The sequence below is a fragment of the Mesoplodon densirostris genome, chromosome 11 (genome assembly GCF_025265405.1).
Source record: "Mesoplodon densirostris isolate mMesDen1 chromosome 11, mMesDen1 primary haplotype, whole genome shotgun sequence".
NCBI classification, from domain to species: domain Eukaryota; kingdom Metazoa; phylum Chordata; class Mammalia; order Artiodactyla; family Ziphiidae; genus Mesoplodon; species Mesoplodon densirostris.
In genome coordinates this window covers 21832814-21963225 of record NC_082671.1, presented here as the reverse complement: position 1 = coordinate 21963225, position 130412 = coordinate 21832814, and the positions used below count along the sequence as shown (strand labels likewise).

The 130412-nt window shown below is 41.2% G+C and overlaps 2 protein-coding genes, 1 non-coding gene and 1 pseudogene across 4 annotated transcripts; 1 reads left to right on the top strand and 3 right to left on the bottom strand.

Moving 5' to 3' along the window:
• The first annotated feature begins 8726 nt into the window (after window positions 1-8726).
• BCAT1 (branched chain amino acid transaminase 1) lies at window positions 8727-113106 on the top strand. 2 transcript variants are annotated; one of them, XM_060114101.1, is made up of 11 exons: window positions 8727-8813; window positions 8940-9107; window positions 48614-48685; window positions 68771-68881; window positions 72064-72183; window positions 78911-79074; window positions 85246-85388; window positions 91313-91398; window positions 94278-94418; window positions 99005-99079; window positions 106958-113106. In XM_060114101.1, the coding sequence occupies exons 1-11, from the start codon at window positions 8742-8744 to the stop codon at window positions 106997-106999; spliced, it is 1194 nt and encodes a 397-aa protein (XP_059970084.1). In that variant the 5' UTR covers window positions 8727-8741; the 3' UTR covers window positions 107000-113106. The 2 variants fall into 2 exon arrangements, with proteins under 2 accessions (XP_059970084.1, XP_059970085.1); XM_060114102.1 differs by lacking the exon at window positions 8727-8813 and adding an exon at window positions 59693-59893 and having other exon boundaries at window positions 8934-9107.
• On the bottom strand, window positions 95811-96480 carry LOC132498705 (large ribosomal subunit protein uL6-like). Its single transcript, XM_060112704.1, has one exon. The coding sequence runs from the start codon at window positions 96478-96480 to the stop codon at window positions 95902-95904; it is 579 nt and encodes a 192-aa protein (XP_059968687.1). The 3' UTR covers window positions 95811-95901.
• Window positions 102692-103261, bottom strand: LOC132498987 (MARCKS-related protein-like; annotated as a pseudogene).
• A 15153-nt stretch (window positions 113107-128259) lies between the features above and the next one.
• On the bottom strand, window positions 128260-128367 carry LOC132499687 (U6 spliceosomal RNA). The gene has a single exon (XR_009533916.1). It is a non-coding gene; the product is annotated as a U6 spliceosomal RNA (small nuclear RNA).
• Window positions 128368-130412: the final 2045 nt, after the last annotated feature.

Below are 130412 nucleotides of genomic sequence, written 5' to 3'. Positions count from 1 at the left end.
CCGCGCACCACAACGAAGACTAGCCCCCGCTCGATGCAACTAGAGAAAGCCCGCATGCAGCAATGAAGACCCAACACAACCAAAATAAATAAATAAATTTAATGAAAAAATAATAATAAAACAAATAAATGGGGAGATATTCTATGTTCGTGAATCAAAAGATCCAACACTGTCAAGATATCAGTACTTCCCAACCTGATCTATAGATTCAATGCAATCCTAATCAAAATTGCAACAAGTTATTTTATGGGTATTGAGAATCTGATTATAAAGATTATATGGAGAGGCAAAAGACCCAGAAGAGCCAACTCAATATTGAAGAAGAATAAAGTTGGAGGACTAACACTACCAGGCTTGAAGATGTAGTGTAAAGCTACAAGAGTCTAGAGAGTATGATATTGGTAAAAGAATAGACCAGTGGAGCCGAATAGAGAACCCAGAAATAGAGCCCCATAAATATAGTCAGCTGATCTTTGATAAAGGAGCAAAGGCAATACAATGGAGCATAGATAGTCTCTTCAACAAATGATGCTGGAACAACTGGACATACACATGCAAAAAAAAAAAATGAATCTAAACACAGATCTTATGCCTTTCACAAACATTAACTCAAAATGGATCATAGACTTGAATGTAAAACACAAAACTACAAAAGCTCCTAGAAGATAATGTAGGAGAAAACTTGGACGATCGTTTTTTTTTTGTTTTGTTTTGTTTTTTCGGTACGCGGGCCTCTCACTGTTGTGGCCTCTCCCGTTGCGGAGCACAGGCTCTGGACGCACAGGCTCAGCAGCCATGGCTCACGGGCCCAGCCGCTCCATGGCATGTGGGATCTTCCCAGACCGGGGCACGAACCCATGTCCCCTGAATCGGCAGGCGGACTCTCAACCACTGCGCCACCAGGGAAGCCCTTAGACAATCATTTTTATTTGGGAATGGGGATGACTTTTTCAACACAATACCAAAGGCACAATCCATGAGAGAAATAATTGATAAGCTGGACTTCATTAAAATTAGAAACTTGTGCTCTGTGAAAGACACTGTCAAGAAAATGAGAAGACAAATGACAGACGGGGAGAAAATACTTGCAAAAGACATAATTTGATAAAGGACTTATCCAAAATATACAAAGAATCCTTGAAATTCAACAATAAGAAAATCAACAACCTAATTAAAAAGTGGTCAAAGACCTTAACAGACACTTCATCTAAAAAGATGCTCCACATTATATGCCATCAGGGAAATGTGAATTAAAATAACAATGAGATATAACTACACACCTATTAGGATGGCCAAAACCCAGAACACTGACAACACCAAACGCTGGTGAGAATGTGGAGGAAGAGGAACTTTCATTCATTGCTGATGGGAAAGCAAAATGGTACATCCACTTTGGAAGACAGTTTGGGGGTTTCTTAGAAAAGGAAATATAACTCTAACCACGCAATCCAGCAATTGCTCTCCTTGGTATTTATCCAAAGGAGTTGAAAACTTATGTCTACACAGAAACGTGCACATGGATATTTATTAGCCTCTTTATTCATAATTGCCAAAACTTGGAAGAAACCAAGATGTCCTTCAGTAGGTGAATGGATAAATAAACCGTGGTACATCCAGAAGATGGAATATTATTCAGTGCAAAAACAAATGAGCTATCAAATCATGAAAAGAGATCCTAATTCTAAACACGTATTACTAAGTGAAAGAAGTCAACCTGAAAAGGCTACACATCTATGACATTTGGGAAAAGGCAAGATGATGGAGACAATAAGAAGATCAGAGGTTTGGTGAGGGGAATGGGGAAGGAGGGTGGAGGTGTCAGGGAGAGATGAATAAGCAGAGCACAGATGATTTCTAGGGCAGTGAAAATATTCTCTATGATATGATAATGATGGATATATGTCATTACTCACTCGTCCAAACCAATAGAATGAACAACACCAAGAGTGAACCCTTAGTAAACTATAGACTTATGGACGTTGGGTGATCATTACATGTCAATGTAGGCTTATCATTTGTTAAAAAAAAAAAAAAAGCACCATTCCAATGAGTGATGTCCATAACGGTGGGGGGTAAGTATATGTACGGGAAGAGGATATATAGGAAAACTCTGTACTTTCTCAGTTTTATTGTAAACCAAAAACTTCTCTGAAGAAGTAAAGTCTTTCAAAAATCTGAGACCTGTTTTTGTTAGTTTATGGAGAATAGCAAGTGTTTGTATATATTTAATATACCCAAACTTCCTTGAAATTAAAGAAAGGGAACTTTTAATGCAGTGCTCTGTGAGTGCCAATGTTTTAGGAAAACAAAAAAAAAAACCCTCACAAAAATTCTGCTCAGAAGCATTTTGATATAAGAAGCCAAATTCAAAACATCATCATGTGTATCCTTGGACAAACATAGTTTTATAATTTTGGTTTAAAAATTATAGAGATTGTGACCAAAATAGCAGAATAGGAAGACCCTAAGCTCACCTCCTCCCACAGGTAAACCAGAATTACAATTATTTACAGAGCAACTATTAACGAGAAAGACAGGAAGTCTAGCAGAAAAGACCTACAACTAAAGATATAAAGAAGGAGGGACTTCCCTGGTGGTCCAATGGTTAATCCTCTGCCTTCCAATGCAGGAGGCACAGGTTTGATCTCTGGTTGGGGAACTAAGATCCCACATGCCAGGAGGCAACTAAGTCCGTGCACTGCAACTACTGAGCATGTGCACCTCAACTAGACAGCCCGCATGCCACAACTACAGAACCCATGTACCACAATGAAGGGCCCATGTGCTGCAACTAAAATCCCTCATGCCACAACGAAGATCCCGCATGCAACAACAAAGACCCAACACAGCCAAAAATAAAAATAAATAAGTAAATAAAATAAATAAATATAAAATAAAATAAAATACTTATTTATGACAAGCAATTCTAAATTACTTACCTTTTCCCCTCTACCAGTTCTTTCTGTAAAGGAATAAGATGGAGAAGTAAGACCAGATTAACTCTCCTGTCTTCTTGATTTTTTTTTTTTTTTTTTGCGGTACGCGGGCCTCTCACCATTGTGGCCTCTCCCGTTGCGGAGCACAGGCTCCGGACGCGCAGGCTCAGTGGCCATGGCTCACGGGCCTAGTCGCTCCGCGGTATGTGGGATCTTCCCGGACCGGGGCACGAACCCGTGTCCCCTGCATCGGCAGGCAGACTCTCAACCACTGCGCCACCAGGGAAGCCCTCTCCTGTCTTAAATAACTAAAACACTGGGAAAATATGTATGGAATCATGGTTTTCAGAGGTTTAATGGTAGAGGGTGTTCTGTGGATCTGCAGTGGGTCCCTCCCCTCTTCGAGTTCTGCTCAGCAGAACTCAAGTGTGTAATGAGACTACCCAAGGCTGGGGAAGAATCATCTGAAAGAGAAGGCAGGACAAACAGGGAACCTCACACAGAGCCTAGAATTGTCATTCCCACCAGCCAGAGTGGAAAACCTTGTAATACATGGGACATTGGTTATAGTACTCTGAAGAGTATTGCCTCAGTAGTGGGACAAAATCACCCTTCACTAAAGACTTCTCGGGTCCCATCTAACAAAATTTAAAAGCAAGATCTAGAAATATAAAACTGGTTCCAATGGACTTAACTGTGTCCCAGAACAAAGCATAAGAATATTGAAAAATAAAAATGAAAGACTATTTGTCATTCAACAAGATAAAACTCACAATGTCTGGCATCCAAAAAATAGCATGCAAATAAGCAAGAAAAGATAACCCATAATGAGGAGAATATCAATTAACTGAAATGCACTCAGAAATGACACAGTGGGAATTGCCTGGCAGTCCAGTGGTTAGGATTCCACGCTTTCACTCATGGAGCCCCGGGTTAGATCCCTGCTCAGGGAACTAAGGTCTTGCAAGCCACATGGCATGGCCAAAAAAACAAAAAAAGACAGAAATGACACAGAGGATAGAATTCATAAGTAAGTATATTTTAAAAGTTATTATAAAATACAGTTATATTATATTTTATTATTATTTTGGGGGGGGGGTACGCAGGCCTCTCACTGCTGTGGCCTCTCCCACTGTGGCACAGGCTCCGGATGCGCAGGCTCAGCGGCCATAGCTCATGGGCTCAGCAGCTCCGTGGCATGCCCGAACTGGGGCACAAACCTGTGTCCCCTGCATCAGCAGATGGACTCTCAACAACTGCACCACCAGGGAAGCCCTATATTATATTTTAAATTGTATTTCATATGTTCATAAAGGTAGGGGAAAACATAACCATGTTAAAATATGGAAGATGTAAAAAAGACCCAAATGAAACCATAAGAAATACAAAATATAATATCTGGGAAGAAATATAGACTAGATTAACAGCAGAGAGACACTACAAAAAAATAAAGATTAGTAAACTTAAAATATAGAGGTTATTGAAAATAAGACAGAGAGGAAAAGATTAGAAAACAAATGAACTATCAATCAGCTGATCAGTGGGACACTTGATCTAATAGAGACCTAATATATAAAAAATTAGAGTCTCTGAAGGATTCAAGAGAGAAGGATCAGGGGAAAAAATGAAGAAAAAATTGCTGAAAATGTTCCAAATTTGATGAAAACTACAAACCAATAGATCCAAGCTCAACAAATCCAAGCAAAAGAAACAAGAAGAAAACTACACCAAGGCACATCATAATCAAATCGCTTAAAATTAGTGATAAAGAGAAAAATGTTAAAGGCAGCAAGAGAAAAAAATACACCACAAACAGAGGGCCCAAAATAAGAATGACAGCAGATTCTCAACGGAAGTAATGCAAGCCAGAAAACAGTAGGGTAATGTTTGTAAAGTACTAAAACAAAAAACCCAAAAACCTGTCAACCAGAATTCTATACCCAGTGACAATATCTTTCAAAAACAAAGACAAAATGAAGACTTTTTCAAACGTGCAGAACCTAAAATAATTCATCATCAGCAGACCTACCTTATAAGAAATGTTAAAAGAAATTCTTCAGGCAGAAAGAAGGGGATACTTGATGGAAAGTTGGATTTATACAGGCATGAATGCCACCAGAAATAGATTAGTAAATAAATTTTTTCTTACTTTTGAAATTACATTAAAAGCTAATGGCAGGGGTCTTCCCTGGTGGCGCGGTGGTTGAGAGTCCGTCTGCCGATGCAGGGTACACGGGTTCGTGCCCTGGTCCAGGAAGATCCCACATGCTGCGGAGCAGCTGGGCCTGTGAGCCATGGCCGCTGAGCCTGCGCAACCAGAGCCTGTGCTCCGCAATGGGAGAGGCCACAACAGTGAGAGGCCCACGTACCCCACCCCCCAAAAAAAAGTACGAAGGAATTGTAAAACTCTTATCTTTTTTTTTTTCCTCGTCCTGGGATAGATGACCCAAAGATTACTGATTTATTTAGGAACAGTTGAATGTGGGAGTTACAACATCCTCCATGTTTAATAAGAAATCCATGTTGAGCCCTTTCTGTCTTTGGATATCAATACCCCTGGGCACACAAGCTCATCCAACTTGGTACGCACCCTCACTTTTGATGGGGGTGGCCAACCCTCTCTGATACAGTGAGTCTAATTTTGCATGGGAATTAGATTCTACTATGTATAGAATCTAATTGTTATTCTATACTTGTTATTCTTCTAGTATAACAAGGCTAAAAGTAAATCTATTGAGTTCAATTTTTCCTGGAAAATTTCTTAAACTTCCCATAAAGTATAGTATAAATGAATTTTGAGTATTGAACTTGGTGTGTGTGTGTGTGTGTATACATATATAATGGCTGCAAGTATTACAGGAAATATAAAAAAGATAAAACCTTGCAGTAACTTTCATTCTGGGAAATAGAGAAAGAGAAGAATGTAATTTTTTTCTGAGTCTGTAGAGTAGAATTTTAGAGTAGATGTCCCTCTACTCTTTATGACAGAAAGGATCATTGCCTTCTGCTAATTCTCTTAAACCACATCCCAGGAATTGAGAAAATGTGACTTTCCCTTCCTCTAGAGAAGAATTAGTAAGATACAGGAGAGAAATTCTGCAGGTACATAGTTGGCATATAATTTTCATAATGAATAAAATAACAGATAACAGACTTTGTTTGTTTGGCCACGAGGCACGTGGGGTCTTAGTTCCCTGACCAGGAATTGAAGCTGCGCCCCCTGCAGTGGAAGCATGAAGCCTTAACCACTGGACCTCCAGGGAAGTCCCAATAAGAGACTTTAAAAAAAATTTAATTTATTAATTTATTTATCCCTTTGGGCTGCGTTGGGTCTTCGTTGCTGCACGCGGGCTTTCTCTAGTTGCGGCGAGTGGGCTTCTCACTGTGGTGGCTTCTCTTGTTTCAGAGCACGGGCTCTAGGCGCACGGGCTTCAGTAGTTGTGACCCACGAGCTCAGTAGTTGTGGCGTGCGGGCTCTAGAGTGCAGGCTCAGTAGTTGTGGTGCACGGGCTTAATTGCTCTGAGGCATGTGGGATCTTCCGGACCAGGGATCGAACCCGTGTCCCCTGCATTGACAGGCGGGTTCTTGATCACTGCGCCACCAGGGAAGTCCCCCAGTAACAGACTTTTTATGACAGTGATGACAAAATGGAGCTGGGCTGTCTGGGGCTTTGAAATCAATCTCAAAGTTAGTGTCTCTGGGAACTGTTAGAAATTCTGTCTCTTCTTCGAGTTCAGAAAAACACACACACACATACACACACAAAAACAAAACAAACAAAAAGCCCACTGCCCATGGATAAAGATATGGAATACATCAAGTCTGAAGAATGCAACTTCCTTTAATATCTTTTAACTGTGACTTTCTTGAAGTGTAGCGCCACTGACAGCATAACAATCTTGGCTAATGATGACCCTTTTCATTTGGGAAACAGCATTTTTGGTGTCCAGGAGGGAAGTTTGGGGAATGTTTGCATGTTGCAATGAGGGACCTCTGTGGGACACTCCTCTCAACAGACAGAGCCGTAGAGAGATTGTTCTCATATTCTTCTGTAGATGTTAATTCCCACAATTCCTCTTTCACTTTACTTCTGGCTTCCCTTCAAGCTCTATGCCTTTATACCACCTTCTCTCTTCCTTTGTTGCTTACATAGGAAAGTCATTGGATCTAGAAGTCATTGCCAGTCATGGTTCAGAATTTACTCATTAATTCATTCAGGTCTATCACCCCATCAGTCTCTATCCCTTTACCATGGTTTATTTATCCCCATAAAATTTTCTACTTGCCACCTGATTTTTAAGTAATAACACCTTTATTGAGATGTAATTCACTTCATACAACTGACCTATTTAAAGAGTATAATTCTATTTTATTGTATTCACAGAGTTGTGCAACCATCACCACAGTTGAATTTTAGAACATTTTAATCATCCCCCAAAAAAACCCTGTACACATTAGCAGCGACTCTCTACTCCCCCCTCTCCCTAGATTGGCAACCACCATCTATTTTCTGTCCCTATGGATCTTCCTATTCTCGGTATTTCAGATAAATGGAATTATGATTTGTGATCATTTGTGACTGGCTTTGTTCACTTTGTGTAATGTTTGCAAGGTTAATTCATTTTATAGCATGTATCAGTAGTTCATTTCTTTTTATTACCAAATAATATTCTTGTGTGTGAATATACCACATTTTATTTATCCATTCATCAGTTGATGGACATTTTGCTACCTGATTCATGTTCATTTTCTGTTTCCCACTCTAAAATATAAGCTCCATGTGTGTCACTTTTTTTTTTTTTTTTTTAACCACTCTACCCTTAAAATCTTGCCCAGTGCCTGGCACTTTATAAGAGTTCAGGGAATTCTTTGGTGTCCAGTGGTTAAGGCTCTGCCCTTTCATCACCCAGGGTTCGGGTTCAATCCCTGGTCCGGGAATTAAGATCCCACAAACCCCACAGAGCCACCAAAAAAAAAAAAAAAAAAAAGAAAAGCTCAATAAATTTATCAAATGAAAGACTCTATCATTCATTCACCTAACCAAACTTAGTTAAGTATCCACACACACATTTGTGTTGAACACTCCCTCTCCAAGTCAGTCCACCGGCTGTAGGAGATGAATACCACAAAGGATCTACCCTCAAGAATCTCGTAATCTAATGATGTGACGTCCGTGCAGATAATTAAAATAAAGGATACGGACAAAGCGCAGTGCATAGACAAGAGCTCAGTTCTGCTTGAGGGACTCAGCTATGACTTCATAGCAAAGACTCTAGTTGAGGTTTACAAAAACCGGAAGTTGCCAGATTGACAGAGAGTGAGTCAGAGAGTGGTCAATCAGAAGGGCATTTAAGCAAACTCGTGGAGCCTGACCAGACAGCTGGAGTAGAAATGCTGGAGCTTTTGTGTAGAAGTGGGGAGAGGAACTGGCCTAGCAGGAAATATTCAAATGAGAAAAAATTGTACATGCTCAGTCAAAGGATTAGAATAATTCCCCCAAGTGTATGAGAAATTGACAAAAAATGTTGACTGAGCAGGGGATTGAGGAACTAGAGGAAGGGGTGTGAGAAACAGAGATTGGCAAACTCTTTAAAAACAGGCACGTGTTCTTTACTATTCAAAATATACATTTAAAATTTTTCTGTTTTAAATGACCGGGATCCACTGTATAATCTTGAGCAGGGGCATGCAGGAAGTTACTTTGGGGAGTGTGGAAAGTGAGGTGGGCAGGCAGCCAGCTAAGGAGGGAATGGCGATCATGATCTGTGATTTGCTTTTCTTCTTTTTCTTTGATCCCCACATCAATGATATACGCACACCCAGGCACTAACTCAGGGGTTAAGCGTTTGAAAAGCTGGCATCCTCCACCCCCAGGAGTGAGCGGTGGGTAAGGGTCTGGACTGGGCGCCGGGTCGGAATATTCGTGCGGAAGAGGCTCTACCGTCTGGGGCCCGTCTGGGGAAACACATCCTCAAGACTCTTCCTGCTGATGCAATCTGCAGGAGAGCCAGCGATCGCCGCTGCCCGGGCCAGTCTGCGAGGCGCCCGCCACGTGTGCCCGCCGCCACTCCAGCCACTTCCCCAGACTCGCGCCGCCCGGAACGCCTGGGACGCAGCGCCTTTGCCTCCGCTCACCTCGAGCTGCTCTCACGGCCGAGCGAACAATGAAGGTAACTACTTATGATTCTGACTGTATTTTTACAAAAATGTGTGTATGGATTGAGCCTGCGATTCCTCCAACGCACAGTTGGCAGAAGGGGGACGGAGGAAGGACTACACGGTTTCTTGCCACGCAAACGTTTGCAATTTTTCCCTTATCAGTCATCGTCGGACAGAACCTTACATTCTTCTTCTCTTCAGACTTCTGCTTAAGCCCCGCTCACAGGATGTACCGCCCGCCTCACGCTCTTTCACAACTGCATTCGTGAACCGAGATAAAAGGCTGCTCGCAGCTCCTTCCCCTGCCTGTTTTGAAGCGCGGAAAGGAAGAGGAAGCTCTTCTCAGTTTTCTAAGATGCACAGGAGGTGGGGAATTTCGGAGGAGAGGTCTGGGGGATGTCACTGGCTGTAAACGGGTTTTCTGCTCGGCGTTAAGTTATAAAGGAGGGAGGTGCAGAACTAGGTAAGGGGCGCTGTCTCACCCCTATTAAAACAGAAGGCTTGGGCTTCCCTGGTGGCGCAGTGGTTGAGAGTCCGCCTGCCGATGCAGGGGACACGGGTTCGTGCCCCAGTCCGGGAAGATCCCACATGCCGCGGAGCGGCTGGGCCCGTGAGCCATGGCCGCTGAGCCTGCACGTCCGGAGCCTGTGCTCCGCAACGGGAGAGGCCACAGCAGTGAGAGTCCCGCGTACCGCAGAAAAACAAAAACCGAAGACTTGTCTTACTTTGTTTCTTGTGAATAGTCAAGCTTCTAAGAGTTACAAATCAAAGAAGCCTAAGGGCCTTCTTTTATTCAAGAACACCCTAGGGTCTTTTAGTCTTATGCTAATCAAGGATAATTAGCCCAGCTGCCTATTCCTTGGGAAGGTTTAGGTGTAGAAATGAACAGATTTAAGGGTTCTGTTTTCCTGGTCCTACACGCTGGAAAACTGCAATGATATGAAAAACTGAAGTGCAGCTTTTTTAAAGGAAAGTGAAGGATGGGCAAGTGGTCCTGCCTTCTAACATCTTGGAAGTAGGAGATTCCTCTATGCAGTCTGAACTTTGAGGAGAAAAAAAAAGCTGAGTTTCAGAGTTTCCAAGGAGGGAGATAAGTACGGTTTTCAACTGGGCTTATCCACAACCCATTCCAGCCTACAATTTCACTTACGAGAAATAATATGTCAATGGTGCCTTGTCACCAAACAAAAATTTCCACTATGATTAAGCAGGAAATGAGTGGAAATGTAGTTCTGTATTAAGAAGAGATATGCAAATGCGCCGCGGTGAAAAAGTCAGCAGCCTTCCTCTTCTAGAGTTAAGAGATTCAATTTCTGGCTTGCTCATGCCTGTCTACTTTCAGCTGAAAAATACACTTTGATTGAGTATTGAATTAGTGAGTAAAAGGAGAAAATTATGAGAATAAACGGTCTTGCTTTTCCAACTTTCCCCTGTACCATGTGGAACTGTGGTTGATTATCTGTATGTAGTTGATTATCTGTAAGTTCATGGGTGCTTTAACATGAGTCCAAAACCCCCTTCCCTTTTACGAGGTACTTTTTATAACACAGGAACTGAAGGTATCTTCAAGTAGTCTCATTTCTGTTTTCTGATATTTTACTAAGATTAAGAAAGAAATGCTTATGTATTTTAGGCGTGATCTAAGGAGTATTTAAGGTTCCTTTAAGTGTGTTTTTATTATTTCAAAAAACCTTTCTACTAATCTTTTACCTAAGTATTGCTCATACTTAGGTCATCCTTTAAAAAAAAAAATGTTATTTGCACAAGACACCATAATAGGCTCTGTCCTCAGCAAATTTTCCAGACATGGTCTTGCCTGGGAGCTATTATGTTAAGATGGACACATACAGAGTGGGCAACCGAGTGAGAAAAATAGCATATACATTGAATAGGATGTGTATAAAAATGGTAATTACATACTATAACTTACTGAATTAAGGTGGAGATTTACAAGAGACACATATCTGAAAGGACAGAGATAAGAAGTCATTGGCAGGGATGCATGGTTAAATGAAGGGAGAGGGCTGTTTGTGTGTGCGCGCAGGGGGCCCAACAGGACGCCTGGCAGGGAGAGGGGATTCACATTCCAGACACAGGATGTGGCCCCTCAGGCCAGGCTCAGAGATGCATAGCTAGTTAAGCAGGCCTAACAAAAGGGCAGTGGTAGAACCTGCAATGGTGAGAAAGAAAAAAAAGAAAAAGGGAGAACAAAAAATGAGAGTTTAATTTTGGCCAATATTTAATTTAGTGAGTTTCCATAATAAACAACTTCATTTGATTTTAGAACTACAGAGAGAAAGGAAGATGAGTTAAGAAAATTTTCCATTTGTATGCAAGAATTTCTCTTGCCTGTCAGATCATTGAACCTGAGAAGGTCTAATCATTTGAAATGGGCTTAAAACCTTGTGAAAGACAGTCGAGAACAGTCCTCTGATTATTACAGAGGTTTATGCTAAGAATTAAAATCAAGTTATGGTTTCCTTCAGTAGTTGTGTATCTCCCAATTATTTTCATAATTTTAGATGTTATCCCTTACATCAGGTCAGGACTTTTAGTTCTGTAGGGGAGGAAAAATAATTTTCCCTCTACCCTTCTAGATTCTTGGCTAAGATATCCCTGTAATAAAACACAGATTAACAGGAAAAAAAACCCAGAAGTTTAATAACATGTATACCTCCTGTGTACATGGAAGATACCCAGGAAAACTGAGTCACTCCCTGCAATGGCCCAAGCTATCGCCTTAAATATCATCTTCAGCTAAAGACAAAAGAAAGATGCTGGAGCAGCAGTGGAGCAAACCAGTTATGGGAGGTTATCAGACAATGCACAGAAAATTGCAGATTTAAGTCGGTACCTTCTCCGTACAGAGAGGGAGACACCCTTACAAATGGGGATTTCCATTGTAAATGCAACTTCTACTCTGTTTTCAAATATTCTTTTGTGTCTGCAGCCTTTCAGAGATAATCAGTTCAAAATAATCCTTCTGCCAAAGAGGCATATTTTAGGGGTGATCTATTCTGCTCCCCTTCAGTTCATTATTTCTAATATTAGGAGATAGACCAAGGGGCTTCCCTGGTGGCACAGTGGTTGAGAGTCCGCCTGCCGATGCAGGGGACACGGGTTCGTGCCCCGGTCCGGGAAGATCCCACATGCCGTGGAGCGGCTAGGCCCCGTGAGCCATGGCCGCTGAGCCCGCGCGTCCGGAGCCTGTGCTCCGCAACGGGAGAGGCCACAACAGTGAGAGGCCCGCGTACTGCAAAAAAAAAAAAAAAAAAGAGAGAGAGAGAGCTAGACCAGGGAAGGGTTGGCCCAAAACAAATAGACTGCGGCAAATATTTCTCCAGCAAAGATGGTTTTGTTTGGGATCAGCAGAGAATTGCAATCCGGGGTCCGCGACCAAGGCCAGCCACAAGGAAGTCTCTGCGCAGCAAGGAAAGAAGTCTTTATAGAGGGGAGAAGGACATTGGAACGGCTCTAGTAAACAGAGTCCATAGCTTTTCACTGACCGAGTTGCTGCTGGAGTCTTTCTTCTTCTTGTTGGGCTCTGCTATCATTGCAGGCCCGGAGAATTCCCTCTTCTGGGCTCCTGACTCTATTAAATTGAAGTTTCTGTAATTTTTTTAAAGAAGTGCACAGCTGGATAGTATAACCTGAGAGGTCTAGGCTTATGAGTAAACTTTTTCTGTGCATAAATGAAGAGTTGTTTCTAAACTGTGGGCACTGTGAGTGTTTGGGTTAGTTATATCTTTGGGGGTTTCAGGTTGTTTGGTTCTCTGAATGGCCTCTCCTCAATGGGTGTAGAAAGATGAAAGTGAAGAGTTTTCTCTGTCTTATTTTAGGCTTGGCAACTGTAATTCCTCTAACTAACAGATGCCACTCTACGGAAACCCAGTGGAATGTTCAGCCTTATTATGCCCGAGGGGATTTAGTTACCATATTAGAGTGAGAATCTGGTACCTCCCATGATAGACATCATTATCCCAGGCATCCTCCACTTCCTATATGGTACATCATTCTTTCTGAGCACAGGAGGAGACCGTGGCTGGTCTGCTCACTTTACAGTTGTAAATGTGGGCAGCCTTTGTGTTGTAACTTTAGCCCCTTAACAGCTGTCCAAATGCTCTAAACATTTAAAGTGACATATGGTAACATTCCTACTGATGGGCTTTACTGAGTCTCTGTAGCCCATTTGGTAATACATGTCAGTGGCCATTCAACTAAGGCTACTGAAATTGGAATCCATGTACATCAAACTTGGGTGCAACTCAAATGTTTAAAATGTTTCAAAATGAAGCATTTGGGATGCTCTGATTCCTAAACATAACTTTGTAAATATTTGCATACATTTTTATCATAAGATCTAGTCTATGATTCACAATGTCAGTTGTAAATATGAAGCCACAGCAGAATCAGTCTTTTCTATCACACAAGGGTTCATGATGTGCCAGTTGCACCTGTGCTTCTAATTAGTCTTCTCAAATCTATAAGATGAATAATATCACCCTAGAAATTGAGTCTTACATGCTTAAAATAACTTAGAAATTAGATCACCTTATTAATACAGTATAGCATATAAATATTTTCCTATTGTCATATAGGCCATGCCCCTTTTGTGGGAAAAGCCATTTTGCAAAATATTTCTCTCATGTTCAGTGATTAATGGGAGAAAGAAAATCTTAAAAAAAGAGATAATCATGCTCCAGAAATTTAGGGAAAGAGTCAAGAAGAGAAGAAAAAGGAAGACACGTGAAAAAAAAAAAAAGAGGAAATTACATTACAACAAGCAATAATCAGGAAAAGTCATACTGAAAAACGTGATTCTTTGTGATTGAAAAATTTGTAAAATTCAGCTAGTTCCATTAATAGTCTTATATTTCATCTAAAAAGAACCAATTCACTAGTTTTTTAAAATTTTGTTATGTAGATCTGAATATTTCATCAATTGCATGTACAGTCTATCCCCTAGTCTGAGAAATGTTTTTGCTATTTTGACTGGAGATGGTTAAGAATCCTAGGACATAATTAGAGTTCAAATTCTACCTGACTCCTTATACATCTAGACAGAAGGGGCACCTGTTGGGATGTTCTAAGCCAAACAAGCTACAAATGTCTCTTACGTGACCAGCAAAGACCTCAATGGATTTCCGGCATAAGGCCAAGGGTGGATGTGCACACGATGATCACTCAGCAGTTGTTAACATTCCATCACTATGAAAGGGCAATTTTGCCTAGTACATTTCATTTCATTTTAGCTGATTCAGATTCAAAGTTATATTGTTTTGATTTTAGTACTAGATATTAGGGCAGGAATCTGAAATCACAGTAAATGTTTCTTTGAACTTTGACGATAAGAGGTAGAGTTAAAATGGAGCTGTAAGGTCACTTGGGGAAGCATAATAACGCATTGCTCAGGGATTCCATGTTTTTCAAGGTTAGTGAATGGTTTGTACTTGCAAGGTTAATGTTGGTGTTCATAGTAGAAACACATCCAGGTTTTGGGAAGGACTTCTTTGCTTAACAAAAGTGAGATGCTTTATATTTTTAAATGCTATATAAGTTACGTAACATTGAATTGTAACCTCAAAACAGTCATATGAGGAAAGCATGGCGACTATTATGAACTCCCATTTTACAGACAAGGAAAATGAAGATCAGAAAACTCACTTAAATTGTTTAAGATCACAAACTGCCCAACATTATGAGAAACTGGATATATTTGATTCCTAGTCCAGTGTGATGTCTCCCTCACCAGTGCTTCTAGCTCTTTTTTGATGTCACTTTGCAACTCTTAGAAGAATGGATAATCACCTCAGCAAAATGCACAAATACACATAGGCACAAAAATTTATATCTAAATTATTTATTGTTAAAACCAAGGCAATGCAGTCCATACAGCGTGAAAGCCTGGTGGAAAATACTGAAATGATCTAGTTATTTAGAACAGTGGAGTGCTATCGGTTCTTGCACCTGAAATCAGCTGCGATATGTAAATGTATAAGCAAGAGAGCCACACTGCCCTTTGAATATTGAAAATACCTGCCTTTAGTCCAAAAGGCAAGCAATTATTTTCTTTGCCTTTTAGCAACACATGAGTTATCAGTTTCTTCTTTTTATCTCATCAAGTACATAGTGTAGAGGAGGGAGGAAAAAGTTTCCGCTTTCCTTTTAGGTTCATTTCCTGGCATCATGCAAATTAGGCTGACAAAAGACAGATTAACAAGAGAAAACCAGAGTTTATTAGCTCTTGCAGCTTGCATACATACAGGAGAAACTCAGTGATGAGTAACTCAAGGGGTGGTTAGAACTTGGGTTTATATGACATCTTAACAAAGAGAAACAAATTTGTAAAGGCAAACGTGTTAAGTTTCCAAGGGCAGCAAACTGTGGGAAGGTAAATATATGGAGGATACTAGAGGGGGAATATTTGTGCGGGTCCATCTCAGTACTGACTTCCTGTCTTCTTCATGGCTGTAAAACTTCTTCAGGAGAGGAGATTTTTGGCAGTCCTCTTTCCTCAGAAGTTTCTGCTTTTAGTCAGAGAAGGGAGGTTCCAGGAAGCCTTCCTGTTGCATCTGTTGGGTCTCTCGTGCTTTCAGTTTAAAATAATCCTTATCCCAAAGTGGCATATTTTAGGATGTCATATTCTGATCCTCTACAATATAGTCACAGAATAGAACTTGATGCCACAGAAGCTGCACCCTAATTTCTTTTATCTTCATCTCATTTTGAAGTGTATGCATGGCTGTTTTTATTAAACAGGGTTAGTACACAATTTCTTAGCAGAGGTTAGTAGTTTGGGGTACCTACCCTTCCCATTTCATTGGTAACTTCCCTACCCAAATAGGTCTACATGGTTATGTTGCTACCAGATGACCACTGCCTCAGCCACAGCTAATTAGAGTAAGGGTGGATATTTGGCCCAAGTCCAACCATCTTTCACTTCTTTCTTACTTACTCTCTTATCCCCTACATTCAATCAGATACCATATGCTGCGGATTCTGTTTTATCTGTTTCTATATGTTCTCTCTTTCCCATTGCTGGTGTACTTGCATTATTTCAAAAGTCTCTCAACTGGTCTCAAGATTATTTTTTCTTAATTTTCCTAAAGCATTATTTTGATTACATCATTCACCCACCCAAAATACCTCTATGACTTCACCATTGTCTACTGAACTGAACTTAGTGCATGAGGTCTTTTCCTAATCTATCCTCTCTTCTATGTGGATGTGCTCCTCCAATCATTATGGAGGATTTGCTATTCCTCAACATGAGCTTTTGCATTTCCATATATTCATTTCTAACTCCTTCTTCCTCATACGTCCTCCCCATTTTTTTTTATAGATACAGTAATGTGCACAAATTTTTTAAAATTTTTTATTTATTTATCTATTTATTATTTATGGCTATGTTGACTCTCCGTTTCTGTGCGAGGGCTTTCTCCAGTTGCAGCAAGCAGGGGGCCACTCCTCATCGCGGTGCGCAGGCCTCTGACTATTGCGGCCTTTCTTGTTGCGGAGCACAGGCTCCAGACGCGCAGGCTCAGCAATTGCGGCTCACGGGGCCAGCTGCTCTGCGGCATGTGGGATCCTCCCAGACCAGGGCTCGAACCCGTCTCCCCTGCACCGGCAGGCAGACTCTCAACCACCGCGCCACCAGGGAAGCCCCGTCCTCCCCATTTTTGCCCTCCATCATGCCACTCACCATGTGGCTCAGCCCCCAGGCACTTCTTGAGAAAGTGACTTGTTTTATAGTAGAATGAATATGGGTGAAAGATGGTAAGGTAAGAGTAGGGTTACCTTTTGAAGTCAGGAAATAAGATATTGGTCATATCCTGCAATTTCTGCACTCACATTTCCTCTCTTCCGTGAACCTTGTACCATCATTGGGGCTCTTACAGGTATTGGTTGAGGCAAATCAATGACCCCTTTCTAGACTTCCTAGATCCAGATTAATTGATTCTGTTTTATACTTCTTTGTTTTCAAACAGCAGATACATTTTTTTCCACATCTGGATTTATTTGGAGTCAAAGTTTTAATTGACTTCCAAAAGACAGAGGGTTATAAAACCAGGCAACAGTTAGTACTTACATGTTTTAATGCTTATTGCCAAATTCATTTTATGCAGCTAGTTTTTCCTGATTGATTTTTTAGTGGTGAAACTGTACATAGATTGTAAGCATTCATTGCACACATTTCTGGGAAAGTTCATTCAAAAAGATGCTACATAACAAAATGAACTGGACCCATGAAAATCATAAGGATCAAACTCAACAATGCCAGTCCACTAAATCGCTACCGTCTTCAGATTTAGGCAGTATGTAAAGAGAAAGCATCCCTGCCACATCCCAAGGAACTGACTTAGAATATAGAACAAAGTCACGTGTCTAGGAATGTTAACAAATTCCAATACTGTTTAACATGGGGATTTTGTTGTTGCTGTTTGCAAACAAAGCAGTTCTTAAGCAAAATAATTAATGCATATACAGACAAACAAATCCAACAAAAGAGGCACTGAGAAGCAGTGTTCATTGAATATTGGAATTTTGAAAGAAAAAATCTATTAGGTCATTTTAGGCGTTTACTTCTGCTAAAGAAGGATTGTTCTTTTGAGTTTATTTTTCTAGCTTTCAATTCTATTCCACTTAAAAACCTAAAGAACCAAGACTTCTCAAATCTTCTGTGGACAATTTTGCCACTTACTATATTCACTATTTAAAAGTTTCCTGATAATTATTTTCCTTTCCTTTTAGTTCTGTATTCTATTTGCTCTAATTAGTAATGTCAGTAATTCAATGAATATGTAGATAGAGAATGTCAATAAGTTTTGTGCTCCTTTAATTATTTCATGCATGCCTCTTACATTAACATTGTGTCTGCTGGTCTACTGGCACCTTTCCTCCTCTTGACCAATGTTCTTAGAACATTTATTCACAGTAGTCCATCAGTCTACCATTTGATGTTAAAAGACAACTTTTTTTTTTTTTTTTTTTTTTGGCTGCGTTGGGTCTTTGTTGCTGTACGCAGGCTTTCTCTAGCTGTGGTGAGCAGGGGCTACTCTTTGTTGCGGTGCGCGGGCTTCTTATTGTGGTGGCTTGTCTTGTTGCGGAGCATGGGCTCCAGGCATGTGGGCTTCAGTAGTTGCAGTGCGTGGGCTCAGTAGTTGTGGCTCGAGGGCTCTAGCGCGCAGGCTCAGTAGTTGTGGCCACAGGGTTAGTTGCTCTGTGGAATGTGGCATCTTCCCAAACCAAGGCTTGAACCCGTGTCCCCTGTATCGGCAGGCGGATTCTTAATCACTGTGCCAGGGAAGCCCGGACCTCATTCTTTTTTACACCTGATGAATATGTGGGTGACTTCCAATCTTTTGTTATTACAAACAATGCTGCAGTCAATACTCTCATTCGTATGTCATTTCACACATGTACACGTAAATACAAGACACTTTTAATTAAACTAAGTATTAACAATGATGTTGAACTATTAAATCTATCTCAGACTATGTAGTTAAGATAATGTGGTTGCAAATGACCCCTCATTCCCAGCATCATAATGTTGTCTTTTGGGGCTTCCCTGGTGGCGTAGTGGTTAAGAATCTGCCTGCCAATGTAGGGGACACAGGTTCAAGCCCTGGTCTGGGAAGATCCCACATGTCGCAGAGCAACTAAGCCCATGAGCCACAACTACTGAGCCCGTGCTCTAGAGCCCGTGAGCCATAACTGCTGAGCCCACGTGCCACAACGACTGAAGCCCACGCACCTGGAACCCATGCTCGGCAACAAGAGAAGCCACCGCAATGAGAAGCCCATGCACTGCAATGAAGACCCAATGCAGCCAAAAAAAAAGAATGAGGTTAAAAAAAAAAAACAGCTAGTCGAGGAAAGAATGAGTAAGCTCTCTAGACACAGATTAAAGGAAAATCTCCACGAGCCTCTTCACTGTATACGTTTGTGCATTTGCTTTTTGACCATGTGAGTTTATTACATTCAAAATTGAAATTAAAACAAAAAAATGGAAATCCCTTGTAGTGGAATTAATTTGACTCTAGAGCCATTATCAAGGAAATCTGAAATTCTGGGTAATTCAGCACAATCAGTTAAGACCAAGGATATATTTCTTGACAAAATCTCCAAACTATTATATTTAATGATAACTAACTAAAAATTATCCTTTGCTGTACACCTGAAACTAACAACATTGTAAATCAACTATATTCCAATGTAAAATTAAACATTTTTTAAATTATCTATTGAGAAAGCAGTTAAACATAATATGTACAACAAACTTTACAGTAACTATTATATTAAGAATATACAGAAGAGAAGATGGCCTTCTATGAGCCATGAAGTGGGCCCTCACCATACACCAAATCTGCCTTGGTCTTGAACTTCCCAGCCTCCAGGTCGATAAGAAATAAATTTCTGTTGTTTACAAGCCAAAAAAAAAACGTATACAAACTCTTCTTGAAACCTAACATTTATAATAATGACTAGCAAACAATGATTGACTTGAGTTTCATTTAATTAAACACGTAGCTCTTACTAAGACTACCAGTCTTTATACCAGGTAATAGGTGAATGGAAATAATTCAAGCATTATTCATACTCTTGAGAAATTGCTCTATTCAGAAAGAGATATATAAAAAGTAACGCAATAAAGTATAATGCGGGTTACAGTAGAAGTCTGCACAAAGTACAGTGGTACATGAAAAAGATTAGTCAGAGAAATCAGTGGAGGTGATGTTTGAGCAGAAGCATGAGAGAAGGTCAGGTGAACAAGGAAGTAAGAGTGTTTTAGGCACATACGTGGTCCACTTTCACCCAACCCCAGACTTCTGGACCTAGATTCAATCACTCATTCCTTTACCGTAAAAGACCATGAGGAAAAGCGTGCCTGGCTCCCTTCCAGACCACTGGTAAATACAGAGGCCTGAGTACCCAACATCCTTGAGGAATGAACTATTAGAACTCACACCACTGACAAGCTTACAATCAGTTAAATTCAGAAAATCACATTTTGCTCACAATGTCTCCATCCTTCACTCTCTCTTGATGCTCTGGGTTTTCTCTCTTGACTCAACCCTCACTAGAACCTCCCACCCAAATTCGTCCACAGTATCCTTTGCAACTCAGTATTATCACACCCCCCTCTCCTCTCCTAAATGTTTCCCCCTCCTCCTGCCCTCAGGTGAGGTCACTTCCCTCTACAGGGGAGGTGACTCACTTTCTCTACTCTCTCCCCTCTCCGAATTAGAGGGGGCTGGTCTCCTTCACCCTGCCCATGCTGTCTCCACATCAGACAGCCCCTATAGAACCCCTTGCCACTGCTCATACTAGTAGTCTGTGCCCACTCTCTGCCTCATAGCTGTCATGGAGAGACACGCTGTCACTCTGCCTCATTCACCACTGAAGAGTTTTAGCACTTGTCTCCTGATTCTCTCTTCCATCTCAAGTCCTCTCTTCTCGTATTATCACAAGGTGCATGGCTGGCCCATTCCCCTTTCTTGCATCTCAGTCATTTTAATTTCTCATCTCCATTGTTGCACTACATTCCTCATAACCCACCCACACCTATGGTCATACCCAGACTTTTTTTTTTTTTTTTTTTTTTTGTGGTACGCAGACCTCTCACTGTTGTGGCCTCTCCTGTTGCGGAGCACAGGCTCCGGACGTGCAGGCTCAGCGGCCATGGCTCACTGGCCCAGCCGCTCCATGGCATGTGGGATCTTCCCAGACAGGGGCACGAACCCGTGTCCCCTGCATTGGCAGGTGGACTCTCAACCACTGTGCCACCAGGGAAGCCCATACCCAGACTTTTGAATGACACTAAATTATACCAAGTCCCATCAGTTATTTTTGGTCCAAGATATAACTTACATGAGTTTGGTTCTCTCCACTTTATCTACCGTGTGCCTAGTTCAAGCTACTGTCTTCTTTTCAGGTGGTATATATGTTTCTATTTTTGCTCACCTCTTGGTTATCCCCACCTCCCACCCCTAATCTATTCTTCACAAAGCAGAGTGATCACATCTGTCATCTGCTTCAAAAATTCCTCCAGGGCTTCCCTGGTGGCGCAGTGGTTGAGAGTCCGCCTGCCGATGCAGGGGACACGGGTTCGTGCCCCGGTCCGGGAAGATCCCACATGCCGTGGAGCGGCTGGGCCCGTGAGCCATGGCCGCTGAGCCTGCGCATCTGGAGCCTGTGCTCCACAACGGGAGAGGCCACAACAGTGAGAGGCCCGTGTACCAAAAAAAAAAAAAAAAAAAAAATTCCTCCACCCCTTCCTCTGATGCTTTGAATAAAGCCCAAAGTCCCTCCCATGCTCTAGAAGCCCCCAAAATCTGGTCCTTCTTACCTTTGCAGCCTCACCTTGTTACCACTGTTTCCATCTCCCTTCATCCCCCAAACTTTTCCTTCCGGGCCTTTGCACTTGCTGATCCCTCTGCTTTAAAGGTCTTCTTCCTACTCCCCATCAAGTTGGCTCCTTTTTTTTTTTTTAATATTTATTTATTTACTTAGGCTGTGCCAGGTCTTAGTTGCGGCACGTGGGATCTTCATTGTGGCATGAGAACTCTTAGTTGCGGCATGCATGCACAATGTAATTCCCTGACCAGGGATCAAACCCGGTCACCCTGCACTGGGAGTACGGAGTCTCACCCACTGGGCCACCAGGGAAGTCTCCAGCTGGCTCCTTATCACCCTGCCAGCCTCAGACTTAATGTCGCTACCTCAGAGATAACATCACAACCCCCCAGTGATTCCCAGTCCTTTAGAACACTAATTGCAATTTACAGTTATTTACTGGTGTGATTATCTGTACGGTTTTGGGATTGCTATCTGACTCTCCCACTGGATCATACATTTCTTCTTTTTTTCTTTTTTTAGATGTTGGGGGTAGGAGTTTTTAATAATTAATTAATTTATTTTTGCTGTGTTGGGTCTTCGTCTCTGTGCGAGGGCTCCCTCCAGTTGTGGCAAGCAGGGGCCACTCTTCATCGCAGTGCGCACGGGCTCCAGACCAGCAGGCTCAGCAGTTGTGGCCCACGGGCCCAGCCGCTCCGCGGCATGTGGGATCCTCCCAGCCCAGGGCTCGAACCCGTGTCCCCTGCACCAGCAGGCAGACTCTCAACCACTGCGCCACCAGGGAAGCCCGGTCATACATTTCTTGAGGGCAAGGAGCACATCCAGTTTTTTGCCACTGTGCAAACGCATGTAATCCAATACCTGGCCTAGCATAAGTGGTTGGTGAGTGTGGTAAGCTGAGTAATGAACCCCCAGTTATGTCTATGGCTCAATCCTCTGAAGTTTTTATGGTAAAGGAGATTTTGCAGGTATGACTAAGTTATAGCTCTTGAGATGGGGAGACTATCCTTGGTATTCTGATTGGGGCCAGTGTAATCACAGGGGTCTACAAGAGGAAGGCAGGAGGGTCACAGGAAGAGAAGGAGATGTGACAATGGAAGCAGAGGTTGGGGGGAAAGAGAGAGGGAGTAAGATTTGAAGATGCTACGCTGCTTGCTTTGAAGATGGAGAAGGAACCATGAGTCAAGGAATGCAGGTGGCTTCTACAAGCTGGAAAAGGCAAGGAAACAGATTCTCACCCTACAGCCTCCAGAAGGAATGTAGCTCTGCTGATACCTTGACTTGGGACTTCTGACCTCCAAAACTGTAAGATAATGCCACAAAATGTATGGTAATTGGTTACAGCAGCAATAGAAAATGAATATAGATTTTGGCACCTAGAAATGGGGTGCTACTGTAACAAATACTTGAAAATGTGGAAGTGGCTTTAAATAGGGCATTGGGCAGAGGATGGAAGAAATTTGAGGAGTGCAAAAGGAAAAGCCTACATTGTCTTGAACCGATTGTTAGAAATATGGATGTTAAAAGCACCACTGATGAGGGCTCTGAAAGCACTGGAGAATATACTTATGGAAACCAGAGGAAAGGGGATCCTTATTATATAGTAGAAGAAAGCTTAGTGGGTTTGTGTATTACAGTTATGTGAAAAGCAGAATTTGTAAGTGATGAACTGAGATATTTAGCTGAGATTTCCAAGCAAAGAACTGAAGTTGCAGCCTGGTTTCTTCTTTCTGATTATAGTAAAATGCAAAAGGAAAGAGATAAGTTGAGGGGAGAACGGTTAAGCCCGAAGGAACCAGGTCTTGAAGGGCTGGGAAATTCTCAGATTCTTCAGATTATGAAAGACCCTCACATGAGGAGATTCACCATCAGGAAAGCATGCTCTGGCTGAGGCTGAGTTAGGAGACTGTGGTGACATGCAAGGAAGAGGTGATGGTGCTTGGACTAGTGGGGTGGTGGTGGTGTGGAAAAGATAGAGGAATGAGTTGGTTTTATTGGGACTTTGTTTAGGGTCTTTTGGGCCTATAAATGGAAACACATGTTACACTCTTATAGAGCTCCCTTTCCTGGCCACCTGAGCTCTCTGGCTGTCTAAACCCTCACTGGAATGTTTTGTCTTAGTGTCCCTTGGGACCAGATCATCTTTTTCTGCTTGTATGCACTCTGGATTTCTCCCTGGACTAAAGGTCCAGTGAGGAGTGGTCTCTAGCTTCCTGCTCTTCCTCCATCACTCCATCAAGGAGTCTCCCAGATGCCCTTTAGGCAACTCACTGGATCCCCTTGGTGCAAGAAACAATCACCATCACATCCATTTCACCCTGGGCACAGACCAGAGGGTGGGGCCATCTTGTCCTTCAGTCCTTGGGTAGCAGACAAGTTAATACAGTGTTAACAGGATTAGAGAGAAAAGGAGAGATAATAGTAATGTGAGGGCTTCCCTGGTGGCGCAGTGGGTGAGAGTCCACCTGCCGATGCAGGGGACGCGGGTTCGTGCCCCTGTCCGGGAGGATCCCACATGCCGCAGAGCGGCTGGGCCCGTGAGCCATGGCTGCTGAGCCTGCGCGTCCAGAGCCTGTGCTCCACAACGGGAGAGGCCACAACAGTGAGAGGCCCGCGTACCACAAAAAAAAAAAAAAGAAAAAGAAAAAATAGTAATGTGATGGAGCCACCAAAGGACCCAAAGCCTGTAAGGAAGATAGAAATCTCTTGATTAAGAGATCCAAAAACTAGAAGAACCAGAGCAAGTGGTGCCAAAAGGTAAACAAAACTGAGATGTGGTGATATAACTAATAGCGAAGAAGGAAGAATATCCACCCTCTTCTTATCATTTCCCTCAGGATGATGACTTCAGATTACTATAGTGCACTTACTGAACAAACATTTGAAGAGTACTTACTGTGTAAGCAGCCGGCACTGCTCAAGGTCTTGAGGCTATGAGAATGAAGACTCGGCAGAGTCAACACTCTCATGGCACTCATAGGGAAAGGCCACGTAACATGATGGTTATGGGCAAGATCTGGGGCCAGACTGCTGGTGTGTTTTCTTATCTATAAAATGGTGGTAATAATAGTACCTACCCCACAGGATGCTGTGAGGATTGAATAAAAAAACAAATGTAGAGCCCTTCTATCAGTGGTTTGAAATAAGTACTACATAAATATTAACCAAAGTTATTCTAATTTACTCTCTTGTGCTAACAAATAAAATATTCCAATTAGTGATGCAGTAGAAAGAAAATAAAATGAAGTGATGTTATAGTGATAGAGCTGAGGGGAAGCCAATACTAATTTACACTGGCTGGTCAGGGAAAGCCTCACAGAGAAGGTGAATTTTGTGCTAAGACCTGAGTACCATGAAAAACCATGGGGTGATCTGGAGGTAGCGTCGCATGCATAGTGAGCAGCAGAGTTAGCTTACTAAACTTCCTGGAGTTTAGTTAGAGAGGAGAAAAGTTTCATGATAGGGCCACATCATGAATACTCCTTTAAGCCATGGTAAGGAGTGTGGATTTCATTCAAAGTGCAGTGGATTATTTGAGCAACAGATGGAATTACATTTTAAAAAGTCACTGGTGAGTCAAATAGTATATTATGGTTACATTTTTTTCTTACACAACCTTTTGTTTTTCCTGTAGTTAATTATTGCATTCTTTTCTTCCATTTGCTCACTTTACGATGTATTTATTATGAATTATTCCCAACTCTCAAATAGCCTCTATAATTTTGCATAGATCAAGTGTATCCATTTATCTGTGAGTCCTTTTTTATTTTTCCTGGACTATTTTTTTTCTGCCACCCTTCTTGTTCTTGTTCCAATCTGTCCTGGTTTCTCTCCAGGACAGCTGCACAGCTGTCTTTCTAAGACTTCTCCTTGGCATCCTGTATCCTCTGTGTTAGGCCCCCAGATTTCTGAATCATGGCTTCCTCTTTCTTAGTTTACTTCCTCATTTGTGTGGAGCATATCCTTCAGTAGTTTCCAATTAAAGGGTATATAAGAGGTAAATGTTTTGATTCCTTTCATGCCTGAAAATGCTTTTGTTTTATCACACTAGGTTGATATTTGATTATGAACAGCTTTCTGAGTTAGAAATGATTTTGCATCCAAGTTTTAAAGGAATTACTATATTATTTTCTAGTTTCCTGTGTCATTAATGAGAAGTCAAAGGACACTTTTATTTCAGATCCTTTTTACATGCAACCTATTTTTGTTCTTTCCAGAAACATTCAGGATCTCTTTTTATTGCTTGTGTTTGGAAACTTTACCATGACATGAGTCCTTTCATCCTAGGAAATTTTCTGGTCATATATCTTTTGATAATTTCTTCCTCTCCTCTTTCTTCTTTTCTTTTTCTTAATCTCCTATTTGTTTATTGTTAGACTGCCTTGACTGATCCTCTAATTAAAAAAATTTCTCCCCAAATGTCCAATTTGGGAAGGGGGGAGATCTCATCAATGTTATCTTCCAACCTTTTCCTTGAATTTAAAAATTTTAGTCTTCGTATTTCTAAGGCCATTAAAAATTCTCTAGGGCTTCCCTGGTGGCGCAGTGGTTGGGAGTCTGCCTGCTGATGCAGTGGACACGGGTTCATGCCCCGGTCCGGGAGGATCCTACGTAGCTGCCGAGCGGCTGGGCCTGTGAGCCAAGGCTGCTGGGCCTGCGCGTCCGGAGCCTGTGTTCCGTGACGGGAGAGGTCACAACGGTGAGAGGTCCACGTACTGCAAAAAGAAAAAAAAAATTCTCTAATTATTTAAATAATAACATCATGTTCTTGTTTCATGGATGAAATATCTTTTCTATATTTCTGAGGAAATTAATTATAATTAAAATATTTTCTTCCTACTCTCTGTATTGCTCCTCCCCTATACCTCTTATTTGTTTCTGTTTTTTTGGGAGGAGGGGATTACCTTTCACGTAGGAGGCTTCAAATATCTGGTGACCTGTGGCAACCCGTTTATATTTAAGAATGAGGCAGCAAGAAGCCTCTGGGAAGCTCTGTACACATGCTTGGTGCCTTCTCTGGTCCATTTCATAGTTTTATGACCACAGGGAAGTGACTAGGCCATTTCATTGGAGGATTCCCAACTATTCTTAATTCTAGGTCTTTTCTCAGGGCATTATATAGTTCTTTCAGGAAGAATCATCCAATCTGCATAGGACTTTCTGCCTCTGTTTTGTGGACCACTGTAGGGAACTAGTGGTTTCATCATTTAGTGTGTGGATTTTCATTATTTTCCCTGGAAAGTGTTTAGATTCCCTTAAGCCTGGATCTCTTGTGGCTCATTTCTCCAGTGAATAAATCTCTCATTTCCTGCTGGAATTAGGATGAAGTAGTTACCTGGCTGGGCTAGGTGGGTGTGGAGCCCCAGAGGTAGGTGTATATGAACCTTATATGGGTAAGACAGGATGTTAAATGGGGCCATCGTCTCCACTGAGGCTCTAGTAGAGTCGACCCTCCATATCCACGACTGTACTACGTGGTTTTATATAAGGGACTTGGGCATCCTCAGATTTTGGTATCTGAGGGGGCATCCTGGAACCAATCCCCAGCAGATACTGTAGGGAACACAGAGAGACAAGTACCTATACATTCCAAGCAGATACATTTTGATGTATCCAAAGAACTTCCTAAAGGACAGCAAAATTAGTTCTATAAACTTTTAACTCATTACTTATCTCCAATTTATATTTAACAGAAGGCTGGAGATTGAGCAGGCAGGGAAGAAAAGCATTATTTGGAAAAAAATTGTTGGCCAAGCAAGGTGTGCTTGGCATTTCCCCTCCTTTACCCTGGAGGAGGGAAGGAGGGATACTCCCATCTCTCCTACAGGATCCTCACCCAAAACTATGTGAGGAGATCAGTGGGTCCCTTTGCTGAAAGGGTCTGGAGTGGAGCCTGGAGATTTCTTGAGCGCACTTTATTTGTGTTCCCTGGCATTTGGGGGACGGGGTATATACCAGTGTCTGACTCTCCCCTGGGTCAGTCAAGGCTGGCTGGCGCTGCCTGTGATGGAAGAGTCAAGAGAGAGGTCTTCAGAGGATGCAGTTTACAATTCCAGAGTTTTGTGGGGCAAAGATGCCATGAGCTATGAGGACTCTTAGGAAAGGAGCCATATCAGAATCAGCCAGAAAGGATCCTGTCCAAGAAGGCTGCTTTCTGGGGCAAGGAGAGGCCAGCTGTCAGAGGCTGTTTAGAGGGTGTAATGCCAGCGCCAGAGCTGAAGGGGCCCAATCGGAGGTGAGGCAGGGTGTGCACTGCTGCAGTGGGCAACGGCAGGGCCGAGGTCTCCTTTGGTGGGGCGGTAAGAGAAGACTGGTGTGTGAAGCATCCATAGATGCCCTATGATGCTATAAAAAGCCAGCATTTGACCATTTGCCATGGGACGGGGTGGGAGGGCAATGCCAGAATATAATGGTCCTAGACAAGTCTGTTCCCGTTTCCTCTTGTTGCTGGTGCACATGACTCTGGGGAACCCAAAAATTGCAGCTGGGGAGTGGAGAGAAGATGGAACAAGGAGAGTGGTGAAAAAATAGGAGGGCACATTCCAGCTGCTGGGTTTGGGGTGAGGGTTGATCAGGGAGAAACAGCCGTCAATGTGACGTGAAAATCTCATTTCAGTTCATACTGGGTCTTTTAAATACTTGAAAACGAGATTGGACTCATACTTAAAAGTGACTGGGAACACAACAGGATCAGCCTGGTCATCTCCACATGGGGAGCTAGGTTTTAAAAAGTGGGGTTGAGGGGGCCTCCCTGGTGGCGCAAGTGGTTGAGAGTCCGCCTGCCGATGCAGGGGATACGGGTTCGTGCCCCGGTCTGGGAGGATCCCATATGCCGCGGAGCGGCTGGGCCCGTGAGCCATGGCCGCTGAGCCTGCGCGTCCGGAGCCTGCGCGTCCGGAGCCTGTGCTCCGCAACGGGGGAGGGCCACAACAGTGAGAGGCCCGCATACCGAAAAAAAAAAAAAAAAAAAAAGTGGGGTTGAGGGTGGTGGTGAGAGAAAAATAAAACTCTTACTGATAGTACTCATCCCAAGTTAATGCCGTTCAGTAATGGTTATGCAGATTTTTATCAAAACTCCCTACTTCAGCTTTACCTTTTAAAATCCCTGGTGCCTCTCTTCTGAGTCTTTGTGAGCTTCTGTGAAGGAAATCAGATTTTCTTCAGTGTCTCCTTTGCAATGTGGTTTCAGTTCCTTCTAGGCTACAGAGTTGGTGATTTCTCACTTTCCGCTTTCTGCCTTCCAGAATGGTTGACGTCACTCAGTACTATTGTCTCCTATGCTCTTTCTCCTACGGATTACACTTTAAAAAATACTTGTTTCAGTGAGTTTCTGGAAGGATTGTGGAGAAATGGTCTTATATTACACCACGTTTAACTGGAATCTCAGACAAATATTTTAAGGATAAATAATAATATTCTCAGTTTTCCCAGTACTGTTACGTAGAGCTTGTCTATATAAATCACCTTGAGTTCTTTTTTTCCCCCATAATTGGATTTTTGGTCACTTCATCATCACCAAAGAGCTGAAATTTTTTCTTTTCTTTCTCTCTCTTTTTTTTTTTTTTTGGCCACACCACGCAACTTGTAGGATCTCAGTTCCCCGACCAGGGATTGAACCCAGGCCCTTGTAAGTGAGAGCACAGATTCCTAAACACTGGACAACCAGGGAATTCGTGAAATTTTTTTCAATTTAATTTTTTATTTTTACACAATCTTTAAAGGTACTTTCCATTTACAGTTATTGCAAAATACTGGTTCTATTCCCTGTGTTGCACAACACATCCTTGAGCCTATCTTACACCTAATAGTTTGTACCTCCCCCTCTCCACCCCTGTATTGCCCGCCCACCCACTGGTAACCATTAGTTTGTTCTCTTATCTGTGAGTCTGCTCTTTAAATTTTATATTCACTAGTTTGTTATATTTTTTAGATTCCACATATAAGCGATATCATATAGTATTTATCTTTCTTGAAGAGAGGAAATTTAACTCAAAACAAATAACTATTGTTTTATGCAAAATTTTTAATAAGGGGATGAAGATTGTAACTCAAGAGTTGAAATGGGGTTTAAAGGTTGTATGCATTTTGTTTTTGTTTTTGTTTTTGTTTTTTTGCGGTACGCGGGCCTCTCACTGTTGCTGCCTCTCCCGTTGCGGAGCACAGGCTCCGGACGTGCAGGCTCAGCGGCCATGGCTCACGGGCCCAGCCACTCCGCGGCATGTGGGATCTTCCCGGACTGGGGCACGAACCCGTGTCCCCTGCATCGGCAGGCGGACTCTCAACCACTGCACCACCAGGGAAGCCCTGTATGCATTTTTAAATTATTCTGTCCCACATTTTACAGACAAGTGAAACATTTATATATATGTATGAATTTTTCTAATTTCTCCACAATTTTTTTAGTGGACTTCCAAACCTACTGTATTAGGCAGGACTCTCCAGAGAAATAGAACCAATAGGACATATATGGAGAGAGAGATTTAGGCTAAGGAATTGGCTCATGTGATTGTGCGAGCTTGCAAGTTCAAAATCTATAGGGCAAGTTGACAGGTTGGAAATTCTGGTAAGACCTGATGCTGTAGTCCCAAGTCAGAAATTTGCCGGACAGACCAGGTAGGCTACAAACTCAAGGAGGGTTTCTGTGTTGCGGTCTTGAGGCCAAATTCCTTCTTCTGGAAAACATAGTCTTTTTTTTTTTTTTTTTTTTTTTCCTCTTAAGTCCTTCAACTGATTTGTTGTGGCTCACCCACACTACAGAGGGCGATCTGCTTTACTCAAAGTCTGCTGATTTAAATGTTAATCACATCTAAAAACTCCCTCCACAGTAACATCTAGACTTATATTGGACCAAACAAATGGACACATAAAATTAGCCAACATCACACTTAACATAGAGATGAAAGAATATGCAAAAAACAACCTGTATGTCCTTTATCTAGATTCATCAGTGGTTAAGCTTTTCATGTGCTTTATCTTTCTCTCAAGTGATGAATCATATGAAAATAAATTCCAGCTGTGATGATACTTCTCACCCAAAATACTTCATGTCCCAGGAATAGGGACATTCTCCAAATAGCACACTTAAGAAAATTAAAATTACTGCAGTGAGATCATTTCCAGTCCATATGCTGTTTGTTCCAGTTGGCCTCAGAATATTTTTCATAGCTTTGTGCTTATTGGTTTTGTTGTTTACACATTGCATTTGTCTCTTTCCAGCCTAGAACTATCCCTTTTTTGCTGCCGTTCTTTTTCATGACACTGTCTGTTTTGAAGATTTCAGCCAGTTGTCTTGTAGGATGTCCCCACATTCTGGATTGGTCTAGTTTTTTCTTTTGGGTCCAGGTTAAACCTCTTGGTAAGAATACCACTGAGGTGAGATTGTGTCTTCATTGCCTCCCATCAGGAGACACATAATGTTTCCTGGTACCTCTATGAACATGTTAAGTTTGATCACTTGGTGAAGGTGATGGCCAGGACTTCTCTCCTTGTAAAGGGATATTTCCCCCTTTTTATTTTTTAAAACTTTTTAATTTTTAAAACTATTATTATTTTTGGCTGCATCACGTGGCTTGCAGGATCTTAGTTCCCCAAGCAGGGACTGAACTGAGGCCATGGCAGTGAAAGCACCAAGTCCTAACCACTGGACCACCAGGGAATTCCCTCCCCCTTTTTAATTAGTATGTAATCTGTGGCATGATACTTTGAGTCTGTGACTATCTCATTCTCCAACCACCTTTCATCTGATGATTTTAGCATCCCTTGACTGATCTAATTATATTATTCTCAGCATTGGTCCATTGGCATTCTCATGTAAAGAAGAGGTTTCCCTTTCTCTCTCTCCTCTCTTGTAATTTGTTATTTTATTATGTTATTAAAAATTATAATATTTTTCAATAAATTCTCAGTCTAGAAAAGGGAGGAAATGAGAGAGTAAGTTACAAACATACCTGACTGAAAATACCTAGTGCTCTAATCATGCCATCATTTAGACCAAAAAGCTACCTGTGCAAAATCAACTTGTATTTTTTTGTTCATTTTGTAATAAAATCTAACAGCGAATTAGTAAAAATTAAACAAATTGATCAAGATCCCCAGTAATTGCAGAGATGGACATAGACTACACAGACTGCTTTCTACTTTCTCATCTGTTAAGAGCTCTGTGTGGTCTGAAGACTTGGCTTCTAGTACCAGCACTGCTTCATTTTATTTTATTATTTATTTATTTTTTTCTTTTGGCCGTGCCATGCACCATGTGGGATCTTAGTTCCAACCCGTGTCCCCTGCATTGGAAGCGCAGAGTCTTAACCATGGACGGCCAGCCAAAAAGCTGCCTCTTTTTATTTTTTTAATTAATTAATTTTTTTTTTTTTTTTGTGGTATGTGGACCTCTCACTGTTGTGGCCTCTCCCGTTGCGGAGCACAGGCTCCGGACGCGCAGGCTCAGCGGCCATGGCTCACGGGCCCAGCCGCTCCACAGCATGTGGGATCTTCCCGGACCGGGGCACGAACCCGTGTCCCCTGCATCGGCAGGCGGACTCTCAACCACCGCGCCACCAGGGAAGCCCAAAGCTGCCTCTTTTTAGATGCGACTTTGGTCAAGGCAATCTACCTTTCTGATATGCAGTTTGGTTATCTCCAAAGTGAACATGAGAACTTCACCTGGATACTTCATGGCCTTTGCCCTCAATGACAACCTCTCCACAGTTGATCAGGTCTACTCCTGTGCATAAAAGCATTAATGAAATAGATCTGAGATTGCTAGCCTTGGAAACGTCTACTGGCAAGGCTGGTCCTTGGTGTCTGGGAACTTGAATTTCCAGAGGGTTCCCACAGTTCCCTGATAAGAGTGGCTTACTGTACCTAAACTATTTGTACAATGTGCATTCTGCCATACATCTATTTCCTTCTGGGAGTCTGAAATTTGTTATGTGCTGGTAGAGGGTACCTACATGGCCAGCCCCTGATAAAAGCCTCGGGCACTGAGTCTCTACTGCGCTTCCCTGGTAGATGACATTTCACATGTGTTGTTGCAACATGTTGCTGAAGGAACGAAGCGCATCCTGTGTGACTCTGCTGGGAGAGGACCCTTGGAAGCTTGCACCTGGTTTCCTCTGGGCTTTGTCCCATGTGCCTTTTCCCTTTGCTCATCTGCCTTTGGTCCTTTTTCATCCTTTAATAAATCACAGCTGTGAGCACCGAGTCCTGCACATCATCCTAGCAAATCATCACACTTTTTCCAATTTTCTCATCTGCAAAAGGGAATTTATAATGATAATAATACCTACCTTATAGTGTTGTTGTAATGTGTGTGGGATTAAGGGCCTGATAGAAATGTGTCTGATGGAGGGTGGTTATGATAATGCAGTATGTTCATTGTTTATATGAGGAACGCCTTGTGTTTTGTGTGCATGCTCATGTCTTTTTGTCAAAGTAACACTGACACATCCGTTCACGTAAATTAACTCTCAAATCTTTGATGACTCATTTGGTGAGAACAGCACGTTCACACACCAGCTTATAAGGACACCTGCATCTTTCACTAAAATGTGTGTGGGGGTGTGTGTATGGGTGTGTGTTTCATCACTTCACAATTATGAAATAACTTGGGAGTTTTTTTATGGTCTGAATGTGTCCCCCCAGCATTCACATGTTGAATCCTAACCCCCAAAGGTGATAATAGTAGTAGATGGGTCCTTTGGAAGGGGACTAAGCTCTCACGACTGGGATTAGTACTTTATAAAAGAAGCTCAAGAGAGATCCCTTGCCCCTCTACCACCCGGGACACAACAAAAAGTCTGCACCCCCAAAGAAGGCCCTCACTGGTCACGTTGGTACCATGATCCTGGGCTTCCTGCCTCAAGAACTATGAGAAATAAATGTTTTTTGTTTATTAGCTGCCCACTATTTATGCACCCCTATGTTCACTGCAGCACTATTTATAATACCAAGAAATGGAAGCAACCCAAGTGTCCATCAACAGATGAATGGATAAAGAAATTGTAATATACACACACAGGAATATTATTCAGCCACAAGAAAGAAAGAAATCTTTCCATTTGCAACAACATGGATGGAACTTGAGGGCATTACTCTATCTGAAAGTAAATCAGACAGAGAAAGAAAAATACTGTATAATCTCACTCATATGTGGAATCTAAAAACAAACAAATAAACAAACAAGCAAAACCAAGCTCATAGATACAGAAACAGATTGGTGGTTGCCAGAGGTGGGGTTGGGGGCTGGGCAAAATGGGTGAAGGGGGTCAAAAGGTACAAAGTTCCAGTTATAAAATAAATAAGTCCTGAGGATGTAATGTGCAGCATGATAACTATAGTTTACAATGCTGTATTGCCTATTTGCAAGTTGCTAAGAGAGCAGACCTTAAAAATTCTCATCACAAGAAAAAACTTTCTGTTAACTATGTATGGTGACAGATGTTAACTAGACTTATTGTGGTGACCATTTCACAATACACACAAATATAGAATTATGTTGTACACTTGAAACTAATATAATGTTATATGTCAACTATACCTCAATATTAAAAAACATGTAAGTTTTTTTACATGCTCACACTTTTAAAAACATCTTTTTCTATGGCAGAAGGTAGAGTGTATGAGAAATGCAATTCTTTACTGCTGAGCCTGTTTTTACACAGTAGATGGCTGCATTATTGTAAAGTCATAATATCTACTTATATTTTGTAAACTAGTCATACTCAAACGCACAGAGTAAATTGCTTTTTAAAATCTGTACTCAGCCATAAAAAAGAATGAAACAATGCCATTTGCAGCAACATGGATGCAACTACAGTTTATCATACTAAGTGAAGTAAGTCAGAAAGAGAAAGACAAATATCATATATTATAACTTATATGTGGAATCTAAAATATGGCACAAAGGAACCTATCTACAGAAACAGACTCACAGACCTAGAGAATAGACTTGTGGTTGCCAAGGGAGAGGAAGGAGGGAGAGGGATGGACTGGGAGTCTGGGGTTGGTAGATGCAAACTACTACATTTAGAATGGATAAACAATAAGGTCCTACTGTATAGCACAGGAAACTATATTCAATATCCTGTGATAAACCATAAAGATATAAAAAAGAATGTCTATATGTGTATAACTGAGTCACTTTGCTGTACAGCAGTAATTAACACAGCATTGTAAATCAACTCTACTTCAATAAAAAATTTTTTTTAATAAATAAAAGCCATCTGTGGCAAAACTTTTGCATTGTAGAAATCCTATGACAGCAGTCCCCAACCTTTTTGGCACCAGGGACCAGTTTCATGGAAGACAATTTTTCCACAGACTCTGGGGTGGGGGGAGGCGGATGGTTTTGGGATGATTCAAGTGCATTACATTTATTGTGCACTTTATTTCTACTATTATTACACTGTAATATATAATGAATAATTATGCAACTCACCATAATGCAGAATCAGTGGGAGCCCTGAGCTTGCTTTCGCTTGCCACTCACTGATAGGGTTTTGATACGAGTCTGCAAGCAGTTGATTTATTGTGGTCTCTGTGCAGGCAAACCTCTCTGCTAATGATAATCTGTATTTGCAGCCGCTCCCCAGCGCTAGCATCACCACCTCAGCTCCCCCTCAGATCATCAGGCTTTAGATTCTCATAAGGAGCGCGCAACCTAGATCCCTCGCATGCGCAGTTCACAGTAGGGTTCGTGCTCCTATGAGAATCTAATGCCGCAGCTGATCTGACAGGAGGCGGAGCTCAGGCGGTAATGCGAGCCGTGGGGAGCGGCTGTGAATACAGATGAAGCTTCGCTCGCTCACCCACCGCTCACCTCCTGCTGGGCAGCCCGGTTTCTAACAGGCCATGGACTGGTACCGGTCCTATGATATATCTGTCCTATGATATATCTGTTTGGTAAATTGAGACTGCCATATATTGGGCTTACTTTAGTGGGGAAAATGTATGCTGTCATCATTAGTGAGAAAAAGCTTCCATACCAATTTTTAAAAGCAGAAATAAATTAAACATGCTTTTTGAGGAAGTGAGTTTTAATTCACTTGAGGACTGCACCATATCCAAACATTGAAGGAACCCTAATGGAAAACTGGTTTTTCTGTATGTTGCTCCAGTAATCTGAGGAAAGGCTAAGAAGCCAGTGGACCTCTTAGTACAACAGTAGAAGTGCTAGCCACATGGGAGTGGTCTATTTGCCAGGAGGATTTATGGGCATCTAAGGTCAAACCACCCCTTCTCAGCCGGGCGGCAGGGTTGCAAGGAAGCCATGCCACAAAGTCTGTGTGTAGCGAGGTGAAAGTCCTGTGGATCCTTTCATCTCTATAAAATTAGAAATAATTCCAGTTTCACAGATGCCAAATTTTCTCAAATATTTCTCAGATATGAAGATTCAATATGAATCTTCACTGCAATCATTATAACTAAGGGAGTGAGAGCTTACTACGTGCCAGGACAGGCTTTATGTGAATTACCTCACTTAGTCCTCATGAATACTCTATTATTAGCATTTCACAAGTGGAAAAATTGAGACACAGAAAGGTTAAGTAACTAGACCAAGCTTGCGGAGCCACTGAATCCAGTAACGTCACTCCAGAGTCTGTGTGCTTTACCACTGTGTTATAGGGTCTCCCTACAAACTTGATTAACCTGATATTGGAAAAAAGAAACAACTATAACATATTCTGTTCATGTTTGCAAAATGTTCTAACTTACATATTTCCTTTTTACCTCTGTAGGGAGGGTAGCTGAGGTTCAGAGACACAAGGCGATTTGCCCAAGGTTATAGATCTCCTAGATAACAGAGCTAGAGCTTGAAACAAAATCTTGCAATGAACTCGGAACGCATGACTTAGTGAGATTCAGAAAAAGTTCTGAGGGGCATTTCTATTCAGAAATGTGTGGAAGTTAGGGGAGGTAGGCAAAATATCTTGTAAATAGGTAAAGGCAGTTTTAGTAAGTCAGGTTCAATAGATCTATGACACGGGGCCTGAACTAATGGCCACTTTAAAATCTATCTTTGATTCTTTTATGCCCAACACAATTGAGTTTACTTAGGTATCTGTTTTCTACTCTTTCTCCTTCTCTCCCTATATGTATGTGTGTGTAAAACAAATCAGCTTATCTGTCCATTTTTTTTATTGTCAAAATAAGTTTAGTTAACATCCATTATATCTTTTTTTTTTTTTTTTTTTGCGGTACGCGGGCCTCTCACTGTTGTGGCCTCTCCCGTTGCGGAGCACAGGCTCCGGACGCGCAGGCTCAGCGGCCACGGCTCACAGGCCCAGCCGCTCCGCGGCATGTGGGATCTTCCCGGACCGGGGCGTGAACCCACACAGGCGGACTCTCAACCACTGTGCCACCAGGGAAGCCCTCTTTTTTTAAAATTTAAACAAAAACATGGTGGATTTATACATTCAATCAATTTATTCAGAAAATATTTTTTGAGGTTCACACAGTTGCCTGGCTGTGTACTAAGCCCTGGAAATCCCAAAGAGGATGAAGTCACTGCCCGGACAGTTAAAGACCGTAAAGAAGTGTCATAACTGCTCTAGTAAATGTAAGGTTAAACTAGCATCTCCAACCTGCAGAATTCACACCCCTGGGGATACAGGAAGACTTTCCAAAACAGTACACAGGACAGACAAGTGTTAGAGGCCCATCATCTCCCAGGTTCTTAACCTTTATTTAACTCTTTCCCGAGCTCTGCCCGCAGGAAAACATCCGTGAAGCAAGCATCTTGCCAGTTCTCTTTTCCCATCTCCCTTTTCTCAACAGCCTTCTCCCACGCTACAGGAGAAAAGCTTTTCTTTCATTCCCTCCAAATTGCCCAGCAAACCACCAGAGCACAAAGAAATGGACAGTTCAGATGATGTGTCAATAAAACCTTTTAAAATTAAGTCCTCATAAACCCATGGTTGGGCTTCACTTCTTGGTCTTATTGCTGTTTCTCATCTGGGGTGGAGAATGGCATTAGAAACAGGAAGTTTTGCCGTGAGCTGTGATCGTCTGAATTTGGACTATGTTTAAGATCGAGGCAGCAGGAGCAACGACAACTTTTGTTGAAAAGCCTCGCCTCTTCCATCCCCTGACTCTGATTGATGAATCGTCCCGCCTGGCGAGGAACATTGAAGAAGGCAGCGGTTATTCATCCAGGTGGCAGACACACGGCACTGTTCCTTCTGTGCCTTATCTTTCCACATTAAAGTGAGAGTATTTGAGGACTTCCCTGGTGGCGCAGTGGTTGAGAGTCCGCCTGCCGATGCGGGGGACGCGGGTTCGTGCCCCGGTCCGGGAGGATCCCACATGCCGCCGGCTAGGCCCGTGAGCCATGGCCGCTGAGCCTGCGCGTCCGGAGCCTGAGCTCCGCAATGGGAGAGGCCACAACAGTGAGAGGCCCGCGAACCACAAAGAAAAACAAAACAAAACAAAAAAAAAACGAGAGTATTTGAAGTTTATAGAAAGCATGCTGGAAATGACAGATATACAAGGCGTGCCCTTGGCCTTTTCACCTCGAGAAAGCTTGATAGTCTTTCATCCCATTTGTTTGCATTTCTCTTGCATACTTGGAATGATCTCAAAGAACAGGTGGTGATAAGTGCCCTGTTTACAGTTCTGATATAGGGAATGGCACATCTTACAGCCAGAGGGACATATCTGAGAGAAGTTAGTTAGTATTTTATATTTTCTTGAACATATATTACACTCACAGGAAAGGCATTTTCATTAACTTTTTCCAGAAGTTCACTGTATTCCAAAATACCTGACTTTCCTTTGCTGTGTATCTTTTGCCCATGTCAATCATCAATCACTTCTCATTCTTCCTACTTATCATGTACTTATTAAAATTAGTTTACCTTAATGCGAGTATGTTGTGGATTCTACTATAAATAGTATACTTAACAAACATGAATAAAACTTAATACATCTACCTTGGTCATGGCCCAAGGCCTTTTCTTTCTGCTGTTAATTTCCTCAAAGTAGATTAACTTGTACTCTTAAAAGCAGAGCAGCTGCTTTCAGTGGAAAACAAAATGTTCTCTAAAGCAATCCAGGATCTAATACTCTGGATTTTAAAAAACAAGCCTCATTTAGTTAGGATTAATTTCTCCCTCTCAGAAGTTGATATGTGGTTCTATTTCTATAAAAATGCACTATTATAAGCATAACTGTTTCCAAACATGAAATGAAATTTCTTATCTTTCTACCTAGAATCTTCACGTGTCTGTTTCTCTGTCCTCTGTCACTCCTTTTTAGGGTACGTCAAGATGACCCTAGTATAGACACTTGCCATGCTAAGGATTTCCTCTGTGTATGAAGGAAAATGAGAAGTGCCAATGAGGGCGAGAGGAAGGACAGGAAGGGAGAGAAAGCAAGAGCTTCAGAATTTGCAGAATCCACCGAGCTCAGGAGTCTGCACTTTGTCTGCGAGCCTGGTGGTTTCAAGGTGGTTGTGTACCCCTAGGATGTGCAACAGAGACCACTGGGGTGTCAGAAGTATTGATTATATTCATGTTTTTTCTAACATACAGGAAAAAATGAAATTGTACGTATATTTAACTCACATGGGTTTACATGGGCACCGTCTACTCAGTCCATCAGAGGGTCACACTGTCACTGACTTTGAGCACTGAGTGTCCCAAGGCAGTGCAGGGGAAGGGTCTCCTGTGCAGCCTTGAGCATTCGTCCTCTTTCAGCAGAGGGGGTTGTGACTGTGACAATTTATATGAGCCTGGTTAAGGGGCTTTGTAGATTACGTCAGCCAGTGTTAATTGATAATCCTTGAAAAAGGGACAACTAGCTTTAACAGATTTCTGCAAACAGAATAAAACAAACACAAACAAAATTCAAAGCATATATCATCAAAGAGTCTACAAATAGGGGCTTCCCTGGTGGCGCAGTGGTTGAGAATCTGCCTGCCAATGCAGGGGACACGGGTTCGAGCTCTGGTCTGGGAGGATCCCACATGGCGCGGAGCGGCTAGGCCCATGAGCCACAACTACTGAGCCTGCGCATCTGGAGCCTGTGCTCCGCAATGAGAGGCCGCGATAGTGAGAGGCCCGCGCACTGTGATGAAGAGTGGCCCCCACTTGCCACAACTAGAGAAAGCCCTTGCACAGAAACAAAGACCCAACACAGCCAAAATAAATGAATTAATTAATAAACTCCTACCCCCAACACCTTCTTTAAAAAAAAACAGTCACAGGGCCCACCCAGATTCAAAAGGGTAGGGGAAAACTCCACCTCATGATGGAGTTGCACAGAAGAGCAGATGCAATGGGAGAAAACGTTGTGGCCGATCTTTCGAAAATACAATCTGCCACGCATGCTATAATTTTTAGTGATGGGTTTACAGTTGTAAAATTTGGAGCCACTGAAACAAGTCAGAATTGTAGGTAAGATCACAATCTTGAGGGCACACTGTTAACGAACAGCTGTTTGATCTCGGGGAAATGTAAGTAATGTCTCTGAGTCTCTGAAAATCAAGAAAGTAGAAGTTATGGTGTGTGTGTCGGGGAGGGGTTCTTTTGAGTATTAGGTGAGAAAATGTGTACCCAAAGTGTTACGGAACCAAACCTGGGTCCACTGGCCCGTGCGTTGTTAAGCCAATCTACTGACACCAGGTTGTGGTGAGGGAAAGTGCAGCGCTTATGATAGAGCGCCAAGCAAGGAGTCCAGGGCAGCTAGTGCTCAAAACCCCTGAACTCCCCGATGGGTATTTCAGCAAAGCATTTTTAAAGGCCACGTGAGGGAGGGGCGTCGTAGGGTGCACAATTCTCTAACTGGTTGATGGTGAGCTAACAGGGCAGTGTCACAGGGGTTCACATTATCAACCCTTAGGCACCAATAGGTCTGGGGGCTACAGACTCATGATCTTCAAGTAGTTTTCTTCCACGTGGTCGTGGTTTTTAGCATCTGTAAAACAACTCAGGAAAGGTGCATCAGATACTGTTATCTATGTGCTTCGGATAGGAGCTAAAGCAGAAGATATGGGGGAGGGGTCTGTCCTGGGAAGGCCCCATAGGGTCCTGCTTGGTTACAAAAGTGCCCAGGACATCATAACTGGCTGGACCAGTAGCAGATATCATTATGGTTTTGAACTGGGGAGTGACTAGTTTAGAAAAAGCTTTTCAGAGCAAGCACTCTGGGGACAGCATGGAGGATGTAGGAGGGAGGGGAGGAGATGGGAGATCAAGAATGGAGTGGGTGGGCTTCCCTGGTGGCGCAGTGGTTGAGAGTCCGCCTGCCGATGCAGGGGACACGGGTTCGTGCCCCGGTCTGGGAAGATCCCACATGCCGCGGAGCGGCTGGGCCCGTGAGCCATGGCCGCTGAGCCTGCGCGTCTGGAGCCTGTGCTCCGCAACGGGAGAGGCCACAACAGTGAGAGGCCCTCGTACCGCAATAAAAAAAAAGAATGGAGTGGGTGGAGGGACCACCTGGGAGACTGTGGCCAAAAGAGGAGCAGCGATGAAGGAGAGAAGCAGGTGGAGAAGAGAAATGTGCAGGCAGAGTCTCAGTGTGACTTGGGGACTTACTGAACGGGCTAAGAGAGGGAAGGGAAAAACCTAGAGCCACACTTTTGTGATTGATCTTTTGTAGACTATAAGTAACTTTTTTTTTTTTTGCCCACCCCCTGCCCCCGCCCTATAAGTAAATTTTATTAAAGATCTGTTCCCATGAACAAATGTGCCATTTGCTTTATGAGCCAAACTGAGCCTCTCTTTTTTTTTTTTTTAACAAACTTTACATTAAAAACAAGAAACACTTGAAGTGCTAGATGTAGATTTTTAAGATTTCTCCTCATATGATATAGTTCCGATTATTAATATACCTAATCTAAGGGCTACACATAAGTGAAAGGCAATCATGATTTTTAATTTAAAAAAAACAAAAACAGAAAAATAATAACAGCTGACATTTATTGAGCAATTATGAGATGCTAACTAAGACCGCTGAGTCCCTTATACAATATCTTCATGTTGAATCTCATCATTGCCTTGTCACTTACTCTAATTTAAAATGTGAGACTTAAAAGAGGTTAGTCATTTGCCAAAGATCATAGAGCTGATAAGTGACAGAGCCAGGACACCAGCCCTCAGCTATGGCCAAACTTATAACAATGCCCCCAAACTGCACTAAGACCAGAGCCACATATGGCTATTTAAATGTAAATGCAAATGAATGAAAATTAAGCAAAATTAAAAATTTAGTTCCTTAAGCACACTAACCACATTTCAACCGCTCAATAGCCACTTGGCTTGGTGCAGAGACAGAACATTCTCATCATTGCAGGAAGTTCTGCTGGAAAGCATTGATCGAATCCCTTAACAGTCATAATACGCTGAAAGCCCATATGATGGGTGGTTAAGGGAAGAGATGGAATAGTGGAAGGATGAGAACAGAGGAAAAGGAAGGAGAAAGATTTAGAGAGAAGAGTTCATGGAGAAAGGAGCCTAGATCTACCGGTAGAGTGGCCCCTGAGGACATTTTTAGTCTGTTATATTTGTAAACTTTGGCAGTTAAAATTCCAAAATATGTTAAATACATACTTTAAAAAAATCGGAGATGCAATTCAACAGATAGTTAAGTCTCAGTTGTGTGCCTGGCATTGGGTGAGGGGGGATTCCTAGGTGAACAAAGTGGACACAATTTCCCATCATAAAAATTAGAGTGGGCTTCCCTGGTGGCCCAGTGGTTGAGAGTCCACCTGCCGATGCAGGGGACACGGGTTCGTGCCCCGGTCCGGGAGGATCCCACATGTTGTGGAGCGGCTAGGCCCGTGAGCCATGGCCGCTGGGCCTGCGCGTCCGGAGCCTGTGCTCCGTAACGGGAGAGGCCACAACAGTGAGAGCCCCACGTACCGGAAAAAAAAAAATGAGAGCAATATTAATCCAATAATTAGAATAAAGTATGACAGTTATTTTGTAGTGGAAAGAATTCTATAGAAATAAATAGCAGAGGGACCCATGTAGCCTAGACAGGGCTTAGAAATGTCTCCCCGAGGAAGTGCTGTTAAATAATCTGAGAGAGGAAGGATGAGAGAGGCAGTGGGCAGTAGCAGGGTGGTGTTGCAGGCAGACGGCCAGCTGTGAAAAGGCCTGATGTCAAAAAGACGGACTGAACTAAGTTACACGGGTGGCTGGAGAGAGGAAGAATAGCAAAAGGTGAGCCAGAGAGCCAGGGACAGGATGGGGAGCTTGCTAAAATATTCTGTCATAAGGATGATGTAAAGCCTGAAGATTTTTCAGCCAACAAGAGATATGTTCAGATTTGCATTTTGAGACAATTTCTCTGGTTGACAGTCTAAGAATGGCTTAATGGGAAGCAAGCCTGTAGGCAGAGGTTACTTGGAAGCTATTTTGTACTAGGATGGCGGTAATATGGCTGGAGAAATGGTGATTGTCATGATATTTGTAGCTAGAATGTAGACGGTGGTGATCACTTGGCTGTGTCTGAAGGATGACACTTATATTTCTAGCTGGGGAAACTTCATAGAGTAGGGGTCAGTAACCTACAAGCCAAATCCACTCTGTACTATTTTTGTAAATACAATTTTATGCAAACACAGACATGCCTGCTCTTTTATGTATTGTCTATGGCTGCTTTTGTGATACAGTGACAGATTTGAGTAGTTGCAGCAGAGACCACATGACCCTTGAAGCCTGGAATATTTACTATCTGGCCCTTTAAGAAAATGTTTGCCAACTGGGATAAATGATCATTATCTATAAGGGATTAAGATTTACCAGGGAAGGCTTTAAGTAATTTACATCTGTTACATGTTATGATAATCTATCTCAATCGGCAAACATGACGTGTTTGCTATTGTCCCATTTTACAGATGAGAAAACCAAGGCAGAGATATGACATTCTCATTCACACCCATAGCTTCAGTGATCACCGCCAGTGACTTATCAAATGTTTACTTCTAATCCAGACTTCTCATTTGAGCTTCAGACAGGCTCAATATCTCTAGCAGGCTTGTATCTCTAACAGCCAGTCTCAGAGGCACCTCAAAACTCAATAGGCCCCAAACCAGACTCCTGCTCACCCCCTCAAACCACATCATCTGGGCTTCCCTGGTGGCGCAGTGGTTAAGAATCAGCCTGCCAATGTAGGAGACATGAGTTCGAGCCCTGGTCCAGGAAGATCCCACATGCCGCGGAGCAACTAAGCCCGTGCACCACAACTACTGAGTCTGCTCTCTAGAGCCCACGAGCCACAACTACTGAAGCCCACGCTCTAGACCCCACGAGCCACAACTACTGAAGCCCATGTGCCTAGAGCCCATCCTCTGCAACAAAGAGAAGCCACCACAATGAGAAGCCTACGCACCACAACGAAGAGTAACCCCCGCTCACCACAACCAGAGAAAAGCCCACATGCAGCAACAAAGACTCAACGCAGCCAGAAAAAAAACCAAAACAAAACCACCTCATCTTTCAGTATTCCATTTTTCTTGGTGAATATCGCAACCAGAGAAGCAAGCCAGAATCCAGGGAGCCCTCCTAGGCCCCTCGCCCTCCCTTGTTTCTTCTCATATCCAATCTGTCTAAAGATTGCTGAAATCTGACTGCTTCTCTCCATCTGCATCACCTACCACCTGCCAAGTCCAGCTGTTTAATAGGATCATCTCACATGTGGGTTCTGTTAATAGCTTCCTTATAACCCACTCCACCCAGGCCCTCTTCTAATCTCCAAACTGCAGTCAGAGGGCACTTCAAGCCTGTCAACTCCCACCCCCATTCCCTACCAGATCCTAATCTTTTGAACATTTTTTCTCCTTCCGAGGAGTCCTTGGGCCCTTTCATTGTGGTTTTACATTGTTTTATTGTTTTTTGAGTTATTGTTCCACTAACTGATAGAAATGCAAAATAATTCTTGTCAGTAGACATGCAAATCAATTCTGAAGGTCAGGGTTCAACTAACATCTCTCCTCCACTTGGAAGAAGCCAGTTTCATGTCCATTAGCAACTTCCTTTAACAATTCACTAACCCAGTAATGTGTCTGTTCTTTGAACCAGTTTTAACCTGTGCCTGTTGACTTCATTAAATGAGTTAGATAAACTCTACAAGTTCATTTTATATCTATATGACAGTCATACTTTTACCTTTTGGGGAAACTTAACCTTTGACTCTCTCTCTAAGGCACTAGCTGGTTGGCTCTTTGCCTCCCCTCCCAGGCTCACCTTTGATGGAACACCTTCCACACGTCTCTCCTCCAGCCTTGGCTCTCTCTCTTTTTTTAAATTAATTAATTAATTAATTTATTTTGGGCTGTGTTGGGTCTCTGTTTCTGTGCGAGGGCTTTCTCTAGTTGTGGCAAGCGGGGGCCACTCTTCATCGCGGTGTGCGGGCCTCTCACTATCGCGGCCTCTCTTGTTGTGGAGCACAGGCTCCAGATGCGCAGGCTCAGTAGTTGTGGCTCACGGGCCTAGTTGCTCCGCGGCATGTGGGATCTTCCCAGACCAGGGCTTGAACCCGTGTCCCCTGCATTAGCAGGCAGATTCTCAACCACTGCGCCACCAGGGAAGCCCTCTCTCTCTTTTACAAGTACCACGTTCCTTCCCTTCTCAAAGATGTCCTTTCTACCCGGAACTCACTTTCATCCCGGACATTCTTCATCCTTTCTTCCTATAGTAAATTTGTTTATCCTCCAGATCTTTGCTCAAGGATTTCTTGCTGGAAAGCCTTTCCAGACCTTTCTGAGGCAGTTACATTCCATCATTCCATTGTTAGAGGCTCTTAAAGCACAGGTAGCACTGGCTACATTTGCAATTTCACATTTGTGGGATTAGTTAACACTTTTTTAACACGAGTAACATTTTTCTATTTGGCTGGAGGCAATGCATGCTAATAGGATGGAGGTGTGCTCACATTGCATCTCCAGCACTTATTAGCCCACTGCCTGCACAAATGTTACATACTTAATGAATATTTTAGACAGATTTTTGACTGTAAGCACATTACTGCTCAGGAGAGAGGTGGGCTGAAAAAATATGTATTAAGAAGTCATCAGCATCTAGATGCAGCCATGAAAATGCACATGAAGGAAATCCATTGGGTTGAGCAAAATGAAGGCTACTAGGAACCTTGTGTAGGTGGAATAATTGGACAAAGTCAAATTACAGTCACTTGAAAGAGAAGGAAATAGAAGCAGTTAATACAGACGGCACTTTCTCAGAGTTTGGCTCTGGAGGGGAGGAAAGGTCAGGGTGGCCCTGTAGTAAATCTTTAATAACACCATTCTTGTATTACACATGCTTTCTTGGCTGAAAAGGGAGGATTTACAGGTCACATTTAAAATGGAAAGAAAATTAGAGCTGTATAGGATCTACCTTTAAAACAATAATAGGCCTTGAATGAATAGTACAGTGTAGACATTTATTTTTTTAATTTTTATTTATTTATTCATTTATTATTATTTATTTATTTTTGGCTGCATTGGGTCTTCGTTGCTGCGTGCGGGCTTTCTCTAGTTGCGGCGAACAGGGGCTACTCTTCCTTGCGTTGCACGGGCTTCTCACTGCGGTGGCTTCTCTTGTTGCGAAGCACGGGCTCTAGGCGCTCGGGCTTCAGTAGTTGCGGCTCGCGGGCTCTAGAGCGCAGGCTCAGTAGTTGTGGTGCACGGGCTTAGTTGCTCTGTGGCATGTGGGATCTTCCCGGACTAGGGATGAAAGCCATGTTCCATTCTTAACTACTGCACCACCAGGGATGTCCCAGTGTAGACATTTAAACCAACATTTTGAATGCAAATAAGTTGTCTGTAGCTCTTCAACTAAGGGTTTCTTATTTTTAGGCTTGGGGCAGGAGTCAAAAACTGGCAGCCCTAGAGTATACTTAAACTGTATATCTTCTTTACTTGTTCAATTCAATTTTACATTTCTTTAAAAAGGACTCTGGTTTTCAGTGACATGTGACCTGTCAGGGCTCCACCCCAGCATAAGAGGCTTTTCTATGCCTAGTATGAAGGAGAGAGAGGAAGGGAGAAGTGAATGCAGTTTTCTGAGCAATAAGATTAGAGCTGTATTGTCTTTAGGGCTGTATGAAATCAATTCTAAAAGCAGACTGGATTTAACCGCTTTTACCCAAAATAAACTGCTTTCTCCCCTACCTAAGATCAAATCAGCACAAGTCACCGCTTCCTATTAATTTAAAAGCCCAGAAAGGCTCATAATTTCCGTTGACCTGGCTTCAGGAGCACACAGCAGACAACATCCATTACAGTCTTCCTTTTCCCTCTTTCTAAATGTTGCCATCACAGGCCTACCTCAAAAAATTGTCAAAGCTGCTTGGTTGGGAACTCATGGTCTACTTTGCCTGAAAGCGATGAATGGGTTGGGTGGGTAGGGGGTCTAAGTGGCATCAAGGTCTTTGGGCAGAAACATCCCTTAGGGGATGTGAACCTAGTAGCCCCGTAACACCCCAAGTTACAAATCCGACTTGGGTAGGTGGCGGAAAGAAGTCTAAAACGCGGGTTCACGTTCTTCTCCTTCAGTTTGCGCGTGGAGGTTGGTGGCAGACAAGAAGCCAGGCACCACTGCCAGTCCCGGCTGCAAACTCTCGGGGCAGGAAGCGGGAGGGAAGCAGAAACTGCCTCTTGTGGGCTGGTCGAAGGAAAATCTGCCCTAATGTAAATTGATTTCCCCGAGGTCGCCTTCCCTTGGGCGGAGAGGCGTTTCCAGGCCCACCCAGGCGTTGTTTGGTAAATAGGGATGCTTGCTGAGTGCCCGCAGCCAGAAAGGCGCTCCTGCACTCTCGTGCCCTGGGGGCTGGGACTACGACTTGGGGTTTCCCGACCGAAGGACCACAGTGACCACACAGTTGAAGGTTTCTCCCCCAGGGATGCTGGAGGCGCTGCGCTGTTCCCTGCGCCTGGCCCTGGCCTGGGGCTCCGGGTGTTGGCGGCCGGCTCCGCGCGGTCCTTGCGCTGGAGCTTGGCCGCGCCGCCCGCTTTCGCGTCCAGCCGGGCGCTGCGTGCCGCCGCAGTTCTCCGCAGCCGCGCGCTCCCGGAGCCGCCCCATGGCCAGCCCGCCCCCCGCCGCCGCCGCCCTCGCCCGCCAGGTACCCCGACCCCGGGCGTTCGCGGGCGTAGGGGTGGGGCGGATTGGACCCCGGGTCCCGGAAGCCCACGGGCCCGGCTGGGCGCGCTGCTGCTGTTTCCCGCACCGTCCTGCTTCGCCTTGCACCACCATGCTGTCTCCATCCGGGCGTCTCCTCTTTCCCCAGCCCTGCCCGAAATCTCGAGTCCCAGCCTGCGAATTCCTCGGAGAAGCCCCCGCCAGACAGGTCTAAAGTCCCGCCGCGGACCCGCTCCGGAGCGCGGCGCGGACAAGCCACGGGGAGCGTGAGGGTCGCCATGGAAGCCGCTTTGGTGGAGGAGGGGTTGGTGGGGGGAAGCGGAATTTCTGGGCTGCCAGAACTGACAGCCACATCCTGCGTGCCTTCGCCACCCCAAAATATTTTGACCGCAGCCTTCTGCCTCTTTGGATTCCCTTTCTTCCTCTTTCCCCTAGTGATGTACCAGATTAGGCTTTTTTTTTTTTTTTTTTTTTTTTAAGGTCTTCACCGTTTCCAGTTCGACCTGTTTCCATTGTGTCCTTAAGTATGTTTAAAATGTACCCCCTAATTCCATGCGGTTTTGTCTTTCACGTGTGGGGTTTAGTGTCCTTGAGCCTGCATCGGAGGACCCTGCCCGTAGAGAAAATGGTTCATTCTGGTCCCCATCCTTTTCTAGGCTTGCTATTGTGCGCCCGTGATCGACAAGACCACGAGGCTGAGCGCGCCCAGGAGGTTTTTTCTATAAATGGCTTAAAGCCCTAGTCTAGACTATTTTCTCGGATAAAAGGGGGAGACAATTACCTTCTTGTTCTTTGCTGGTGAACCCTGGCTCTGTAGGGCGAACCTGGAATTTAACCAGTCTGCCCAAAGCCGGCGGTGGAGGACAAAAACAGCCGCGACCTCCGGCAGGGCAGAAAGAGAAGGGCACCCCCGCAGGACGCTCTCCTTTGGGGCTCGTGCCTGGGTGTTTGATCCTCCTTTTCCTGTTTGCTTGGGGACCGGACCGGAGCGGAGCAAAGGGTGTGATGGTGAGTGATATTGATTACCCCAGACCCCAGGTACCCACCTAGTTTTACTTAATGGATTTAATTCTTCTTTTAAGGACTGCAATAATGGATGCTCCGCGGAATGTACCGGAGAAGGAGGATCAAAAGAGGTGGTGGAGACTTTTAAGGTAAGTTATTTGCCAGAGGCTAAGAGAAACAGCAGTTCAATTGAATACAGCCATTTCTTGTTGAGATTGGGGCAGTTTTCACTGTACGGGTTTATACAGTAATTTAGATAAGCTGCCATGCATTTTAAATTCCACTCTTCCGGGGAAAAAGTGGAGAGCAGTGCAGTACAGATGTGTCTAAAATTACCTGGCAGTTAATTGCTTATTTGATTTCATGAATCATAAAAGGTTTCTTGGAAAGTAACCAGTTCATGAATTTCACCTAGAGGTTTATATGATTATATAATACTTTTAACCCTTCACCCTTTTTGTGGGAAAAGTTAAACTCATGTATTTTGTGTTTAAGCAGCAGCTAACATTTTACACTAAAAGGGGAAAAATGGCTGTATTTCCTTCTCTTCTCTCTGAATTATGGAATTTATATATTAAATAATCTCATACATCACAGAGGAATAGTGAGGAGCAAAAGAGAAAGAATCTTGTAAAGTACTTTAAAAATCATAAATGTAAGGTGTATTATCATTTTCTCTATAATTCATTATCTCCACCTACTCCCGACCCCCCAGACCACGGAGATTTTTGCTTTTTTTTTTTTTTTTTTTTTTGCCTCCTTCTGCTCTTCTGCTGCCTGTTTCAGTCACTGTCAATTGTCATCCATAGCACAGAGTGTCCTAATGATCTCACATCCTGGCAGGGTTCAGAGAGGGAGTGAAACTTGACTCATCCATTTCACACATACCCTGCTCTTACTATGTGCCAGGGACTGTGCTAGGCATTGGAAATCCAAAGATAAATTTAATAGAAGATCTCTGCTCTCAGGACTTTTTAAAAACCAAAATATAATAGGATATAGTCATAAGTTTGTGAATTTGTTCCTTGTCCTTTAATGTCCTCTATAACCCAACAGTCAATCTACTCTGCTAGTCTATGAAGACTAAGCTCCTAATATATTTGAGGGACTTAGATGTTGAGATGTGGGTCCTTGAAAGAATGAGATAAAAAGGAATTCTACTTCATAATCTCTGAGGGTCATCTTATATAGTAAATTCCTCAAAGGTTATAGATAAATTAAAAATTTTCCCAAAGGCCTTTATACTTCTATACATAGAAGAATTGTTTGCAAAGTGAAGAGTTAATTCATCATGTAAGTAATCTTCTCTTTGTTAATTTAGATTTCAGTTAAGGAGGGGTGTATTGATAGTCTATACTCAGGTATTTGCATATCAAAACGTGAATGGTAATGGTGGTTGTATTCACAGTGCAAATGTGATGAGGTAAACGAAAAATGAAATTGATAATTTGGGGGAGGAAAATGGCGGCTTTTACAGGATCGTGTTGGCTTTGGACGTATTCTATCTCCCTTTTGATCAACTCCATTTATAACTTTTAAATTGCCTTTTGGGTCTCTCATGGGTAGTTTTCACATTGCATCTCTTCCCCCATTTTGATACAGTCATTTTAACGTGAGGAAACCGTTTTCCAAGAGTCCAGTAATGAGATGCCTTATTACTGGGAAATCCTACAGAATCTTTCTGTGGACTCCAGGGTTGTCTTTGTTTCAAGGTCAGCTGTCTGTTTCTTCCCATCCCCCCTGCTTCCACAGAATGTGCCGCTCCAAAAGCCCTAATTTACTCCTATTCGTACCTCCTTAGATTTTTAGAAAGTGTCTGTAAATGATAATGTAGCACCCATGGCTTTCCAAATAGAGCAAGACAAACGCACTTGTTTTAGAACAAAGTTATGCAACATCTGATACAGTTGTAATGCAGAGATAGCCTTTGAATGTTTAAGTGCCAATTCAGAGAAGTACTGATGCCATGTTGGATGTTACCTGAATGCTGGCTAATACAGCCCTCAGGTGCTCTCAATCCAGTTGCAATAGCCTGCTGTGGCTTCCCCATCTCAGACCAAATGGTTCCCCAACCACACATTTTGAGTCAAGAAGTTGTTGTCTTTAGTATGCCCTGTTTTTGTCAATATTTCTTGCCATTTCACAATCCAGTCTTTGTGGCCTTCCAAATTCTTCCACAAGTATATGGTATTCTGACTTTGAAGTCATCAGAGACCATTGGAGCATCAGAAAGAGATAGATTAATGATGCAGGATAAAGTATCATTTTACAAGTACTGTTATTTTTATCCATCTTTAGAAAGGAAATATAGAAAAAGAAAATGGTTTTTAAAGAACACTGATGAAAATTTTTTATGAAATTTGTTTCTTTTACACCAGTACTCTTTCCCCTTGGAACTGCACTTCATATCTACTAAAACCAGTCACGCACCTTCAATGCATATTTGTTTACTTTTGAATGTCATTCAACTGTATCACCTAATTGTTCAGATTTAGTATTCTTAGGTCATTTCTTTATGCACTCAGGTTAAAAGCTGTTATGTTTAGTTTCCAGAATTGCAGGAATTTTTGTCAAATGAAGGAAAATTGAAGTTGTTTTTTTTTTCATTTTTTTAATACTTAAAAAAATTTATTTATTTATTTATTTAGGCTGCGGTGGGTCTTCATTGCTGCACACGGGCTTTCTCTAGTTGCGGCGAGCGGGAGCTACTCTTCGTTGCAGTGCGCGGGCTTCTCGTTGTGGTGGCTTCTCTTTTTGTGGAACATGGGCTCTAGGCATGTGAGCTTCAGTAGTTGAGGATCACGGGCTCTAGAGCGCAGACTCAGCAGTTGTGGCTCACGGGCTTAGTTGCTCCGTGGCATGTGGGATCTTCCCGGACCAGGGCCGAACCTGTGTCCCCTGCATTGACAGGCAGATTCTTAACCACTGCGCCTCCAGGGAAATCCCGAAAATTGGAGTTCTTAATGAAATTCTGAAGCCACCTAATAGTGCGTTACTTTGAAAAGCTGCATGTAGGGGCAATCCTCATGAACAAATCAGAAAATTAGAGGGTCGCAATTCACATCATTAAGAAATTACATGTCTTACAAGAGGATGTCGTAGTTTACTGAAATGGAACTAATATCTAGTAATATAATCACTTATATTCGATTTCTAGAAACTTAACTAGTATTAACAAGTTACTATTACAATAGCACTAAGTTGAGCATAAAAACTAAGTTGAGCAAAAAAAATAAAAAAGGCTTTGCCATTAACTAACCTGATCTCAGGGCAAGAGGGTCCTACCCACTATGGGTGGTCTTAGAGGTATTTTAAAGAGATGATTCAGAAAAGTAAAAAATACATACTAGGCCTTGGTCATTCTTCAAGTTGGCTGTCTAAGGGTTTGGAATAACAACAACAACAAAAAAGGTCTTTTATGAATTATAGTAGTACAAGTTTTTGTTTTCAGTTTTGTTTTTACACAGTCTGTTATGTTGAGATATCCAAAACCCTGAAGATAAATCCAGGTTTAGTGAAGTTTAGAACAGAATTAATCGGACATATTTGCTATGATACTGTGCTAAATGAGAGTTAGGCCAAAATGATAAAGAGAAATGACTCCCATTCCCAATTGTTTAAATCAATCTGAAGGATTTTATAGAGGAAACCAAGCATTTTGGAGAGTGAGCTGTCTATCTGGAGGGGTTGCATGAGCAGTAGGTAAGGCACGTGTTAGGCACTTGGAAAGCTGAGGATACCCCAGACTGCTGGGCTGGGTGAGGGTACTAGTTTCCACATTTACTGCTGGAGGAAGAAAGGAGGGAGTTTGGATAAACTGGAGGCACCTCATGTTCTGCTTTACAAGTGGAAGAAATAATGGAGAAAAAGAGGTGAGGGTGGGAAAACATCTATAGCCAAGTTTTAGTCTTTCTATCTCTTCCCATGTTAGACAAGAATATGTAAGTGTTCAGGCACTAGGCTAATGTGTACTGCAAATACAGCCCCAGACACGTTCCTTGTTTACAGAACTCTGATTTTGTTTGCAGTTCTCCAACCGGCCCTGGATGACAAACCTGCCTTCCCAGCCTCCCTTCTAGCTAGAGAGATCACTATGACACATTTCTAACCAATAAGGCATAGGGAATTTCTGGGAAATTTTTGCTTTTGTGATCAAAGGGAACAGATTTATCTGGTATTGTCTTTTTCCTCCCCTTTCTTTGGACTTTGATTAGATCATTAACACTGAAGCTACAGCTACAGCTGTAGCAGCCTTCTTTTGACCCAGAGGAGACGGCCAAGAAAATCACAGAGCCTTGACATTAAGGGGTGCTGGCAGGCCTGGCTCCTCCAGACTTGTTATGAGAAAACCAGCTCCTGTTTGGTTTTTATTCACTTGCAGCTGAACGCATTGATTGGTAAATGATAAAAGGTTTATGAATAACATTAGTGAGAGGTAGAATTGTAAAAGGAAGTTAGTGCCTTTCTTGGGATCCTTGATTTTGGGGTTAAAATATTTGGACTTGAGTCTGTAGCCATTTAGCCGTTCATGGACTTTTGAAGGCAATGATTAAACATGTTATACTTGAAGGTACAAGTGTCTTAATTCAGTGATCGATATGGGAAGCGGGGTTGGGAGAATGTTGTGAGAATGATAAGCTCAAAAGTAACGAACATGCAGAGAAAATAGAGGAAAAATACACAATGAATGTGCTAGCAGAGGTCATCTCTGGGAAGTGGATATGTAGTTGCCAGGTAAAAGATGGAGATTTTTACTTTTCATTTTTCTTTACTTCTTTCAGTAGAATTTTTTGAATAAATTAAGGATTAAGAAGTCAAGAAGTAGAAAGTAATATGAATATCAGAAATAGGACCCAGTTTTGAAGGAAATATTATGTGCTCCATTTTAGACATATTCAGTTTGAGATTATCAAGTTCATATGCTTGCAAGAGAGTAAGTGGCTTTTGGTAAATATTCTCAAATCTGTGAGATTTGAATCTCTGTCACTGGTTCTCAGCCTTTCTTGTGCATTGGCATCTCCTGGAGAGCTTGAAACCACAACTGATGTGGAGCCCCACTCCTGAGTTTCTTTTGCACTGATCTTAGGTAGGGTGTGGGCATTGATATTTTTCTTAAAAAAAAAAAAAAAATCCTCCCAGGTAAATCAACTCAGCAGCCAGTGTTGGGAACCATTGCTGTTCAAGTTGATGAAATCTTCAGGGGAAATGGTGTGGTGTGGTTCTCAGCCCTGACTGCACAGTTGGAATCCACTTGGGTAAACTTAAACAAACAAGCACCCCCCTGCTCCATCCTTCTGGGATTCTGGAATGGGGTCCAGTTTAATGTTTTTTAAAAACCTCCATGGTTGAATCCAATGTTTGGCCAGGGTCGAGAACAAAGATGCCTAGGGGGGAAGTGTAGAGGCTCAAGGAAAAAGCTCAACATTACCCAGATTCTCTTATTTTTCCACCATTTAAACTCTCCTCCTTCCTCCAACTTTGCTCTTCCATACTTAATAAAAACAGCAAGAAATTAAAGCATGGTAGCCTGGCTGTAGTATTATCCTTCAAATTACCTGGAATGGAGAGAGAAACTGGGTTTACCTTAACTGCCAGCCGTGCCTGTGGTACAGGTCCCAGGGGAAGAAAGAAGATGGCGTACAATCTTGGTTACACAGAGCCAGAGCTCATGGAGAATTGGAATGTCGGTCAGTATACAATGGAGTAACTGGTTCTCTCAGCCCCTCCCTTTCCTGCATCCCCACCATACTGGCTCTTTGCTGTTTCCTGTACATGCCAAGTGTGTTCCCACCTCAGGGCCTTTGCACTTGCTCCCTCTGCCTGAAAGACTTTGCCCCTAGATATCTAAATGACCTACCCTCTTCATTCAAGTTTCTGCTCAAATGTCACCTCATCAGGGAGGCCTTCCCTAACGCTTCTATCTAAAATAATCCTGGGCCTCCCTGGTGGCGCAAGTGGTTGAGAGTCCGCCTGCCGATGCAGGGGATACGGGTTCGTGCCCCGGTCTGGGAGGATCCCATATGCCGCGGAGCGGCTGGGCCCGTGAGCCATGGCCGCTGAGCCTGCGCGTCCGGAGCCTGCGCGTCCGGAGCCTGTGCTCCGCAACGGGGGAGGCCACAACAGTGAGAGGCCCGCATACCGCAAAAAAAAAATAAAATAAAATAAAAATAAAATAAAATAAAATAATCCTTCTCTTTCCCACTCTATCCTTTCAAGCTGCTTTCATTTTCTTCATAGCACTAATCACCTCCTGACATCTATTTATCCATTTATTTCTTTATACTGTTTTTACCTCTCGCTAAGAGAAGAGGACTCCCCTGAGTTTCTTTGTGCCTATAGCAATACAGGTACATAGTAGCTCAAAAACTGTTAGGTTAAAAAAAATTGTTAATATGTTGCTGAATTGATCAACCGGACCTGTGCCAGGGTCCTAGCCTGGGCCAAGACCCCAGTTTCCCCCAGGGAGGTTCTTTTTCCAATCAGATTGTGCAGCCAATAACAAAACCAATGCTGAGACTGGAGCAGCAGAAGCTTTATTCGGTGGTTAAAGAATGGAGAAGTGGGAACCTAGTTCATTAATCAACTTCTCAACCCAAGTTGGGCAGGTTGTATAGGAGGGTCAAGGTAAAAGGGAGGGAATTGGAAAGAGTGGGAGGAATATTCATGAGTTATATGAGAACAGGGGTGTGATTTGAACCCAGAACTGATGCAGCTCTCCTTTTCAGTCCTTGTACGTGCTTTTCCGGTTGTTGTCATGGCAATCGTCAACTGTCATGGTGCTGGTGAGGGTGGCATTTAGCTAACGTATTACAGCATATAATGAGGCCCAAGGTCTAGTGGAAGTCTCATCTTCCTCCATCTTGGGCCTACTTGGTTCTAATCAGTTTTTGTTTTTTTCTTTCAGCTTCATCCTGAAACTTAGATGAATTTTTATTGGTTTCTATTCAAGGGAGGGGAAGGGGTATGATTCTGGGGCAACAACCTTGGTAACAGAATGAATGAATAACACTTGTTCACAGAGGCTACCACCTGTCTTTGGCCGGCGGCAAGTGTGCCTGAGAAGGAAGGCTGAGCCCTTGCATCTTGGTATCTGCTGTGCTTGTTTAGTGCAGTGCCTGAGCCACTGTGCTGGTGCAGTGTTCACTGAGTGAATAAAAAGGCAAAATACTAAGGATAATAAAGCAAGTGAGGAAGGAAGAAGGGTGAGGGAAGGAAAAAATGAAAAGAATCACCCTACAGTTTGATATGAGGCAAAGGCATAGTCTTGTTTTTAAAATATTCTATACAGATTGTTGTTGGAATAAAGTTGTATATATTCCATTGCCTATTGGTTTCATGGCAGGTAGGGTTACTGGAAAGCCTAGAAATCCTGAAAGGTAGATGGACCCTGTGTGGTTTGCTTCTTGTTGATTAGCTAATGATAGAATTGTTTGTTTTTTCCACATCTTTATTGGAGTATAAATGCTTTACAATCTTGTGTTAGTTTCTGCTGTACAACAAAGTGAATCAGCTATGTGTATACATATATCCCCATATCCCCTCCCTTTTTCGTCTCCCTTCCACCCTCCCTATCCCACCCCCCTAGGTGGTCACAAAGCACCAAGATGATCTCCTTGTGCTGTGCAGCTACTTCCCACTAGCCATCCATTTTACGTTCGGTAGTGTATATATGTCAACGCGACTCTTCCACTTCATCCCAACTTCCCCTTCCCCACTCCCTGTGCCCTCAAGTCCGTTCTCTATGTCTGCGTCTTTATTCCTGCCCTGCCACTAGGTTCATCAGTACTGCTTTTTTAAATTCCATATATATGCATTAGCATACGGTATTTGTTTTTCTCTTTCTGACTTACTTCACTCTGACAGATTCTAGGTCCATCCACCTCACTACAAATAACTCAATTTTGTTTCTTTTTATGGCTGAGTAATATTCCATTGTATATATGTGCCACATCCTCTTTATCCATTCATCTGTTGATGGACACTTAGGTTGCTTCCATGTCCTGGCTATTGTAAATAGAGCTGCAATGAACATTGTGGTACATGACTTTTTTTGAATTATGGTTTTCTCAGGGTATATGCCTAGTAGTGGGATTGCTGGGTCGTATGGTAGTTCTATTTTTAGTTTCTGAAGGAACCTCCATACTGTTCTCCATAGTGGCTGCATCAATTTACATTCCCACTAACAGTGCAAGACGGTTCCCTTTTCTCCACACCCTCTCCAGCATTTATTGTTTATAGATATTTTGATGATGGCCATTCTGACTGGTGTGAGGTGATAACCCATTGTAGTTTTGACTTGCATTTTTGTGGTTTTGATTTGCGTCATTGTGGTTTTGATTTGCATTTCTCTAATGATTAGTGATGTTGAGCATCATTTCATGTATTTGTTGGCCATCTGTATGTCTTCTTTGGTAATGATAGAATTGTTTAGCTAATATTAGAAATAGCAGGTGGAGGAATTCCCTGGTGGTCCAGTGGTTAGGACTCCGCACTTTTATTCCCGGGGCCTGGGTTTGAACCCTGGTTGGGGAACCAAGATCCCGCAAGCTGTGGGGTATGGCCACAAAAAAAAAAAAAAAAAGAGAAAGAAATAGCAGATGGGAGGTTGAACTTTATCTTACTTTTGAAGAACCATGCAAATTATTGGTTTTGTCATTGAAAAAAAAAAAAAGCTAAGGTCTGTTGCCTTTGCAATATTTCAGATGTATCCAGAATTCAGGGATAAAAAACTCACCCCTTCTACTCTCTCTGCTACATTTTCACCTACTTTCATCTTTCTGCTTTTGTTTTGTATCTTACTACTCTCCCGTTATTAAGAAACTTTTATTAATAGTGTTAATAGGTAAAATTTTGCATTAAGTTTGTCTTGCTATATTGATATAGTTCCAGATTTTTCTTAGCCCAGGATCCCCCCAGCCACTTTTTCAAAAAAGCTAACTAAAGCAAAAGCACAAGTACTTCCTTGTGGAAGAATACTGTGAAACCATTCATGTAATAAAAAGTTTATGTTAGAATTTCACTCACTTTAAATTCCGGCCATCTTCTGTGAATGAGTCTGTCATTCATTACGGAGTGCATCTGCAATCAACCAAAGTTATTTTCAGCATTTAAGAAAACTTTACTGCTGTGTGTGCCGGGCACTGTGCTAGGGCTGGAGATTTAACTGCAAATAAGCCAGAGTTCTTATCTAAACAGTCTAGAAGGATTGGCAAACTTTTTTTTTTTTTTTTTTTTTTTTTTTTGGTACGCGGGCCTCTCACTGTTGTGGCCTCTCCCGTTGCAGAGCACAGGCTCCGGACGCGCAAGCTCAGCGGCACGTGGGATCTTCCCGGACCGGGGCACGAACCCGTGTCCCCTGCATTGGCAGGCGGACTCGCAACCACTGCGCCACCAGGAAAGCCCTTGGCAAGCTTTTTGAATGGGCCAGATAAGAAATATTTTTGGCTTGAGGGTCATCAGGTTTCTGTCACAGCTAATGGACCATTAGGTGAAATCAGGTGAAATTTGCCAAACATCCTACCTAGTCTAGAGGATAAGGGGAGAGAAATGGAATTCAAAGATCAAAACAATTTATCTGGAATAAATTTATTTTCTTGCACTTAGTAAAGAGTTGTAGGTTAACTTACTTGGATTAAATACCGATAGAAGAAATTTTTTCCCCAAAATTTTGCATTTTACTGGCATATTCCAAAGTAGCGTTACTAGACTGGCCTGAAAATTACAGTAATATGTGGTCCTTAATGCCTTATACTTCATTGTAATGTGAGCTTTCAGGTTGTTTTGAAATAAATAACATTTTTATGTTATTTGGCAGCCTGAATGGGAGGGAAGTTTGGGGGAGAACGGATACATGCATATGTATGGCTGAGTCCCTCTACTGTGCACCTGAAACTATCACAACATTGTTAATCGGCTATACTCCAAGATAAAATAAAAAGTTAAACAAAAAATAAATAAATAACATTTTTAGCCTAAATGTTTTTCTAAAAATAACTGATTATCATTCATAATATATCAAATGACTAAAGCAGCTATAAAGCAGTGAATTAATCAGAAGTAATTAGATTATTTGAAAAAATAATGATCAGAGCTGGTGATACGAAGTGAAATTCTGTATTTGATTTTGGGGGGAAATGACTACTTTTGTGTATAGAAAGAAGTGGAGTCTGATCTTCCTTAGAACCTATTAACAGCTTGAACTTGTCCTTGGTTAATTTTGTTTTTAAGTGGTCTAAAAGCTCCTTCCCCTGTGGTTTTTGTCAGCATTCTACCGCTATTGTAAAGTTACTGATGCTATTGTCTATGATCCGGATGCTTACGTGTTGGCCATTTGTAATAGGCAGGCCGGCTGTGGAGAGCTGGTGAAATGGGGCTGTGTGAAGTTGTTTCCTATTACTCTTATTTATCTTTCTTTGAATAAGGGGTCCTTTGTTCACTGTTTCCTCAATACAGAATAGAGGATTTATATCTTAGTGTTCAATCTCTACTTCTGTTTTCAACGAGGAAAACATTTGCTTCACTCTGCTTGCTGCCTGTCCCCTACGATGCACCCGGAGGGTTTTGGAAGCCTTCTGCCAAGAATTCTTTGGGGGAGCTGGAGTATAACCATCCCAAGAGCTTCAGTTCTTAATGACATTCTTTTTAGTTTAATAAGTCATTGTGAGTGTTGCTGTTTTCATTCTAAGACCCCTCTTTCTTCTTTCTCGAATGATCCACATGGGTTCTATGGTGGGAGTGAAGAAGAGATATGTTCTTTTAGCGTCATTTAACTCCATCTACTCTTTTGTCCCTGTTTCTAAATGCCACTGAATTTTGGTTCTGATATTTGTTCGGCAGTATACATTGCAGAGATTTTTTTTTTTTTGCTGTGCCCTGTGGCTTCTGGATCTTAGCTCCCTGACCTAACCACTGGACCGCCAGGGAATTCCCTACATTGCAGAGATTTTAAACAACAGTCCAAATTCTGAATGCAGGCATGATTTGCTTCTCTCACACAGTGTTGTTAAGTTTCTGTGTTAGTTGCCAACATTTAAAAGTCAAATGATTTCACTTTCTAACGGCCAGTGACTTAAATTGTATCTGTCTTTTTACCTCCTGTCTCATCTAGCGGGTGGATGTTGTTACTTTTCTTTAATGGTGCTGATTTTCTTCCCCAGGCTAAAGATCTAATAATCACACCAGCCACCGTTTTAAAGGAAAAACCAGACCCCAATACTCTGGTTTTTGGAACGGTTTTTACAGATCACATGTTAACAGTGGAGTGGTCCTTGGAGTTTGGATGGGAGAAACCACACATCAAGCCTCTTCAAAACCTGTCATTGCATCCAGGTTCGTCGGCTTTCCACTATGCAGTGGAAGTAAGTACTTGGGAATTAATGATGACGACATACTCGGTCTTCACTGGGGTTACTAAGTAGCTCCCCCGCTCAAATAGCTTTAGGGCAGCAGGGCTTTACCATATTAACTAGAGGCAATCATAAATGGCCTGTAAACAGTTGTATTGAGGGTAAGTCTTAAGAACTAAATTTTCAGATAGTCTTGAATTTTTTAAAAATCAATTAAAATAGCATGTAGGTGGTAAGCACGCTGTAGGGTATACAGAAATGAAAATATAATGTGCATATAATGTGCACATGAACTTGTAACATTGGCTTATAATATTATTTAAAAACTTACTTAGAGCAAATGGGAATGACAGTTGACAAGAAAATTAGCAACCAAAAAGCCTGTACTGTTAATATTTCACTAAATCACATCTCTTAGATCTTCTAATGATTGAGAAGGGGTCATTGAGTACAATATTATATTTAGATTTTAATGCTAACTGCATGGTTTTCTGACAGCAATAACTTGTAGTTAGGCATGTTAAGGGACATGTAATTAAATGTCATTCTTCAGGCACGAGTGGGATAATTATAAGCGTAAAATATTAAATAGTTAGAGGGTGCTTTTCTGGTCCTTCTCAGGATACACACTTAGCCAAATACACAATACACTCCCCATTCCCTTGACCCCAGTATATTTTACTCTTTTTTAATGTGTTGAATGTCTTTCCTAGAATATTGGGGTATAGAAATGAAGCAGTGGCCTACTTACTAGGAGACTAAAAGGTGGTAATAGTAAATATTCAGAATGATAATGATAAAATAACTACATTTGTTTATTGAGATCCTGCAATATGCCCTGTACCTAGGTATCTTATATGGGTCATTTCATTTAATTGTTTTAAGTGAAAAAGCATATGGTTAATTATTCAGGTTCTGGAGTCAAACTTCCTGGGCTCAAAGCCTGACTGTGGTCATATTATTTTAATCCAAAAGTGAACGTACAAATAATCTCCTTGGACATCTTTCTCCTCCACTCATCAGCCCTATTGATTTTAGAATCCTATTGATTTTATTTTTAGAGCTACAATTACATGTGGTTTCGTTGATTTCAAAAGTATTTTTTGATAAATATGTGAAGATTTCAAAGAGTGAAGGAGAGACATGCGAAGTGTGAGTAGGGAACCTGGATGAAAGAAAATGCAATTTTATAACAGTTACTTCATTTTTCAGGTTGAGATAAATATTTAGTGAGATAAAACGTAATTTGAAAAAATGGACAACATGTACTATTTAATGAATACTTATAAATGAGTGCCCACGTAGCTACCCCACCCGAGTAAGGAAATAGACCTAGACCCTTTGAGCATCCCAGAAACCTTCTCGTGTCCCTTCCACATCATAAACCCTGTATCTTCTGGCACTCGTTATTCTTACTTTTGTGGTAACTTTTCTTTGCTTTTCTTTTTGGATTGTATGTATCTCTAACACTATGGTTTTGCTTCTTTCTGAACTTTGCATAAGTGGAATTATAGTGTGCGTGTGTGTGCGCGCGCGCCCGTGAACCTATTGGAGCTCAGTGTTATGTGAGCTCTAAGCATCCAGGACCAACCCTAATATCTGTGGGTCCTGGGACAAATGTACAAGCAGAGGCACCCCGAAGTCCACCCTCTATCTCTTTCTATCCTGGCTCCATCCTGTACCACAGGGGGCGTCGCACACACACGTAGATGCCCACACCACCTGCAAACAGATGACCCTTGGCCATCCCTTGGACTTAGATGTGGACATCCTAGTAGTCCTGTCTGTTCTTAAGAGGATGAAACCAAGGAGGCCCATTGAGGCCCTGAAAATAAGATCAGGGCCATTTGGGTAGGGAATTCTAGGGAACTGAGTACTTGGAGTCTGTCTAGAAAAAGGATTCAGCCAACTACTTGCTCCAAGGGGGTCACAGCTGGAGAAAGACAGGGGTGAGAGGCCCTCTAAAGTGTGAGGCTCAGGGCAGAGGCCCAGGTTATCTGGGTCAAAGAGTGATAGGTACCACATCATATGCTCCTTGTAGCAATAGTATTCCGTTATGTGAATATATTCAGTCTGTTGTTGACATGCACTTGTGTGGTTTCCTTTTCTGTGAACATTCTTGTACATAGTATGCTGGTGTGCTTGTATACATGTTTCTTTAAGTCAGCAGTTCTCAAAGTGTGGTCCACAGACCCCCTGGGCTCCCCTTTCAAGAGATCGCCAAGGTTAAAACTCTTCACAGTAATACCAAGGTATTATTTTTCTTGTGTTGACATTTGTACTAGGTAACACTCTGCCACCCAACCTCTGTTAGTCATTATATTGTTTACTGGCATGCATTACAGTATAAAAAGAATGTCAGTTTTACCTAGGAATGTTCTTGATGAAGCATAATAACAATTAATTTTATTAAATCTTGACTCGAGTCAACATTTTAATATTCTGTGTGAGAAAACCGCAATTTCGCATAAACCTCTAATGTCATACTGAAATGCTAAGGTTGTCTCAAGGGAAAGGAATTGTATGATTGTTTTTGCATAGTGAGCTGAACTGGTTGGTTTTTCCATCTTCTACCACTTTTATTTGAAAGAACAAAGAAAAGTTACTCAAACTCAGGTGCGTGGCAGCTTTTTTTTCTTTAAATAAAGCTTTTTTTCTCTTTATTTATTTATTTATTTATTGGCTGTGTTGGGTCTTCGCTGCTGCACTCGGGCTTTTTTGTCTATTTTGCCGTGAGCGGGGGCTACCCTTCGTGCGGTGCCCGGCCTTCTCATTGCGGTGGCTTCTCTTGTTGCAGAGCATGGGCTCTAGGCGTGTGGGCTTCAGTAGTTGTGGCTCACAGGCTCTAGAGTGCAGGCTCAGTAGTTGTGGCACACAGGCTTAGTTGCTCCGCGGCATGTGGGATCTTCCCGGAGCAGGGATCAAACCCGTGTACGCTGCATTGGCAGGCGGATTCTTAACCACTGCACCACCAGGGAAGCCGGCAGATGTTTTTTTGAAAATGAACGAAATGAGTCTGTCACTTCAAACAAAACAGTGGACTCTGTTGCCTGTGACAAAATTCTAGCTCTCAAGTGAAAAATTGGAATTTTGGAAAACTTGTTTCCACCACTGTGAGCTTGACCCTTTCTGCTATAAAAGAGGTTTTATTTTTTGTGATATTGGTGGTGATATTAAAAGGAGTTACCCTTTGGAAGATCTGTGTAACTCAGGGAACCCAACATTTTTCCAAATGAGTGTTACATGATATTACAAATTTATGTATGAGTAAAGATTTATTCAAAGTGCGGGGCTTACCTGGCGGTCCAGTGGTTAAGACTCCATGCTTCCACTGCAGGGTGTGTGGGTTCGATTTGATCCCTGGTCGGAGAACTGAGATCCGCATGCCTCACAGCATGGCCAAAAAATTAAAAGATTCAAAAAACAAAAACAAAACTGAAGCACATTTTAAAATGAAAAGAAAAGTAGAGATTTATTGAAAGTGCAAGATAGATTATGATGACTTTTTGATGTGTTAATTTGCTTATTCTGAACCACAGTCCCCAGAATAACATTTTTCATCTGCTGGGGATGGACTACAAGGACATTCTCTGTGAACACTGAAGGACATAGAAAGGCAGTGGCGGTTTTGTTGCGTACACACGCCTTCTTCTAGTTATTCAGTCACACACTAATTTAGGTGCTGTTTGAAGGAATTTTGCAGATGGGGTTAAAGTCCCTAATTAGTTGACTTGAAGTGGATCACAAGGGAGATTATTCTGGGTGAGCCTGACCTCAGGACTTCCATGCAGCAGCTAGGCCTACACATGCACTCAGTCTCTTCCGCTGTCCCTCCTTCTTGACTCACTTGCAGGTGGGCTGCAGCCCACACACTTCCTGGGTCCAGCCTGCTTGTGATCTTCTCCTTCTCACAGCCTGTCCTACAGATTTTGTTGGACTTTACTTAGCCAGCCTCCACAAATGCATTGGGCAGTTCCTTCTAATATTTCTGGAAGTGTTATGCATATTTCTTTTTTCATTTTTTAAAAATAAATGTATGTATTTATTTTTGGCTGCGTTGGGTCTTCGTTGCTGCACGTGGGCTTTCTCTAATGGCTTCTCATTGCGGAGCATGGGCTCTGGGAGCGCAGGCTTCAGTAGTTGTGGTGCACGGACTTAGTAGTTGAGGCTCACAGGCTCCAGAGCGCAGTCTCAGTAGTTGTGGTGCACGGACTTAGTTGCTCCGCGGCACGTGGGATCTTCCCAGACCAGGGATCGAACCTGTGTCCTCTGCCTTGGCAGGTGGATTCTTAACCACTGCGCCACCAGAGAAGTCCCTGTTGTATGTATTTCTACTGGTTCTCTTTCTTCTCAGTTGAACTCTGACTAACAGACCATTGAATTTTAAGAAATTAACAGTATGAAAACCTCATTGATGGGGTTTGATTCCACAGTGTAACTAACCTTTAAGGGACTGCCACTTGTCAAGTTTTGGAGGAGTATCAGAGAAGAATATCCACAATTATCTGTAAAGGTTATCAAAAATACTTCTTTTCTCAACCACATATCTATATGAGACTGGGTTTTCTTTGTGTACTTCAACCAAAACAACATTGCAAGAGATTGAATGCAAAAGCAGATATGAGAATCCAGTTGTCTTTTGTTAAGCCAAATATTAAAGATTTGCAATAATTTTTTTTTAAGATTTGCAATAATTTAAAACAATGCCACACTTAACATTAATTCTCTTGGAAAATATAGATAATTTTAATGAAAATATTTTAACATGTCATAGTTTATTGTTAATAAATAAATAAATTTAAAATTTCTCACTACTGATAATGGTAAATATTGATAGAATTACCTTATAAATAAAAGCTCTTTGGGACCTTTATAATTTTTAAGAGTGTAAAGACATCCTGATACCAAAAAATTTGAGAAATGCTCCTTAAGGGTCTAGGAATATGCTGCTGGTATTGGATATTAACTTCATTTTTACACAAAAAGGGTAACTATTTTCCATAGTGATTTTACCAGTTTTTATACCCACCAGCCATGAATTAGCAACCACATTCAACCGTGACTCATCAACCTTGCCAACTCTTAGTATAACCTGATTTTAAATTTTTAGCCAGTTTAATGCAATGGCATATTATTGTGATGTTTATTTCAATGGATATCTCTTTATTTGAAGTCCCTGCTTGTTTCCATCTTTTGCTCACTATTGTGTTCCCTTTCTTTTTGATCTGTAGAAGTACTTTATATACTTTAGATATGGGTCCTTTATCAGTTATATGTGTTTTAAGTATCTTTTTCAACACGCTTTTTATTCTCTCCAGATTTTTTTTTTTTTTTTTTTTTTTTTTGCGGTCCGTGGGCCTCTCACTGGTGTGCCCTCTCCCGTTGCGGAGCATAGGCTCCAGACGCGCAGGCTCAGCGGCCATGGCCCACGGACCCAGCTGCTCCATGGCATGTGGGATCCTCCCAGACCTGGGCACAAACCCGTGTCCCCCGCATTGGCAGGCGGACTCCCAACCACCGCGCCACCAGGGAAGTCCCCAGAATTTTTTGATGACAAGAAATACATTTAAATTTTAAAAAGTTGAATTTATCAATCTTTGCTTTATGTTTGGTCCTTTTGTGTCTTGCTTAAAGACTCTTTTTCTATTCCTAGATTATGAAGACATCTACCTATATTATTGATTTTGTCTTTCACAGTTAGGGCTTTAGTTTCAGAAGTTGATTTTTGTATGAAGTAGGAGTCCAATTTTTTTTTTCCCCTACAGATACCCAATTGTCCCAGCACCATTAAAAAGACTGTTCTTTTCCTCCTGATACATTATGTCACATCTTGACATATATGCATGGGTCTGCTTCTTGATCTCCACTTGCATTCCATTGTCTTGTCTATCTGGATCTCTATTCTGTTTCAGCATTTTGCTTGTCTATCTGGACAAATGCCACACTGTCTTTATCTCCAAATCATTATAATGAGTCTGGATGTCTGCTAGGACAAATCCTTCTATTTCTTCAAGAGTGCCTTGGATATTTCTTGGTCATTTGCCTTTCCATATTACTTTTAGATTCAGTTTATCATGTCAGTCAACTTTTGTCATTCAGTTTGTTACAAGAAAAATAAATGCCCTGACATGATTTTCATTTGGATTGCATTATAAATTTGAGAATAAATTTGAGAATAAATTATAAATTTATTGCATATAAATCAATTTGGAGAGAGTCTTTATAATATTGAATCTTTCAATCTATGAGTGGCGGATTGCTTTCTACATTTAGTTATGTCTTTAATGACTTGGTAAAGTTTTATAGTTTCCTTATGGGTCTTTCACTTATGTTAGATTTTCCACATTTAAGTATTCCTTTTAATTCTACCATAAATAGTGTTTTTATTTTCTAACTGCTGCTGTTACATGGGAATATAATTTTGTATCTGATTACCTTGCCTAAACAGATAATTTCAAAAGATTATATCAGTTTTTGTGTATTTTCTATGTTTAATCTTATCTGTGTTGCATGATCTATGACAGTTATTTTTTTCTTCTCCTAACTTTATGCTTTTTATTTTATTATTATTATATTGGTAGTACAATATTGAATTAAAGTAGTCGCAGCAGGCAATGTGTAATGTTCTCAATCTGAATGTAAGCTTTAAATTTTACCATTTTAATAGATAAACAACAAGGACCTACTATATAGCACAGGGAACTATATTCAATATCTTGTAATAATCTATAATGGAAAAGAATCTGAGAAAATATATAATCTGTATATATATATATATATATATATATATATATATATATATATATAACTGAATCACTTTGTTGTACACCTGAAACTAACACAACATTGTAAATCAACTATAGTTCAATTAAAATAAATTTTACCATTTTAAGTATAACGTTTGCTACAAGTTTATTTCTCACATAAGGAAGATTCCTTTTTTTCTTAGTTATCCAGGAAACTTTTTTAAAAATCATAAACGAATGTTCAATTTTATCAGATGCATTTATTACAATGAGATGATCCTATAGTTTTTTCCACATGAACTCTTAATATAATGAATCTCCTTACTGTATTTTCTAATGTTAAACCCAACTTCTATTACTGGGATAAATCCAGCTTAGTTAGGCTGTGTTATCCTTTGTGTATTTTGCATCTGTATTTTTCAATTGAGATTATCATACAATCTTTGCATAAATTTGAGCCTATATCAAATGTGTATAATTTTTAAACAGGGAAGTAAATTGAACTCTATGAAGTTACCTTCTTTATCTCCAGTAAAGCTGCTTGCCTGAAAGTCTATTTTGTTTTATATGTAGCAATATAGCCTCACCAGCTTTATTTTTTAAAGTATTTGTATGATATATTGCTCTCTGTGCTTTTTTGGGTTTCAGATGTTATCAGCTGAGTTAATCTGACAACCATATCTTTTAACTAAAGCTTTAGTCCTACTACATTTAAAAAATTACCCATATATTTGCACTTCAACAAAACATCTCATTTTTTGCTTTTTAATTGTGCTCCAGGATTTATATTTCTTTTCTCATGTAAGCTTTAAGGCTGTAAGCATCTAAAGGCCCTCCTTTTCATTCTCATTCAGTTCAACATATTTTCTAATTTCCATCATTTTTCTTCTTTGACTCACACTTAATATTAAGTAATGGGTTTCTTCTTCTCCAAAATGTGGATATCTTGGGGTTATATTTTTGGTTTTGATACCTAGCTTATCTTAAGGTCAGAAAACATGTGAAAAGAACATGCCTTCTACAGGTGGTGTGTGCAGGGCTCTGTGTGTCCATTAGGTTAGTTTGTTGTTCTTGTTCAAATTGTCCATATCTTTACCATGTTTTAGCCTATTTGCTCTATCAATTACTTAGAGAACCTGTGGTAAAAATTTCCCTTTTTAAAAAAAAAATTTAATTTTATTGCAGTGTAGTTGATTTACAGTGTTATGTTAGTTTCAGATGTACAACAAAGTGATTCAGTTACACATATACATACATTCATCCTGTTTTAGATTCTTTTCTTTTTTTTTTTTTTTTTCTTTTTGCGGTATGTGGGCCTCTCACTGTTGTGGCCTCTCCCGTTGCGGAGCACAGGCTCCGGACGCGCAGGCTCAGCGGCCATGGCTCACGGGCCCAGCCGCTCCGCGGCATATGGGATCCTCCCAGACCGGGGCACGAACCCGTATCCCCTGCATCGGCAGGCGGACTCTTAACCACTGCGCCACCAGGGAGGCCCAGATTCTTTTCTTATATAGGTATTCACAGAAAAAAAATTCCCTTTAAAATGATTGATTTTCCTCTTTTCTCTGTATTTGTCAATATGCACTAAATTCAAAGTCTTTTCACGTCCCTGCCCATGTTTGTCTGCAGCAGCTCCCTGAGAAGGTGGCATGGCCCTAACATAGTATAGTCTTGAGCTGCTTGGTTTCTGAGATTTGGGAGACTGAACCAGCTCTGGTCACATCTAGATTATCCACTCTCCAGAGTTCATACGAGCCAGATAAAATGAAAAGATACATGGGTGTTTGGGGGTGGATTGGGGGCTGGGTACTGCGAGGCCTTTGATTCCAGTTCTATTTTCTAGGCAGTCAGTCAGTCCATGTTGTGTGGAGATGTTTTCTTCCAACCTCCACTGATGTGTGTTAACATCTGGCTCCTGTTAAGCAAAGGATAGCTCTGAATTCCCACCAGATCTTGGTAATAAATGGACTTCTTATTATCCCAGTGACTGTAACCAGTCTGTCCGGCTTTTCTAGATTTAGGGTCTGTGTCAGTAGCTTTACATGGTAAAGGAGATGAGGGCAGTCAGAAGAGTCAGTCTTTTGAACACAGGGATTGCTTTCATTTAGTTACCTTGTAACATTTATTTCTCTTTTATCTTCAGTTATTTGAAGGATTGAAGGCATTTCGGGGAGTAGATAATAAAATTCGTCTGTTTCGGCCAAACCTCAACATGGATAGAATGTACCGGTCTGCTATGAGGGCGACTCTGCCGGTATGTATATTTAGGAGTTTCTCTTGTGTTTCTCTTGTTGTAACGGGTCACTGAATTCCACCAGACAAACCATTTCTGAATACTTAGATCAGTATTTGGTATAAACCATATGAGCACTGAATTTCTTTCTGATCTGTTTTTTAATCAGTGAGTTAAAAAAACAAGGAAATAACCATTTGGCAACTCCACAATCTGTTTCTTTATGAGTGTCTGTAGGAGATAATGGGATAAGGAAGAAAAATATGCCTCAAACTGAAATAATAAAATTTAAAGACCATACGAAATTATGATATGAAAATATGGTATACTGCACAGGTATATGTGGGATGTTTTTTTTTTTTTTTTTTTTTTTGCGGTACGCGGGCCTCCCACTGCTGTGGCCTCCCCCGCTGCAGAGCACAGGCTCCGGACGCGCAGGCCCAGCGGCCATGGCCCACGGGCCCAGCCGCTCCGCGGCATATGGGATCCTCCCAGACCGGGGCACGAACCCGCATCCCCCGCATCGGCAGGCGGACTCCCAACCACTGCGCCACCAGGGAGGCCCATATGTGGGATGTTTTGCCTAACTGCTTAAGACGCTAGCAAGTATGCAGTGATTTAAGTAGTTGTTTTGATATTTTAGCCCAAGTTTTATTTAAAGAAAAAGAAAACAAAAAGGATGTATAAAACGGTTTCTCATGGCCACTTTGTCCTGGCTATAACATTGTTTTTTATGGAGCAGAATTCATTCTAAGGTGGGTTGGATTTAGACCCTAAGGTTCATGTCTAGGTAGGAGGTGACTTAGATTACTTTCATTCCCTGAGACTTGACCAGGCTGTCTTTCTGAACTGAAAGAAGTCTTTTCCCCCTTTGACATATTTTGCTAGTCCCTAACCTTCAGCTGTGCGTTGAAGAAGCCCAAGTGATGACTCCTTTTTTTTTTCTTTTTTCTTTTTTTTTTTTGCGGTACACGGGCTTCTCACTGTTGTGGCCTCTCCTGTTGTGGAGCACAGGCTCCGGACGCGCAGGCTCAGCGGCCATAGCTCACAGGCCCAGACACCCCACGGCATGTGGGATCTTCCCGGACCGGGGCACGAACCCGTGTCCCCTGCATCGGCAGGCGGACTCTCAACCACTGAGCCACCAGGGAAGCCCGATGACTTCTTTTTAGCCAGGCTCTTCCTTCTTCCTTTTATAACACATGCTTCATCGACCTTCTTCAGAGGCCATAATATAGCAGCAGAAGGGAAATTCAGGAAATTTCTTTGGACTCCGTCCTAGTTCCACTCTTCACCCATTACAGACAAATCATTGGGAGATCCTTTAAAATGAGGACAGAAGGAAAGGGAAGTAACACTTATTGGGCATCAGATGCCACAAACTGTGTTATGTGGTTTTACATTCCTTGCCATTTTAATCATAACAGTAAGCTATCTTCAAGAAGGTACGTATTGTAAATATTAGCAGCACCTTTGTACAGAGAAGAAAACTCAAGCCCACAGAGGTCCAATGACTTGCCTAAGATGACACAGACTAATGGGACAGGGCATAGAGCTTCACTAGGGATGTAAGTTTTTAAATCCCTAGTGGAGTTCTTTCCACTAAATCTTACATCTAGACAGCAGTGTCAGAGACCCCGTGCTTGATACAGGGAGATGGTATGTCCTGTATGATTGGCAATCCCGATTTCTGTAACATGACCACACTGTGATTGCTGTTGTAAGTTAGTATTTAAATAGCCAAATCCTGATATCATGAGCTCTATTCATGTGTTTCTGACTCATTTCTACCTTGGATAACCCATAGCATCTCTGAAAGTATGTTTTTTGCCCTGCCAAGTGAATAGAAACTACTTATGTTACAAACTGTCACCCATCTAGAATATAAAAACCTTTTTCGGGCTTCCCTGGTGGCGCAGTGGTTGAGAGTCTGCCTGCCGATGCAGGGGACACAGGTTCGTGACCCGGTCTGGGAAGATCCCACATGCCACAGAGCGTCTGGGCCCATGAGCCATGGCCGCTGAGCCTGCGTGTCCGGAGCCTGTGCTCCGCAACGGGAGAGGCCACAACAGTGAGAGGCCTGTGTACCACAAAAAAACAAAAAAAAACCCCTTTTTCACCTTAGAAGTAAACTACTCTTTGATTTTGCCCATTTTCCTGTTGGATCATCTGTCTCTTTCTTGCTGATTTTCAGGTTATCTTAACATTTTCCTGTTACAATCCTTTGTTGGTTATGTTACAAATAACTTCACCCAGTGTGTCACTTACGTCATTTGAAGAACAGAAGTTCTTAAGTTTTAAATAGTCAAATTTTGTCCATTTTTTTTCCTTTATGATTTATGCTTTGTGTCTTTTATTTAAGAATTCTACTTCAAGGTGACAGAGATATTTTGTATGTTTTTTTACAAAAGTTCTTAATGTTTTCCCACATTTAAGTGTATAATCCTACTATAGTTGGTATTTGGGTATGGTAAGAGGTAGGGAACCACTTTTTTATCTTCCTCATGTGGATAATCTCTCATTCCATCACAATTTGGGGGGAAAAAGTCGCAGAAAAAAGAATTCTTGTTTGGGTTTATTATTATTACTTTAAAATATTTACTTATTTACTTATTATTATTATTGTTTAATAAATTTATTTATTATTTATTTTTATTTTTGGCTGCGTTGGCTCTTCCTTGCTGCGCGCGGGCTTTCTCTAGTTGCGGCGAGCGGGGGCTGCTCTTTGTTGCGGTGCTCAGGCTTCTCATCGCGGTGGCTTCTCTTGTTGCGGAGCACGGGCACTAGGCACGCGGGCTCAGTAGTTGTGGCTTGCGGACTCTAGAGCACAGGCTCAGTCCTTGTGGCGCATGGGCTTAATTGCTCCGCAGCATGTGGGATCTTCCCGGACCAGGGCTCGAACCCGTGTCCCCTGCATTGGCAGGTGGATTCTTAACCACTGCGCCAGCAGGGAAGCCCCTTATTATTTTTTTTTTATTAAAAAAAATTTTTTTTGGCCACACTGCGCGGCCTTGTGGGATCTCAGCTCCTCGACCTGCATTGACAAAGGGCCACTGCAGTGAAAACACCGAGTCCTAACCACTGGACCACCAGGGAATTCCCTATTATTACATTTTTAATAGTCAAAGCTTTCATGAGGATCATTTCTTACTGCTACAATGGAAGAACATTGCATTATTCATTATGTTTTTTCATTCCTTCAGGCATTTGACAAGGAAGAGCTTTTAGAGTGTATTCAGCAGCTTGTGAAATTGGATCAAGAATGGGTCCCCCACTCAACCTCTGCAAGTCTGTATATTCGGCCCACATTCATTGGAACTGAGGTGCAGACTGACTTCCTGTTTTGGGGTACTTTGGTGGGGGAGTTATCATTGTTTATGCTTGAAGCTTCTAGTATGTAGTTTGAAATAGCCACCCGCGCCCCCCCAGTAGCATCATTAATGCTCCTTTCCCTTGATTATTAAGACTGTAAACATTTTCTTTAAAGGGCCAGATAGTCAGTGTTTTAAGCTTTGTGAGCCATATGGTTTCTGTCACTAATCAACTCTGCCACTGTGGTACAAACACAGCCACAGACACCAACATAAATAAGTAAAGAAGGGCTTCCCTGGTGGCGCAGTGGTTGAGAGTCCGCCTGCCGATGCAGGGGACACGGGTTCGTGACCCGGTCCGGGAAGATCCCACATGCCGTGGAGCGGCTGGGCCCGTGAGCCATGGCCGCTGAGCCTGTGCGTCCGGAGCCTGTGCTCTGCAACGGGAGAGGCCACAACAGTGAGAGGCCCGCGTACTGCAAAAAAAAAAAAAAAAAAAAAGTAAAGAAATGAGCGAGGCTGTTTGCCTTCTCCTAATCAAGACTAACCGTGATCTCCTCAGCTTAGCGGTGTAATGCCAGGTAAGTGCTCCTCCAAGGTAAGAGTGGTAATGGTTTTGAAATTTGGAGGAGAGAGAGCTGCTACTTTTTTATCTTCATTTTCCTCATGTCTTGGGATTACTTGGTAAGGAAAGGGAGTGGAGGACCCTCTTCCCCCACAGAAAATGTTGGAAATAAAGTTCACAGTGGATATTAGGGGAGGCACTTGGGAGCTAGGGGAACAGGTTTAAACAACATGGCTGTGAGATCTCCCAGTAGGTTACAGTCTATTGGCTGGTGCCCTTGCAAAGGAAGGACATGCCTGGAGTGGCCAAGGCCATCTGTGTGGGTGAATATGTGATATAAAATATAAAGGCCCTGTCTCTATCTCATTCCTCTACTGGGAAGGGGTGGCCTTATGGAGAATGGGTGATATGAGAGATAATTGATGGGGGGCATTGAATGTGGGTGGGGGTGAGGGGGTGTGTGGCATATGGAGATCTTCAAGGATAGGGGCAACGAGACAGAGCTTTTGCTATAGTCTAACCATTCTGCTCTCTGTGAGGTAATTGTATGGTTACCAGATTTTCCACTAGGTCGTATGAATGCAAGCAGTAAGGCCAGAGGATAAGTACCTAAGTGGTCCTTTGGTATCCTTTTTGATGCCTTTTGAAATACTATTAAGAGCCTACATAGTGAATTTCATGAATTGCAGTCTCCCTGATAAGCTTTAAAGAATTGGGACAATTTCAAAAGTCATCTTCTCCTTAAGTTTCTGACATTTTAATATTACTGAGTTTTTTCATATTATTATTTAACTTTAGACTAAGAAGAAGTAATTTTTTAATTTTGTTGAAACGTTTCTAATCTCAAAGCACTACCTTCTAGGTATCCTGAGGTGCTTTCCCACTCTGAGATCTGATTCTTCTATTCCTGGTTTGTTGAGAGTTTTTATCATGCATGGAGGTTGGATTTTGTTGAATGCTTTTTCTAAATGTCTTGACATGATTATGTGGTTTTGTCCTTTATTCTATTATAATGTATTATATTAACTCATTTTATTTATTTATTTATTATTATTATTATTATTATTATTATTTTTTGCGGTATGCGGGCCTCTCACTGTTGTGGCCTCTCCCGTCGTGGAGCACAGGCTCTGGACGCGCAGGCTCAGCGGCCATGGCTCACGGGCCCAGCCACTCCGCGGCATGTGGGATCTTTCCGGACCGGGGCACAAACCCGTGTCCCCTGCATCGGCAGGCAGACTCTCAACCACTGCGCCACCAGAGAAGTCCTAAGTATTATCCTTCTTTTTACAAAAATGGCAGTAACTCTTTGCCCAGTTTTTGCCAATACTCAAGACTGTTTTCAAATGATTTTTCCTATTGGCTGTGTTGGTTCTTCATTGCTGCACGTGGGCTTTCTCTAGTTGCAGCAAGCAGGGGCTACTCTTCATTGCGATGCGCGGGCTTCTCACTGCAGTGGCTTCTCTTGTTGCGGAGCACAGGCTCTAGGCACGCAGGCTTCCGTAGTTGTGGCAGAGAGGCTCAGTAGTTGTGGCGCACGGGCTCAGTAGTTGTGGTGCGCGGACTGTAGAATGCAGACTCAGTAGTTGTGGCACACAGGCTTAGCTGCTCCACGGCATGTGGCATCTTCCCGGACCAGGGCTGGAACCCGTGTCCCCTGCATTGGCAGACGGATTCTTAACTACTGGGCCACCAGGGAAGTCCAGAGAGGGGATGTCTTAGTCAGCTTGGGCTGCCATGACAGAATACAAAGATTAGGTGTCTTAAACACCAGAATTTATTTCCTCACAGTTCTGGAGGCTGGACGTCCAATATCAAAGTGCCAACAGGGTGGGTTTCTGGTGAAGCCTCGCTTCGTGGCTTGTATTTGTCCACTTTGCACTGTGCCCCTCAGGGCGTTTCCTCTGTATTGGGAGAGGAAGGGGGGTGCGGGAGGGAGCAGGGTGCACTTGCTCTGGGGTCTCCAGGCTGACAGGATTAGGGCCCCATCCTTCTGACCTCATTTAACCTCAGGTACCTCCTTAAATGCCTTGTCTCCAAATGCATTCACATTGCGGGGTCAGGGCTTCAATGTATACATTTTGAGTAGAAACTTGAGGAGGAATCTGAAGGGTTCTGTATGGTTTGAGCATGGGTTGCCTAGAGTATGAGGGCTGTGGTGAAGGCTGAGGGTAGAAGGAAGGTCTGGTTTGAACTCTCTTCACATTAGGAAATCCTGGGAATTTCACTGGTTTTTGTTTTTTTGTTTTTTGTTTTTTGTTTTTTTTTTTTTGTCAAACTCATGGAAAAAGAGCTCGGGACTAAGAGTAGAAGATGTAGAGCTTAATAACTGAAACTTTGGGTGAATCATTTGAGCCTCAGTTTCTTCAACTTAAAAATAGGAATTATAACCCTTCCTGGATTGTTGGATTTTCTGAGATAATGGCTATAGAATGCCTTGGAAACCGAAAAGTACTGTGTAATTATTGAGGATCGTTGATTATTTTTTTAATATTAAACCAAGCCTACTAGTTTTGCCTACAAACACATTCACACTCAAGGACCCACATGGACCACTGGTCAATCCCATATCTCTTACAGTGCCCTGTTAGTCTGATGTTCTTTATCATTTTCCCCTCTAACTGATCTTCTTTCTTAAGAACTGGTAGGATTTTTTTTTTAATTAGGCTATTCTTTGGATCAAAAAAAAAAGTGAGTTGGATCCCCCCAAAAGTTCTGTTCTCTTTGAAAAATGTTCCCCTGTTATTTCTAATTATCTTTTTTCTTTTGTCTCTTACTTGCCTTGCCTGTCAGAATTGTCCTCAAGCCTCCACATGGCTGCTGTGCTTCTCTGCCTTCCAGGCCAAAACACAAACTAGTAAATAGTACCTTTCTCAGCTTGCTGAGTGCCCACTGCTGTCAGACTACCTCTGAAATCCTGCCTTTCTATCAAGTAATTTTCTGACTGACACAGACAGAAATGGTAATTTCCACTATGAAATGTATCTTTATTTTCCATCACACCCAATTGTCCTGTTATTCTGTGAAAAATATACACATATTTAATACCCTTATATATACATATATATTTATTTGTTGTTTGTGAAGTATAACCTATAAAGTAAAAAGAGTATTTTTTTGAACACATCAGAATTTCAACTTCACGTGGTCCCTTGAGACATTATAAACTTTGCATCTGAGATTTTATATACCTCATTTTCCCTGGGGTTTCTTTTTGTTTGTTTGTTTTTAAATAAATATCTTTTTTTTTTTTTTTGGCTGTGTTGGGTCTTCATTGCTGCGCACGGGCTTTCTCTAGTTGTGGCAAGCAGGGGCTACTCTTGCAGTGCGTGGGCTTCTCATTGTGGTGGCTTCTCTTGTTGTGGAGCATGGGCCCTAGTTGCACGGGCTTCAGTAGTTGCAGCACACATGCTCAGTAGTTGTGGCTTGCAGGCTTAGTTGCTCCACGGCATGTGGGATCTTCCTGGACCAGGGCTTGAACCCTGTGTCCCGTGTATTGGCAGGCGGATTCTTAACCACTGCGCCACCAGGGAAGTCCCATTTGATTAATATTATACTATCATAAACTACTCTTAATCATAGGAGTAGTGCAGAATTTAAATTGCTTTCCATGAAAGAAGGGAGAATTAAGAAAAAGGAACAAATAATGGTTCCTTGAGGGTAGAAACAGACCTAATCACCAAGTTCCCTTCCTGATCCATAAAGTTACATTTTACTTATTCTCACTCATGAAGCAGTGTGACCATTTTCAGTAAAGTCACAGTTCTTTTCATGAAAAGACATTTGACATAAATAATCATTTAAGGATGAAGGTGACTGAGCTGTGATCAACACCAGTACTTGAAGTGCTTGTAAAACATGAGTTGACCTTGCTTAAATTTAAAATAAAATGTTAGTACACATAAACACGTTTTTTTCTCAGCATTGAAAAACTCTAGTCTATTATTTACCTGCTTGCTAAGAGTAAAAGTATTGCTTAAAGGTTTATCAAGATACTCTTTTCTAGAAATAGATTTAATGCATGTTATTCTGTTTTCCATCTGTGCTCTCTCTACTACCACCTAGTGGAATAAATGCAAGTTTACCTGTCAATTAAATCACGGGAAGGAAATGAATAAGATGAAATTTATCTCTGAAAAATATTTCCATGATGATGAGTTATTGTTACTTTTCACAAAATATTTGTTTATTTGGCTGTGCTGGGTCTTAGTTGTGGTGTATGGGATCTTTGTTGCGGCACGCGGGATCTTTTAGTTGAGGTACGTGGGCTCTTAGTTGCGGCATGTGGGATCTAGTTCCCTGACCAGGGATCGAACCCGGGACCCCTGCATTGGGAGCATAAGTCTAACCACTGGACCACCAGGGAAGTCCCTGTTACTTTTTTTAATAGTGTGTAGGTTGGAAAAAATATGTGAGTGAGAAAAGTCCAGGCATTCATGTGGTATCTAATAAAATGCTTATCAGCTTGTCCATAAATAAGCTATTTTATTTAGAACATTAGAAGCTAGGTAAATTACTGAGATGTGTCCTGCATATTGTATTTCTAAATTATGTTGAGAAGCTTAATTCCTCACTATAATGGTCAATAAAATTTTTTTTTTAAATATTAAGCTTCAAAGCATCCCTGATATGAAGTATACTTACTTAACTGATAGGTAAATAAAAGTGCAGAGATAAGATAGTCAATTTTTATCAAAGTTGGGAAGAAATGCAGATGTGTGTGTTATTCTGAGGATTTCTCTTCCAAATAACGAAACCAAAAAAAGCAAATGGAGTTTAAGTCTCTTCATTCTTCCCTTGTAGGGGTGTCCTCTTTAGCCCCCATTCAAGAACAGACACAAATGAGCAAAAAACCAAAACCTGTGGTCGCCTGCTGACTCATTTCTTTAACTCAGTTATCCGTCACCTATAATCCGTTTGCTCTGGGGCCAGCCAAGCCCTATGTGGTCCTCACATTCACGTGGAGTGTGGATGGACTCAGCTTCCCATTTCCTACGCCTTTCCGATGGCATCAGTGTGCACATATACAATCACATTGTATTCTGCTCACGGATATTTTCCCTACCTGATTCTTGATGATCTGGGCACAAGTAGTGGGTGAGGGGCCTTGAACTAATAGGTAGTGGAGGAGGAGATTTAATTGAAATTCAGAAAAAAAAATATCCCTAGGTCCACTTTCAGTCAGTTTCATCGAATATTACAAAAGCTGCAAAATCAGGGGAACTGAGTCTCCTTCATTATTTCCACGCCAGACTACTACCCCGTCCAGGCAGACCAGGTTCCTTTTGAAGACTAGACACAAGTATTTTATATCCAATACTTAATGTAAGAGTCCTGACTTGTTTTCTTACTCGTGTGGTCTTGAATGGCACAGGAGAGCCCAGTGGCCTTTTTTGCCTTTATAATACGTAGCCCTCAAAACTTATCAGTCTCTCAGTTTTCCTCCTTAAAAAACAACTGGTAGTCATTACTTATGACTGCTTCTGTGCTGGAGGAATTTGCATGATTTCGCATCGTTGGCTTGTGATTTTCCAGTATTGGTGGGAAGGGCCATTTTCTATCTTTGTCATCCTGACACGAATTCCTGAGTCCTTCATCCTCTTGTCTTTTTTGGGGGGATTTATCTTGTCTGGTGTCTTTGCTTCTAGCGCAGCTACACTCTTGCTGTCTGCTATCTCTCACAGTCAGGTGTGCTAATGGCACACTGCCCCAAGCCCACTGCCTGCTGGAGGCACTGGCGTATCCTGAAGCAGTCAGCAGTCAGAAGCAGAAGAACAAGTTAGAGAAACAAATATTAGGTTTCACCCCCAAAGGCTGAAATCAGGTCTAGGTTCTTCCCTTTTTCAGTTCCCAATCAATGCAACACTGAAAGGTGTTATACGGCTGGTTGTTAAAAATGTACTCCTCTGAAAAAGCCTACTATGAAAAAAGTTGACAAATTTGCTTTTCCTTTAAAATCTTAACTCAGAAAGCAAAGTAAAATGGAACCAAAGTACCCCCATTCTCGGTGTTTTCTTCTTGAAAGAGAAGACCATCAGGCTTTGTGTAACTCAACTTTAGAAGTAACAGCTGTCCGCAGTCCCTTCTGGGAGATTGTTACAGATCTGTTCTAGACCTTGAGACTGGTGTCTGCATTTTCAATGAACAGTTGTGCGTACTTTTGCTTTATTACAGCCTTCTCTGGGAGTCAAGAAGCCTACTAAAGCCCTGCTCTTTGTAATCTTGAGCCCAGTGGGACCTTATTTTTCAAGTGGAAGCTTTAATCCAGTGTCCCTGTGGGCCAATCCGAAGTATGTAAGAGCCTGGAAAGGTGGGACCGGGGACTGCAAGATGGGAGGGTAAGTCAGTCTGTGTTTCTGTCTAAAGGAAAGAGTCCCTCATGACCATTTAATTATTGCCATTTCACTTCAATACAAGTACATATATTAGTATTGACACTGTAATGCTCATTTTTATTCTGTGTTTAGTTTTCAGTGTTTTGAATGTGCTAGTTGTTTAAAGGATAACCTCGGTGGCCCCCTCGTAAGGGAGAAACATTGACTGTTTTATATAGGCAAGAGCTAAAGTCACTAAACCAGGAATAAACGCAGTGATTTGAATGAACTACCCCTGGATGCTGGTCCCTGGCCGCAGGCTGAAAGTTGGCATTCAAAAGCATCTGGTGCTGGGGCCCAAGCTCCCAGTTGGCTCCAAGGAGTCCTGTCTGGGGAAGATGCCTGCTTCACTGAAGTGCTGTCTTCATTGCCACAGATTGTAGACATACCTGCTGCCAGCTGGCTGAGGGATAGCCCTGCTTTGGCTTGGTCAGGCCAGTCGCATAGGCCATATGTAGCTGGCTGGAAATAAAAGAGCATTTGCAAGTGTTAGACAGTTTCAGGAGTGGACTTGGCCGTGAATCGGGAATGCCCTGATGGGTGAACAAGAATTGCTGGATTAACCAGCATGGCTCTTCCTTTGTGTGTATCACACCCCCAGGGCAGCAGCAGGCCCACAAGGTGACTCAGTGCCCATCTTCTGGGCCCTGTTACAAAATGTCGATTCATGGAGCCCTGGCAGAATTGAAGGATGTGCTGCTGGGATGCCAGAGAGACATTGACAGCTGCCTTTGACCCCTCCATAGACTTTATTTCCTTCTTTTCTTCCAAGAAAATAAGCATGTTGACAAAATTCTATGTCCTGTCATCCCTGTTGGTATTCCCTCATAACTGCATTCCCTCACGGGGTTAGAGAAACCCTGTCGGAGTCCATTAAACTAAAGAAGTCACTTTTTTCCTTCTGCGCTAGAGCACTCCTTCCTGACTATGTCCTAGGCTAGCCAGGTCCAAAACTACTGTTGTTTTCTCTCTTGATGTCTTTTTTACTTGTTCAGACTTCTTCACAGAGCGTATGCATATGCACCACTGCATACCATCCGTATTACTCTATTAAAACTTCTCTTAGAGTGCAGTAAAGCAACCATCTTGATGAAGAGATAATAACGTAAAAGTTTTTCTTCTTTAAACCTTGCTCTCTAGCTCCCCCTACCCGCTTAGGGAAAAGTTAACATGGGAACACAGAAATTGGAGGGAAATCTTTAGTTTGGTGTCTAGGCAGATTGTTATTTGTTATAAAGAAGATATAATGCAGTCTCACAGAATATATGATCACTATAGGGCAATTAAAAATTAATACTTTCTGGGACTTCCCTGGCAGTCCAGTGGTTGAGACTCCGTGCTTCCAGTGCTGGGGGCACGGGTTCAATCCTTGGTCGGGGAACTGGGATCCCACATAACACGAAGCTCAGTCAGAAAAACAAATAAACAAACAACTTTCTGTACAACACAAGGAGTGAGCCCCAGTGTTACTATGTACACCTAGTGTATCGATATTGGCGGGGAAACTGAAGTTGGGGAGTAAGGGTATATAGGAGCTCTATTTTTGGCTCAGTCTTTCTGTAAACCTGAAACTGCTCTAAAAAATAAAGTTAGTTATAAAATAAATTAATAGTTAAGCTCAGTTGGACCAGGATCAGTGGAAGTTGACTTGAAATCTCTTAGAGGAGAGAGTACTAGATCTCATAAGTAAAAGGAAGAATGGCAAGAGGGCAGGCAGGAACCAGAGTGGACTTGTCCCACACACGCCTGTGGTTTCCAAGAAGTTCCAAAGCTCTCAACTCCTGTCCTTCCCACCTGGAGGAGTCCAAGGGGAACAAAGGATTTTGCATTTACCATCATCCAGTTTAGTTGACAAAGACTTTTGTCAGGAACCTTAGATGTGTGTATTATTGCTCTTTTCTAAACATAATTAATTTAATAGTTACTTTCTAAGCTTTTTTTAAAAAATCAATTAGTATTTATTCACTAGCTATTGATTTTCATAAGCCCAGAACTTTCTGCTTTCTATCTCAGTGAATCGGAGGAAGGGAGAGGAGAATATATATATATATATATATATATATATATATATATATATATATATATATATTTCTAAGATTATTTCACTGTTTTGAAGCCATCAGAGATAATATCCTTTTATTTCTAAGTGTACTTTAGTGAGAAAAGTAACAGTGGCACATGGTTGAAGGAGAGTTCTGGCACAGTGGTTCTCACCTGTGGGTGCAAATTGAAGTCACCTGGAGGAGCTTTTGCCACTGAGTGATGTCTGGGTCCCCCTGTTAGAGATTCTAGTTTAGTTGGTCTGGCAGATAGCCTGAGCATCAGGATTATTATTATTTTTTTATTTAGTTATTTTTTTTTTGCGGTATGCAGGCCTCTCACTGTTGTGGCCTCTCCCGTTTTGGAGCACAGGCTCCGGACGCACAGGCTCAGCGGCCATGGCTCACGGGCCCAGCCGCTCCGCGGAATGTGGGATCTTCCTGGACGGGGGCACGAGCCCGTGTCCCCTGCATTGGCAGGTGGACTCTCAACCATTGCGCCACCAGGAAAGCCCAGGATTATTTTTATTGTGCAGCTAATCTTGAGAAGCACTGAGCTAGAAGTCAGTCTTTCATCAGAGGAACATCTTAATTCCCAGGCAATTTCTTAGTTAATTTGGACTCATTCAGGCCTATTCCTCTCTCCATCTTAATTTTCCTCCTTTTTTCCTTATATTCTCATTCTGCATTTGAGTGCGAGCTTTGAAGTCAGAAGGACCTGGCTCAAAAGCCTAACTCCTTGGGCATGTTACTTGTCTAAGCCTCAGTTTCCTCATTTATAAAGTCAGGGTAATAATGCCCACTTTACCTGTGAGGATGAAGCGAGATGATATAAAGTGCATAGGACCCTGGCTGGCATATAGGGAGCTCTCAGCAAGTGTGGTGTTAGTACCAAGCAGTTACCAGAGTGGACTTGGGAATCAGATATCTGAGAGTCATACACATACATAGTCATACACGTCACACATCTGCGTAATCTTGTACAGTTAAGTCCTCTCTTCCTTCAGGTCCTCAAAAGTATAATAAGGTCTAGGGTTGTGTTGAGACAATTCATTAAAATAATGGGGTTAAGTACGTAGTACCCTGCCTGGTAGGTGGTACCCTCTCAACAGACAATAGTTTCTATTGTAAGGCTCTCCTTGTTTCATCTCCAGGACTCTCTTTATCGTAAGAGCAATCAGTTGGATTTCACACAATAGAATTTACTCTTTGGGAAGGATGTATTTAATATTTCCATCTCCCAGATTCTATTTAAAATTATATTAAAATTTTTTCCACGTAAACAGTTTTCCCACTTTTTCATTTTTCTCTTTCCTCCAAGAACATGTGCTTCTCTTCTGAATATTGGCAGCACATTGGAGGAAACCCAAATATATTACCAAGGTATCAATTACCCTGTGGCCATTAATAATACAGTTTACACCTGAGGGAATTTTTTTTGGGTTGCCTGGGTCTTCATTGCTGTACGCGGGCTTTCTCTAGTTGCGGGAAGCGGGGGCTACTCCTCATTGCGGTGCGGTGGCTTCTCTTATTGCAGAGCACGGGCTCTAGGTGCACGGGCTTCAGTAGTTGCAGCAGGCGGGCCCAGTAGTTGCAGCATGCGGTCCCCAGAGCGCACGGGCTTCAATAGTTGTGGCTCAGGCTCAGTAGTTGTGGTGCACGGGCTTAGTTGCCCCATAGCATGTGGGATCTTCCCAGACCAGGGATCAAATACGTGTCCCCTGCATTGGCAGGTGGACTCTCAACCACTGTGCCACCAGGGAAGCCCCATATTGAGGGTCTTTTAAAGGAATCTTAACATCTTGTGTTGAGTAAACCCCTTCATGCCCCAGATTGCAATAGCCCTATAGTATGATGCCTGTTTCCCATAGCTTTCTAGAATAGTTTAGTTATTAGTCAATAGTCTTTGAGTTACAAGTCAGAAAACCAGCTCAAGCAGAGAAGGGATTGATTGGCTCATGTAAGTGGGATGGTAGCTGTGTTCTAATAGGAACTCAAATCATTGTTGCCAGGTTTCTTCTGCCCTTGCCTGCGTCCTGCCCATGCTGCTTCCTCCTAAATCCCTCTTCCCTCCCTTTCCCTCTGCTTCCACCCTACCTCCATCTCTTGTCATAGCTTCTGGCTATGTGTTAGCTTAGGGCTCTCCTACTTCAGATGCCTTCTCCTTTTAAGGCTGGTGATTATGGACACAGTAGACCCAGGCTTACGTCATAGCACACAAGCTGCCACTACTCTCAAAGGGAGAAAATACATCTTTCAGGCTTCAAACATTAAAATGAATGAGTGAATGAACTCAAAGAAGAACTTACGAGCAGCTTAGTTACTTGCCCACCCTTTTGTTCAGTTGTGGCAGGACAAGATGCTATGATTGTCAACCCAAGCAGAATGACTTGGCTTCGTGGGAAGAGCCAAAGAGAATATAGTGGGAAGAGTACGTGTGCAGATGAGAATGGCACGTAGTCACTATGATATGTGGCTTTTGTGCTTACCTTACACTTTGACTTAGACAATACTATAGTTTTTAATCTTGCCCAGGTGTAAAAGAGATCATTAAAAGGCCTAGGTGGGTATTTTGTAGAAGGTACCATTAATGCTTTGTAGCAGTTATTGTTATATGTTTGATTATTTCTGTATACTTCTGGGGGTTCATAGTCTGAGGTGGGCCTAGGGTTTATTTCCTAGGCCTGATTGTCATATGGCAATGCTTCTCAAACTTGTTTGCTAATATCCTCTGAAAGTCAAGGAAAGTGAATTATATAACCGGGGCATAGAAAGGCAAGCAAGCATCACATTTATTTGAGGACTCTCATGTTTTATCTAAAACATTGATTCATATTTTGTATTATAATCCATAATTTTCCCATTTAAGTTTAATAAAAGATAAATTTAAAATATTACTTCCTTTTCTCCTAAAGCAGCATAAAATTGGAGAACCCATTAATGAGGAGAGTAGAGCTAGGCATCGTTATGAATGAATCTACCCTTGCCAAATGAAATTTTTTTTAACATCTTTATTGGAGTATAATTGCTTTACAATGGTGTGTTAGTTTCTGCTTTATAACAAAGTGAATCAGTTATACATATACATATGTTCCCATATCTCTTCCCTCTTGCATCTCCCTCCTTCCCACCCTCCAAATGAAATTTTAAGGTATAAAGAACATTAATATTTCTGTTTAGTTTCAAATTCAGTTCTCCTTCCAAATGATAGACCATTTGTGAAAATATATCTTCTTAAAAAAAGTCAATTCCAAGATATTTAAATTTCTTATCTCTGTAGTTTGAGTTTATTCTCCACGGGCCGTGTGTCTCTCTCTGTGTGTGTGTGTGTGTGTGTGTTAAATGTCAATTGTATCTTACACTCTGATTCACAGAGGAAAGTGTTCCCCTAACAAGTTTACTTAAACTTCTCCTAGGAGTCAGGTAACAAATGAATGAATGAATGAATAAACTACTAAACTACATTGTCATTCCAGGAAGATATGCCATGTTCCTTTGATTTTGAGTAATCCAAGGTGAATAGTGCTGGCTGAGAAAAATAAGCTTTTGGAATACTTTTGGTTAAAATCAGGATTTTTAACATCTTGTCTCACCTTTTAGGGAATTTAGGCATTGGACATTAGGCGTTTCTTGGTTATACTGAAAGGTCTCAGAGCACAGGGTTGGTGTTCTGCTAATTAATAGCTGTAACTTGATAGTAGTTACTTCTCTAAGCCTCAGTTTCTCATCTGAACCTTGGAAATAATGATCGTGACCAACTCACAGTGTTGGTGTGGGGTTTAAATGAAATGTAAAATTGATTGGTATGTGAAAAAAATACTCAATAAGTTTTTAACTGTTAACTTGTCTATTTACCTGTGTTCTAACTTTTCAAGTTAGGTTTCCATGATTTTTCTTTGCTGTCTCTTTCTCAAATGAGTGTAATTAGACCATTTAGGTTCTCTAATGGGTTTCCTTTAATATTATGCAGTTAACTAGAGAGTATATATTATTAAAAACATAGTACATTGACTACATCCACACGTGAATTAAAGACTTACTGGGAGGTAGGGGCTGAAGTATAGTCATAATCAGTATGTTTCCTCTTTCTTAAAAGGAATTATGGCTCATCTCTCTTTGCCCAATGTGAAGCAATGGATAACGCATGTCAGCAGGTTCTGTGGCTCTATGGAGAGGATAATCAGATAACTGAAGTTGGAACAATGAATCTTTTTCTTTACTGGATAAATGAAGATGGAGGTAATCCACTCAGATTTCAGCTCTTGGCTCTTTTGTAGTCATTTTCAGTGGGACTGGAAAGAAAAGAACTAGAACCTTAGAACAAGAGAATAAGTAACATGCTTGCAAAATCTAAGAAATTCTGTGCTTTTGCTGTCCAAGTAAACATGAGTTTAAGTTTACAGCATTTATAAAGATTTTGAGTTTTGTTTTTGTTTTTTGGCTTTAGATGTACTTACTACTGAGATGTCAACTGAAGGAATTTATTTATTTATTTATTTATTTATTTGTGGCTGCATTGGGTCTTTGTTGCTGCGTGTGGGCTTTCTGTAGTTGCGGTGCGCGGGCCTCTCATTGCGGTGGCTTATCCTGCTGCAGAGCACAGGCTCTAGGCACGCGGGCCTCAGCAGTTGTGGCACGTGGGCTCAGTAGCTGTGGCTCGCGGGCTCTAGAGCACAGGCTCAGTAGTTGTGGCACACGGGCTTAGTTGCTCCGTGGCATGTGGGATCTTCCTGGACTAGGGCTCGAACCCATGTCCCCTGCATTGGCAGGCAGATTCTTAAACACTGCGCCGCCAGGGAAGTCCCAACTGAAGGAATTTAAATCCCCACAATTTGAAGATATGCTGCATTATCCCCTTTACCATCTTATCATTTTTCCTATCTGAAATCCCTTGAATTTGGAGATGGGTCTCAGATCAATTCAGTGGTTATTTACCATATATTATGTATAAAATGCTGTAGTAATAAACACAGTCTACTCTTTCTACTGATACAAAATTGAGTGTACTCTCTTGTTGTAATTCATTTAACAGTCATTGCCCTTTCTGCATATTTTGACAATACATTAGAAGCCTTCCAGATTTACTCTGGAGCTCAATTTGAATGAAGAACACTGTTTTTAAGGACAGATCAATCTATTTGGGTATTGTTTTTAGATTCTGGTTCATTCAAGACTATTAATATATGTCTGCTATAAAAATCAGTACTTCTTTGTTACCTTTAATATCCTGAATGCTCACTTTATCCCTCTTTGCAATTTTTTTTTAATTAGTTGGCAGAGACCACTGCAGTTCGGTGATGTTTTGGCAAAGTCTATGGTATTAGATTAAATGGTATTTTTCCTAATAATGGAGGGAAAAATACATATATATGCATTTATTTTCATTAGAATTTTAATAGTCAAAAAATTTAAAAACATTTTTAGGCCTGTTTACATTCTTAGGCTGCTCATTTCACAGTACTGAGTGCTGAGACTAGAAATGTAAAATGGTAAGTTTCTAAATACTTGTGAAGTCTCGGGATTGGTTTTAATTAAAATTGTAAATGAAATTTTAATTTTAAAGCAGCTATAGTAGCCTCTATTGCTCTTTTGTTATTTGGCTACAAATAGAGGAAAATGGTGATTCAAATGTGGCTGACTTCAGAGCTAATTTGAGCATTACTTGCAGAGAGTTATAAGATGAGCCTTATATTTCAGTCAGAGTTAGAATAAACAGAGGTGTAGTGAGTACACCGTGTCCTGGGGTTGACCATTGGTAATCCTTAGCATATGAAAAGCCAGGTATAGATCATGCTCGTTCTTCCATACCTGCTGTTTGTACTTGACACTCTTGAAAAACAAAATTTATATTGGAATATTTGTGATTTCTAAATTTGAGTTATTTCATATGACCTGTATCAAAAGCCGTGCTTTGGGGACTTCCCTGGTGGCACAGTGGTTGAGAGTCTGCCTGCCGATGCAGGGGACACGGGTTCGTGCCCCGGTCCGGGAAGATCCCACATGCTGTGGAGCGGCTGGGCCCGTGAGCCATGGCCGCTGAGCCTGCGCATCTGGAGCCTGTGCTCCGCAACAGGAGAGGCCACAACAGTGAGAGGCCCGCATACCGCAAAAAAAAAAAAAAAGTCGTGCTTGAAAGTGGATAGCCAGTGTTGGACAGGCAGTGTTACTTAGGAGATAATAAACTGATTCAACTCATTCTTTCCACTTGCCCACTGCCATCCCCATCCCCCAGAAAACCCACACAACCCCAAACAAAACCAGTTACATCATACAGAAGTGGCACCATCCTTATTTATGGATGGGAGATGTCAGGATTTAAGCACAGTCTGAATCCGAGCTACATGATTTAACCAGAAACACCAGAAACTGTCCTGGTGAAAAATGACCCCTTATGCAAACAGTAATCATGAACCACTTCCACCATGGCTTTTAAAAGTCAGAAGAGAAATGAATGAATTTCTCTCTGGCAAGACCTTAAGAGTTACTCTTCAGGTTATGGTTGCCTGAGATAACGTTAGTTTTAATGTGAAGATCCTCCTTCAATTAGAGGCTGTTCACCTGCCAGATCAGATAAAATTTGAAGGAAGGAGAAAGGACATGGAATCAATGTTTGAAGAGTACTCTGAGAGAAGTAAGTAGAATGTCAGGAACAACCTTTGGGCTTAAAAAAAAAAAAGACATTAAAGCAACTCCCATAACTTTGATTTATACCACGTGGCTTTAGGAAAATACAAAGAATAATGTGTTGAAAATCAGAAAAATATTGATTTTCCTCCCCCCCTCCCCAACTTTACCAAAAGCAGAGTTCTTCCCATGAGCACCCAGTTTCACTGCTCCTTTGGGACAAGGTGGCTGCCACAGGGCTGTGCACTATTTTGTGGCACTTGGCCTGAAACTCATGTGGTTTTTTGTTTTGTTTGTCTTTGTTTTTGTTTTTGGAGCAGAGAAAGGTTTATTGCAGGGCCATGCAAGGAGATGAGGTGGCTCATGCCCTGAAAAGCCTCGAGCTCTTATTTTTGTTTTTAAATTGAAGTATAGCTGATTTATGTTAGTTTCAGGTGTACAACAAAGTGATTCAGTTATATATACATATATATATGTGTGTGTGTATATATATATATATATTCTTTTTCAGATTCTTTCCCCTTATAGGTTATTACAGAATACTGAGTATAGTTCCTTGTGCTATACAGTAGTAGGTCCTTGTTGGTTATCTATTCATGTGGGTTTTGATTCCAGTAACAGCAGCCCTGGTTGTCAGATTGCACGGCCCCATATTCTCCTTTTTTATTCCGTTGATGAGTAATTTAACACACACACTTGCTATTCACTGTTGAGAAAACAGTTCTATCTTGTACCAGACACTGGAGCTACCTTGAGAGTAAGACTCAGTTGTGGTTGAGTTCACAGTTGGTCTGGGAGGCATTTACGCCGCCTCTGCTTGGAGTACTCTTCCTGCATGGCTGCTCGCCCCCTCCTTCAGGTCTTCGCCGCATACCCCATTCTCAGTAAGGCTTTCCCTGGATACCTTAATACAAATCTTAAACTCTCTCCCCCAGCACTCCCCATCGCCTTCCCCCTTTTCTGCCTCCATCATCTGACATACAATCTAATATAATTGTTTGCCTCTGCTTGTTAGAAAGTAAGCAAGGAGTTACATCGGTTTGGTTCACTGCTGTATCCCTAGTGCTTAGAACAGCCAACGGCACTGATCCTGATAGACACTCAGTACATATTGTTGAATGAATGAAGAATTGTGCTGATGGTGTTTGGGGTATTCCTGGTTCCCATTAGTGCTTGAATTTGGGAAGTCACAGATGAATCCCGCTGTTATTGCTTCTAAATCCTTCATCTCCCCAAAATGATTTGTCTGTCAAGAACAAGCTTCATTTGTAGGCTCTCTTTTCCTCCTGTTGAGCAATCTGGAGCCCGTTTTGGCTCTTGTAAGCATGTTTGTGGTTGCAGAGGAAAATGAATATTTCTCACCCAAATGTTGTCATGTCATCATCTCTGTCTGGCAACCAGAGAAGCAGATGTTCTGTTCCTTGACCTCAGGCTAGTGGTTACAGTTTTGGGTGTTAAATATATTTCACAAAACTGCATTTGCACATGAGGGGCTGCTGTTTTCGTTTAACTTTATGCCGTCTTAGAGCTCAGCAAGTAATAGGAAAGATCCCGTTTGGGAACACTAGAAGTGTTTGTCTATATGTGTGCCGTGTGTATGTATACGTGTACACACATATAGATCTATACATTTATATATCCAGCTAGCTTGCTATTGCAAAACACATGTTTATTTTGAGACAAACACTTCTAAACAAGACAAAAAGTAGCCCTAAGAACATTGCCAAGAACAAATCTTCTCTTGAGAATTGATTTTCAGCAGATAATTTTTAGAAATAAAATTCAAAGAAATCATACTGCTGTATCCTAGCAAAAAAGTATTATTCATTTATTTTCTTATTCAAAAACATTTATTACATACCACTCAGGGCCAGGCACATTGCTGAGGGGACACAGGAATGAACATAAGAGTTCTGGTCTTCCAGAGAGCTGGGTCGTCGAGGATGTCTGATGTGGCCACAGTGGAGTGGGTGAGCCCAGACCACAGTTTATGAAAGAAAGGGCGGTGGCCACAGTATTGGGAGACTTAGGCTCTGGTCCTGACTGTCCCCCAGTGTCACCAACCTTGGCAAGTCACTTAGGTTTTTAGGGCCTCAGTTTATCCTTTTATAAAATAAGGATTGCACTAGGTGATTTCTAAAGTCTTTTTTGCCTGCATCAAATGGCTTTGGAGCTCAAAGACTGGTTTCTACACTGCTTTAACTACCCAGTGATCCTTTCCAGCATCCCTTGTGAATTCCTCTGCAGACACATGATGGGCAGCCCATCAGCTGTTACAAGGCTCAACATGTATATAAAGTGATGTTGAAGGTTTGAATTTCTCACTAGATTCAGCTTCCTGGGTGCCAGAGGTGAGGAGGAGGGCGGATGTTGAGTACCGGAGGCATCCTTCTGTAAGGAGGCTTTGTGGCTGGCGGACCACACTGACTCCTGCAGACAGGTCATAATGCCAGCCCTCGCCATGGTTGGGAGTGTCTGCGGTCATTCTATAGTAGACCAGTGTCTGGGCCTTGGGTCTGTGAGTCACCCGTGGAGTGTTATTTTGGTTTTTTTGGATTTCTTTTTTTTCCTTCTTTTTTAAAATTTATTTATTTTATTTATTTATTGTTGGCTGCATTGGGTCTTCGTTGCTGCGTGCAGGCTTTCTCCAGTTGCGGCAAGCGGGGGCTACTCTTTGTTGCGGTGCACAGGTCTCATTGCCGTGGCTTCTCTTGTTGTGGAGCATGGGCTCTAGGCTTGCAGGCTCAGTAGTTGTGACTTGCAGGCTCTAGAACGCAGGCTCAGTAGTTGTGGCTCACGGGCTTAGTTTTTCTGCGGCATGTGGGATCTTCCCGGACCAGGGCTCGAACCCCTGTCCCCTACATTGGCAGGCGGATTCTTAACTACTGTACCACCAGGGAAGCCCCTTCTTTTCTTTATTATTTCTTTGTTAGCCATATACATGCCTGAGCCCACTCTGAGCCCATTACATCTGAATCTCAGAGGGTGGAGTCAACATCTCCATATTTGATGTGGGTACTTCACCAGGCTTGAAAATCACTCTGGATAGACTTGTCAAAGGCCAGTGTGGGAGCAGTGATGGCCTGAGTGGGCACGCACACCTCTTAGGGCTGGGTTTCTCCACAGTATTCATAGAAGGTTTGGTAATGCCCAGTGTTTCTGAGTAAGAGTCTATCTACATTATCCTAATTACTAACCAGCTTTAATCCACTGAGGTAAATTTTGACTTTGGAATGTTCCTCTGAAGACTATTTTATAACTCTTACTGTTTGTTAGTGGGAAGCCATCTCATTTTTCACAGGTTAAGGATAAATTGAAGATGGTAGGATGACTGATTTCCTTTCTTATTCCTTTTTTTTTTTTTAAACATAAGGATCTACCTGAAGTATGAGTTGATTTGGAAAATTTGACAATGCAGAACAGTGACCTCCTTTTCATGTTTATTACCAGCAAAATCGCAAGAAACTTTTTTTTTTAATGGCTGTTGATAAAAAGCATGGCTAATAAAGTTTGAAACTATTCCAATTTCTAATTGACAGAGGAAGAACTGGCAACTCCTCCGCTAGATGGCATCATTCTTCCAGGAGTGACAAGGCAGAGCATCCTGGACCTGGCACACGAGTGGGTGGGTGCCTTTGACATGAACCACGTTTATAAGCATGGAACAAAAAGTAATCAAAATAAGTCCAGCTTAGTGTTGAAATAATATCCTGTAGTTCCAACCAATGCTGTCTAATCTTTAAATCTTAACTTGAGTGAAAAGAACTCTTCTAGAAGGACTATCTTGGTGAGACTATCAAGTGAGTATTGTTTGTAGAGAGGGCAGGCAGAAACTAGTTTAGCAGGTCGTCCTGGTGAAGAAGTATTCTAGTACTAATCTCAAGCTTTGTACCAGGTGTCTCCTACCGACTCATCTGGTTTATCCTCCGAGGGCTTCCTTTTTGCCAGCCTTTAACTTTTCAAGTCTGAGTGTGTTGTTTCCAAATGGCAGTGGTACGTAGTCCTTCCCTTCCTCTGCTTATTCCAGTGTAACCGTGCTAGAAGTTAAAGAATTTTACTGACATGTAAATGCTTCCTAACATGACAGTATTAGTTTTGCTGCCTTCTTTCTCCCTCCTTCCTGCCCCCTGTCCTCCCAAATTCACATACATGCTTATTTTATTTATTTATTTTTTTTTTAATTTTTTTGCGGTATGTGGGCCTCTCACTGTTGTGGCCTCTCCCGTTGCGGAGCACAGGCTGCGGACGCGCAGGCTCAGCGGCCACGGCTCACGGGCCCAGCCGCTCCGCAGCATGTGGGATCCTCCTGGACCGGGGCACGAACCCGCGTCCCCTGCATTGGCAGGCAGACTCTCCACCACTGCGCCACCAGGGAAGCCCACATGCTTATTTTAAAATCTAAGCATTCAAGCCAATGTAAAGTTGTTTTCAGTAGCCTTTCTGATTCAAGTGACACAGGCACGTGTGTTAAACCATTCGGTATTGGAAATGACTTAGCATATTCAAGATGAATACTGAATGAGTTGATTAATCTGGCAAAGGTTCCTGGATGGGACTTTTGACCCATGTATTGAAATGGTCTCCAAGGGACAAGAAAAGGCTTTGAGCAGACTGTGGTGAAACAGTGCTAATAGGACAAATGTTTAGAAACACACACATCTACGAGAGTACAGTTTCTCTGGAAGAGGCTTTGGAAATGGAGAAAATGTGCTATAAATAATTCTACAAAACCCTGAAGTAGACAAGACCCAACTGCCACATGCTGGCTGGCGCATTGGGCATGACATTTACAAACTGTTGGTATAATTTCAAACAGCTTGCCCTGTCCTAATTGTGTTTTCAGTTGGAAAGATGTCTTTTCCAAGCTCAGTAATTTTTGTTTTATTAAAGAGAAAAATCAACCAAGTACAGAAGGTTTGATGAGAAGTTCCAGGTGGAAATTCCCCCACGCTAATGATTTGCTAGCATGAAAAATAGGTTATTATGGAGGAAGTTTCTTCCTGACTCCTTAGCTCTAATTTATTTTTGAAACTGTGAGACACAAATGCCAAGAGGCATGCGGGGGGTTACCACTATTTGCCAGGTAGGGGAAATTGTCCAAAAATAAGTGAGGGTGAGCAGAGTAAAAAGAATTCTGTTTATGTACAAGAGATTTTTTTTCTTTTCTTCTCTTTTCTTTTCCACAACGCAGAAATCAGCTTGTTCTCACTTGGCTGATTTTCTGGAATTTATTTATTTATTTATTTATTTACCTTTGTACAACTTAATTGCAATTGCCGACTGAGATAGGTTGAAACTTATAAAAAGCCATATTTCGGTTGCAGGCATATTTCCCTACCCTTCCAAATATACTTACAGCATGATGCATTCTTCTTCTAATGTTTTAAATCTTGCCAAGGGCTGTGATTTCCATTTTTATCTATTGTGGATTTGTAGATTTTAAAAAATACTCTCATCTTATTTTTTAAAAATGTATTCATTCTTTGTTGCCCTTAATTCAAATAGCCTCCGGACAAGCTTTGAACTTTAACCACTAACATAGGAGAATGAGAGTTAAACAGATTAAAGAATGAGTATTAAACAGATAGTTTAAACATAGCTTAAAAGCATCAGATTTTTTTTTCCACTTTCTATCCTTGAGCAAATAAATAGTTCAGCTGAAGTCGATGAGCGGGTGTACCAGTAATTCTATGATTAAACTCAACCTAATACAGCATCAGAGAGAAGGAAGAGGATTGCTGCTGTGAAGTCGACTGAATCAGTGAATTTAGGAAGAAAAAATATACAGTGTAATTTCTCAAATAAAGTCCAAATACACTATCTATGTTTTAAAGTAATGAAATGTTTCAGATATTTACATTCAGTCTCTGTTTCTACTCCATAAAAGAAACAGTAGAAAGAGGACCAAATTTGGAGCCAGTCATTACCAGACCTGAGTTCAAGTCCAGTTTCTGCCATTTACTAGCTTTGTGGCCTTCAGGGTGTCACTCAGCCTCCTTGAAATTTAATTTCCTCATCTATAAAATGGGGATAGTAATACCCACCTTAAAAATTAGAGAACGTGGCATGTGGTGGATGCTCAATAAATGGTGGCTATAATTAATATTAGATAATAATATATTTTCTCTTATGATAAATCGGGTTTAGAATACACATTAAGTAGCACTTGGGGTGCATCAACTTGTGAGACTTTGGCCATGATAAGAAATAAAAGGCAGAAAAGAAGGCATGTATTAAAACATACTATGTACTCTATCATGCTGATCTTATATTTTATATTCTGATCATCTCATTTAAAGATGCTGTGACCTTGGAGTAGGTTGCTTAGCATCTCAGTGTGTTTCTCAGTAAGATGGTGTCGATCTCTCCAGCTTTCCCTCTAAGGACAATTATGACATTATCTGAGTTCAGTCAGAATGTAAAGTAGAATGGTCCATACCACCGGGCATTTTTTGTATGCCTTTTCCTTAAAAATGTATTTATTTTTCTTTCTATTCCAAACAGGGAGAATTTAAGGTGTCAGAGAGGTACCTCACCATGGACGACCTGAACACAGCCGTGGAGGAGAACCGCGTGAGGGAGATGTTTGGTTCTGGTACCGCCTGTGTTGTTTGCCCAGTTTCGAATATACTCTACAAGGGTGAGGTAAGACACTGTTTCTTCACTTCCTATCATTTTCAAACATCCGCCTGTAATTTAATTCTTTAAATATGTGGACAAAGTGCTAGTTGGACCCAGGATGCAAAGGATTTTTTAAATACCTTAGTGTTCTGTTAACTGTGGCAGTTTGTCCCAATGAACTTGTGTTAGCCAATGACTTACTCATCTTTCCAGTGGCTTCCCGTAAGCTCCAACAGTTTGGTCCTTCGTTATCATACCTGCCTTACATCAGTTTAGGGATTGGAGATGTAGCAATAGACTTACACTCATTTCTTTCTATCATCTCACTAAGGAAGGTTTTATAAGTAAGTGAAATTTCAGTCCCTGGTTTCCAAAAGTACTTCTAAACTACTGGAGTAGGAATAGCAAATTATTAAAGAAAACTCATTTGAATGGTCAGCTCCTACATTTTTCATCTTCATCATCGTCATCATCATTATTAATTAGACCACTTCATAAAAAATTTTCATTTGGCAAACCTGATGCATTTACTAAAATCTTTCAGAAGGAATTCAAGCATTTAGTTAGAAGAAATTTCCTCCTAGTAAATTAATCTTGTTTATATGTGCTGTACATCCATTTTCTTGTTAGTTTTTTTACTTTCCTCTTTACAGCACAGCTCCAATACTTACGATTAACATCGTCATCTAACTTCAGAGGCATGTGGGCATTATTTTTATAATGTGAATTGGCTTAAATTATTCATAATAAATACAAATTCTATTGGGTTTTTGTTTGTTTTGTTTTTGTTTTTGGCTGCATTGGGTCTTCACTGCTGCGCGTATGATTTCTCTTTTTGTGGTGAGCGGGTTCTCATTGCAGTGGCTTCTCTTGTTGCAGAGCTTGGGCTCTAGGCTCGTGGGCTTCAGTAGTTGTGGCACGCGGGCTCAGTAGCTGTGGCTCACGGGCTCTAGAGCACAGGCTCAGTAGTTGTGGTGCACGGGCTTAGCTGCTCCCTTGCATGAGATCTTCCCAGACCAGGGCTCGAACCTGTGTCCCCTGCATTGGCAGGTGGATTCTTCACCAGTGCGCCACCAGGGAAGTCCCTTCTATTGGTCTTTTTTTTCCTTTTTGACATTTTTATTGGAGTATAATTGCTTTACAACAAAGTGTTAGTTTCTGCTTTATAACAAAGTGAATCAATTATACATATACATATATCCCCATATCTCTTCCCTCTTGTGACTCCCTCCCACCCTCCCTATCCCACCCTTCTAGCTGGTCACAAAGCACTGAGCTGATCTCCCTGTGCTATGCGAGTGCTTCCCACTAGCTATCTATTTTACATGCCACTCTCTCACTTCGTCCCAGCTTACCCTTCCCCCTCCCCGTGTCCTCAAGTCCATTCTCTAGTAGGTCTGCGTCTTTTTTTTTTTTTTTTCTCAAGTCAAAAGAGCTTTTATTCATTTTTAAAATATTACATATGAGCCTGGCCTCTTGCAGTTTCTGTAACTGGATCACTCAGATCTTATTCATCGGCCTGCTGAACTGTTCCTTTTTCAGAAACATAGATACTATCCAAAAATTTTCTGATATCCTTATTTTTAACTGTTGTGGCTTGCTGAATCAAAGCAGCTGAATTTGACACAAGTTCAATGTCATTTCCTTCAAGAATCAACTCATCTTTCTGGGCTTGAGATACTGAACAAGCAACACCTGGCCTCATCCGAACCCTGCGGATGTATTTTTCACCCAAAAAATTTCGGATTTCAACAAGAGAACCATTCTCCTGAATAACGACGTTGATGGGGAAGTGAGCATACACAGACCTCATCTTGTAACGGAAGCCCAGTGTAACACCCTTGATCATGTTCTGTACATGACTACAGATAGTGCGAACAGTGGCCAGTTCCTTCCTATTCCCCCACCATTTGTCAACCCGGAGCCTCTTCTTTTTCTTCCCAAGGAGACTGAGTTCTACATTGATGTGATTGAAGTCCCTCCGCAGGGTGCCTCTGGGGCCCTTCACAATAACTGTGCGTCCCTTCAGAGTAATGTCAACATTTTCTGGAATGTCGACAGTCTGATTGCTGAGAATGGTCTTCATTCTCACAGTAGATGCGGCAAAGAGCAGGTCTGCGTCTTTATTCCCGTCTTGCCCCTAGGTTCTTCATGACCTTTTTTTTTTTTTTTTAAGATTCCATATATATGTGTTAGCATATGGTATTTGTTTTTCTCTTTCTGACTTACTTCACTCTGTAGGACAGACTCTAGGTCCATCCACCTAACTACAAATAACTCAATTTCATTTCTTTTTATGGCTGAGTAATGTTCCATTGTATATATGTGCCACATCTCCTTTATCCATTCATCTGTCAGTGGACACTTAGGTTGCACCCATGTCCTGGCTATTGTAAATAGTGTCTCAGTGAATATTGGGGTGCATGTGTCTTTTTGAATTATGGTTTTCTCTGGGTATATGCCCAGTAGTGGGATTGCTGTATCATAACGTAGCTCTATTCTTAGTTTTTTAAGGAACCTCCATACTGTTCTCCATAGTGGAGGTATCAATTTACATTCCCACAAACAGTGCAAGAGGGTTCCCTTTTCTCCACACCCTCTCCAGCATTTATTGTTTCTAGATTTTTTGATGATGGCCATTCTGACTGGTGTGAGGTGATACCTCACTGTGGTTTTGATTTGCATTTCTCTAGTGATTAGTAATGTTGAGCATCCTTTCATGTGTTTGTTGGCCATCTGTATATCTTCTTTGGAGAAATGTCTATTTAGGTCTTCTGCCCATTTTTGGATTGGGTTCTTTGTCTTTTTGATGTTGAGCTGCATGGGCTGCTTGTATATTTTGGAGATTAATCCTTTGTCAATTGCTTCATTTGCAAACATTTTCTCCCATTCTGAGGTTGTCTTTTCGTCTTCTTTGTGGTTTCCTTTGCTGTGCAAAAGCTTTGAAGTTTCATTAGGTCCCATTTGTTTATTTTTGTTTTTATTTCCATTTCTCTAGGAGGTGGGTCCAAAAGGATCTTGCTGTGATTTATGTCATGGAGTGTTCTGCCTATGTTTTCCTCTAAGGGTTTCATAGTGTCTGGCCTTACATTTAGGTCTTTAATCCATTTTGAGCTTATTTTTGTGTATGGTGTTAGGGAGTGTTCTAATTTCATTCTTGTACATGTAGCTGTCCAGTTTTCTCAGCACCACTTATTGAAGAGGCTGTCTTTTCTCCATTGTATATTCTTGCCTCCTTTATCAAAGATAAGGTGACCATATGTGCATGGGTTTATCTCTATTCTATTGGTTTTTAAATTCAACATTATAATTATTTTTTCCTCAGCTGGGTGGATTGATTTTTTTTTTTCCTGCTAATTTTAATGGCGGTTGCTTCATTGCTTGAGATTTTCAAACTTGGCTCCTGACATAATTCCATCTACAGATTGATTTTTCAAGGGAGATGAATTATTCTATTATATATGAATGCCTACACTGATTATAAAGCTACTGTTTCACATTTTACTATGGTAGTATCTAGGTAATATATTATCAGTCCACTTTTTAAATGAACTAAAGTTGTCATTAGGTCAGATTTTTAAAGTCCAATTATTACTTCTCCTCTAGAAGTAAGTTAATAAAGTTTAACACATTTTTATGGTTTTGTTTTAGGGAGCCATTCAGAGCCAAAAGGTACATCGAATTATCCTGTTATCCTAAAGGGCATAGTAAGAAAAGTAAGAGTACGGACTCTCTACTAAAGTCAAACTATCAAAAGCCTGCAAGCCAGCAAGGCATGAATGGGCATGACTCAGAGTTTAAATTAGGGCACATAAAATCTCTGTGTCCTGAATTTAACCATGCTGTCCAACTTTGTGGAATTTGTGGCCCCTGGAAGTTTGGCTTAGAACAGACAGATTTGGCAGCCCGTTTTGTGAAGACATGGACTTGCTTCAATTTATGTCCCTGAAATGACTTGCTTTAATTTGCAGCACACTGTCTTTTTTTTTTTTTTTTTTTTTTTTTTTTACGGTACGCGGGCCTCTCACTGCTGTGGCCTCTCCCGTTGCGGGGCACAGGCTCCGGACGCGCAGGCCCAGCGGCCACGACTCGTGGGCCCAGCCGCTCCGCGGCATGTGGGATCCTCCCGGACCGGGGCACGAACCCGTGTCCCCTGCATCGGCAGGCGGACTCTCAACCACTGCGCCACCAGGGAAGCCTGCGACACACTGTCTTTTGAGGTCTCATTCCCTGCCAAGAGGGTTAGATGTGGAGGCTAATCATTCATCCTCATAGATTCTCAGGATGCTGGAAGAGGTAGGGTTCTTTAAGTTTAGACCCTATTCTATGTACCCCTGCTTCTCATTGGTTCCTCAAATAAGCCTGAAGACTGGCATATAAACCAGTTATGCCCTGAAATCAGTTGGTAGGAAACGAACAACCTATCACTGGCTAGTTCATTTTTATTCAAATTCAGAACAGAAAAGAGTCTTTGGCGTAAGGAGCTCGCATCCATAATGTGGTTACCATAGTGCCATTCCTTATTTCAGTAAAATTGCTGAGTTTCTTACTTGTTGTTACTGTGTACATGAATATCCTCAAATGATTTCGTGTCTGGTTTTCTTTCATAGACTATACACATCCCAACTATGGAGAATGGGCCTAAGCTTGCAAGCCGCATCTTGGACAAATTGACTGATATTCAGGTAAGGGCTTCTATTTTTAAAATGCTGTCTTTTTTTCATTCAAAGCCTCTCTTCAGTGGAGAGAAGAGAGTAAGTGCTACCATCTGAGGTCAATAAATTAAATTTAAGGAAGATGTTCCCAGTAGTACGTGTGGGCATGAGCAAAGCAGAAATGAGAAAAAAGATACACAGTTTAAAAAAAAAAAAAAAAAAAGGAAGGAAAGAAGCGGGGGGAAAAATATATATATATATAGTCAGGGGCTCAATTACTTAACATTTTTTAAAAGTATATAAATTTTGATAACACTTAAAAATCTCTTGAAAAGTATAACAGACTTCTTATAAAAGAAAAGACTTTAAAGTAGAAGAAAGCACAGAAAAAAACTAATATTACCTGTGATTACATCACAGATAAAATCACTGTTAACTTTTGATATCTCAACTTTCAGTATTTTGTAAGCACTCATGTATTTTTAGATAGATATTTTTCTAACAGTGGGATGGTACATAATTTTGTTAACCTGCTTTTTTTCAATTAATAAATCATTTGCTTTTTTGTATCAATAAATTTTAAAATTCCACATATAAAGTTTAATTAAATTCCACTATGTTGATATACCATAATTTTTAAAGAAGTCTTATTATTGAACATTTAAGTTGTTGGAAATTCTTTCACTATTATAAACAGTGCATCCTTGATTTTTTCCTTAGGATAAATTCCTGGGATTGTAATTATCAGGTCAAAGAGTGTGCACACCTATTTTTTTAATACTGCTAACTTTGTTTTGGCTATTTTTTCTGAGGAACAGTCTACGGTAATGTCATCAGGCAGTTAAGTGTCTTTCTAGGTAGACATATCATATACCAGGTAAACCTGGGTCACCTATAAAAGATATTGTTCTAAAGTTTGCTGAGCCCGGATGCCATCATTGCCAGTCAGTGAAAATACCCGAGGGAGCTGAGATGCATATTGAAATGTGAAATAAATTTTGATAGATTGGGTGACATCAAGTGGTGTGGGGTCTTAAAAGGTAAGCAAAAATGTAAAGTTGGTTGGGAAAGCAGCAGGTCCCTACAGAGGACTTTGGATGAAAATGCTATTTTTTGAAGACTTAGCAACTTTTATGCAAAATTTGTAGCATTAAAAGAAAAGAATTATTGTGCTTTTAGAACCAATGAGTTGTTGAACACAAACTGTGTGCCAGAGGCAGTTCCAGGTGCTGGTGATAGAGTAGTGGAAAAAGTGACCGAAAAACTGGAGAGGTCAAAGCACACTGATATAGACGAAAGACAAATTTATTCAATTTAAATGTGAGACCATAGCAAAAGGTTTAAAAATAAAAGTTATATATGAAGCAGAAAATGAGAAGAAATAGACCATTTTCCTCTTACCTGTGTATATGCTCTATATAACTTGGTGCTTGTGGCCAAGAAGTTAATACTCTAGGTAGTAAAGTATAAATGGTAGTAACACTAAAAACTAATGATACGTTCAGAGCTCCATACTGAACAAAGAAACAAGGGGATACATGAGATAATACAAGGGTTCTGAATTAAACTACAAACGAGAAGCACCAAATCCGCTCCAAATTGTTAAGTAACAAAGGACCATCCATTTGGAATCTAAGACCACCTCTTTCTTCTTCTTCAGTTATTTTGTGCCTGTGGGCATGGAACCTACAGTTTCGAAATTATTCTCTTACAAGCTGGCAAATTGGTGCTGTCAGCCAAGCTACTAAATTGTCTGTTTCTCTCCAAGAAAAATAATTGAAGTATAATTATTGAGGAAAAAGCATAGAATTGCATCATGTTTTACATTTGATCTCTTTGACATTGCATGGAAACGTGATGTTTCCTCCAAAGTGCTCTGGTGAATTGAAGAGAGCAACAACAACCAAGAAACCTCAAGGTTCCTACAGTGTGACCTAGGGGGAAAATACCTTCTTAACCACAGATCTGATTTTTATTTGACTTGTGTACTTCTGTATACAAGTAAGAATCTCTGAGGTTGAGTGTTCATCCCATTTGGCTAATTATCCACATAGTTCCCTGGGTCTTAGATTGCCCTACAAATACCTCTTAGGAGGGGGATATTTCAGATGACAGGATTGTTTTGTTTTTGTTTTTGTTTTAAATAAGTTTGTTTGTTTGTTTTTGGTTGTTTTGGGTCTTCGTTGCTGCGCGTGGGCTTTCCCTAGTTGCTGCGAGTGGGGGCTACTCTTCGTTGTGGTGTACAGGCTTCTCATTGCGGTGGCTTCTCTTCTTGTGGAGCACAGGCTCGAGGCGCGGGGGTTTCAGTAGTTGTGGCTCGCGGGCCCTAGAGCGCAGGCTCAGTAGTTGTGGTGGACAGCCTTAGTTGCTCCGCAGCATGTGGGATCTTCCCGGACCAGGGCTCGAACCTGTGTCCCCTGCATTGGCAGGCAGATTCTTAACCACTGAGCCACCAGGGAAGTCCTGTTTTTATTTCTTCTTTTTTTTTTTTAATGCAACAAAGAAAAACACTTCTGTGTTCATACTTAACCAAACTTGAACTTGGAGAACATCGCCACATTGCCCACATTTCCGCTCTCTCTCATGGCTCTTTGCTATTCCAGTTACCATCATATTCACCTTTGCCACTGCCATTTGGGGTCTTCTCTGTCGTCCAATATGCTCTGCTCTCTGCTGCTTCCTTTCTGCCTTTCTGTATCTTCTACAGTTTTTCCACTTGATAAGGTGATGGTTATCCTTCGAGACACATCCTTTAGGAATCTTTTCAGTCTCTTGAACAGCGTCCCTTTCCCCCAGTACAAACACATATTCACCCACTTAGTGCTGCTTCATCCTCCAGCTTCCATGGCCCCTGGGATGATCGCATATGACCTTTTTTTTTTTTTAATGGGATGACATTTATTCCTTTTCCAAATGTTACATTAAAACCAGGTGGAAGAGAATGGTTTTAGCAGTTAGGAAAAAAAAAATTACAAATCTGGGGTTTGGCCATTAAGTTATTTACAACAATGGGAGGGGGAAAAAAAGACAACAAGAAGTTGTTTCACGTCACATATCTCCCCTCGACCCCCAAGCTTAATACTTGCTTACCAAGTCAAAAAAGAGACACAGTTGATTCACAAGCTGGAGGTTTGAACTTGAGTAAGACATTTATAAAAACTTAGACAAGGGGCAGTGTCCTCTCCAGCCCAGGGGCCACTAGGCACACAACACGAGACCAAAAACTCAACAGGGGAAGGCTGGCCACTCAGGGTTTGGGAGTATAGCCACCCGTACATGGGGCTCAGGGATTTGGGGAATAAACAGCACCTACTTGGAAAAGAATTGGGGAAGAAAACCAGCAACTGCCTTCTGCACGGGTGGGGACAGGGAAGGAGGCAGGGACAGGGGCAGGAGCATTTCACATCACTAACCCAGCTTGGGAAACTGCAAGGGACCATCTTCAACTGGACTTAAGGGGAAGACCAGATGGATGATGGAAGAATCCACAGGAGAGAGAAGAGGAGAGGGAACGTGGCGAGGGGGCAACAGCCCCTTCCTTTCTGGGCACAGGAAGGCAGCCAGGGCACCAGGTCCAGGCAGTGACCACAAGGACAGCGCAGTTTTCTGCAGCTTAGAGATCACCCACCTGCCCTCACCCAGCTACTCATTTTCCCCGCCCGCTGGTGTAGGGCCCCCAGAGGTGGATGGCTGTGCGCCCGGGCCCTGCACCAGCCTCTCCCCTGTGGCCTGGGGCTCCTGGCTCTCGGGTGGCGGCAGCCTTCCCTCCCTGGGCAGTGCCTTCCTCACTGCAGGCACCGACCCCCCTGCTCCTGCACTTCCTCTGTGGGTGACGAGGCAGACGGATGCTCCCTGCCCCCTCCCTCCGATTTCTCTTGAAGGCCAGGCCGCTCAGTTTGAAAGGCTCCTTGAAAGAGAATTTCTTCTTCTTGGGGGTCTCCTTGGGCGGGACCTCCCCCTTGGCCTCAGCGCCCTGGCTAGGGGGTGCCGGCTCGATGGCATCGCCAGTGGCCCCGGCTGCCTCCTCTGTTCCGTTCACGGGGGGCGGCTCGCTTCACCTTTGGGGGATGAGTCTGCATGGCTTTTCGCGTGGCCGTCCTCCTGTCCGCTGACCTGAGCCGGGGAAGTTCCGGCTGCCTCCTCGGTGCCGCGGGGAGCCTTGGAGCTCTGGCTGCCTGTGAGCTGCCCCGGGCTCGCGCCGCAGTGGATCATATCGATCGGGTCGGGTGGGCCTGGCCGGTGGAGGGATGGCGCCTGAGGGGGAGGGTTGGCGGAGGAGACCGAGCTGCAGCCCCGCTCCGCGCTGGGATGCCCCACATCTGACCTTTAAATTATGTTCTAATTAGTCACACACTTATCTTTGTTCTGTGGTTGTCTGAGGGTGGGCATTGTTTTATTCTCTTTTGGTAAACCTGGTATTAGGTACAGGGCCTGGGCCATAGTACATACTCAGTAATGTTTCTTAAATAAAGGAATGAATGGGTGATTGACACACCAACCAAGTACTAAAGAGTAAAAATGTGTTGCCTTTTGTATATTAACACATTCTGAGAAGAGATGGGAGGAAGGTCTTAAATAATGTCAAATTATTTTTCAAAAAAACCTTCAGAGAATCTGATTTAGGTCTTTTCAAAGTGAGATACACATCCAGACTAATGTCAAGATCAGATAAAAGCTGGAACCCAAGTCTTAAATATCAGGGTAGCATGTTTGACTAACTAGCAGTGCTGCTATTACCATTCCAGAAAGTGGGAGGAGTGATTGCCAAGACCCAGAGGTGGATATCTTCAACAGTTTAAAATAAGGGAAGCCGAATGGGATAGAAGCAGGATCTGTGTTGATTGCACGTCACCAGATAGAATTTCAAAAATCTGTTTTCCCACCAGTGGCTACGACTTTGTAAGAATAAATAACCATTAGTTGTTACTGTATTTTTCTTGTTTTCAGTGGAACAGCTTGATGACTTTAGTTCTGGAAGTTAAAGAGCCCCACCCCTTTTGTGTGCAGACTTGGTAAACATTCCAGATTGCCTTGATGGCTCAGTCCCTTGACCAGCTTCCCAGCCCCTCCCTGTCCCCTAATCCACACTTCTCCTCTTATTATGGGATCACAGAGCTTTGCATGGCCACCGAATGTGATTTAGAACCAAGATGGCAAAATGCTACCTGGTGAGCAATGCTGGTTATATATGTTTTGGCCTTGTGGAGAGTAAGTACCTGATGTGAAGATTCACCTTTTACGTTGATAAGAATTTTCTGCTGAATGTAGAAAGTATTTTAGCAAAGGCCTTGTAAAATGTGCCATACATGCATTGAATGCAAGTAATAAGCTTGTCGTTAGTCATGTTTTAGTTTAGTGTTCTAATTGGAATTGATGAAAAGATAAAAATTCTGCGCATCACACTGAGCCTTCCACGTGGACTCAAAGTACCATCCTACAGGCTCGATTTGATTGATTTGCTGCGTTGCAAACATTAAAGGTGTGGGACTGCCACTATGGTTGTGTTAACGACACTGCCAGTGGTATAAGGACAGCCTGGCTCATGCAGATGAGTGTTTTCTTGCCCCTGCTTCTCTGGACACCTCTTGAGGAAAAATTTCTATCCCTGCTAAAATCTGTCATCTCTACTCTGAATTATTTTACCTTGGAAAATTAAATGACATTATCCATCATTGAAATGAAAGGTGATTGTTAACCACCTAGGTCTAGATATTATGAATTACCTGTATTATCACATCTCTTGGATACATCTCAGAATGCTATGATTTTACATAAAAGCATAAATTATAGGATGAGAGAGATAAACCTTAACACATATTCTGCAGGTTCATAGAATTACACAGCCTATGACTGTCATTGTATTGAAAATTGATCTTGACTGTTTTTAAAACTAAAACAACTAATTGAAAGCAAATTCACTTTAACTGGTGAGATTCAAGATGAAATTATGGTGGTCATGAATCATAAGTTTTGTAACAAGATCTGCTAAAATGTCAATATGCTGACGCCTAATTATTATTAACGACTAAAGTGTCTGATGTATTAATGGGAATCCACATAAGAAAAATAAAACATATATTGCTCTTACCCCTAAGTTGTGTTGCCACCATCTATAAATCAGGCAGAATTTGGGAATGTTTTATCCAGCGTTCATCATTAATCAACAGAGTCAACAGTGGGGGGCCACCGTCTTTAGGCAACCCTTTCTGATGTGGATTAAGCAAGTCACTTATAGTCATTGGGCTCCCTTCATTCTCCTTTTCATGTAAACCAGAAGGTTGTAGGCGGACCCATTCCTGGCTTCCAGTTTTTTTTTTACCAATTTGATAGATTCTGTTCTCCGAGGTCTTTTTTTATTATTATTAATTAATTAATTAATTTGGTTGTGCCGGATCTTTAGTTGCGGCAGGCAGGCTCCTTCGTTGCAGCTCTTGGGCTCCTTAGCTGTGGCATACGAAATGTTAGTCACGGCATGCACGTGGGATCTAGTTCCCTGACCAGGGATCGAACCCAGGCCCCCTGCATTGGTTGCACGGAGTCTTAACCACTGCACCACCCGGGAAGTCCTCTCTGAGGTCTTCAAAGTTCTTTAAGAGGCACCCAGCACATGGACATTGTGATGAAGAAGGAATAGCATTGCACAGAGGCAGAACTGGGCTGTGATTAAGAGCTTCCTAGAAAAGAACAGACTTGGGGTTGCCAAGGGGGGCAGTGGGGTGGGGGAGGGCTGGATTGGGAGTTTGGGGTTAGCAAGTGCAAACTATTATATATAGAATGGATAAACAACAAGGTCCTACTGTATAGCACAGGGAACTCTGCTCAATGTTATGGGGCAGCCTGGATGGGAGGAGAGTTTGGGGGAGAATGGATACATGGATATGTGGCCGAGTCCCTTTGCTGTGCACCTGGAACTATCACAACATTGTTAATCGGCTATACTCCAATATAAAATAAAAAGTTAAGGGCTTCCCTTGTGGTGCAGTGGTTGAGAGTCCGCCTGCCGACGCAGGAGACACGGGTTCGTGTCCCGGTCCGGGAGGATCCCACATGCCGTGGAGCGGCTGGGCCCGTGAGCCATGGCTGCTGAGTGGGCGCGTCCGGAGCCTGTGCTCCGCAACGGGAGAGGCCACAACAGTGAGAGGCCCGCGTACCGCCAAAAAAAATAAAAATAAAAAAATAGAAAGTTAAAAAACCTGTGATAAACCGTAATGGAAAAGAATATGAAAAAGAATATATATATGTATAATTGAATCATTTTGCTGTACCGCAGAAATTAACACAATACTATAAATCAACTATACTTCAATAAAAAAAAAATTTTTTTTTAAAGAGTTTCCTTAAGGCTCAGTGTCCTTAAATGAGAAGCTGGGCTTAAAAGTTCATTGCTCTTCACACTTGATTTTTAAGCCATTGAAATTTTCTACAAATGAAACCTTCCCTGGAATCCCACTATATAAAACCAGTAGAAGTGTAATTGCTCTGAAGTGACATCCAGAGTCCCACTTATGTGGCTCATCCCCTGCATGCTAGATGGTCATTAATGTTCTTTCCAGTTCAGGAATTCTGTTGTTTGTGTTCATTTCAACTCAAGTTATATTAGTACTAAAGAGGCAATTCATGTGGAAAGGGGACATGATCTGAGAAGCTAAATACAGAATGGCAATGAAAAGGCATATGTAAGGGACCTATACCAGCTATAAATCTGAGCTCCACAATAATTATAAAATTTGTGATTCTTTCCAGGTATTTGTTTGCACATAGTCTTATTTTCAATGTGAATATGCTTTTAATGTTCGAAACAGAAGGGAACCTTTTGTACAACGTTGGTTATATCATGAAGTTTATTTATAAGCTGTTCCTGCGCTATGAGCTTTTACACTGAAACATGTTTTCTTGCTTTTGTTGTAGTACGGAAGAGAAGAGAGTGACTGGACAATCACAGTATCCTGAATGGAAAAGAACAGGCTGTCAGTTGTGTGCTCTGGGGACAGACCGTTGCATTTGAATTATGAGAAATTTCTTTGGCTACCTGTTTTTAGTTGTGCATAATGTAGTTTGTATTATCAGTGTTACCAGGGCAATTGTTTCCTCATTCCAGAGAGGATGAATTGCAGTCATCCAGTGGTAGTTTATAAACTTGCTCCTAGAAGCTTACCTTACCTTCTTTCTAGATGAGAATGGAAGCCATCTAAGCGTAGACTTTTCCTCCATAACCTGAGTGCTTCCCTTGGTACTTCAATCAGATAAAAAAGTGTTTATTCTTTAGCATAAGTTACGTTCTGCTCCTCAACCAAGTGAGTGTTTTTGTGTTTGAAAGCTGATCTGAGTAAATTTCATAGGTACCATTTCCTGCGACACATCTGCATCCTCAGAAAATGTTTGTTTGTTTGTTTTTTTAAATCAAGACTTGGAGAAACTGGATTTCCTCCCCTCATATTTCTTTCCAGGTCCCCTAAGTCCGTCTTAGGGAAAATCGCTCCCTCCTTCCTGATGTCCCGGTATGCGCCAGGCTCTCCTGGTGCATTAGCAAGGCCCACCCCTGCCCTTTCCACATTGTGTTGTAATCAGCAGTCAGGCTTCACTACAAGACTGAGGGTCTTGTGCCTTATAGATCTTTTATTCCCCTGCCTGGCACATAACAAGGAATGAATGAACATGTACCTTCTATAGAAGTGTACCTTCTTTGTTTCTGTATTGTGAAACCTCTTTATTAGAATTTGTGATTGATTCTGACTTTGTATTTACCTCATATTGTCTTTATTTGAAGACTGTCTTGGAATTAAAGTAATAGCTCTAGAGAGATAGTGATACCATACCAACCAAATGGAAATGATATATGTTTCATGTTAAACACATAAATGTTGTGTTAAATACAAAATAAATCATATTTAGTTTTTTGATAGAAAGCAAAGAGGTATATACTCTGGATTTTATACTCTGGTTTTATAGATGCTCATTTCTGTTGAATGGGGATTGGATAAGCACATGGTTAGGGTACAGGGAGAGTGATTATAGATGATATTTTCCTTGTTTAGGAGCCATGAGTTAAAATTGTATCCTGGTTTATCTAGGGGAAAGTCAAATCTTGATAGAAAACATTTACCCTTGGAAGGTCAACTCTCAGACATTATATGTTGGTTTCCTTTAGTCCTAATAACTTTCATCTTGCTGATCATATTTCATCCTCTTTTCAGAGCAAGGAAAATAATTCACAGTTTTGCTGTGCTGGAAAACTTTCCTTAAGGCATTTAGCAACACATAGCAAGTGGGGCTTTGATTCTTTTCCAAGACTTATGGCCATAGAGTCTTCTTAGATAGGAACAGTAAAATGAAAATGAGGGAAGTATAAAATGAAAAGGAATGGTAAAAATGTCTTTTAGGGGGCTTTTAATTGGCGATCTGAAGTCTTGGGAGAGTCTGTTCTTTTTAGGTAGGGCTGAAGTGCTTTAACTATCCTCTGCACAAATTTGTTCACCAAGTAGCATTCTGAGAGTATACATTTGCCTTGGCTAAATCCTGGGACCTCATTTTCAATATTGTAGGCTAGAAATGACTTAAGGTAATTCTAATCTGTCAAGTAGCCCATAATAACCAGACTCAACATTCCTATGAGAGATGGAAATCATCTATTTGCCACAAATACATTTTATACTTTGCATCTCTGAATTTAGTATGGCAAGACATGTTCGTTGTAAGAGTTGGAGAACAATATGTCTTGACCTTATGTCTGTGTGATTTCTTTCATCAAACCTTAAGAGCATTTTAAGCCCTTTCTACCAGACTCTGAAGATGAAGGATATACATTTAAAGAAACAAGGTCTCCTAAAACAGAGAACACAATCTGCCATTCTCGTTTAAGTAATAAGACAGGAAATTGACCTTGACACTAACTTGTTAAATAGATTTAAAGGGAACATCTGCACATCTTTTTTCCTTGTGCACTATTTGTTTAATTGCAGTGGATTAATACAGTAAGAGTGGCACATTGTAACTAGGCAATTATCCATTCTTCAAGACTTAGTTATCGTAACACTAATTGATCATTTAAGGCGTAAGATAGGCTAGCATTAGGAACATGTGAGGCTAATCTGCTCAAAAAGATCAACAAATTAATATTGTTGCTGATATTTGCATAATTGGCTGCAATTAGTTAATGTTTAATTGGGTTGATCAAATGGGATTCAGCAGTTCACATGTGCATGAATATAAACAGAACTAGTGGCACTTAAAATGATAATGATTAACTTATTTTGCGTGTTCTCTTCCTTCCTCTTCTTTTTCAGTTTTTACATTTCAGACCAAGTTCATCAGCCTTTTTCAAAACACATCAGTAGAAACCAAGATTTTAAAATGAAGCTTTCAGGCATTAGACAAAACCTGAGCATTTCCTAAAGCTATTCGCTATTAGGAATTTTCTTTGTTACAGTCATTTATCAAGGATTCAACTCATGATACACCAAAAGAAGAGTCCATTTCAGGGATGTGTATCGTGCTCCCCAGAACCTGCAGGACTGAATAAACTAGTAATACCTAATAAAACCTTTACTTTCAAAAGTACAGAGGAAAAGTAAAAGGGAAAGAGGAATAAATGACTGAGAAAACTTGTTAGGGAATCACTTTTTTTTTCTACCTGGTAAACACCATTTATTCTTTTCTCAAAAGATTGTCACGAGAAAAAAAAAAAAGATCAGAGGTAGCAAGAAAGCGCAATGTCACATTGATTATATAACTTGACAATGTCAGCCCTTCTGAAGATCTGGGAAGCCTACATTATATACATCCTGGGTGAAAACTCTTCATCATATTTAGTTTCCTGAAATCAGAGTACTCTGGGGCACTTAAAGACAATTAATGAGTATACCTTGGTCAAAAGAATTGTAGGAACTTTTTATTAAAGCTTCGGTTTCAGCTCTGCTTTAGGGAGTTTGTGCTATAAAATTAGCTGCCAACATAAGCTTATTTATTTTCCCCATTCCCACTTTGTGCTCAACCACTGTATTCTTTTTCCTTTAAAAGTTCCTTTTTAAAATTATATGTTCACTTTACCCTTATGATTGGGAAAAATCTATTTTAAGCAGGAAACGACAACATTCATTCCCTTTCAATGAGTGATATTTTCTAAAATATTTAGAGCAATAAACATTCATGAGATGCACTAAAGCTTAGACAGGGGTTAGAGAAACATTGTAAGAGGGCTCTTTGATTTCATGTCCTGATTCTAAATAGGATCAAAGAATTATTCCTTTAATGTGGATTTAGGATATGCAAAAACTTAAGTTATAAATAGTAATCCTGGCCCATAATTTTAGTAGATGTTTATTAACACCTATCACTTTGTTTTGCCACAAGTAGAATTTGTTCAGCTGTCTGTTTTCCAGATATCTCCTCACAAGAGGAGGCAGAGTGCCACTCTCTCAATAAGCATTACTTATTAATTGACAAAGATCACAGAGATTATAATTAATTGGATCAGTTCACTTGATAAGTGTTGATCGAGTACCCACAAATATGTGTCTAACACAACTCACATTAGGGATTAGAAAGTTAGTTTTAGAAAATAAGTAGGATAAAGACATTACCCCCATGGAGTTTATACTCTCCTACTTGAAGTTTTAGGTATAAAAGTAATATTTAATACAGTTAGATGATAAGGAGACAAAGGCCAGAGCACACCTATGTTATCGGTGTGCTATCAAGAAATCACAATAAACATTTTCATCTCATTTTTAAAAGAAATAATGTCCTTTTTTCCATTCCTTTCTTTCCTCTCATGGGAAACTACTCAGTAGATTAGTATTTAGGGGTTCTTGGTGTGAATTACCTCCGAGTTTACTGTTTACTGCCAACCTGATACATTTGTTAACTGCATTCTTTTGGAGCGATGTTAAGTTGTCATGGTACATCTAACAAAAGAACACCTCAAATTACAGCATCCTTGCTGATCTTAAACTCAAAGTCAGGTATTATTGAAATAAACAAAATGTTCCTAGAGTGACTTTTTCTGGAAAATGTCAATTATGAATCAAACTGTTGAGACTGTTGGCTTGAAAATGATGGCTTACAGCTACTCAGAAAATAGCAGGTGGAAGACTTAACTTTAATACAACAGTTTTTCACAGTTTGAGGTTTTGAAAGAAAGGCCATTTAAAGTATTGCAAAGAGATTCTTTTTTGTCATTGCCAGAAAGTTATTTTAAAAATACAAAGGTAGAAGAAAGTGATTTATTTTCCATCTTCAGTATACATACCATAGTAAAAAACTTCTCGGATATTAATTTGAGGAAGTGATAAAGAAACATATCAATAGAATAGAAATATATCAAGTGTTTGGAGGTAAATAATTCCCTGGGATCAGATATATGTAAACATATTTGCTTTAGTGAATGATAAAGGCATGAAATTCAGTCTTAGTAAATGAGGTGGTCTTTAAAATCTGATGGATACAAGTATTGAAGTTTTAAGTAATCTTTGTATACTTTCTGTCTGAAAGTATGTTTTGCATACCACATACCGATTAATAAGGTCTAAAACATGAGTTACATAATGTTCTACCTATGGAACCCACTGTTGGGATGGTAAAAATTGTGAGCTGTGATACGGGAATTAATTAAAATGTATTATCATTGACATGTATTTTCTCTACATGTCCACTGTCACAATGGCTAGGTTCCTTGTTACCCATCATTGAATGGAGACAATTTTAACTACAGAAGATGTCAGAGGAAGAACAAATGGTAGTAGAGAAAGAAAGGCAAAAAGTTGAACTTGCTTCTGTGCTGTCCAAGAGAGCTCTTTTTCTTTATTCTGCCAGCCATTGGGATCTTCGGCTTTCAACACAGGTGCCAAGTACAAATAGTGCCAATTAGAAAGTGACTAAATATAGTGGCCAGCTTATCAGATAATCTTGAGATAATGATCTAATGGTCATGTTACATGGGAACTACTTTAGATTACTACCAATATGGTTAAGACTTTATAATTGCATAGTCTATAAGATCTATTATGTCATTTCTTCAACCATTTTAAGATCTGTGAAGCTTCTTGAGACTGAATAAAAGAATAAGTGGCAAGGAGTAGATTGTGACTTCTTTTTCCCCTTGGGAATACTATTTGCCACCATCCCCCTCTCCTTGGTGAAGGTTAACTGATTTGGAAATTAGTTGAATATTATCATTTTGTTTTTAACTAAAATGTACAACATGCTGCGATTTCCTCAAGCTAATTTCACAATGGTCATTACAGTCATTCTCAGGGTCGAGAAAGGAAACAAATAACCTGCCTCAATTTCTGCTTCATTGATAAGTGTTTGAAGAGTGATGGTATTCAAGAATATGGCAGTAAGTAGATTGTGAATGAAATTTTAAAGATAAGCTGGCTAATCTGTATGCACCTATAAATTCTGCAGATGGTCCCTTGTTGACGTAAAAGAATGCATGATCCCATAGTTAGCCAATAAATGGAGCCTAACCTAGGCTGAAGAATCTGTGCTTACTTGATATGGTGGCTGAGAGAAAAGTAGTGTGAGGAAGTAGTTTTTAAATCAGTTTATAGTTAGAAATGGGAGAATACCAGCTTAACTATGGAGTTTTTAGAATGTGTTCTCTTGCATCTAAGTCTGATTGTAATGAAAAAGCCCCAGCCATTGCTTGTCTCAAATTTCTCTGGTTGTGTAGTGATTCTTGAGATTATCTTAAAGAATAATCAAGTAGAAAGAAATAAACATAAATAAGCCTTGGCTCTCATGAGCAATTGTTTAAAGATTATGTTAAAAGGATTTAAGCTCACTGAAAGCATAATAATGGAAATGTGGAAACTATGATGGGTAAATGAAACTACCTCATTCTTTGAAGGTTTTGTAGAAGCACAATTAAGCATTCTAAATTGGCTTTGTTATATATGAACCATCTGGTGTGAAAGAACTATATTTGTAATGTCTAAAGGACCTGGAATAATTGTATTTTGCTGGCAATGGACATATTCTTTATTGTTCACAGGTTCCTCATCAAATCCTCATCAAATTATACACTGATTCTGTCATCAATAAAACAATTTCAAGGATTCCTGTTTGTGTGTAGTCTCTTGAAATCAGCATTGTTGAATGCATAAAATAATAATGCTCCATTACCGTTTTTTTGATGTTCCAAGGTTTTTGGTCATGGGATGTAAATGTGGTATGGTGTTTGTAAACCAAAATGACTTTGAGAGAGAGAAGGAATTAAGCACACCAGAAAGACCTGAACCCATACCCCTGGCTAGAGTCTAAATATGTCTCATATTTTCAAACATGTGGATAAGAAATTCAATGGGCATTTAAGAGTTGTCCTTTCCCCTGGTATGGATCAATCTTTAGCAAAATTTAGCTTTGTCTTTTGCATTTTGAGCAGAATAAGGGGAATGGATGACTTCTTCCCATTCACTGTCATGAATCTCACTGATGAAACAACACACACCCATATGTGGCTTTAGAATAAAACACACAATATAAAGTGAAAGGCATTCTATTTAAACTCAGAGAACATCAATGATGTGCCCTTTTCGTCAAACAGTGATGTGTATAAATTGCTCTCATAAGCACATATCTTTGAGAGAATAAAGCCAGATGCAATATCTCTGAGGGTCACGTATTTCATTCATTTTCTTGTGATTTGTCCCAACAATTGCAAGTGCAGCAAAACCTAAGGCTTCTCAAGGAGTTACTGTAAACTGAACTTAAAAGTGTCAAAGTGCTCAGTGACCCTCTTCTCCCGACCCTGTCAACCTGTGAAAATATTGGCCTTTATCAAGATCTTTATCAAGAAATTACCTGCAGAGTTTGGAAGGTCCAGGTGAAGGTTATTAGTCCAGTTCTCTGCCAGTGTCAATGCTCAAATCCCACAAGAGCGACAAAGATAGACCTGTCATTCCTGCGGGTGATGACATACATTCACTGGAGCTGATATGATTTATCAGATGAGACAGCAATCTCCTTCAGGGTAGAAAGTGTTTCTTCTACGTGGGTTTACTAACAGAAGCCAAAAAAAAAACCGGGAGTGGGGCAATTTTCAGCCTTTGTAATTATTTTTCTGTTACATTGATTTGGTTTGATCTTAAGCATATTTTTTGAATCAAGAATTGATTCCACATACATGGCCTTTCATAGGTGCTTGACACCATCATATCTTTTTTTTTATAATACTTGATACAATTTTATTTATTTATTTATTTATTTATTTTTATTTTATCTTATTTTTTTAGAAAAATATCATACTATTTTTATTAATTAGCTGCCTGACTGCAATACCCTTTTCCTACTTTTTTAAAAAATATATTTTTTATTAGTTTCTGCTTTATAACAAAGTGAATCAGTCATACATATACATCTGTTCCCACATCCCTTCCCTCATGCATCTCCCTCCCTCCCACCCCACCATCATATCTTTAGATGAAATGTTCTATGGTAGCCTGACACTCTTTAAAATTGTGATGACTTGTAGAGTCACACTCCTGTAACCAACAAACCCACAGCCAACATGTAGACTCTTCTTCTGTGTGTGTAGAATCATCACTGGGCTTGTTCTCTAGCTATGTCTTTAGGCAGCAAGGATAGTTTTGATGGAAACCCATGGTTCATTCTCTCCAAAGGTCGTCATCAGGAAGTCAATAGGATTTTTGAAAAATTACAACCCTAAAGAGGTGGGTAGAGTGTAACACAAGCTCTTCACTTATGAAAACATTTTAGAGTTGCAAGATTCAGGCTGATTGTATCCTAAATGCAATATACCTGTTTTTAAACTGAACTGATTGAATTAAAAGAGATTAAATTTGCATTTGTTTTCAAGATAGTTATGATAATCTAGTAAACATTTCTCATTGATATCCATGATAGTGATATGCAGAGGTAGTGCATGCTTTAATCTCTGGCATCCTCCAAGCCACAGCCGGATGTAACAAAACCTCTTGCTGTGCAGGTTACCTAACAAGTAATGGTTAAGAGCCACCAACTGATCCTTTGATCTTCAACTAGCTACTTAAATGGGTGAAAAAATGGATATCCTTGTAGTACCAACCTCATGCATTACAAAGATTAATGAGTTAATATTGTAAGGTGCTTACAACAGTTCATGTGTAAAGCTGATGAGATTTGATTAAAAATAAGAGAGTGAACACAAAGACAGGGGTTAATAGATACTTCACCATATACTGGTGAAGAAGCTGGGATCAGCTGTTCCCTCTAGGCCTGGTGCGGGTGGTGAAACGTCCTAGGTCCAGGGTGCAAATACTTGCCACAGGACAAGTGGCATCATCTAGCTCCCCTTACTGCATAAGGTGAGTTAGAAACGTGTAATCTGCTCAAGCCTGGAGATAAAAGCCATTAAGCAGTGGTTGGTAAAATTATTGAGAAGTAATCAGGTGTTTTCAGTTTTTAGAAATACAAATTGTTTCATGTTCCACATGAATATAACCATGATGGTTAATTTCATGTGCCCATTTGACTAGGCTACGGTATCCAGTTGTTCCGTGAAACACTAGCCTAGATGTTGCTGTGCAAACGGTATATTTTAATGAGATTAACTTTTTTTTTTTGGGGGGCTGTGGCATGTGGCATGTGGGATCTTAGTTCCCCAACCAGGGACTGAACCCACACCCCCTGCATTGGAAGTGCCGAGTCTTAACCACTGGACCACCAGGGAAGTCCGTGATTAACATTTAAATCAGTAAAATTTGAGTAAAACAGATTATTCTCCCTAATGTGGGTGGGCCACATCCAATCATTTGAAGGCCTTAAGTCATGTTATATATTATAATGTTATATATTATACATAAATATTATATAGGTTCTATATACATTGATTGTGTTTCTCTATAGAACGCTGACTAGTACAACATTCTTTTTTTTTTTTTGCGTTATGCGGGCCTCTCACTATTGTAGCCTCTCCCATTGTGGAGCACAGGCTCTGGACGCAAAGGCTCAGTGGCCATGGCCCACGGGCCCAGCCGCTCCGTGGCATGTGGGATCCTCCCGGACCAGGGCATGAACCCATGTCCCCTGCATCGGCAGGTGGACTCTCAACCACTGTGCCACCAGGGAAGCCCCATGAACAACATTCTTAACACTCTTACTTATGGTTCCCTCTTCTAAGGAAGAAAATTATGTGCTATATTATTTCTTTTTGACTCTGGTGTCTTACCTAAGCCATGCCTAGCTTTCAGAAAATTGTTCATTGCATAAGGCACCGGTGGTAGTTTGTTCAGAATTCCAGGACTAGCTACGTTATACAACCCAAACTGACTAAATGAAGGCAGACCTCACCAGTGAAATTTCAGGCATCAGTGAAGGAAATATTTTTTAGTGTTGGGTCATGAAATACCCCATAAAATACTGTTAGCTTAGTGTTTCTTGCCTGAATCAATATCCTTAGAATGCAATGTGTCTGGAAATAGATGGTAAGAACTCTCTTTTTGGTATAATTAAGGGATGGGGTTATTTTGTCAGGTGAGCAGTCATCTTGGTGGCAGAAATCAGTTTCACAGACCCACTAGGGTACAAGGGTCATCATGGAGTCATCTGGACCCTGCTGACCTCACACAGCATGGCCACCAGGTCCAACCCCATACTTATGGATGCTCTCACTACCACACTCAATTTAGGAATCATCTTTGTAGTTGTCTGGACTTTTATTTACCTACCTTCCCCATATATTAAAGTTGTATTTTGCAAGACAGTCTTTGTAAACTCCTGAGTGAAGAGAACCAATCGGTCTGCTTCTCCAGTGATATTTGACAAGGCAATTTAAAGGTAATAAGAAGCCAAATGAGGTTAAGTGATGGGGACGGAGAACATCCAAAATAGCTCCTCATCAGTTTGGTTTTTGTCACATGAGAAGGTGAGTTCATATTTCCTATGAGAAGAAATGGTATTTTTCTTGGGCTGGCTTTTGCCATAAGCACGAGGTTAATGTTTACATTTTCTGCAAGAGTAGTCCTCCACCCCAGTTTAATGCAAACTCTCTCTCTCTTTTTTTTTTCTTTTTCTTTTTTTTGGCTGTGCTGAACAGCATGCAGGATCTTAGTTCCCCAACCAGTGATTGAACCTGTGCTTCCAGCGGTGGAAGCTTGGAGTCTTAACCACTGGACTTCCAGGGAAGTCCCTGCAAACTCTCTTTAATGTCAATAATTCCAACCCACTTCAACAGTTATTCTCATGACTATTCACTGATTTAAATGGCTACTATTCAGCTGAGCATATGAAGGCCACAGATGGTTCTGCTCTCATCCTTCCCCTCTCATCTAGGTGACTATGAGAACTTATCATTTTTTATGTCAACAGTTGCCTCTCCCACTTGACCAATAACTCTTCAAAGGATTACATCTTCCTCAATCTCCTATCTTCTCAGAGCAAAATTCCTTAATCCTATTATATAATCAATCATATTATATAATTGTAAACAGTGGCAAATAACAATGACAATCATATAAGCAGAAACAAAACCTCACATGAAAAAGAAAACTTGGCACCAAAACTCAAGATGTAAAATAAGAGAAGAAAAAGAAACTCCCATTAACATACTCACGTGTGGTGCTAGAAAATGTGCTACAGTGCACAGCAGCTGACATGTGTTATCTTACAGATGCAGCCTACATTGACAAGTATGTATTAAATATGATTATGTAGTATGTATTAAACACCCTGTGTAGTGCTCAGCATCTAGGAGGTACATAATATTTGTCAGCTCCACACTTTTTGTTGAAGCACCACTTAGCTCCAAGTATTGAAGACATCTCATCTGCAGACTTAATCTCACCTCATTCATGAGTTAATTGGAAACAGGTCTGCTAGTACATTAACAGCAGAAATTCAGAAGCATGAAATTAGCTTTGCTGTCCTAATCCCAGCATCTGGTGTCTCTTGGATGAGCCCCTGGATCCCACTAAGCTTTCTCCCTAACCCTCAACCTGCATGTCCATCCATCCTGATTGACTGGATATCTGCGCTGATACAGTTCTTTGTAGGAATCACCCTGCTCACAGCCTCAGCCCATCTGACCGGGGCCCAGCCACTGCCTCAAGAGCCTGGACATCGTCTCTTCCTACCTAGACATAGACTAATCCAGTTTCCATCCAGACTGACTCCTTTGGAACAAAATCACTGCCTATTGCTCGATTATGATTATTGCTGGACCCCGTCAACCAGACTGTAAACATTCATTATTGAAAATGACCTTGATTAGACGTGAGTTTGCCAAAACCCATGGACAAGGTAATTCAGGCTGAGCCCTATCTTCCCCATCAGGGGGCATCTTGCCTGGCATGATTTTTGTCTGCCAGCTTGCTCTAGATCTCAACTGGCAAGAGCTCCTTCTTGGCCCAGAGACATAAGCATTTAGCTTTGAAAATCATCTTAGCTTCCTGTTGCTTGGGTTTAATTTAATTTATTGTTTTTAGAGAGTGACTTTTAAAATCTAAAACAACTACTGGATGAGTTTCGAAGTTATCTAAAACCTCACTACCCAAAGCATCATTACTAGACATGGGCCTCTCCTAGGCACTTGTTAGAAGTGCAGAATCTCAGGCCCCTCCCCAGATCTACTGAATCAGAATCTGCATTTCTTTTTTTTGTGTGTGTGGTACGCGGGCCTCTCACTGTTGTGGTCTCTTCTGTTGCGGAGCACAGGCTCTGGATGCGCAGGCTCAGTGGCCATGGCTCACGGGCCTAGCTGCTCTGCGGCATGTGGGATCTTCCCGGACCAGGGCATGAACCCACGTCCCCTGCATCGGCAGGCGGACTCTCAACCACTGCGCCACCAGGGAAGCCCCGGAATCTGCATTTTAACAAGGTAATTCATTTGCACATTCACATTCAACAACACTGATCTAAATACTTCTCAGCAAACATCAAATGGAGGTACTACTGAGAAACTATTGCGAGGTTAGAAAAAGATTTATTTGTTTATTTTTAAAAATATTTTCTATTGGTTTTAGACAGATATTCTTTATTTTGTTTAGGTTATATCTCTTTCTTCCCTCTATTATTATTCATATTATTATTATTATTATTGTTATATTTTTTGGCCACACCTCGAGGCTTGTGGTATCTTAGTTCTCCGACCAGGGATTGAACCCCGGCCTTCAGCAGTAAAAGTGCAGAGTCCTAACCACTGGACCACCAGGGAGTTCCCAGAAAAACATTCATCTGAAAGACAGAATCAATTTTATCAACAAAGGCATTTGTTCTGAAGTCGAAGTGATTTTACATCACTGTACTCAAGGTAGTCTTGAGTTTGCTCAAAACCCAACATGTGCAGGTTTGATTATGAAATGCACTTCCTGAATTGCTAATTACTTCTGAGTTTTCTCCTGGCACTTCCGTTCCGTCTCAGCCTCATGTGAGTAAATTATCATAGTGGTCTCCGTGAAAATTACCACACAGGAAACAACAGGAGACTCTTAATTACTGAATTCCCACACAGCATTTATTCTTTATATTAGAGCCATTGGAGAGCCTCTGGGCATATATACACAATTAAAAAGATAAACAAGATTCCCAGCCAAGTTGCAGCTGTTCTTAACTTTCTTGGAACACTAACCTGGATAACTGCTTCCTTTTATATTAGAGTAAGTTCCCTGCCAGTGACAGTTCGTTGTCTAATAACCCGAGGGACTGGAGTATGCTTGTGAAGCAGTGCAGGTGCAGTGCTGGGCCCAAGGGATCCCAGTGGCTTTTCCTTCCCCAGCTCTGAGTGTAGTAGATTTCTTAGAACCTGAAATTAGGGTGCTGAGAGGCAAGTCAGTTAGGTTTAGCTCCTACCAGAAGAATGTTTCTTGCTCTACTGTGGACCAGAAGTGACTCTTACATTGGCTGCACTACACCTAAACCAGTACAGGCAGAAGAAACAGCTGGCCCTTTTAGAAGATCATTCTTGTGTATAACGTGTTAGGAATTTTTTTTTCTCTAAAGTCTAAAATCCTTTTTGCTGCCACATGAAGACATTTTCATACATATTCTATGTACAGACAGACATCTACACCCTGGAGAAACTGAGAGAATATTAGTGTTCAGTGTTCAGTAATTCTTCTCTAGGTGAAACTCCATTTCTCCTCTCTGTGCCTCATTTTTTCTCTTTAACTTTTGTGTCTTTTAAAAAACCCTCTCAAAGCTCTCTTCTTCTCTCAGCCTTCAGACTCTGCACCTGGACAATGAGCTTTAGTAACCTTCTGGGCAATGGAGAGGACACAGTCCTTACAGGCAGCATTCCTTTTTTACTTCCTGATACGATGCTCTTTTTCCTACATTGCTTTACTCCCCGCTGGAGAATCAACTGTAGTTATTTCTTCAGTGGCTTTTTCTTTTCAGCCATGGTGGTTGTCCCTTTTACCCCTCTTCATCCTCATTTAAGATACTGTCTCGTTTGCGGTAAATAACAGGTCTACTTCTAACTTCCAGATAGTCCTTGTGTTGCTAAAATGAAATTTGGTGTCACCAGTGATTAAACCAAGAGGAAACTCCAAGCAGTTGTAGTGTAATGCTGAGCAACAGACTGAAGTCAGGAGCTCTGGACGTGAGGCTCTGACCCCCTATCTCCTCCACCAGCTCCGCCAACTGGCCCCGTGACCTTGAACCGATTTACTGCTCTAAAAAGGACTGCCATTAGTTGACTCGTTAAGTCTCTTCTTGCTCTAAGCTTCCTCAAGTCTGAGAGATCTGTCATTAGTGGACTCAGTCTTTTTCACGATCCTTTCCATCCCTCCACTCTCCTTTAATTTTTCTATTTTTAAGAGCTCATTTGCTTGAAAATTACTCTTAGGAGAGAATCTGAAGGTAATCATCTACTTTTAATAAAGGAAGTATTAAGGAATATATACAAAAATCCAAAATATTATAAAGATTAATACTTTTATCATTATGCACCCACCTCACAACTTTAGTAAATAAAATATTACCATTAAAGTTTAACCCACTCAATATTTTAATTTAATCCTCTCATCTATTGCCATTCCTTCTCTATACCTAGGAGGTAATCTCTCTCCAAGACAGTCTTTTAGTCTTTAATGCAAATTCAAGTCATAGTTTTATCTCTGCAAGGGCTATTGTATTTTAGCCTAAGCTCTAATAATAAAATAAATAAGTTATAAATACATTTATCAGAATTTTTGGCAGATGGAAAAGACGTGAGGAGCAGAGTGTCCATCCCAGTGGAAAGAGCTGATGCTGAGAATCATAATATACCTATATTTTGTCCTATGTGTGTCAACAAGTGGACTTTTCCTGTTGCCAGTGTTTTATTTACATATGGAGGGCTCTTGCAACAGTACTAATTCTAACTTTTCTTTCCCATTTTGTAATTGCTTAATGTCCTTGTTCATTAGCTTTCTCTTTGGAAACTGAATATGGAAGAATATGGGAACAGTAGTGGTATCTATAGGATAGCGACAAAGAATGACTACTTTAAGATTTATTAGTTCAACAACAAACTTGTTTAATTTAGAACACATATCAGTAATTACGTCAGTCCTAGCTGACAATCACCTATAACAACACTTGGAGTTACTAGGCTTTTGCTCTGCCCACAATGTTGCCAACATCATCTTTGCTTTTTCCTTACCAACCATCTTCCAGCCATACTGACCACCTTCCGGGTTCTCAAAAATATGCAGATCCATCTCTCTCCCAGGCCTTTCACACATGCTCTTCTTCTGCTCTTCACAGTGTTAGTTATTTCTCCTCCTCCATCTCCTCAGATGGCCACCTCGTCTACAGTGGATCCGCACTCCCTTCATCTCATCTCAGCCCTCTATTAGATTTTCTCTAAGCATGTATCACAATTGCAATTTTACTGTCTCCTCCTTTAACACATAAGCACTGTGTGGGCAGACACCTTTCTGTCTTCCTTACCAATTGCTTACCATAGTCTTTAGCAACAAGAGGGATTTAATTGTATCTTTTAAAAGAAAAAAAGTAAGAGAGAGAAAGAAAGAACAGAAAGAAATAAAGAAATGAAAGAAAGAAAGAAAGAAAGAGAAAGAAAAAAAAGAAAGAAAAAGAAAGAAAGAAAGAAAGAAAGAAAGAAAGAAAGAAAGAAAGAAAGAAAGAAAGAGGGAGGGAATGAGGAAGGAAGGAGGGAAGGAAGAAGGAAGGAAAAGAAAGAGACAAAGTGAGTACTCACTTTCTTTATGTATAAATCTTGCATCTTTTTTTTTTATTAGTAATTCATGGAAATATCCCTTGACTGTGGTCCAAGTCTTTGCCACAATGAATCTTATTGTATGGTAAATTGGGCATTTCTTCATTAAATTATTGGTTTGAAAGAGAATCTTGACATTTTCAAGTCCTTTAAATAGACTTAAAGCACCAGCACTAGCAGTCAACCATCTTTGGGAGGCTATTGTAGATTTTTTTTTTTTTTTTTTTTTTGCGGTATGCGGAACTCTCACTGTGTGGCCTCCCCCACCGTGGAGCACAGGCTCCAGATGCGCAGGCCCAGCAGCCATGGCCCACAGGCCCAGCTGCTCCGTGGCATGCGGGATCCTCCCGGACCGGGGCACGAACCCGCGTCCCCCGCAGCAGCAGGCGAACCCTCAACCACTGCGCCACCAGGGAAGCCCCTATTGTAGATTTTTTTTTTAACTTTTAACTTTGAGATAATTACAGATTCACATGCAGTTGTAGGAAATAATTCACAGGAACCCTCTGTATCCTTCACTCAGTTGCCTCCAGTGGTAACATCTTGCATTACTATAGTACAACATCACAACCCGGAAAATTATTGTTTTTAACAAAATGACAGGTTTGTTTGTTTGTTTGTTTCAATTCCAATTCTTTATTCATTCTCCATCTCTTTCACAAAAGAGCTTGAGGTGGTATATAAAAAGGACAAATATAATACCATTGTTTTACAATTAATTACAAAGGAGGAAAACAAGGTTAAAAGCAGATAAGAAAATAAGGTTAACTCTTGGGGCTAATTCAAAGTTTATAACCTAGTTCTCTGCAGGGTCAACAGATTCTAATTAATTCCCAATTGGAAACATGCCACCTCTTCAATGGAAGACAAAGCCTTTCTTAGTTCCTAAAACAATAAAAAGTTCTCATAAGGGACAACTAAGTATGCTTATAAGAGACACAGTTTTTAATCACTTTCTTTGAATTACAGTGAATGTGACAAGTGGGGAACCACAGAGCTAACTCTTTAGCTAAATATTTGCCTCCTGCAAGACAATAGATCTTATCATAGACCTTCAGGGTCACTCACATAGCATCAAAACACTAGATGCTAAATTATCAAACTGCACAGTATTATTAAACTCCTATGAGTCAGTCACAGGGAACAGGCAGATATGCTCACAAATATTCTGGTTTTCCTCCTTCTGGGTCTCTGTTAAGATTGCCATTTCCAGCCCCCTTGAAGTTAAGCTTAGCCAGTGACTTGCTTCAGCCAATGAAATATGAGTGGAATTGACATGTGTCACTTCCAAGTGGAAGCATTTAATTGGTGGTGTCAAATGCACACCTCTTTTCCCTACTTCCGTGATAGTGGGATCATGAGTTAACAAGAAGCCTCCATTATCCTGGGCCCCAAGAGACTAAATGAAGCAGAGACCTCTGCTGATCCATGTTGGACTCATTGCATGAATGAGAAATAAACCTGGATGGAGGTTGAGGTTTGATAGTTGTTCATTATCATAGGTTAACTTGATAGCCTTGGTTGTTATAGGAAAAAAAATCCCTTAAAATATAGTTACTTGAATATTCTATCTAGTCAGGTTCCTTTTCCTGAGGCTATCTATGACCTTTTCCTCCCATTGATGAGTGTGGAAAAGACTGGTTGCAGCATTAAATGGGTCTTGCCGCCAATTTAACCGTAAGTATGATTTGGTCCTCGTTTGCTCTGAAAATAATCTGTCCCTGACACTCTATGTGAGGATGACTCTAGCAACATACTGAAACTTTGGGAACATCTCACGACTAGTCCCATAAGAACTAGTTGACTCGTTAAAGGAGAATAGCTCATCATTAAAACCCAAACCTAGAGGGTCAAGTGACAAAGTGAGATGGGAGGAAGTTGGCTGTTTGCTTTTGATACATCTGACGTCTCCCACTGCTGTGACTGTTTCTTGCACTTCATCCTTACAGGCACTGCTCACTCTTTGGTGATAAAAGGAAAGGGGAAAAGGTACTCACACAAAGCATTTTTAATTATCTGTTAATTGGATGAAATGGCAATGAAAGTGCCTAAGGGCTATATGCATATTCACAGATTGTCTTCAAAGGGTACAATTACCAAAGCCAATGAAAAAGATTATGAGTTAATATTGGATTGTGATTTGGGGCGAAGGAGGGTGAGGTATGGTCAGATATCTTCCTCCAAATAGCTCCTAAGATTAATTTGTCTCTCTGGTTTTATATGATAATGTGTAGAGGTACAGTTTGCCTGGGAGCATAGCATATTTGTCAAAGGAACAATTTCCACAGTGGGTAGTCATTGGCCATTTTCCTGATTGCTCTAGGTGTACAATACTCTAGAGGTACAGGATGGATTTCTTACTCAATATAAAAGTTTAGACAATATTTTCCATGATTTCCATGTCTAATATTATTTCCATCAGAAATAAGTATTTCTGCTTGTGGTAAAGATTAAATATAATATTCCCTTTGTGAATTTCCATGGGAACTTAAAAACAATATTTTTGAGAGTAGTAGCAACATTTTCTTTCAGAGCTGCCAAAAAGAGTATGGAAAAGACATTTTGGGATACCATGCTGAACTCCTCTCTCTGCCTTGAGGAATATTTTGACAGTTAAGATTTAATGTCCAAGTGACAGCGCAGTAAACATAAGTTCAAATTCCACAGGGCCCAAGAATGGATGGGAATTACAGGCACTTTACTCTGTGTGCCCGCGTTCTGCTCAACCTCTGAGGTCCGTGCAGGGGAAGATGTGGAAGGGGAAAAAAGCCATACACATCCCCAGGGCACCCTCTAAGTGCCTGAGTTTTTGTCACTATATTCCTGCCACTTCAGATAATGTAAGGCAGCTGGCGAAATATAAATGCTCAGTGACCACAGTTTGGAGATTTCCAAAGATAAAAGTTTTTTCAGTTACTTTGTGGTCAGGTCCATCTGAAAGAACCATTGACTTTTTAAAAAATATTTTTTAAATTAATAGATTATTATTTTTAAAATGTTAATTGAAATATAGTTGATTTACAATGTTGTGTTAGTTTCAGGTGTACTGAAAAGTGATTCAGTTTGTGTGTGTGTGTGTATATATGTATATATATATAAATATACACACACATATATATATTCTTTTTTAGATTATTTTCGATCATAGCTTATTACAAGATATTGAGTATAGCTCCCTGTGCTATACAGTAGGTCTTTGTTGGCTATCTATTTTATGTATAGTAGTGTGTATATTTTAATCCCAAACTCCTGATTTATCCCCCCACCCTTTCCCCTGTGGTAACCATAAGTTTGTTTTCTATGTCTGTGGGTCTATTTCTGTTTTGTAAATTAATAGATTATTTTTTAGAGCTAGTTCAGGTTTACAGAAAAATTGAGCACAGGTACAGAGTTCCCATTCTCCTCCTTCCTCCTACGTTATTATTAACGTATTGCAATAGTGTGGTACATTTGTTACAATTGATGAACCAATATTGATAACGTTATTATTTTTTAAAATTTATTTATTTTATTTATATTTATTTTTGGCAGTGTTGGGTCTTTGTTGCTGCACGTGGGCTTCTCATTGTGGTGTCTTCTTTTGCTGTGGAGCATGGGCTCTAGGCACATGGGTTTCAGTAGATGTGGCACGTGGGCTCAGTAGTTGTGGCTTGTGGGCTCTAGAGCGCAGACTCAGTATTGTGGCGTACGGGCTTAGCTGCTCCACGGCATGTGGGATCTTCCCGGACCAGGGCTTGAACCCGTGTCCCCTGTATTGGTAGTCAGATTCTTAACCACTGTGCCACCAGGGAAGCCCCGATATGTTATTATTTATTAAAACCCATACTTCACTTAGGGTTCACTTTTGTGTTATACAGTTTTATGGGTTTTGACAAATGTGTAATGTCTTATATCTACCATTATAATATCAGATAGAATAATTTCACCTAAAAATCCCCTGTAAGAGACATTGACTTTTATAGCTATTTAAGGAGTGTGTTCCCAGCCTCCTGGCCCTCTGGACACAATCTAGCTCCACAGGGCTGGATACTGTAACCGAGAGGTGCTCTGTAGTAATGAGAGATGCGTGGCCTGGTGGTAAAGTGAATTGGCCCTGCTCTGCCACTGCCACGTCATTTAGCCTCTCTCATCTGTAAAATGGGATTAAATATATAGTACTTGGTACATGAGTATTAGATGAGATTATACATGTAAAGAACTTAGAACAGTGCCAGGTAGACAGCAGGTACTCCATACATTTCAGCTGAAATGATTATTCAAAAATGAACGTAGGTGTAGAACTAAACACATACACACATATACACACACATGAGTACAAGTTAAATTAGGAAAATCCAAATAAGTTCAGTGGGTTGTATCAGTGTCAACATCCTGGTTGGGATAGAATCCTACAGTATTGTAAAATATTACTTATCACTGGGGAGATTGGGCAAAGTGCAGCTCTATTATTTCTTACATGTAGCATGTGAATCTACAATGGTCTCAATAACAATTTCAATTTAAAGTAATTCAGGTGGCGGGGGGGGGGCAGTGCTTTAGGGATTACCAGTTAGAGATGGAGAAATGGCAGCAGGGAATCATTGATCACACCCCGCCTGGGAACCAAAATCGGCTGTCAGGGCCTTTGGAAAAAGTTGGGGAAATTTGGATACGGAATGAGAATTGTGTTCTTATTTTTGTTAGAATTGACCTGTGGTTATAGAAGGGAAAAAAAATGAATTTACTGCCTCAACGTTTCATGGCCTGAACCTGCAAGGCTGTGACAAGCTGATTATTAGAAAGCCTCCCTACATAACTCTTTTTTTAAATATATATATATTTATTTATTTATTTGGCTGCACTGGGTCTTAGTTGCAGCACAGAGGATCTTCAGTTGCAGCATGTGGGATCTAGATCCCTGACCAGGAATTGAACCTGGGCTCCCTGTATTAGGAATGCAGAGTCTTAGCCACTGGATCCACCAGGGAAGTCCCCCAACATAACTCTTTACTTTAGAGTTATAATCACCACCACTCAATGTCTGCTCAAAATTTCTAGAAAAGAAACTCAATAAGCCACAGCAGGCCATTATTTTGCCCAAGACCTAAGCCTTTAGATATTGTAAACAAAAAGTCTTTCTATAAGAGGGTCACCAGCTCTACGGGACGTATTCTCAATAAGGGATTATTAATCATACATTATGTGCAAACTTCCCCCAAAAATGAACTACCCAGATATAAAACGGAACAACAGGCTCTACTGAGGATTCAGCCTCCTTGAATTTGAATGCCACAGATGTATTCCCAGCAAGACAAATGAATGAGTAATTATTACTCAGCACAGTGATAGACTGTATGCTTTAGAGAGTGTCATTTCGACTTTAGCCAAGGCGTTTAATGTACCTGTTTGTAAAACACTTTGTTCCCATAAACAGCTAGATCTTGGGAATTTCCTTATCATCTAACTTTCAAGTTCTTGCAACTGAGGAGTGCATTTCCAGGCATGAAAGTTTAGGGAATGCCTTTTCACCTACTGAAGATATTCACATTGCTTAGAAGTTTTAGATAAAGAACTGCTCTATCTCAGCTTCAAAGAATTGTAACAACATATGCATTTTTTTTCCTCTCTAAAGATCTTTTGTCGACCCGGCTCCTCTCTTCCTGATCTTTTCTGATAGAAAGTTACCAGCATGAACATGCTTGTGGTATTCCTGGAACTGTTATGTTGAACTAAATTTTTAAAGGTAATTTGAATTCAAATATGAAAATAAGCTCCCGTGGGTTATTCTTCCTGAGTGTAGATATATATATTTCGTTTTTTAAAAACATCTTCATTGGAGTATAATTGCTTTACAACGTTGTGTTACTTTCTGCTGTATAACAAAGTGAATCAGCTATATGTATACATATATCCCCATATCCCCCTCCCGCTTGCATCTCCCTCCCACCCTCCCTATCCCACTCCTCTAGGGGGACACAAAGCACCGGGCTGATCTCCCTGTGCTATGCGGCTACTTACCACTAGCTATCTATTTTATATTTGGTGGTGTATATATTTCCATGAAACTCTCTGAAAAAATATGGAACGCTTCACGAATTTGCGTGTCATCCTTGCACAGGGGGCCATGCTAATCTTCTTTGTATCATTCCAATTTTAGTAAATGTGCTGCCGAAGTGAGCACTAAATATATATTTCCATTCCTATTTTTTAATTATAAAAATGTGGGGTTTTAAATTTATTTATTTATTTATTTATTTATTTGGCTGTGTCGGGTCTTAGTTGCAGTACATGGGATCTTCATTGTGGCGTGCAGGAGATTTTAGTTGCTGCATGTGGGATCTAGTTCTCTGACCAGGGGTCAAACCCGGGTCCCCTGCATTGGGAGTGCAGAGTCTTAGCCACTGGACCACCAGGGAAGTCCCTATAAAATGTGTTTTTAAATGTATGCTTCACGGATCAGATATTTAGGACAGGTACCATCCACACTCCACCCACAGTAGTAGCTCGTCAACACTCAGGGACTTATTTTTTTTTTATTTTTTTATTTTTATTTTTTGCATTACGCGGGCCTCTCACTGTTGTGGCCTCTCCCATTGTGGAGCACAGGCTCCGGATGCACAGGCTCAGCGACCATGGCTCAAGGGCCCAGCCACTCCGCGGCATGTGGGATCTTCCCAGACCGGGACACAAACTCGTGTCCCCTGCATCGGCAGGCGGACTCTCAACCACTGCGCCACCAGGGAAGCCCCAGGGACTTAATTTTTATAGATTAAATAGAACAGTTAAATCACATACGAGTAACCTGGGCTACCAAATTTAGTTTCTCTCTTGGTTAGTATTGTTTTTTTCAGCAGCTTTACCCATATATTACAGGTTACTTCTCATTTGTTTGCAATGAAAATATTGTCTCATGCATTAAAGTTTTTTGCTTTTTTTTAAATTCTGAAAATGGAGAAGTATTTGTTCAGGTGATGGTTTAGACATCACAATTTCTCTCTTTTCAAAAAAAGGGGGTGGTGGGAGTTGTTAACAATTAACAAGTAATCTCTAGTTCCCCTTCAGATTCCAAATCCTTTGAGTCAACTCATTAGTAGCTCAGAAGAATACCCAGAAAGCTATGGCATCTAATATCTGTTTTAAAAAGATAATTTTCTATCTTCCCAACTACTCTTCTCAATTTGAAATGTCCCAGTTGGTTTAGCTTTCCCCAGATTTAAATTTTTCCTGGCACAAAGTTAAAGCTATTTTAGTTAATTTTAGCTTACTTTGCCTTGAAACTCATTGAAGTTTAAGTGATAAATAAAATGATCATTTTTCCTCTGAGTCAACAAACATGAGACATTATTCTGAGAGATGGAAAGGTGAAGTTTACAACTATACTAAGTCAAAGTTTTTGATAAACTGTCTAACGGTGGTACCAGCATTAGGTATACAAAGAACAATATGGCTCTTTAAGGTAAATCTATCTTTGGAATAAGTAGAATAAAAGTAATTTTCTCTGAGATCCTCTCATTTAGGGCATTAATTTGAGTGCCTTACACACACAAACACACACACACACACACACCTGCTGTACTTAGAAACTAAGTACCTGGATTAAATTGTATCTCTAGATAGATATTGATAGATAAGAAGATAGATATATCATAGCCGAATGTCATTTATAGTTATAAAAATATAGACCATGCTAACTATACCTTTATATAAATAAATAAATTGACCAGTTTGTCTCTCTAAAGGCTTTTATGGCTTTAATTGGACTGTTTGTTTCCTTTAGCCTTTAGTTGTTATAGCTATATGGCAGTTAGCTGTACTTGAGTACATATTATCAGGTAGGTGTTTTTTCCCATTAAGTGTCATTTTCACTAGATTCATTTATTTATGTATTTATTTCTTTTTGGCTGCATTGGGTCTTTGTTGCGGTGCGTGGGCTTTTCATTGTGGTGACTTCTCTTGTTGCTGAGCACGGGCTCTAGGGGTGCGGGCTTCAGTACTTGTGGCTCATGGGCTTAGCTGCTCCACAGCATGTGGGATCTTCCCGGACCAGGGCTCGAACCCGTGTCCTCTGCGTTGGCAGGCGGATACTAGATTCATTTAGTTTGGTTTTGAAGGTAAGCTCCTAAAAGCTTGCACTTGAAGCAGCGTACTAAGCCATGCTTAGTACAACTGGAATTGTCTCACAGCTCAATATTTTGGGCTTTTTAAAGGTAAAGGAGTAATATTGTC

Excerpts from the sequence above, each read along its gene's own strand:
- BCAT1 (XM_060114101.1), top strand. The coding sequence starts at position 8,742 with ATGATATACGCACACCCAGGCACTAACTCAGGGGTTAAGCGTTTGAAA. Across the intron at positions 72,184-78,910 it reads CCACATTCATTGGAACTGAG|CCTTCTCTGGGAGTCAAGAA; the intron begins GTGCAGACTGAC and ends GCTTTATTACAG. Across the intron at positions 79,075-85,245 it reads GGGGACTGCAAGATGGGAGG|GAATTATGGCTCATCTCTCT; the intron begins GTAAGTCAGTCT and ends CTTTCTTAAAAG.
- LOC132498705 (XM_060112704.1), bottom strand. The coding sequence starts at position 96,480 with ATGAAGACCATTCTCAGCAATCAGACTGTCGACATTCCAGAAAATGTT.